The 142,372-nt window shown below is 50.5% G+C and overlaps 1 protein-coding gene across 7 annotated transcripts; it reads left to right on the top strand.

Moving 5' to 3' along the window:
- Positions 1-55,402: 55,402 nt before the first annotated feature.
- On the top strand, positions 55,403-141,868 carry IKZF1 (IKAROS family zinc finger 1). Of its 7 annotated transcripts, none has more exons than XM_032476289.1 (8): positions 55,403-55,696; positions 69,050-69,103; positions 76,500-76,619; positions 117,873-118,133; positions 123,792-123,959; positions 127,329-127,454; positions 131,820-131,954; positions 137,838-141,868. In XM_032476289.1, exons 2-8 carry the CDS (start codon positions 69,064-69,066, stop codon positions 138,554-138,556), a joined length of 1,569 nt encoding a protein of 522 aa, XP_032332180.1. In that variant the 5' UTR covers positions 55,403-55,696; positions 69,050-69,063; the 3' UTR covers positions 138,557-141,868. The 7 variants fall into 7 exon arrangements, with proteins under 7 accessions (XP_032332180.1, XP_032332179.1, XP_032332178.1 ...); XM_032476288.1 differs by having other exon boundaries at positions 55,403-55,786; positions 131,820-131,924; XM_032476287.1 differs by having other exon boundaries at positions 55,403-55,786.
- The last annotated feature ends 504 nt before the right edge of the window (positions 141,869-142,372 follow it).

Here is a 142,372-nt window from a genome sequence, read left to right as displayed (position 1 = left end):
CCATAAGAGAAATTATGTAACTCTATTTTCTTTACTCTAGAAAGTTGCCACTGGTTATAAACGTAGCACAGATTTAATCATATTTGCAAGCATTCAAGGTGGGCCAAAATTAGAGATCAATTTCCTGTCTGATGTAGAGTACCTTGTATGATTAAAACATACAGATTTATCACATATCGATCATGAAATGCATTCCAACACCAGGAACGTGAACATATGGGAAACACACATCTTAGTTTTGAGAAACTCAATGTTTGTTTTCACCGTTTCTTCACTTGCTTACTCAGAGTTGCCCCTTATCCCAGTCCAGCCTGTGTTACTGATTAAATTGAGAAATTATGTTCCTTCCTGTTGGTGAAAATTTCAAATGTAAATTAGATTTCTGAAATACAGACTAGGCGTCCCGAGAGTTGGTAAACGGGGAAAAGGCTGAGAATGAGTAAGGACGGTGAACAAGAGTAACCCACGTAAGGAGACGATTTGGGAAGAATGCCTTTTCCATCCATGGTGGACCATCACATGGTCCAGCGCGAGAGCAGTCAGCAGTACTTTTGTTTGTGCTTAAGAGTAAGACGTCATCTCTGGGGAAAACTTCAAAAGAGGATTAATAAAGTGACTTGGGAAAAAATCCAATTATCCTGGGATCACCTGCTTGCAAAGATAATGTGTACTGAAAACTGAGAGGTCATTACGTGGACCCCAGCAGTACAGGATCCAGGACAGAAGGAAACAAATGACCTTGCTTTGGAGGGATAAAGGAGGCAGCTAAAATAAAGGGTATTGGGTTCATTTGAGCAAGGCTCTATTCAATCAATTATCTGTGATTGTATAAATGATCCACTGGGACCAGGTGGTACTTGAGATTGCTGGCTGAAGCTACCCAGCAGTCTTTCTCACCTTAACCCCTGAGAATTTCCTCAACCTGCTTAATCAGACGCCGGAGCGTCACCACATCTCCATGGTCTCGCTGAGGTCCGTGTGCAGTCACTGAACCCGTTGACCTAGCCCCCCCCCCCCCCCCCCGTCTCATGAGGTCGTCTCTGTCTACCGTTCTCCTGGGGGCGGGGGGCTCTTAGCTCAGGCTCTGGTCATTTCTTGCCAGGATGGTTCTGATCATTTGTAATATGCTTCCTTGTCTCCAAACCCTATTAGGGGCACCTCATTGCAAGTGGAAGATTTTACAGGCCAAGCTGCTCATCAGTCCCCACCACAGAACCACTCCATGGAAGAAATGAGATGGCCATTAGAGGGACTCTTGTCCCTCACCATGAGAGGTCACAGAACAGAAACGTTCCGGAACCAAAGTTACCTTGAGGCGAGCCATCTGCGGCAAGAGCTAAGCCTGCAATTACAGCGACCCGCCACTAGCTGGCAGTAGTGCTGAGTCACCCCCCGGACGTGGTCCTCAAGCAGCAGCAACGCATCCCATCCATGGTGCCAGGCTCACGGCCACGGAGCACGCGAGTCAGTAATTCACGTCTCTTTATTTTAAAAACGTTCCTCAGGACATTTTTCCTGGCTCTTTACAAGCATTTGAAAAAAAAAATCTTAAAAATCACCTGCAAGATCACCTCCCAGAAACTGTCATTGCCTGCATTCCCTTTATACGTGTATTTTCATGCATTTGTATGATGTGCATGTATGTGTGCAGTCATACACGTCAGTGTATTTATACATACGTGTCTCCCTCTATATGCATGCACACATTTATATTACATTCTTCATTTTACCCCCATGCCTGGCATGGTCCTGGGCATGCAGTAGATTAACAAAAAATAGTTAATAATTGAATACCTCGGCAGGTTAAAAACACAGCAAAGAAGAAAAGAGAAAGAAAGAAAAGAAGAAAGGAAGGAAAGAAAGAAGGAAGGAAGGGAGGAAAGGAATGAAGGAAGGAGGAAAGGAAGAAGGAAAGAAGGAAAGGAAGGAGGGAAGGAAGGAAGAAAGGAAGGAAGGAAGGCAGGCAGAAAGGAAGGAAGGAAGGAAGGGAGAAAGAAAGAGACGGGAGGGAGGAAAAGAGAGAAAGAATCTGATCAAGGGTAAACATTATTACAGGGAAAGGCAAGGTCACGGCCCTCAGGTGATAGCAAGGTGAGGGAATGTGGCTGGAAGCCTGGGCCCTCATCTGGACTTCTCAGTCTCTCTTCCAATAACTCTGAGGATGAGAGGCTTGAGAAAGCCTCGCAGTGATCGGAGGTCAGCCTTGAGGTCAAACTTGCCAAAGTCCAGACTGAATTTCCCTGCGGACGAGGAGCTGCAGGGTCAAGGAGCAGACTGGAGACCTCTCCTTTGAGAATCACCGGACACTGGGGCAGACACACCGCACTGCTCCCTGGTCCCCTCCCTCCGCTCCCCGTGCACCGCCCTAATCGGGGTGTCCACTTACCCAATGCATTTCTCTCACGTCCAATGAGACACTTCTAGCATCTCCTCGTTTTGTCCTCATGCATTTTTTATAACATAGTTTATATTTTTGGCTGAAGTTGTCCCTGTCCATGGGAACTTCAACAAACATTTTTCCAGCTTTTATTGCTAGTAGTAAGGAAAGTCCTTTGCGTCTGCCCAACTTAGCAAACTCTCCCTGTTAACGTCTGCTGTCCATGCCTCCCACTCAGCAAACTCACTTCAGACTTTTCACTTTTGGTCGACTCTGTTAGCTGGAGAGCTTTGCAAACAGCTAACGGGCATGCATTTTAGACCAAGGGCATCCAATGACTCAAGTAGAAAAACATTCAAACTCAAATAATAACTCAGGCTTTCAACTCGTGTGTAGAGTCAAAGTAAAATTTTTGAAGTTCAATGTGTCAAACATAGAACTGTGACTACGGTGAAGTTTACTGTGGGTCTTGTTTAAATGCTTAGTATTGAAGATCATCCTAAGGGTTTCTGCAGCAATGTTTGAAAAGAATTCTAATGAATTAAATACTGACAAAGACAAAGTTCTATTGAAAGGATGAAGTTTAGGACGCAGAAGTGTTCTCGGAATTGGTTGTGCAGCATAAGTAGATAAAACCCTAAAAGTTTACTCTACCCAGTCAGAAGGGAAACTGATTGTCAAGACTTCTATTTGCATTTAAAATTGCAGTAAACTGCAAAGCTTCTGTGACAACATTGATTTGAATACAAACAAACAAACAAACAAACCTTGTGCACCACAATGCTTTTCTCTTTGCTGCTCACTATCATCCTGATTTTGGAAATAAGGTTTAAGAATGGCTGTCACTCAAAGTATGGGTCCAACGGTAGTGTCACCCAGCTTGCAAACAAGTACATTCAGGGGTCTCTTTTGCTCAAAATCAGATGGAGATCTGTAACCAGCGTATTCAAAAACCAAACATCTTTAGGGCTAAACGTCTTTAGCGTGTCTAGATCTTAACAAAAACTGATTGAAAATGAAACTGAAGCAACCTGAGAACGTATCCAGTCACTGTGTCCGGCTCCAAGCTGAAAGCAGACAAAGAGGTGGAGAAATTCAATGTTGAGAACGCAAGTGAAATACGTAGATTCCATGGTGAACGTCTGTAAATCGCATCGTGGGTTATCTACACGTGGAGACACAGTATTTCGATAGAGCTTTTGTTTTTGCATTTTGGATAAATTCCTATCCTGTATTGAGCAAATCTCAATTTGGCGTCTCAAAACATTCCAGAAAATCACCCAAAAAAGAGACAATTTATGTCATGAGCTTTCTCTTACAAATATTTGTCGAAGGAAAGGTCCTAATGGATAAAGGCAAAAAGATGGTGTCTGTGAAAGTATTTAAATACAAAGCAACGTATGTATTTAATAAGAGTTTAACAGAATATTCTCCATTTAGCAGAATTTAAACCATCAGATGTCTCAGCACCTGGGGAGGAATTTTTCTCAATTAAAAGTAATTTCGAAGGAGAAAAATCAATTTAAAATATATTAACCATAAAATGCATCTATGAGAAATATTTTATACAATTTTATTTTTAAAAAGCCAGTAAGGAAATATATATATTTTTTAAAGTCTTTTGCTGGAAAGACTTACCAGAGCCTGAGAGGCACGTTTTAGAATGTTCAGAAGCAAACTAAACAAGCACCAGCAGCCCTGACATTAGTGAAATGTTAAAGATGACTTTGTGGCCTACATCGTGTCTGACCATCATTTGATCTGGTTAGCTTACAAATTTGATTTGGGAGTCACATCTTCCAAACTGTGAAGAAGAAGTTGTTCCAGATTATTATTAAAAAAAAAAAGAAAAGATGACCCCATTCATTTTGTGAGGTTAGGGTATTCCTGGTTCTCAAACCGAATAAGGTCCATGCAAACAAGCAAAGAAAAATCTCAGTAACTTGGAGCAATCTTGGACAAGAAGACTCTGAGTGGTGGGAGCCACCAGCGTGCCCAGGGGCTTTCGTCCAACCTGAAGACAGAATGTTGCCTGTTGCCCAAGAGTCTACAGGAACTCACCACCCCTTTAAAACAAGAACGGCTACCAGCACATATAATGAAAAGAAACACAGTCATATGTCGTTTACAAGGGCCCTACCTACAACGTAAGGATGGCAAAAAGAAAAGAAGAGGAGGAGAGATGGAGGACTGGGTTTTTAAAATCCTAGCAGGATTCAAATCAGAGCAAAGCAAATTGCTCTAGCTGTGTTAATAATAGGCAAAAACAGAGATCAAGTTTATAAAAAGAATTAGCAAGAATAAAGACACTCAATTCACCTGGAAGATACAACAGCCAGGCTTACAGGCATCAAATCCCGGGAACGCGAACATCCAAAGTTGAACCTGATGGGACCCAAGGAGGAAGTGGCAAACCGATCATCACAGTAGTGGCATATTGCTTTTTTATTTTTATAATAGACTTTATTTTTTTAGAGCAGTTTCAGGTTCACAGCAGAATTGAGCAGAAAATACAGAATTTGCACTGTAGCCCCACCCACACATACATCCTCCCCGACCCTCAACATCCCTCGTCAGTGTGGCATCTTTGGTACCATCGATGAACCAACGTGGGCACATGATTATCAACCAAAGTCCACAGTTTACATGAGGGTTCACTCTTAATGTTGTACATTCTATGGGCTTTGACAAGTGCATGATGACAGGGAGCCATCACTATGGTGTCACACGGAGTAATTTCATTGCCCTAAAAATCCCCTGTGCTCCATCTATTCATCCTGTCCCTCCCTCCCTCTCCCCAGCCCCCTGGAAATAGTGGTATATTTCTAACACGACTTAATTATTGATAGCTCAGGGCAACGTATTTATAGAAATTTAGAAGATCTTGGTAACACAGATAACAGCCCAACCTAAGCAGGTGAAACACTGTGTCCAACAATTAGAGAATATGTATTCTCTCCGGCCACCCAGGAAAACGTTACAAAAAGTGCCCCAATACTAGTGGGATAAACCAAGCCCTAATAAATGCTGACATCAATGCAATTCATAACTAAATATAACTAAACTGTGTATGGCTTGTCACACTTCAATCACAATTCCAAGACATACTCCTCTGTTGAAGAATCAATGTTAGCATTATTAAAAATTTTAACTGAACACTATTAAAAAGGATATGTATTAGATGACTGGATAAAGAAGATGTGGTATATTTATACAGTGGAATACTACTCAGCCATAAAAATGAAGCAACATGGATGCTCCTGGAGAATGTCATTCTAAGTTAAGTTAGCCAGAAAGAGAAAGAAAAATACCATATGAGATTGCTCATATGTGGAATCTAAAAAAAAACAAAACATAAATACAAGACAGAAACAGACTCATAGACATAGAATCAAATTTGTGGTTGCCAAGGGGGCGAGGGGGTGGGAAGGGATAGACTGGGATTTCAAAATTGTAGAATAGATAAACAAGATTATACTGTGTAGCACAGGGAAATATATACAAGATCTTGCGGTAGCTCACAGAGAAAAAAATGTGACAACGAATATATGTATGTTTATGTACAACTGAAAAATTGTGCTCTACACTGGAATTTGACACAACATTGTAAAATGATTATAAATCAATAAAAAATATTTTTAAAAAATGATACGTATCAAAACACGTGAGCATCTCACACCCATGAGGATGGCGGCCATGAAAGCAAAATGAAACAAAACAGACAGAAAGTCACAAGTGTTGGCGAGGGTTGGAGAAGCAGGAACACTTGTGCGCTGTTGGTGGGAATGTAAAATGGTGCGGCCGCTGTGGAAAACAGTGCAGCAGTTCCTCAAAAAAAAAAAAAGAGGGGGAATAAAAAAAAAAAAAAGAATTGCCATATGACCTAGCAAATCTACTTCCATACTCAAAGAACTGAAACAGGATCTCAAGGAGATATTTATAAACCCACATTCATATTAGCACTATGCACAGTGGCTGAATGTGGCAGCATCCAAGTGTCCATCCGTGGATGAGTGGATAAGGAAAACGTGGTCGGGGCACACATGATGGGATCTTATTCAGCCTTAAAAAGGAGGACATTCTGGTACATGCTACGACATGGATAAACCTTGAGGATACGATGCCAAGGGAACGAGCCAGCGACAAAAACACAAATACAATATGATTCCACTCAGAGGCGGTATTTAGAGCAGCCAGACTCACAGAAGCAGAGAGCAGAGTGGTGGTTTCCAGGGACTGGGTCAGGGGAGGAGGCATGAAGAGTCATTGTGTAATGGAGACAGAGTTTCAGTTTTGCAAGATGCAGAGAGTTCTGGAGATGGACGGTGGCGACGGCGGCACAAGGTGTGTTTACTTAATGCCACTGAACCGTACCCTTAAAAGCAGTGAAGGTTGCAAATCTTAGGTCCTGTGCATTTGACCACAATAAAAGGAATGTCACGTAGTGTGCACCTAAAATGATTCGTAATAGGAAATTTATAGGCTTAAAAGCAAAAAAAAAAAAAAAAAAAAAAAAAAGAAGTGAATTCACCATCTTAGGGAAAAGGAAAGTAGAAATAATCCAAAGCAAGAAGACAGAAAAAAATGATAATAATAAAAAAAGAATTTGATGAAATAGAAACCAACATAGTAGATAAGAACTGTGAAACATTAGGTAGATTCTTTGAAGTCTTGTGAATTTAAGAAATCGTTAGAAAAATTTTCAGATTGGAAAGAGAGAATGCCCAGAAGCAGCTCTTGAGAAAGAAAAGGAATTCTGCTATACATGCTGCGAACATCAAAACCACGAGACTGCGAGGTGCAATTGGATTCCCATTTCACACGTAAGCCAAGATAGAGTGCACATGTTTCTAGACAAAATAATTTAACAAAATAACTCAAGAAGATCTAAAAAAATATATTTAAACGGGCCCACAATTCATTCGATGAATCGGTAGCTTAAAATATTTTTTTGAAAGAATGTACCATACTTGGTAACTGTGCCAGTGAATTCTAGCTGACATTGAAACAGCAAATAATGCTAATCTTCCACAAGCTCCTGTGGAGCAGAGAAAAAAGAATTCTGCCCCAGCTCAGTTAATAAAGCTAAATTTCCCCAAATACCAAAAGGAGACAGAAACAGAAAGGGAAAAGGAAAAATGCCACTCATCTGTACATGTTCCATAATTCTAAAAACAGTGAGTCATAGAAAGGGAGAGAACCAAATCTAATGGTATAAAATGATGTTATTGATAGCCGCATAGGATTTAATCCTAGAAATATATCTTTTGGCACAAAAAGGCTCCATGGTAGAAAAAAAGCCATTGGTAGATAATGTGAAAAGAAAAAAGAGAAATAAAATTTAACATTATGAAAATATTGTGTAGACTAGAAGGAAATTAAGAAAACAAACTGATAAGAGGTGGTATTTAAATGCCACCTTTTCATTTTGAAATTCGTTCGGTATCTAACATCCTCATGACCAAAATAAACCAACCAAGAACATCACAGAATCACTAAAAAGCACGAGCCCGCGGCTTTAGGGAGAGACACATATTTAGGAATCCTATAAAAGTTTTTTCCCTTCATCTAATTGCTAAAAAAAAAATTGATTACAGGAGTAGCCAGTACGTGTGAAACGCTTTATTGTGATCTGCACGTCGCAAACAAGTTTATAAAATGTTATTATGAGTGGTATGGAAACACAGACGTCAGGGGGTTTCCATGGCTTTGTTTTGCTTTATTTTGTTTTCTATCTTTTTTTTTTTTTTTTTTTTTTTTTTTTTACATTCTCTGTGCAGCAATGGGTTCATGAAGAGGAGAGAGAGGTCCATTAACAGAGGTAACCAAGACTTTGTCGTCCTGCTTGACAAACTTCGATGGACCCTTCTGAGCGCCGACATCCAATGGCCTCTTGGCCAGTTCGCCTTTGCTGCTGTGGCTTATAATTCCTCAACTGGTCAAAGAGGAAAAGTGGTAAATTGGCCCCTAAGCCCGGCCAGTCCCGGGATTCTAAAAGCCGAGGAGACGCCACGGCTGATTGGTAAGGTGACCTGTTTCCACGGTCACCTCCTGAACTTGACAGTCACAGAAGGCATCCGTCCCGCCCTTTGTCTTGAGCATCAGTCTACAAACACTCTTGCTCGGGAGCCAATCTGAGCCGAGGACCAGTGGGGCGGGTTCCCGGGCTCTGGGTTCAGACGGCGCAGTAGCAACGGTTTGTTCTCTGTCTATTGCCTGTAGAGTCGAGATAACATCATTCCTGTAGGCTTCGTGGCAGGGATCAAGCACACGATGTGGCTAGGACACCCAGGCAGCTCTTGGGACGGAGAAGCCCTCAGTGTGTTCCTGCCCAGCCCACCTCCACTGCTGCCCTGATGAGCACGGAACACAGGGGCGTCCGGAGAGTGGGTCGTGGAGTGTCCCCTCACCCCACCGCTGGCCGCTCTGCAATTGGTCCTCACCCCCTCCCCTCCCTTGTCCTCTGGGCCCTCCAGCTGGTTGAGCATCGTTGTCCAATCTCATCTCTGCTCCCCGGACTCGAGTGCACATCTCTGCCCTCGGGCACCGACCTCTGTGGAATGCCATCAGACACCTGTCACCCTGGCCCCTGCTGGCATGGTCCCAAGACCTGCCACAAACATCCCGGGCACAGCCAGACACCAAACATACCCTTTCCCCAGCTCTGCCCTTCACAATGCCCCGACCACCAGCTCTCTGCTTCACTTCTGCCTGCCTGCTGACAGCTTGCCTGAGGCAACACGACGGCCCTGCACATCTGTGCGACAGAACTTTGCCTCTCTGAGCGATTCGGGAATGAACATGGTTCAGGCTGATTAAAACATGAAAAATCCAAGATTTTTGTCATTGTATCCGATCGTTGAGGTTTCCACATCCTTCCCTGGCATGTGGTCCCCATTCCACCACAACTCAGCTTCCAGGTGACCATCCCCAGCTGCTCCTGCAGGATTCCACCTGCATCTTCCACAGAACACCTAGCCTGGAGCACGGCTCCCTGAGTTCCGACCTGGCAGCCTCTAACCTGCTTTATCGGTAGTTGCCTTGTAATGGGCAGAAGACCTAAATAGATGTTTCTCCAGTGAAGACATCCAGATGGCCAACAGGCACATGAAAAGATGCTCAACATCGCTGATTGTCAGACAAACGCAAATCAAAACCACAATGAGGTATCACCTCCCACAGCTCAGAATGTTCATCACTAAAAATTCTACCAATGATAAATGCTGGAGAGGGTGTGGAGGAAAGGGAACCCTCCTACACTGCTGGTGGGAATGTAAATTGGTGCAGCCACTGTGGGGAACAGTCTGGAGGTTCCTTAAAAAACTGATGATCCAGCAACCCCACTCCTGGGCATATATCTAGAGAAAACGTCAATTCAAAAAAGTCCATGCACCCCAATGTTCATGACAGCACTATTTACAACAGCCAAGACATGGAGACAACCATCAACAGATGACTGGATAAAGAAGATGTGGTGTATTTATACAGTGGAATGCTACTCAGCCATGAAAAAGAATGAAACAATGTCTTTTGCAGCAACGTGGATGGACCTGGAGGTCATCATAGTAAGTGAAGTCAGTCAGACAGAGAAAGACAAATATTATGTGATATCACTTATATGTGGAATCTAAAAAGAAATGATACAAATGAACTTATCTACAAAACAGAAACAGACTCACAGACACAGAAAACAAACTTTTGGTTACCGAAGGGGAGAGGGGATGGGGAGGGATAAACTAGGAGTTTGGGATTAACAGATACACACTACTATATATAAAATAAGCAAAAAAGACCTACGGTACGGCACAGGGAACTGTATTCAGTATCTTGTAACAACCTATCATGGAAAAGAATCTAAAAAATGATATATATAACATGTGTGCATGTATGTATGACTGAATCACTTTGTGTCCACCTGGAACTAACACAGCATTGTAAATTAACTAAACTTCAGCAGAAAATGTTATTTGCCTTGTTAATGTGTCTTGATTCTCCTCATTAAATCATCTGCTAAGCTGCAGGAAAAATGTTTCCTAAGATGCAACATAGACCATAGACACTTCTTTTCCTAAAATCCTAAAACATCAGAGAGACGGGTCATTTGGTCCTTTGTGATATTGGCTCTGGCGTCACTTCCCATTATTTCTTCAAATATATCTGACATTCCAAGCATATTGGCTTATATGTAATTTCCCAAACTGGCCATCGTCTTTTTTTTTTTTTTTAATATTGTTTTACTGGAAACAATCTGAGCGTCTCCCCTTCAGCATCATTTGATACTAGGTTACAGACGTGATGTTCAACCAACCTTCAAATATTTTAGACAAAAAAAGAAATTATCCTATAAATCTTCTGTGAGGCCATCGACATGGAAATTGGCATTCGATCCACAAACTCTATTCAGATTTTACCATCTGGCCCCCAGACACCCTTTATAAACAACAGATCAAGATTGGAATCGTGTGTCCGTTCTGGGTCTGATTTGCCTTTAGTCTTTTTCAACCTGGGAAAGTCACTCAGAGTCCCCTTCCCTTCCATTTTCTTCACGTGTTTGAACAGCACGGGCCTAATATTTTAGGAATTTCACCCAATATGTTTGCCAAGTGTCTCCTCAGTATTCACGTTCTGTGGACATTTTATCGTGTGGAACATGAATTTTATTTGCCCCATAAAAATGGTGACATTAACTTTGACTGTTTGATTAAGGTGGCATCTGCCTGTGTCTCCACTGCAAATTATTATTATTTTTTCCCTTTCAAATTAGCAAACACGTCACAGTACCCACTTTAAAGCTGTGTAAATCCGCCATGCCCCAACAAACTTGTAATTTGCTAATTTATCTATTATGTTCAATATAGACTCATAGTTTCCTACTTCATTCCATCTATGATCCATTACTTGTTTTTGATGCTCAAATTCTTCCAGATTTGGCCGAGGGGAGCCTCTTCGAGTCAGCTTCTGTTTCCTTTTGATACGTTCCCCTTCGCACTTGAACTTCTCCATCACTGCCTGACTCTGCAGAACTCTGCATGTCCTATTTTCTGTGCTACCCCCGCCCTGGAATCAACCATGACTTCCTGCAGCCCTGGCTCCGTGTTGCTGGCGGGGGAACTGGTGCTGGAAATCAGGAACCAGTCCTGGGGGTGCTCCCTGCTGTTAAACCGTTTGCAGTCCTTCCTGGCAGATCAAGCTCTAAACAAACATGGAAAATATATGCACATATCTACGCCTGTGTCCAAAAGCATGGATTCACACAGATAACTCCAATTTCACTCTGAAAGCTTAGTTTGAACGCACCCCCTCCACACACAGGTAACCCCTTCTCCAACAATAAGAACCTGAATGTTGTCATTTTTCTTTGCTCAATCTCCCTGGAAGTAACCCATTTCGCATCCTTGCTGCCCCCCTGCACTGAAGCCTCCTTAATCCCATTTGGGCTCAGACACCCCCTCGTTGGCTTCATGGCGCAAATCGGGGCCTCACTACAAACTAAAAAGCCAGAAAAAAAGCAAGCTCGCCCCGTATGGTTTTCATCTCCCAAGTCTCAGCTGCCCTTGGGGACCAGCTGCCTTCATCTCGCGTTTCGCCTGCAGTTTTCAGTCGGCCCCTGGGAGGTTTGAGTACAAACTTACTCAGCTGTGGGTTTTATTTGTCCTGTTTTGTTCCGTTTTGTATTTCTGGGTGCTCTTTATAAGATTTAAGAAAGCATCCTTTCTGGTCCCGGTTTCCTAAGATTTTTTATCGTGACCCAGTATTCAATTGCATCCCACGCTTTTCCTTCATTTGTGCAGGTAATTGTGTTTCTCCTTCAACTGCAAATGTGGGAAATCACCTCAGTTAACGTTCAAACGACGTTCAAATGTTAAACAAAATTGGGCTTCCCCAGGTAAAGCCAACTTAGTTGTGATGAATTGATTTTGACTACGTTGCTGGATTCCGTTAATATTTTGGTTAGGAGTTCTGCCATGGTCTCTGTTTCCTTGCATCTACGGTGTAAATCTCATGTCTTCTTTTTCAATCATTTTAAAATTCAGTCTGACCATCATAGCCTTTTCATTTGCAACATTTTCACTTTTCTTTTTTATAACTGCTTGTTTTTAACATTTTTTTATCAATAACATTTTATTGATTTATAATCATTTTACAATGTTGTGTCAAATTCCAGTGCAGAGCACAACTTTTCAGTTATTATAACTGCTTTTATATTTAGGTTTAAATCCAAAGTTTTACAATTTATGTTTTATGTGTTGCACCTGCTCTGAGCTTCCTTTTTCTCCTTTCATTCTTTATTTCGGCCGAATTAAACTGGTTTTTTTTTTTTTTTTTTTTTTTCAAAAATCTTTTCTTCCTCTATTCACTTGAGAGTTTTGCAGTGTTTTATTGTTCTTTCAACAGTTACTCGAGATATTACAACACGCTTCCCTGGCTTATTTACAAGTATCTTACCACTTCCTAAGTCCTTCCTGCCTCTTGGCATGTTGTTTTCATGTTGCAAGGGTGGGGGTGCAACTCAACTTCGTATTTGTAGATTAACAGGCAGGTGCAAGAAATAACACCGCGAGATCCTGCGTGCCCTGGCCCCCCGCTTCCCCCCAAAGGCAACAACTAGCAAAATCACAGTGCAACGTCACAACCACGGAATCAACACTGACCCAGTCCACGGGTCTTGTTCAGATGCCCTGTCTGACCTAGACTTTGTGTGTGGATGAGTCCCATCCAGTTGATCACCGCAAGCATCCTTCATGCTGTCCGTCCGAAGCACCCCCCGCCTCCTGGCACTGCTGCCCGCCCCAGCCCCGCTCCTAACCCCGGGACACCACTAACCTGCTCTCCATCTTCATAATTGTGTCATCCTGATCTACTTACACAGTTTCTGAGTGTATTTCTTTGCATGGCATTCTTGGTGGCTCTGGGTACACAACACACACACACGGGACTTACAGTCCACTGCGGTCCACTCACCGCCACCCTTTACCACGCTGAGTGAAGCGTGAAACCCCACTGGCACTTACAACCCTTTACCTTCCCCACTTTTCTCCCACTTTTTTTGGGGTATTGGGAGGTTAATTAGGTTTATGTATTAATTTTTTTAGTGGAGGTCCTGGGGAATTGAACCCAGGACCTTATGCATGTTAAGCACATGTTCCCTCATGCTCCAGAATTCTTTTCTCGTTTCCTTTCTGTTTGAGAAGTTTCCTTTAGCCTTTTTTATAAAGGTAGCTCTTTTTGTGACTAATTCTTTTAATTTTCTTCCACTGCAGAGTGTCTTTACTTTCCCTTCGTCCCTGAAAGACCATTTTCCTCGATATGAAATTCAGTTCTTTCAGCATTTGAGGAAGGGTCTGGATCCGACCTCTGGATGCTTTCAAGATTTCCGTTTTGTCCTTCGTTTTCCGAAGTTGAATTATGAAGTGACTCAGCATGCTTTTCTTTGAGTTGATCCTATTTTTTTTTAATTTATTTTATTTATCTTTACTTTTTGGAGTGGGGAGGAAATTAGGTTTATTTATTTACTTATTATTTGTATCATATTTTTTAGTGGCAGGATCAGAACTTGAACCCAGGGCCTCGCGCAGGCTGAATGCGTGATCTGCCCCTGAGCCACACCCTCGCCCCCTCAACATGAGTTCTTGAATCTGTAGATCTATGTCTTTCTTTAAACGTGGAAGTTTTCAGCTCCCGATTTCTCCAGATCCCAACTTTTCAGCCACGTTTCCTCACTTTTTCAGGCTTGCGGTCTCATTCCCTCCTCCAACTCGAATGATACGAACGATGAATCACCTGTTCTGTCCCGTCCCTCCAGCCCCTGCCGCTCTGTCCCTTTTTCAGTCTGTTTCCTGTGTGTTGCTCACTTTGTGTCGATCATACGGCTCTGTTCTCACGTTCCCTGATTCCGTTTCCTGTCTGCGCCGTTCTGTTCTTGAGCCCATTCAGTGATGGTTTTTCTTTTAATTTCTGTTATCGAGATGAGTTCTATCATGTTTATTTGGTTCTTCCTTACCGCTTTCATTTCTTTGCTGAGATTTTGTAATTTTTCTGTTTATTTCAAGAGGATTTGTAATTTGTTTGGTGATGCACTATAATGACGGCTGCTTTAAAGTCTTCGCCAGCGAGTTTCAACATCTGATTCATTCCGGTGTTGACATCAGCTCCTTGTCTTTTTTTTTTTTTTTTTTTTTTTTTAATTGAAGTACAGTCAGTTACAATGTGTCAGTTTCTGGTGCTCAGCATCACATTTCAGCCACACATGCACACACATATATTCCTTTTCATATTCTTTTCCATTATAGGTGACTGCAAGGTATTGAATATAGTTCCCTGTGCTCTACAGAAGAAATTTGTTTTTTGTTTATCTATTTAATATATAGCAGTTCATATTCGCAATTTTTGAGCCCCCAGTTTATCCCTTTCCACATCCTTTCTCCCCGGTAACCATAGATTTGTTTACTGTGTCTGTGAGTCTGCTTCTGTTTTGTAGATGAGTTCATCACTGTCTCCTTTTTTTAAAAAAGAAAAAAAGAAGATATTGTCTTTTCCTATTCAGGTTGTGAATTTCTTGATTCTTGGTATAATGGCTGATTTTCAGTCATATCCTGGACATTAGAGTTCTGATTGTTACTGACCTGGGTTCTTGGACTCCTTAATCAATAGAAACTTTAAGAGACCAGATGAGGAATGCAGGCCAGGCATCACTGGGGCTCGTGTCGCAGCACAAGGTGGAGGAAATAAGTCACAGGCTCCCTTGCTGTCTCCCTGAGGGGAGGGTGAGCTGGTTCCTTAAATGAAGCGAAGGTGGGGGCGAGTGCAGGGGTCAGGCTGGAAGGGTGGTTTCGGTGGGCTGCCCACCCCCTGGTGGTGCTGTGTGCAGTGATCATTCTCAGTGTTCTGGTTCTGTTCCCTACACCTCAGAAGTGGCTTTTTAGTCTTTTTGTATCTTGTTGTTCTTGACCGGTGCCAAATGCACCTGCACGTAATTATTTTTGGCCCCTTATAGTTTCTTTGTGTTCTGTTGCTCAAGGAGATGTTTGTCCAGATGCAAACTCTGCAGCCCAGGACCCCAGATCCCTGTCTCACTATGATAGGACACTGGGTCCTTTTAAAATTTTCTCTTTCTTCTTTCTGTTCTCTTTTCTTATGCCTTGATGACTAGAGAAGTTCCTTTCACATCTGTTGTAAAGCTGGTTTGGTGGCGCTGAAATCTTTTAGCTTTTGTTTATCCGTGACGCTTTTGATTTCTCCATCAGATCTGAATGAGAGCCTTGCTGTGGGTCCTCCTAAATTTTTCAAGGAGCAGGAAGTCGCCCTACTTAGCTGCTAAAGCACACAGGTCCTGGCATACTTTTGTGGACAACAGCTCCAATGACAGTAATTTTCAGAGCCTTTGCAGTATAATTTTCACCTCCTTGGTTTCTCTGGCTCTGCTGGGACTCCGTGTGACCCCTGCCAATTCTGTCAGAGGGCACAGAGGAGTTTCCTCCAGCCGGGCTACCAGCTGCCTCCATGCTGGGGGAGAGAATTCTCCAGTCCATGGATCCTCTTTAGTGCCGCCCCCTTCCATCACCTCCCACCCCCACCCCTACTCAGCTGCAAGTCACCTGTGATCTGGCCTGGAAGCTCCTTTCTTCCTGCCGATCTGAGGCTGCCTTCCCCCACCCAGAAATTTCAGGCAGCTTTGAAATAGGTTGTTCTGTTTCCCTCTTCCTGCTTGTAAGGCATTCTCTTAGTGTTTGGGTCTCAATAGCCTGGCTATGATGAGCTTAGATTTGATTTTCTTTGTGCTTATTCTGTTTTGGCTTCTCTCAGCTCCTTGAATCTGGGGACTGAGGATTTTTTAAAAATTTGAAAATGCCTGGCCATTAGTTCCTTAAATAATGTTTCACTCCACTTTTTCTCCTCTCCTGGAAATCCAATGACATTTATGTGTGACCTTTTCACCACGTCCCAAATGTCTTCTAGGCTCTTGTCTATAATTTCTACCCCATCTTCAAACGGAGTTTTAATCTGGCTGTTTTCTTCCAGCTCATTGTCACCTTTTCCTAGTTCCTATTAAATGCGTCTCAGTAGTTTCAATTATTATATTTTACATTTTACAATTTTCCCCCATTTCTTATTTCCTAGTTCAATTATTCTCCTGGTTAATTCCTTCAAGGTATTAACGACAGTTAAATTAAAATTAGTGTCTGATAATTCCTAGATTTCCTGTGAATTTGATTTCACTATGTGTTATTCCTATTGTTTTTGTTTGTTTGTTTGTTTGTCATTTGCTCTCAACTTCAGTGGCTGGATATTCCTGGTAATTTTATGTTCTCTGCTGGACATTGTGTATGGAAAACATCACAGGCAATTTGAGGCTCTGAATGCTTTTATGTTCCTCTAGATAGGATGTATTTTTGTCACTGGCAGGCATTTAATGTAGCAGTAAGTCAACTTAATTCCACCAAGGATTGAGTTGTTTCAATTTCTGTGATGGTGGGTTATCTATTTCTGGTCTTTCCCCTGAGAATTCCAGCTGAAAATCTGGGCTTATCAGGGTCCAACTCTTTTCATGGTTCCTGAGCTGTAATTTTGGTCCTTCTCCATCAAAAGACCAGAGGAAGCTCTCCTCCTGGTCTTAACATCTCAGCAGCCACAGACATTTTGAAGGGAAACAAGGCAACAAATATAGAGTTCACCTACCTGCAAGTCCCTTATTTTCAAGAATTTTGAAACCTTAAGTCTCTCCTGTCTTGATAGGTCTTGCCTTCAATTTTTTTTAATCTAACCCTTCTTGTTTTAATAGATGAAGATTCTCTATAATAAACCACTTGACCATTATTTGAAGAAATTTATCTCTTTACCATACATTTTAATACTTAATAATAATAATATTGCTTTGTACAATCTTTGCTCTTTTTGTTAAATTTTGGAGCCAGCTTTACCTATTAATGCATTATCTTTGGTATAATTATTTCAGTTTACTAGAATAACTTTACAGGGTTTGGTTTGGGGCTGAGATTTGTCAAGAACTGATATGTTTACTATTTTGAGTTTTTCCATTCAGAAGTATGGCCTAACTTATAATTAAATTTTTCTGTTATAACTCTCAATAAAGTTTCACTTATGTTCTGTATATTTTATTAGGATTATTAATAGATACTTTATTTATTTGTATTGTACTCTTATGAATAGAATTTCGTTATTAATTATTTTAACTAGTTATTGCTGGCAACCGAACCTATTTACCTGCTGTATATTTGGTAAGTTGGGTTAAGGATTATGGTTACTTCTTATGAATTGTTTTCAGTGTGGAATTTCTTAAAGGTGTGAACATTCTAATCTTAATCAACATCCATGATAATGATTTAATATGCACTTTTCCCAGGATTATTTGTTCTGGCAAACTTTTATTTTTAACATACTGTGAACACTATTCAGAAAATGTTTCAATGTACCTTTTCATAAAAATGATTTATGGTTCTGGTTTAAAGCATTGGCAAATGAAATCCCCACCTTGCAAATTTATGATATATTTGATGTGTGTGTGTGTGTGTGTGTGTCTGTGTGTGTATGTTTATTCCATGTTTATTCCATTATCTTTCATTTTAACTCTTCATAAACTTTTGGTATTAGTTTTAGTCAAGATTACGAATCATGTTGACTTTATTTCCAGGGTACGGAACCGTAAGGGCATCATCAATGTAGCACATAAGCCTTCATACCCCCTTGTGCACCCAAGGCAGACATCACAGACTGATCACAGAAAATACCTCTGATTAATCACAAAACTCTTTCCTTTAGAATCAAGATCTGGCTTCAGAATCTTTGACAATATGGTTTTCTAGGCAGCCATTCAAATAGGTCAGAACTGATGCACAAGATAAAAATTGTGCTGTCCCTGCAGTAATGTTTGCCACTGAGATGACATCTTAAATTTTATTTTATGATTCATAAATAACATTGACATTTGGGTTCAATCTTAAGCTAATTATATAATAATTAAATTTAATTTTCACCTCTAGTCCTTTGATATCTTTACTTTTTCCTTCCTGATTGATTACTTTTGATTTATTTTAGTTGGCTGAAACAAACTTTTCTGTTATTGTCTAAAGGTTTATAAAGGCTACATTCTCTTTGGCTATTTGGGTATGCCTTTTTATAGACTTCACAGCTTAATAAAAATTCAGAGGCATGTCACAGTCTTGAGTCATATCTTTGACACTAAAGACTTTGTAGACACTGCTTCTGTCTTTTTTCACATTATACTGTTACAGAAGAAAGCTATAAGATAAACATATTTATTAAACAATCGTGAGTACTCAATCTCTTCATTTTTTTCCTGGATACTTATAAGAATTTTTGTTGTAGTTGGAAAAACACTAAGAGATCCACACCTAGACACATCTTAGTCAAATTTTTTCAAAGACAAAGATGAAGAGAAAATCTTGAAAGCAACATGAGAAAAAGGGTTCGCTATGGGAAAGAGGGAAAAAATACAATTAATGCCGTCTTTTCATCAGAAATAAGGGAGGCCAGAAGGCAACAGAATGACATCCTGAGAATGTTAAAAGAAAAGCTTTCAACTAAGAATTATACATTCAGTAAAACTACCCTTCAAAAATGAAAGAGAAATAAAAATATTCCCAGCTTAAAAAAAAAAAAATCTAAGAAAATGTGTTGACAGCAGATCTGCCTTTCAAGAACTACTACAGCAGTCTTTCCAGCTGAAAGGAGGTAGCGCCAAGGTAACGCAAATCTACGGGATGATATATTGAGCCCTGGAAATAGTAGATATGTGGATAAATACAAAACATCGTGTATTTTTCTCATTACTTTTCTTAACTGCTTTAAAAGACATAAGATAGTGTAAGGCCCTAATTTGTAATGCTGCATTCTTACACTCATAACCTGTGTAGACATGAAAAGAACAGCTCAAAGGCGGGGCGAGGAAAATTGAGATGCATTGGAGCAAAGTTTTTATGTGAAGTAAATTGTGATAAGACGTATATGCTAATCTCCAGTATAACCATGGAGAAAATAAAAATTTTAAATATAGTAAAAATTAAAGAAATTAAAATGATGCCTTAAAAATAGCCATCTAACACAAAAGAAGGCAGTAAAGGAGAAACAGAGGAACAAAAGAAGACATGAGACAAGTAGAAAACAGATTTTAAAAACTGGTGCCCACATATCCATCCACATCAGTAATTACATTAAATGTAAATGAATCAAATATCCCAGTCAAAAGGTACAGACTAACAGACTGGGTGAAAAAGCAGACTCGGCTATGAGCTGTGTACAGAAAGTACCCTTTAGATTCAAAGACACAAATAGGCTGAAATCAAAAGGACGAGAAAAGATTTATAACCATAACCACAAGAAGCATGGAGCAGATATACTAACAGCAGCTAAAATAGACTGTAAGAAAAAAAACACAGTGTTAGAGACAAGGAGAGAGATTCCATAATGATAAAAAGGTTAATACATCAGGAAGATACAATAATTATACACATATACACACTTAGTAACAGAGCCCCAAAATACATGAAGCAAAAATGACAGACTTGAAAGGAGAAATTCATCCATCATAGCTGCAAATGTCAATAAACCCCTTCCAACAATTGCTAAGACAGAAAGTAGCACAGATAGAAGATTTGCACAACACTCTCCACCAACTCTACCTAACAGACATTCATGGGACATTCCACCCATGCGCTAAAAGTACGCATTCTTTTCAAGTACACACGAAATATTCTCCAGGGTAAACCATATCCTGGGCCACAAGACAATCTCAATAAAGTTAAAAGGTTGAAATTACACAAAATGTGTTACCTGAATACAACTGATTTAAGTAAGACATCCACAGTGGAAAGAAATCTAGGAAAAAGCCAAATATTTGGAACTTCAAGAACACACTTCCAAATCACAGGTGGGTTAAAGAAAAAATAATATATATATATATATATGGGAAATTTTTAAATATTCTAAATTGAATGAAAACAGACATCAAAATTTACGGATGCAGTTCAAACAGGGCTTACAGGGCAATTTACATCTTCAGCGTCTTTACGAGAAAAGAAGAATGTCTCAGAGCAGTACCCTCGGCTTCCAGCTTAAGAAACTAGAAAAAAAAAAAAAAGAGCAGTCGCTCACTGTCTAGGAGGGAATACGGGTCAGAGTTCAGGGCATTTCTTCTTCAAGGGGCCTGGGAGTAAATCGCTTAGGTTTTTTGAGCTTTAGCAACTCTGTAGCAACTGCTCAACTCTGCAGTAAAGCCACAGTTTGTAAATCCCTAAAGAGGTGATAGATGTAGTTGAAAGAATGAAAGAAGGAAGGAAAGAAAGGAAAGAAGGAAAGAAAAAGAAAGAAAGAAAGAAAGAAAGAAAGAAAGAAAGAAGAAAAGAAAGAAAGAAGAAAGAAAGAAAGAAAGAAAGAAAGAAGTAAAGATGAAGAAAGAAAGAAAGAAAGAAAGAAAGAAAGGGAAAGAAAGGAAGGAAGGGAAAGAAAGGAAGGAAGGGAAATAGAAGAAGGAAAGAAAGGAAGAGGAAAGAAAAGAAAGAAAAGAAATGAAGGAAGGAAGGAAGAAAAGAAAAAAAAGAAAAGAAAAAGAGAGAAAGAAAAAAGAAAACAAGAGAGAAAGAAAGAAAAAGGAAAGAAAGACTGTAAGCACTGAGCCCCACGGAGGAGGGGATTACATCTTCCCAGTTCTGAGTCCCCATCCGTGCAGACGTGAGCCCGCAGAGCCCAGGGGAACCTGCAGACAGTCTGGGATGAAAACAGGAGAGCCACCTGCATGATCAGTAGTGCCAGTTTCTAGAAAAGAGATTATTTACATGTGTTAGATTCTGCAGGGAAAGAACTAAAGATGCGATCTGAGCTAGGATGTGCCTCATTCCATCCCACAGGCACGGAAGCTGAGGTCCAGAGAAGTTGAGTTACCCGCCCAAGATTCCATAATTACAAAGAGGCCAAAACAGGGATGGAAGAGGTTCGTTGTTCCAAAGCTCAACTTTTTTTTTTTTTTTTTTTTTTTGATGGAAACAGCCTTCCTTGCCTCCAGGCCACGAGCTCAGACTCCGCCGTTCCCACCCCTGCCGCTGCTGGAACTTCTCCTTCACTGATACACAGAGAGATCGCCACCGCGTCTCAGAGAACCAGGAGCCTGGGTTCTAGCAACAGCCCTGGCTCACTTCCTGTAGGTCCTCTGAGCTGTCACGCCCGAGGCTCAGAGTTTCCCGGCGGCGTGCTGGCCACAACACGCCAGCCCATCTCAGGGAGATCAGGGAGGCGGCGTAAGCAAAGATGCTCTGAAAAGCGCAGAGCAGCGTGTGAATAGATGGTGCAACTTTGCATCATTTTTAATTGGCGTTGGCCATTATGATTATGTTTTTGTTTTATTCCAGGAGCAGGCTCAGCTTTGTGAATCAGCCATGGTGCTTTGCAAGGGCGTGCAAGCTCTTCCCATGTGGGATGCGTGCCTGGACCAGGCGCTCATCTCTGCGGAGGCCTCCGTGGGGGGGAGACCTGTTATCTGTGGGCGCTCGCGGATCTGTTCTGCTGATAAGTCAATCTTTTACGGATTGGATTTGAACTCTCCCCCCGCCCCCGTAGCTTCCTCTGATCAATATTTTCTCCTGGGAAACTGTGTATAAAAAGTCACTCCCCCTCCTCCTGAATCATAGCACCACAGGTTAAAAGCTCCATGAAAAGGATGTAATCGTGACTCCCTCTGGCTTGGAACCCAAGGGACCTCAGAATGCTTCGACTTTTAGTTTAGATAAGCATCTCGAGGTTGAACACTTATCTGGAAGCTTTGAACTTTCAATGCCTATTTGGGGAGAAATAGCGTGAGAGTAACTTTTTGTTGCCTCATTTCCAGAACCTCCTGGTTTTGAAGGGGCCAGAAATTCTTTGAAAAAAGGAAAGAGACAAGCCAGCGGTATCTTCTGGCGGGGAGGGACCCAGAGGGAAGTGCTCAGGGACCATCCTAACAAAGCTCCCTCCTAGCCTGGCCGGATTCTGAGCAAGAGGAGTGGGGTGACCTGGTTTTCTGGTTTTTATTGACCCTTGGTGGTTGGATCTTGCTGCGCAGAGAGGGTCGTGCAGGCGGGCAGCCCAGACCTCCCAGTCTTCGAGTCTCAAATGCATCCTCTGAAATGTAAGAACAGAGAAGATGTAATGATGGGGGTTATTAACAAAACCAGCACACAGTTCCTGGCACTGAAAATTCCCATCCTTTTCCCCTTTTCTACCACTGTCTCATGGGGGCACTTGTCCTGATGAGACAGCTGCCCCCAAATCAGGTTGGTTATGGAACCTGCCATGTGCACTGGTGGCCCCTGAACACCACGGGGTCCTGCTGGGAGCCTGCATCCCAGAATGGGGTGGGGGTTCGGGGCTGGATGTGCCGGAGAAGGGAGGGTACATCACACCTCGTCTCCCTGGAAATTTCCGAGATCTCTAGAGCCTCCTTGACCAACCTTGCTTTCCAGTCAAGTCATCCAACTTTTCCATCTGGATATTCCAGAATAGCTCTGGTTCTCCCCGCCTGCCGTGCAGTGATCCCAAAGCAGGGTCGGAGGAAGGGAGAAGAGGTTCCTTCCATGTTTCCTAGATGAGGTGAGGAGCCCAGGGGTCTCCTGTAATTGCTGCAGATCTGCCCAAAGTTAGACAAACAGGAAGTGACCCCGGGGCCAACTCAGATTGCTGCAGGAGAGGGCAGCCTGCTCTCAGCACAGACGGTGTATGTGAAACTGCAAAAAAAATCATGTAATTGCCAATTCAGAATATTTCAGAAAAAACACACCTGATTTTTTTTTCTTCAAACTGAAAAATTCAGTAGGCAACACCCTCTTTTTTTTTTTTTTTTTTTTTGGCAACACCTTCTTACCCCATCATTACACACCATCACCTTCACCCTCCTCGTGTCTCCTTGTTCTAAATGCCCATGAAATTAGAACTGATCTCCAGTTGGGGCAATTTCTCCCTTACAATCCGTGTGTAAGACATAACCCAGGGGTATTTTGGTCACCACGGCATCGTTAGTGTGGCACTATCGCAGCACCTGGGAGCCACAGAATAACTGCACAGTCCTGTTCCTACTGCGGATTGAAGCCCCGTGGATGTACGTGCCCCGAGAATAAATCACTCTCTCTCTGCTCATGCATCCAGCTCTGCGCATGGGGCTTAGCGTCCCGCCTTCCACATAGCAGGTGCTCAGGAAACAGTGAATGAGAGAAAGAACTCACAGAGACATTAAACCCTTACTGAGTACCTTCCGGAGAGGAGATAAATTTAAGACAGTTTCCCTGCCCTCCCTGCGGATACAATTTAGTCGAGAAGGGCTGATACAGGTACAGAGAGCTAGGTAATGGTCTCAGGCAAGTTACGACCCCATGTGAAGTGTGCTGATGGCACACACGGGAGAAAACCCACCGAAGCGTTGAGGCAGAGGGTGCGGGGTGTCTGGGCAGGGCTGTAGAAAATGCAGGACGTGGGGCGAGAACCAGCCTGTTGCCATGTTCCAGATGCCTGTTTTCTTATTTCACCTCGTTCGATAACTTGCTATTTATTGCAAAGAAAAAAAAATGAGGCAAGTAAGTAGTGAAGGCAGGATTTTAGTCCAAATCTGTCTGATGTCCCAAAGAATATGCCTTGCTCCCTGTGGGAATGCCTCCCTCTGGCAGAGAGGAAGAAGGAAGGGATATTTGTATCAAAAGCGAAGTTCTTATTAAACATCCCTGATGAAAAATTTGCCAAAAGGCAGTGACTCCAAGTGGCTGCTTCTTTCAAGAAACCTTGGCGGTGGGGGGGGGAGACCATATCACAAATCATCCCGCCAATTCGGAGGCTTTGTGGGGTCTTGGAGGGGCAGAGAAGGGGGCCCAGGAGTGTCCATTTGTGCACTTCTGGCTTCAGATTGGGATAAAGTTTGGATAACCTTGACGAAGCCACTTCTGGTCGCCCAGGCAAATGCTGCTTCCGAAGATGTGAGCCACACTCAGCTGCCCCGGGGGAAGAGGCACGTGCTGTTACCAGCTCTGCCTCGGGTGTGGGATTGGGGTGGGCGGACGGCACCCCCTTCCTTGGCTGCCGGCGCCTCCCTCTCCGGCAGACCCCTCCATCGCCTCTTACAACACCCGCCACGATCTGCACGTTGTGGACTTCGTGTCCTCTGCTCCTCCTGCAAGGCGCGAAGTTGCCCTCACCCCAAGAGCCCAGTCTTTGCGCAGGGAAGGCCATCAGGGTGGTCCTCCTGGACAAACGTGTAGGTCAGCCTGTCCTCTGCATGTCCCCAGCATGTCACTTCGGGCAGGTGCTTCTGGGTGGACGGACTGCACTTTTTATCTCGCCATCAGGAGTGTGTGCTCTGAGCCTGTGCTGCGGACCCAGAGCTGGAGAGGCCTCCCCTGCACCTGTCTGCCTCCTCCCTGCGGGGGCTTCGCGGGGGTGCCCCTCCCCAGACACTTCCAGCCATGCGCTTCCCTCTCCACGGCCGCCGCGTGTCCTGTCTAAATGCGTAATGAAAAAGAAAAAAAAAAAAAAAAAAAAACAACTCAGAAGCGGGCCATCACGAGCCTCCCCTGTATAAATACGCAACTTGTTCCTATTAACAGCAACCTGAAGCACGCCAGAGCCTTGACACGTACACTTCAGGATAGATTAGGGATCGCTGGCTGCATTTACATAACATTAAAATCCGCCGTCTCCACGCGCAAACTGAAACGCATCTCTCCGCGGTCCTCCCGCGGGGGCCTGCCTGAGACAGGCCTCTGCCTCGCCTTCACTTCGAGGGTCTGTTGATTTATTGAACCTGTCCACTGTCTGCTTTCCTGCTGAGGGATGGGAGCGGGGAGGGGTGGGCGCGGGGACCAGGCCCGCCTGTGCCAAGCCGCCCCAGGCGCAGGGGATGAGGTGGGGCCCGGACCTGGCGCATCTCCTGCCCGGCATGCCTTGCAGCTGCCGGAAGCCACCCACCCTATTTCAGAAACCACAGGCCCCTGCGGGTTCTGAGATCCCCCGTTTCATGTGCTCTTTGAAACCCTGCGCCACATGTGGTGCCTTGTGTGTGTCCTGTTTTCAGCTTTCTGAGCTGGGACTGGGAGACGGCACCCACCGCGCGCTCCGAGCCCGCGTGCTTGGGCCTCCAGCATCCCCTGTTCGCAAACGCGGGCCCCCGGGCTCGGGTACCAGCAGGCTGTCCCCCCTCCCTCCCTCCCTCTCTCCCCCGGCGGCGCCAGCACCCCGTCCCCTTCTCTCTGCAGAAAGGAGGGACCTGCTTCCTGTTGTGGAATCGCACCCTAACCACACAGGCAGGGCCGCTGCGCAAACGGGGATGTGTTTTTAGCTGCCACTTGTCGCTCTGGAAACAGGGATGTCTCTCTGGGGAACGTGGAGGGAGGGGGGTGTTCCGGGTCCGCGCCCCCGGCTGGGCGCTGCCTCTCGCCACCCCTGCGCCTTTGCCCAGGGCGCCCCTCTCCCCGCTTTCTCCTGCCCAGGGTTTCACCCAGGGGTGCACGGCCCTCCTCCCCCCATCCCCGGATCCGATGGGCCTCCCCTGCTCTGAAGACCCCACAGTTCAGGCCCCACGCCTGGGGTCTCGATTGTTAATCATTTTGCCTTGACTTTGGGTTTTGCATGTGAATCCACGGAGCAGCGGAGCGAGCCCAGGCTCACCGCAGGCCGCCCTCCCAGCTGCCTCCTACGCCCGCCGCCCGGGGCCCTCTGCCACCTGCCCCGCCGCCCCACCCAGCCGCCGCCGCTGCCGCCCTCCGCCCTGCGCGGGGACCTGAGCCTGGGCATGGGGGCCTGGGGACGTGGGGACCCAGGAAAGGTCAGGCACACAGTTGTGGGCGGGGCCCTGGGTGCTGCGAGGTCTGCAGATGCCCATGGGCATCCTTGAGCCCAGGCGAGGCGGCATTAAATAGCAAGTTTAAAAACATCCTGACCAGTTAGGAGAGAGACCATGAAAGAAGGGGGAAAAAATGTCTTTCCTCTTTCTTGGGCAAGGGCCCCTGTTTGCAGTTTCCTCTGGGCCGGCACAGCGCGCAGCCTGCCCTGCGGGACAGACGTGGGCCAGGGAGCCCGGTGACCCAGGGCCCGAGGCTGTGGATGGAGCCCTGACTCTGAGGGCTGCCCATGCGGGCTGGCATTCTGGGCGATGGCTCTCCTTCAGGAGGAGGGTGGGTTCGGAGCAGACAGTACCCCCCTGCCTCCTCCCTCTCTTGCAGCCTCTGATGTGCACAAGCCAAGGGCCTCGGTGGCTGGCAAGCTGGGGCCAGGCCACCTCCTACTCAAAGATGGAAAGGTGCTGCTGAGAATTTAAGAGCTGCGTTCTCAACTCATGTGGCTAAAATAAGGCTGCAGTTTTGCATCTGCAAGTATTTATGCCTGGAAATAAGGAAGTGAAATTCTCACCTACTGGAAAGACTGTTACGAGGGCCGCTCCATGAGGCCAGTGTGGCTTTGGGCTGTGCGAGCAGTGTGTCACACGTGCAGAGGCGGGGATTCAGGAGCCGCGACAGGCAGCTGCCAGAAGTGGTCCTATTCAGGGAGATAGGGCTGGAACTCCGTGTCTTCATCTGAGACACAGAGAGGGCTTCACAGGGGAGGAGACAAGGGATGGACTGTCAGCAGTGGCCCGTGCCCCCCAGCAGTCCTCACCACCTCTCACTTGCAACCCTCCCCATTCAGGACCTTCTCAAGCTGTCCTGGAGCTCCGATGGGGTCTAAGTCACGTTGGGTAACGCCTTCCTGTCCCACCGGCACGTGCTGCTTTCCTGCACTGGGCATGCCCCATGGACTGCTTCACTTTCCTGCAGCAGGCCACGTCCTCCAAGCTGGCGTGGGAGTGGCACCGATTCCACGGTCAGCTGGAGGGATGGGCCCTAGATGACTGACCTCAATGGCTCATCAGACGCCAGGGATGTTTCCTGGGGCCCTTGGAAAGAAGAACTCTGCCCTAGGCAAGAGCTTCAAGGGCAAACATTCTCCCTCCCTCTGCTTGGTGACACAGAGAACCCAAGGTCTGGATGTGAGGGTGGAGATTATCTGAGCAAAAGCCCCCTTGTGGAGTCCAAGGACATGGCCGACACTGTCAAAGACAGATCACGGAAAGGGAGAATCATTGATTTCCTTGCTCAGTGTATACATTTCCTATATTGTTTAGATAAGATACAGGGCTTTTTTTTTTTTTTAACTATTATTGACTTAATAGCTCTTAAACTGCATCTCAGTGTTGTTCAACTTACATTTTGGTTCAGTCATGAGGTTAACTATTAGCTTTATCTCTTCTTGACCCCGTGATGAAGGAGAGCACCTGGAAATCCTTACCTGGATAAGTCTGTGGACCACTGGATGGACCCACCCCCTCTGGGAAGAGAAGACCCTCTTGTGAGTGTGGGCGTTCACCTTGGGAAGTGTGAGCCTGGCACTTGCTTTGCATTTGTTTCCTGGAAAGACCATTAATCTAGACAGGGAGGCAGAGTGGGAGGCGGACAAGGTAGTAGGTAGAATTCTGAGATGACTTCCAAAGACCCGTTCCCTTGTATGTTTTCCTTCCCTTGTATGTGAGTGGAATCTGTGAGTTTAATGAGGCATCCACTCTCATAACTATATTATGTTATATGGAAAATGGGATTTTGCGGATGGCACGAAGATTAACTAATCAGTTGGCTTTGAGTTAATCGAGAGAAATCGTTTGGTGGGACGTGACGGCTTTCAGTCTGGCTTTAGAGGAAAGAGACAGGAAGTGAGAGACTCAAAGCATGAGGGAGCTTCTCCAAACAGCCTTGAAACTGGGGAGGACCAGGTGGCAAGGACCGTGGGCAGCTGATGGATATCCGATCACGGTCTCCCGCTGACAGACAGGGAGGAAACGGGGACCTCAGTCTTCCAAATGCAAACAGCGAAGCTGTCAATAACTTGAGTGAGCTGGGAAGCAAAGCCTTTCCGAGACAGAGCCCCAGCCGGGAGCTCAGTTCCTGGAACACCTCGATCTCAGCCTCAGTCTTGCAGGGACCAGGCTTCTGACCCAAAAAACTGTGTGCTAAAAAAAAAAAAAAAAAAAAAAAAAGGAATAGTTTTAAGATTCAGATTGTATGGCAATATGTTATAGAGCAATAGAAAATTAATGCTCATAGCCAGACCCAAAGACCCTCTTTCAAAGCTTCCACTGAGACAGCTACAAAAACTGTCGTACCCAGGACCTTACCTGGGAATATCCAGTCCTTTGCTTACTGAAGCTGGATTTTCATTACTGGTGACCAAAATCTCCTCTACAGCCCTTAAATTCTTTCATTTCTTATCTTATACCCTTCAAGGAACAGGACTCTCTGCCCAAGGCATCCTAACACCCTTAGGAAGCCTGGTGAGAATTTTTAATCGTTTTCTAGAAGAGCGTGTGAATCTATTCCATTGTCAAAAAGCCATAAATATGCCAACACCAGCATAATTTGTGTCATTATTGGTCCTTTGATTATATGATGCTCTACGGTGACAGCACGGTTTTCGTTTGTATCTCTGGGTTTTTTTTTTTTTTTTTCTCCCCAGCTTCCAGATTTTGGATCCATATAATCAACTTGTACGAATTGCCTGTTCATGAAGTTCACCCAACTTTCTATTGGAATCTTAATTTTCTCCACCAGTTTCTGTGAGAATCCATATTAAATCTCTGTCACATGTATTGAAAATGCTTTCCAGTCTGTTTTCCTTTTTAATTTTATTTTGATTGTGCAGTCGCTTGATGGAAATTTCCTATTTTTATGTTATATATCTGTTATTTGCTTTCTTCCATTGGCTCTCAAAATGTAGGAATGAAGAAAACTTTTTTATACATACGTTTACCTCTTTATTCCTTTCTGGGATTTTTTTTTTCTCCAGATCGTCTGTTTTTCGATTTATTTCTCCATTTGGCTTTTGTGTGTGTGTGTGTGTGTGTTTTATGGTATTTCTTTTTCCTTTTAGCATATTTCTGAGGAGCCTCCAGTCGCCAGTTACAGGAACCCAATTTGAATTGAACATGAATGAGCTGTCTTATGTAAAAGGTGCTTGATAACTAAACAAATAGATGCTAGAGTTGCCTGGAGGCGTGAAGGACAAACTGGACCACGGAGCCAGACGGATGATGGTGTGGACAAGGCTTGGCCAGGGGATGCTCTCTGCCACCCTCCCTCTCTCTTCTTCTCTGAGCTCCTAGGTCTTCTTCTTGGTGCATGGTTTGTCTGGTTGTCCCCCCAGCGGGGGACATTCCTCTGTGCTGACGACAGCACAGCTGGTCTGGCCAGACACCTGACAGCTCCCTCACCCCGGGTGCGTGAGGTCTCTGTGCTCCGGCAGCAGCCAGGAACGTCCAGGGACGGCCCAGCTGGCCCAGCGTGGGTCTCCTGCGGGCCCAACACACAGAATCAAATTACAGTTGGTGAGCATTCCCTCCGGAAGAAAAGTCTTGACTTTCAATACTGAGAAGAACTTTAAATTCACCGTTTTAAATCTGGGCCCTTTATGGGGGAGGTTCCATGGTAGAGCGCGTGCTTAGCATGCACAAGGTCCTGGGTTCAATCCCCAGTCCCTCCACTAAAATAAATAAACAAACAAATAAACCTAGTTACCGCTCCCCCCCAAAAAATAAATGAAAAATACAATAGTTGGATAAATCTGAGCCCTTCATGAATCAAAGCATTGTGGACATTTGAGCCCCAGGCTGACCTCAGAGCTGAAGACGGAGCTCTCATCTCTGAGCAGCGCTGGTGGGGGCAGGGCTTCATGACAACCCCTGCGCACATCCCATCTTCTCCCCGAAATGACCGTGGTCGCCTGCTGCAGGCGGAGAGCGGGGATTCCCTCGGGGAGGGCCTCCGGCTTCCTAACCAGCTTCCCCACCAGCCGGAAAGAGATCTGAGTCCTTAAATCTGGACTTCTTGGCCAATGGGCCAAGGTTCAGGCTTCATTTGGCCAAATCCAAAAATTCCGAGATCAAGCTTTTCTCTGTTCTCATTATTAGCAAAAGGAGGGAGACAGACCACGAAAACAGCCTTCCTTGTAGAACTTCGCCTGAATGTCACGTCTGCCTGTCCTGTTCACCACCCTAGTTCCCCAGGCTCCACCCTTCTCCAGCAGTTCGTCCCCGGCATCATGGGGTGCCACCCGGGAACACTTACGGGTGACCTTTAAGCCACATGTTTTTGGAGGAGCAACCCTTTCTCCACTTCGTGAATAATTCTGTCTTTCCAGCGCCTGTTGGTCAACTTTACCTGCATCGTCTGGGGCGTTGATCTCAGTCAGCACCATGAATAATTTACTCTTTGGCTTAATGGGGCTGCCGAGGGAATGAGGGAGATCTGGTTCAAATGGCGCGAGCGCCCTGGTATGGACAGCTCCGGGCACCTCGTGTGGGCTGCCAAGTGCGTTACGGGGTAATAAATGAGTAACGAGCCGGGAGGCCTGTGCGTGCACTGAAAACGAACTCTGAGTTAAGTCAGGGAGGCGCTTCCCTGGTGCTTCCTCTGCTCTCTGTGGTCCTTCACTCCGCTTCTCAGACGGAGCGTGGTGGGCACCTCCACCACCAGCCTGGGCGCCTGGAAACGCTGTTTCTGCATCCGTTATCCCCATCAGCAGAGGGCCTGAGCTGTGCAGGTGTAGCTGGGGGGGTGTGAGATGGTTAAATGGTGAAACCTCACAGGTTTAAATGCAGGAGCAGTGACCGTGCGTAAAACGGGAGTGTCAGTCACCTGCAGACGCACGGACGGAGAATCCTTTTCAGTTGGGGTAAAACACACTACGCCAGAAAGATCCCCTCAGGGGGAACAGGAGAGGGGCCGGAGCCGGGGCGCTCCAAGGGGCACCTGCAAATGATGGGGACCTGAGAATTCACAACACTGGCGAAAACCGGGACCCAAACTTCCCTTCCAGGGCTTCTCCAGCAGAGTGGGAGTGGAGGGAGACACTTTGCAACTTCCATAGTCTTTGATATAATTTTATCTATTTATTTAACTTTATTTATTTATAATTTTATATATTTTTATATAATCCGAAGAGCCTCCATTGTAATAACCTATAATATGGAGAAGAATCTGAAAAAGAACACAGATGTGTGGGTGCAACCTGCTGTACGCCTGAAACTAACACAAAGTTGGAAATTAACTGTATCTCAATTTTTAAAAAAAGTTAAAAACAAACAAAAAAAAACCCTTTTCAGGAGTTGTCATCTATAGCTTTCCAAATTGGGCAGGCCACACCTAGAATGCACTCCGCCTGGAAGGCCACGTTGCCATGTTTAGTGATAACTTTGCAGGCACAGAATAATAGCAAAAACTGTCATTGTACCAAACGTAGAGAAGGGGGACCAGGAACACGGCGTTCTCTGCAGAACTTTGCCTGAATGTCACTCTCTCTTTGTGCTGCTTCGTATATAGACATAGTCCAAGATTTCCAAATTGTTTAAAAAAAAAATAAGGTGAAGTATAGGAATGCAGGTTTTCTGCTATTTCGATAGACTTAACGCGTTTCGTTGTATTCGACGCAGCCCCTCTCCCTGAGGGAGGCACCAAAGGGGCCTGAGACCAGCTGTCTCCCTCCCAAGTGGCAAATCCCGTCCTTACAGCTGGGATGGGTCATTCTGCCCAGCTGGTGCCATGTGCTCAGTGGGAAGTGGGAGGGCAAGTTAACCCATCACTCTCTGGTCGTTGTCTCTGAAGCAAAGCACCAGATCTCCTGCAGCCACAAAGCCCGCTGGGCACTGAGGAAGAGCAGTCCTCGGGGGGCTGGACCCTCCTGCCCACACACCCACCACGGGGTCCTAGTGGCGGCCGCTCCAGCTTCCAGATGTGGAATTAGCTCCCATTGTGGAATAAGGACTCAACCTTTATGTATTTATCCAATAAACCTTCACTGAGCACCTGCATATCTGAGAAAGGGAAAATCTTCAGGACCCTGTCCTTGAAAACTCATAACATAGCATCAATCAAAACGGACTTGATTAAACCAAGGTGGGGGGGGCAGAGGGGTGCAGATCCAGGTCGCCCCGTCCTGGAAGGACCCGTGGGGTCACAAAGTGGGCTTTCTGAGACTTCCTCTTGCCGTCATGCAAAGTTTAAAGACTTGCCTCTGAAGACGGGGAAAACACAGGAACAGCTGTGCAGAGACGGGCACATTACGTTCTTACAGAATGACGTGTTTGGTTAAGTGCCCGCCATGTGCCAGGTTCCCTTCGAATCCCTTTTGTGCCTGTTTCAGCCTCACAGCCACTCTGACTTAGGCCAGAGTGTGTGCCAGGCGTGTTCTGAAGCGCTTCACAAACACAAATCCATTTAATCATCGAGGATGGAGAGGTGCCAGGATCATCCCCATCTCACAGATGAGGGAACTGAAACAGAGAGGCTAAGTCATTTGCCCAGGGACACACAGCAAGTAAGAGGAAGGGCCGGCATGGGAATTCAGGCGGCCTCACCGTGGACTCCACACTCATATCCACGGTGCCTTATCCCGGGTGGGGAGGCAGCAAGTGTCAGGCACCCGCAGGGGGAAGCAGAAGTGGGGGGACAGCCTGTCCCCGTTGCCAGATGTACAAACGAGGAGACAGCAGCAGCCGCTTCAGCTGGGCTGCGGGGATGAGGGGGAGCAACGGTGCAAAAAGGGAAGAATCAGCTCGTCCAAGATACGTGTGAGTTCAAGTCCTACCTTCACCCTGGCCGGCTGCTCTGAGCCTCAGTGTTACCCGCCTGCCTGCTAGAGGTTTTATGGGAATTCAGTGATGATAAAAGCTGTTCGCACGGTAGCCGATGAGCAGAAAATGCCAATTACTTCTAACCGGGGTCTCTCCTTCACGAATAAAGATTGACCGCAGGGCAGGACCAGGCAGTGCGCCCCCCACAGCGCTCCCAGGGTGCCTGCCGTTCCAGCCTGGTGCTGATCACGGCTTTTACTGAAGACACAAGCCTGCAGGCCACTTGGACCACCGTGATGTAGCTGGACCCCCGAGGTCCCTTTTGACTCCGTCCATGTTTCCAGAGTCGAGATTACCATAATCACAGTCACTGCCAACAAACTGATCGATGCCCGTGGAACGAAAACACATCGGCGTTGGGAAATTAAACAGAGTCCATCCTCGGGCAAACTTTCCTTGCCTGACATACAGGAAGCAACCATACTGCATGCAATAGATACATATTTAAATGCACGTACGAATTAATTATTCCTTAATTCGAATAGCTTCAGACATAGCACTTTTGGGGAAAAAAAAAGTTATTGTATGACCTTGGAAGGGAGGGCGAATCCTCTTTGGGGAACTGAAATTTCCACAAGAGATAAGCAGAAGGTTTGACACATTTTCAGACTGTCCAAATGGGATGTTTTTTCCTTTATCTTTCGTTCTTCTTTTTTTTTTTTTTTTAACTGAAGTTTAGTTGATTTACAATGTTAGTTTCTGGTGTACAGCATAGTGATTCAGTTTATATAGATATACATACATATATATATATATATATATATAGGGGTTTTTTAAAATTTATTTTTCTTTTTTAAACAGAAAATTAAAAAACAGCTACCCACACATTTCCAGTGCCCGGACAGTGACAAACAGCATCTCATGGTAGTACTGAACCTTAGCATTTAAAGAAACTGCTTTAGCAGCCAGTATAGGGGATTACGTACGTGGGATGTTTGGGAGACGGGAAAAATGAAAAAGAAGGGAAAGGTGAGGCAAAGGAGATACATTTTTCTAATCTGACCGTACGGTGGCTCAATTGCTCTCTTTTACACTTCATTTACTCTTTGCCTCTAAGTGTACACAGCTCACAAACCTGGCCCGGCATCCCCTGGAATATCGCCCATCAGGCTCCGAACCTCAAAACTAACACCCTAACCCTCTCTAAAGGCTGGGCTGATCAATCTCATTAATTGGCCAAAGTAATTTATTTCTCCTCTAATAAACGCTTCTTAATGCAATTAATCTCCTTCCCAGAGCATATGCTGAATTCGGAGATCGTGCTTTTAACTGCAGAGGCACCCATGACGCGGGAACGTGGCTATAAAGCAAATTCATTCTTTCCAGAACATTAGCCCGGAATTCTTAATCACCTCGCAGGAGCAATCCGGTTTGCACGGGAGGACAATGGCCAAGTCTCCGGCCCAATTTATTCTCTTACTCAGATACCCGCTGTAATTCGCAAGCTTGAAAGGTATCCGTTTTAAATTGGGAATTTAGAGGTCTTCTTGATGGAAAGCGGGGGACGTGGCAACGCTCTGATTCCAGGCATGTCTAATGGAAATCTTATTCCTCACGGTTATTTAATTGCTTGGATATTGTGTTCTTGGTTTCTGTAACCCATTAGCTACTGTAACATCTTTATTTAAATGGCATCTCAGACCATCTTTTCAACAACCTATTAAAAAATAACTGAGTTGTCTATAATAAAGGAACTCATTTATTAACAGTTCTAAATTGAATAAATTCCTCTTTCTCTTTTAGGTGGTCAACAAATTAAATAATCAACCAAGGTTCAGAAAGCATCGTAGAGGTGGCGGTGGGGTGGGGAGGGGATTGTACGCCTAGAATTGACCGGTCCTGGGCGTCCTTACAAAGATTGATGCAGAAGAACGTAGATCTCTTACGCCTTCTCCTGTTCATTTCTTTATAAATCCAATCCCCAGTTCCTGCAGTCATCCCCAATACTCGATTTAAAAATCTGACTCGTAGGCGTTATTAATACATTCTGAAAATGAGTCGTGTGTGATCTTTATGTATTCGGGAAACGACTGCGTGTATTTTTATGTATTTGTGAGAGAATTTGAAAATGCAACTCTAGCGGAGTTTCCAGGGGGTAAAGAAGGCATTCTAAATTTACAGAGAAGAGAACGTGGCGTCAGAGACACTTGCACGGGGGCAGCCGATGCCTTGAAGAACATTCAGCAAAACGAAGGGTCCAGCTCACCACTACGGAATAAAAGGCGGGCAGAACTTCTTTGGTGTCTTGATAATGGACCAGGATTGCAGATCCTCACGGTGAGGGTCACCGCCTTCCCCACCGCCCCTCTGCACTCTCTTCCTTCTTCTCCAATGCCCAAGGGTCAGATCTTCCCTGTGGAGGAGTTAGCCGGCATAGGTGTGTTTGTTTGGTTAAAAAAAAGACACTTCCTTTTCTGAAAAAAAAAATTTTAAATCCATTTTCAGATTTTGTTACATGAGAAGAGTCAAAACTTGGGAAACACAATCCTTAAAGTTACATCAGTTGGGAAATGAGTAAGTCAAAAATGATGTAATAATACTATAAACAGTTACATATTTTTTTTTTTTTACCAGAGTGAAGCAGAACTGAATGCTTGAAGCTGGAGAATTGTTCACGACATCCTCAATTGTTCTTTCTTTTTTTAAAATTTACTTTTTTTTTTTTAAATGGAGGTGCTGGGGATGGAACCCAGGACCTCATGCATGCTAAGCACGTGCTCCACCCCTGAGCTGCACCCTCTCCCTTCAATTTTTCTTAACTGTTGAGTAGATACAATGTTATAAATATACACAAAGAATAAGGAATACCCAACCAACAGCCATGAACTCACGTGGCACTTCAGGAAGAACAACTATCATCATGACTTTGAGGTCATCTTCTAATTTCATCTCCTTCTGTCCCTGCTCAGCGCAAATCGCAGTCTTGAAATCTGAGTTTATTTCCCTATGTTCCTTAGGAAATGACTCTCATTTCTCAACATCTATTAATAGTATATCTGCTTTTGGACTTCACAGGAATAAAAGTACCCCTGTGACAGTCTTTGTGACTTACTTTTTCCTCCCAAGAATCAGTTCATGACATTCATCCATTTCTTTTTTTATTATTATCAAAGTTCAGTCAGTTACAACGTGTCAATTCCATCCACACTGACCTGTAACGTATAGTTAGTTCATTTTCGCGCAGCGAAGTATCCCGTTGTAAGCATATGCCACAGTTTTTTAAAAAAATATTCACTTGCCAGTGGACCTTCTGGTTTCTTACAGCTTTGTTTTTTGTTTTTTGTTTTTTTTTCACAGAGAATTGTACTAGTCTCTATGCTCTGAATATTCTGCTTTTTCCAGTCTGGTGATATGACAGCATGGCTTTGATTTGCGGTGACCTAATTACTGGGGAGGCTGAGCACCTTTCCATGGGTTCATAGCCATTTACGTTCCCTTTGGCAGGTGCCTATTCAAGCCTTTTGTCATTTTTCTGTTGCTTCATGATCAACTTTGAAAACCTGATTTGTAGGAGTTACTAACACGTTCTGAAAATGAGTCGTGTGTGTTCTTTATGTATTCGGGAAATGACTATATGTATTTTTATGTATTTGTGAGAGAATTTGAATCTTGCCTTTTCACTCTCTTTATAGAAGCTTTTAAAAAAAATTTTTTTTTCCTTCTTAAAATGTGTCACAAAAATGTGCTGTTCATGTCAAAACTGTCCTTACCTTAAGATCAAGAAGAGAGTTTTCTGTATTTTCTTCTGAAACAAAAGTGTGATACTTCACAATCTGGTCTTTGCTGGTTTGATTTTATAGGAATGGATTGAGGAAAAGGTTAAATTTCATTTCTTTTCCTTATGTAGGTAACAGGTTATTCCCTCATTATGACTTCTTGAAAAATCTTCCCTTCTCTATTATTTGCAATTTTAGCTCCATTATAAATTTTTCCACTTATGCATAATTCTGTTTCTAGGTTCTATATTCTTTTCCATTGATCAATTCGACTATTTCTGTACTAGTAACAGACCATCTTAATCTCTACATTATTCATAATAATTCTTGTTATCTGACAACAAATATGGTCCCCTATTTTGTATTATTGTCTTGGCTACACTAAACTTTTGGATCCTTTCCACATAAACACTAGAAACATCCTTTCAAATTCTTTAAAAAGGCAGAGCTTTGATTGAATTCCTCAGTCAATCTGGAAAACTGACGTCTTTAAAATACTGAGTTATTCAGTCCATGGACATGGTACATCTCTCTGCTTAAATCTATGATGATAAGTTTATCTATTTTTCCTTCCAGGCCTGTGTGTGCATTTATGTTTCTATCTTATGAGGCTGTTTCTTACTTTACAAGTTTAGAATTGTTATATTTTCCTGACGATGATGCAGTAATTTTCTTTTTTTGTCCTAATTCCCTTTACCTTAGAGTCTCTTTTGTTTGATAGGAATATAGCTGCACTTTGTTTTGGTCTCTTTTTGGCTACTGTTATCTTTTCCCACGGTTTCCTTTTCAGTCCTTTGGAAATCTTCTGTCCTGTGTCCACTATAAAAAGCATACACCTTGGTTTATTTTTGAAGGCCACCCTCAAAACCTAGTTTAATCTCAATTAGAGAAGTTAGTCTATTGAAATTTATTTAAAGAAGCGTCATATTCTGATTTCATTCTATCATTTTGCATTTTCTGTGTTCTGCTTTTTTAAAAGTATTTTCTTGTTTCCTTTTAAATTCAGTGTTTTTTTTTTTTCTTTACTAATAGTTAGAAAGTTACATACCTTATTCCTATTTCTTTCATGGTCACCATAGAAGTTAAAATATGCACACTTAACACACGAAGTTAATAAATATTTTTACCTCGATTCAGAAACTGTTAGGACCTGAGAACACATCAGCTCCACCCTCTTCCTTCTGGTTTACATGCAGCTGAAGCCCCACAAAACCTGGGGCCAACACTCAGAACTCATCTGGGTGATACTTCTCCTGAAGCTGAAGTTCACTTCCAGTTTTTTCCCCAGTCCCACCACTGTTCTCCCGGGCTCTTCCATCACCAGCTTTGGATGGAGTCGGATTGCTCATCCACAGGCTTTTGTGAAACCAGAGAAAGTGGCAGGAGGAAGCCACTTCACTTGGATGAAAATGACCAAGGAATATTCTCCCTGAATCTCCCCTGCCCCTGGCTAAATCCAGTCCACCTGGGCTCGGCATGCAGCGATCAAGACCTGGGTCTACCAGCTTCTTCTCAGCTTGGGGGCTCCAACTAGCTGTAAGAATATTCTGAAGTCCTTTTCAGAGAGGGGAACTCTGAGGCTCTGAGAGGAAGTGACTGAGGTCACCCGGGAGTCAGTTGGCAGAACCAGAAATAGACATCAGGTCTCACTCAGTTCAGACAAGGCAGCATGCACTGCTTTGATGCTGTCGGAGACAGACGGAGAGAGACGTTCAGCAGGCACCATATTTGTGATACAGATGCAACACAACGATGTCCCTAAGAACGCGTCTCTTTCCTCCCGTCCCCTCAAGCCCATCTGAAAACCCTCTGCTAACTGGGTTTAGCATGAGGACCTTTCCATCTAGAAGGATCCCCGAGGGTGAGATGCACAGCTGCCCTTCCCACAGCGGCTACCCACAGCTTGTGATTTCCGCTGCGCTCGGGCTGCGCCCCTGGGCCGCTCCTTGCCCTGGGTGCTGAGTGTGGGAAAATTCTGCGTGGGAGACTTCTTTCTTGAGCGCTTGGGGACTGTGCCACCGCGGGCCGCTTCCTCCTGAGGATACCAGCCTGCATCTGCCTCTGTGTGAAGGACAGCCCTGATATGAGGTCAAGACGACTTTTGGACACCAGGAGGAGAAGGCACGCTTTTGACCTGCCTCTCCCCCAGCTCTGAAAGCCCTCAGTCAGGGCCTCAGAGATGACAGCAACTGTGGAACATTCGAGAAGAGGTTAGATCGAGAACCTCTGGAGGAGAGGCTGGGCTCTCCTTGGCTCTTTCCCCAGTGGAGCAGCCAGAGACCCTCCACGCTGTCCTCCTGAAGGGGACCAAAGCCCACGCAATGAGGTACAGTTTCGCCTTCAGATTGTCTCTCTTTCCCAGAAATAAGAGGTTACAGAGAAAACACGAATGGAATCTAAATCTGGTAAGATTTGCAGAACCTCAAGGTTTCGCTGGGTCAGGAACAGAGTAAAAATAGTCTCTCAGGATGAATCCCGGCCAGGGAAGGAGACCAGTGAAGGGCCAGAAAATGCACAGTAAAATTTCACTTTTTCCAACTTCCTACTTGGTTTCATGGTTTTTCTCTGACTCATTTGTTTCTCCCACCATCTTCATGGCATGACCGAGGAGCCAACTAGGACACCAGAATCCAAGGGACTGCAGAGCAGGGAGTTTTCAAAGATCTGCTCATCAAATCTGTGGTGAAGATGGATTCCGAAAGACGACCTTTCACCCACAGAGCCGGCCAGACCAATTCCTATAACGCGGGACCTCACCCCTCGACACCAAATACGGCCACGAAGCAAGCCCAGAGGGCAGACGCAAGAAACCAAGGGGAGGAATGACCCAGGGTCACTTAATTCCCCTGGACTCTTCCAAGTGTCCCAGACAGGCAAGTGGCTTTCTTATTTCTGGAAATCTCCAGGATGGAGACATCCCTTCTTCCCCGGACAGCCACTTCCTCTGTGTGTGGACACTTCTGTTCGTTTCCCTTGGGGTGATCCAGCCTGTTTTCACCCAGTTCCTCATTCTCTCCAGAAGCTTCTACTATATTCTGGGTCATAGACTCAAGCAGAGGGACTTGAAGATTCCATTTATCTGTCTTGATGGCCATAGTCATCTCTTTTGAAAGCACTGTCTGAAGGAAGCCAACTGCTTGAGGTCAGAAACAGGGACAGTAACTCACGCTCGGGAGAGATTCTCTCTTAGGACCGTAAGTCAAGTTCTCCAGGTTGCCAGGAACAGAGGCCCACTCGAGCTGCCTTACGTAAAACTTTTGCTTCCATTTTCTTTGCTTTCTTTGTTTCTTTCCTACGAAGGCAAGAAGGATGTCTTGCAGTTCCCCAAAGCAGAGAGGCACCCCACATTGAGCCCAGCCGGGAACCTTGGTTTCACCCTCATCCACTCATTATAGAATCATGCAGAGTGGTTTCCCGGCCCTAAAATCCTGTGTGTTTTACCTATTTATCTTTCTCTGCCCCCTCTAAACTTTGATAACTCCAAGGATTTTTTTTAATTTTCTCCATATTTTTGCCTTTTCCAGGATGTCATGTAGTTGGAAATATACAATATGCAGCCTCATCAGATCGGCTTCTTTCGCTTAATAATATACATTTAAGATTCCTCCAAGTCTTTCTGTGGCTCGATGGCTCATCTCTTTTTAGTGCTGAGTAACACCCATGGTCTGGATGGACCACAGTTCACGGGAACACTCGCCTCCTGGAGGGCATCTTGGTTCTTCCAAGTTTTGCCGAATCTGTATAAAGCTGCTGTACCTAAACACGTGCAGGTTGGTGTGGAGTGACGTTCTCAGCTCATTTGGGTGAACACCAAAGGGCACAATTGCTGGGTTACATGATGAGAGTGTGTTTCGTTTTGTAAGAAACTGTCGAGCCGGCTTCCAACGTGGCTGTACCGTTTTGCGATCCCGCCCGCCACGAAGGACATTCCTGTGGCTCCACCTCTTCACCAGCGCTTGGTGTTGTCAGTGCTCCAGATTTCGATCATTTAAATATGTATGTTGTTGTCTTGATTTGCAATTCCCTACCGACACATGACGTCGAATGTTTTTTCATATGTTTGTTTGCCATCTGTAGCCCTTCTTCGGTGACACGTCTGTACATCCATGCCTTTGGTTCGAATGAGGTTTCTGACAGCAGACTCGGTAAGGGTGTTCCTGCATGGAATTATTGCAGGCCTTCCTTGTTAGTTCATTTTTATTTTGGATCCGTTTTCTCCAAAACTAAAATTACGTCCCCATTTTACAAAACTAAAACCAAACTGAGCTCAAGGATTGGATTTGTCACTAGTCACAGAGCTTCTGAATTGACATTGTTTAAACTCATTATTATTTTTAGAGGCATTCTGAATCTCTTTTTAAATTTGGAGGCTATGTTTATATTTTTTTCCTCAAAGAATAAGTCACAGATCAATACGTGATGACTTCTAATTTCTTCAGTATTAGAGGATACAAGCCATTGGATCCAGTTGCACTGAATAAAATCATCTTTTACTTTCAAAAGTACTTTTTTAGAAGCTTCCTTTCCAGTTATAGCCTACATTTCATCTTTCTAACATAGAAAGTTTTAGCTTTCAGGTGACAGTTTTTTGTTTTTTTTTTAGGAAGCAAATAAGACCCATGAAAATTTCCCAACTTCTTAATTTTACACTAAAGTTTTATTTTTATCAACTGGATGAAAAGTTTGCTCTTTTCAAACACAATAACAAAAAATGGTAACAGACATTTTAATATAAAATTGTTTCAGGGAAAGAAAATACATTTAAGTAAATAATCATGGATTATAAAACACACCAGGGTTCCTCTTATGGATAAGTCTGAATATCTCGAAATGCAATGACAATGGCATTAAGATATGACACCAAAAGCGCAACCAATGAAAGAAAAAAACAGATAAGTTGAATTTAGTCAAAATTTTAAAATTTTGTGCATCAAGAAATCAAGATCACTATCCAGAGAGTGAAAAATGGGCCAAAATATTTGCAGATTGTGTATCGGATATGATTCTGGATACTAAAATATATAAAGTCTAGGACATGTGCAGAGTATCTAAAGTATTCAGAATTTATTTATAAAAAAAACACTTTTAACTCCACAACAAAAATACACACAACCCAATTTGAAAATGAATAAAGGACTTGAATAGACCTTTCTCCAAAGAAGATACACAGATGGCCACCAAACATATGAAAAGACGCTCCATGCCATTAGTCATCAGGGAAATGCAAACAAAAACCACAAGGAGGTATCACCTCACAACCACTAGGGTAGATACAATTCAAAAAATGGAAATGAGTGAGGGTCAGGGAGGGCGTGGAGAAATTGGAACATTTATACAAGACTGGTAGGAATTCAAAATGGTGTGGCTGCTATGGAAAAGGGTTTACCAGTTCCTCAGTTAGTTCCGCATTGATTTGCCATATAAGCCAGCCGTTCTGATGTGGGAGGGGTGGGGACAGAGCTCAACCACTGAAGGAAGGACACAGCCATTGGGGACAAGCTGGTTACAACCAAGATGGCGGGAGACTTGACTTCCAGTTGACCATGAGCCCCGTGGCGCAGCCACAGGCACCATGACAGTTTGTAGGCAGGCTGACCTTAAAAGGTCCAAGAGTGAGTGGGGGCCCGAGTCCTAGAATTCCCTGCCCCTTTCCCCAACATAGTTGGAATAACCTTCCTGCTCATTAGCAAATGAGATTAACACCAAATGGTCCATCACACACACAACAGATGAATAAACAAAATAGCCGTAGGCTGGGATGCTGTTCAGCTATAAAAAAAAGGAACGAACTGGGGGACACGCTACAACCCGGATGAACGTCATTCTCAACACCATGGCGCTAAGGGAAGGTAACCAGACACAAGAGGTTCACACACTGTATGGTTCCGTCCGTAGGAATTATCTGTAATAGACAAATCAGTGCAGAGAGAACGGAGATTCCCAGTTGCCAGGGGTTGGGGGAAGCAGCGAATAGAGCGACAGCTCAATGGATATGGGGCTTCCTTGGGTGATGAAAAGGTTCCAGAAATGTCTTATGGTGAAAAAGAATATGAAAACGAATATATGTGTGTCCATGTATGTCTGAAGCATCGTGCTGTGTGCCAGACATTGACACCACGTTGGAAACTGACTATACTCCAATAAAAATATATATTTTTTAAAAGTTCTAGAAATAGTGTGATGTTTGCACAACATGGTGAACGTACTTAATGCTCCTGGATTGCACACTTTAAATTGGTTACAATGTAAATTTTACGTTACTTGTATTTGACCACACACACGTGCACACACAAAAAGCCAAATGCTTCGAAAAGCATTATTTAAATGTTTCCTTAGTCAATTTTATTTCAGAAACTAGTAAAAATAGGGCTTTTCTGTGTCTTAAGCTTCTTGTCTACGGAAGTATGGAGTTGGAATGTTTCTGACCTTCATCTCATGTTCTAAAACAGTATTTTATTTATTATAGTGGTTTGAAAAGTATGTCTTTTTTTTTTTTTTAGTTAATTTGGCTTCCATAAGCATGTGTTAAGTCTCGGGGTGCAAAACGTGTCTTAGATTCATCATAAATTCTGTCGGAGATGTATTTATGAGTTCTTCTAAATTTTGCAGGTCAAGGCTTTATTCACCAGCGTGCAAGAAACTGTCTTTCAGTTTTCTGATACAGTTGCTAGTCATGCTATCAAAATGTGTGCCCCTAACTCTCTCGGACTCATGTATGTCTTAGACTCAAATTAATTTTCAAAGCAGCCTTTGCTTCCTATATATTTTTATTTTTCCTTAAGAATGAATCAATTATTATGACCGTTTCCCACATAACTTTGACTCAACCTACGTTCTTCTTGACGCTTTTTTTAATTCTAAGAAGCAAATCAAACGAGCTATCTCAGCTACAAGTTTTAAATGTACAGAGCTTTGTTGATAACATTAAGCATTACTAATGAGGAATAATGCAATGCAGTGGAAGAATACAGAAAATTATCAGGAAGAAACTATAAATTACTCGAGAACCTCCCACCCACAGGTGAGAGCCTTGTGGACGCACGTGTGGAATATCTGTGAACTGCTTACAACTGTGGCAATCTGAGCTTTCGCTCACCTGTGCATTGTGGATGGCTTTGCACCTCAGAAAAGCATTTACACCTACTTTTACGGCTCCAAAGTACTCATGTATGGGAACGTATCAAATTTAATCCCCTCTTGCAATGAGCATTGAGTTTGTTTTCAATTTCTGTTTCTAAAAAACCTCATTTTCCAAGGAACAGCATTACACACACACACACACATACACATTTCTTGAGCATGTGTTCCCTGAAGTTACAAAGTAAACGTACATATTTTACATCTGGATTCACATCATTTGAATGCCACCAAGGAGCCCCAGTTTCTCACCCCCTTAGCAACAGTCTTTGAGATGCGAGCAACAAAGAGCTGGATCCCACAATTTATTTTAATTTTCAGTTTTTAACCTCTGCTAAAGCTGAATCTTTTCCCTGCATTCAGTGGCCTTTTGAATTTCCTTGGTAAGTTGTATAATTAAGTTCCCTGCCCTTTGTTTACTGAGTTATTTCTTCTTCTTTTCTTATTAATTTGCAAGAGCTCTTTGTATATGAGCAGACGTAACCCTTCGTTCATTATTCATGGCAAATACTATCTCAAAATATCGCTTGTACTTAAATGGTGGTCCCCTTGGCTTCTTTTTCTTTCTTTCTTATGAAACAGTATCACAGAAATTTTCAAATAGATACAAAAATATAATGAACCCCCATAGAGCCATCACCCCTCCATTAACAATGATCAAAGATATTACCAACCTGGCTTCATCTCTCAACTGCTTTTTTTTTTTTTAATTTATGATTATTGTTGGTGTTGTTCTGCTGGAGTATTTGAAAGCACAGCTCATTTCATCCAACCACACATCAGTACACATCTCGAATTTACAAGAACATTTTGCCACGTAGCCACGTGCCGTTCGCCCTGCCTAACCGCCTTTCATTCTAAGAAAATTTCACTTACTACGTGAAACCCTCTTGAATGACACAGACCCATGTCAAAACACCATCCCCGGGTCAGTTCCCTGAGGCCATGCCTAATTTTTTTTCCTATCTAAGCAGAGACAATTTCCTCCATGCACTTTGCATCGCTTCTCACACACATTTCTAGCATCCTTATCAGATTCTCCTCTCCTACAAAGGATTCTTGCTTCACTCGGATGGTCCCTACACAGTCATCCCACTCTCTCTTCTGAGCATCAGAGGGCTGTAGACCTTTGAACCTAAAGGCAGGTGCAAGTCGCCTTTTTACTGCCCCCCTTCAGTTTCCGCTCAGCTTTGCCAATTCAAGCGATGGTGTGTGCTGAATTCTCAAGGTCTCCCTGCTACATTTTCCATGTTGTAGGCATTTGCAAAGGCATCTGGGGAAGTCATGGGTTTTCCCCAAAGCATTTGCTAGTCACCAGCTGCCTGTTCAGAATTTCCCCCAGATCGGTATCCTTACTAACTCATCTTCCTTAATTCTTCCTTTGCTTATGCAACAAGCAGCCTTTCCTAAGCCGGCTGGTCGTCCATTTCTGCCTTCTCTTACTAAGAAGGACTTTCCCAGGAAAATCCTGCTGCAGGCGAGAAACATAAAACTTCTCCGTGAGGGCACGGCCTGGACCAAAGGCAGGTGGCTCCTTAACTCCAGGGCACACCTGTTTTATGTCTGCTTCAGGTTAGAGCCCTTCACTTCCTCACTCCCACTCACGCTGTCCTGAAGTCAGACCATCCAGGGTCATTAACATGTTGGTAGGAGATGGAGGTCGTGGTCGTGTTTGCACCTGTTTAAGGGGTGTCCTGGGTTCTGAGTGCTTTTTGCAGAGTTAGCGCTCAATGCCTGGGGTCTTCTGGGATGGCCGGGCCCTGAAAGACACAGTAGGGTAGACCTAGAGATAACGGGCCAACAGCAAGGCTGTTCTCAGTTGCACGCAAGTCCGTGGAGACACACTGCCAAAGCCAAAGTCAGGCCATGGAGTGTCAGTTCGGCAAGATCACAGTGAGCCTCTCGCCAGCCACCCCAGTCTTAACGACGGAAGAAGACGAAGCTTCAGAAGGTCAACTGAATGACCGCCCAAGGTTGGAGAGGGAAGCGTGACCCAAACCAGGTCTCCTGGCTCTTCTGAGTGACGCTCTCCGTCCTCCAAACCCAACCTGATTTGAAGGTCCCTGGCTCATCACCTTCACCCTCCACCCGACCTCCACCGATGCTCGGAAGGCCGGCGATGCCCCTCTAAGGCACCTCATCCTGGGACAGAGCCTAACGTCACCTCGGGGGGCGGGGGGTTGACCGCCATTGTCAAACTGATTCCAAGGAGTTGCTCAGCCCTTACAATTCTGCAACCCCTCGTCTCGGCCATCAGGAAGATGGGATTAGGTACGGGCCTACGGGGTGAGCCGAAGTCTACGAACACAGAAGACGATGGCGTGCCTCTGCGAAAAGACACAAAGCGGACGTCACAGGAGACGAGGTTACCGTCCCCGGTGTCCTCAGGCGGGTCCAACCCAAAGCTCCGATTCCACCCTCCCCTCGACCTGCCTGAAGCTCTTTAAGCACTTGGTCCTTTGTCTGTGAAGAGACAACAGGGCTGGGTCTTTAAGAGCAGAAATAAACAGCAAGTGGGTTCCCCGGGTTTTCTGCAGCGGTGTCTCGCCTTTGACGGCCGCACACTCCGCGGCTTGACAGCCTGCTTCCCCTAATCCATATGCATATACGGCGTGCATTACCGCCGCGTCTACGAGACTCACTTAGCCCACGACATCTGTCTGTGAACTGTCACGAAACGCTGGAACGAGTCTTTCTTTTTCGGGGCGTCAATTCCTCCTTCTGTCATCGTTAACCTTGCTAAATGCCCTCTCCCCTCCCCTCGTGAAAGGCATGAACTGAGTGCTCAGTTTCAAACCTACCCCCTTAGCGCAGCCCGATGGGAGCGCTATCTGCTTCATCAAACATCTACTTTTGCTCCATCAGCGGGGAGGGGGCCCCTTTGTACGGTTAACAAATGCAAGCAATTTAGCAACTGGGTTAAAATCTTTGTGAAGTACTGCAACAGCATGGGACCTGAAGACACTGGTCCTCTGTCTCAGAACTGGTTAATGGAAGACGTGAAGTCTCAGAACGCGCACAACAGTGGCTTCTTACAGAGCCTCCTAATGCACTGCTGGGAAAACCTTGAGAAGTTTTCCATCACGGCAGGGAGGGGGGGCTGACAGTTTCCACCTTGCCTGTCAATTGCACTGTGGGAGGCTCCTAAATTTATTATATGCAGGAAATCATCCGACTGCAAACCTATCCTGGAGGAAGCAAAGAAGTCAGGCGTGCAGGCTTCTCTTCCAAACGCACCACCCATCGTCCCCGCAAGGCTATGGCGCCCGAGTCTTGGCGGCTCGGTGGGCAGTGGCCATGGGCACGTCTCCATCTAACTCCACCAAGGAGAGGCAGGGCGAGGATTAGGTCCCATTGGCTCTTCTGCCTCAATCAATTAAACATAAAAGACTCAGAGCACAAACTAGAACCATCACAAGGGCAGGAGTGGGTTCCACTCGGTGTGAGTGTCTCCGGAAAGCCCCACTTCTTCCAAGTGCTCAAAACGCTGCTCACCTCCCCTTGGAAGGTCAGGTGTCAAATGGTACTTGGGGACCATCCAGAAGGAGCCTTTTTGATTTTTTTTGGTTGTTGTTCTCCCCCCTCCTCCCCAGTCTCCTCACTTTGGGAGGCTCCTTCACTGCACTGTCCTCTTCCACAAAGTGAGAGTGGTGCTGTGGTCCAACTTCCCGGGGAGGAGACAGGTGAGAGCTTTTTGCTGGCGAGCCCAGAAGTCACGCAAATATAAATCACCGAGTCTTGCCCACGCGGCTGGGCTGGCATCCTCACCGAAGCCGACGGGAGGTCCGGGAACCGACGAGAAATCTGTGCTGGGAGAGACGGGTCCAGCGTGCCTTGGTGGTGAGCCCCGAAGCGCTGTTGCCGTGGAGAGGCGATTGCTAAGTGTATGACTATCGACCGCTGAACTTGGACTTGCTCTGGGAACTCTGCTCCGTCAGGCAGTCCGGGTCCAGGCATCAATCACTGGGGGGCAGCGTCCGTGTCTCGCAGGCTTAATGGCGTTGGAATCCACAGCGCCAAAAGCTGCCCTTGGACGCGAACACAGGGCCGCTCACAGGCTGCGGGAGCACGAGTGAGACGGCCCTGACTTTTGCATCACCAAGAATCTCATAACAAAGTAATTAAACCAACATGCAGTGTCTGTGGGTCTAGTGTTGATGGGACGATCCATAAATGTGCATCCACACTCTGCAGCTTTGCCAACAGAGCCAGACCCCTTGGATTTACACACAGGTCACTCAGTTGAGTTGTCCTCTTCCGATGTGTCCCCAGTGGTCATCAACTGTCCTACAAACATGCAAATCCTTCATCTCAACTGGTACCAAGGGATGGGCTCTCGAGTCTGCATATTCTTTCCAACAGGAGCCCCTTGCTGACAGCAAATCCACACCACATTATTCCGTCTCCCCAAATTCAGGCTCATCTGCTGCAACCAACTGCAAACACACTGCCTGGCGGAGAATGTTCATGAGGTCTAATCGGAGAAAATAAAGGGATATTATGAGAAGTCAACCCTCCAGCTTAATTGCAAGAGGCTGTTTAAGCTGAAGGAAATTGTGTATTTGAGCTCTGAAGTGGAAATAAAGTTGCCAGGGTCTGAGATGCATATCACAGAAAATGAGTTTCTTTTCTTCATTAGAGAAACATGGGCAAGTAACCAGAATATTATGAGGAAATCCCAAAAGGATGCACAGGCGTTGGACGGCGAGGAGCCACCAAAGACACTGTATCTTTAAGTAATTTCTAAATCGCCAACTTTGTAAATTAGTATCTGTGTTCTTATCCCGCAGGAGTTAAAAGGATTACAGTCCCGGACACCCAGGACAGGCTTAGAACCAGTTCATTATAAACCTCAAGGGTCGTGTTTTCAAATTATCCTGTGCCTCTCTTTTGGAAAACAGCTTGAAAATGAACAGAATGATGTGTGCTTAGGACGACGGCATGAACCAAATTGTCAGATTCTCTGTAGACCCAAGAAGTAAAGGAACGTGGAGCTCTCGGGGCTGAACTGGGAACTGGGGACGGTGACACCCCGCCATGTGTGTGCGTTTGGCGCTCCGGGCGGACGGAGGGGCAAAGAGAAACCGGCTCTTGCTGCGCTCGGGCCAGGAAAAAGCAGTCCCTAAAGACAAAACCGGTTTTCGTGAGTTGGAAAAGTCAAACCCTTCGAAAGCAGTTACCGAGAAATGGGAATTCACGTTCGGTGTTCTGGCCGCTGTTCCAGGCGCTGAGAAACAAAACTAGGGAATGCACCTCCGTCTTCCTAGAGGGGAGACAAAATAAATATTAATGGGGCAGCACATTGATGATAAACGGGGCTATGGGGAAAAAAAACATAAAGAAAGGAGCATAGGAGACGCTTGGATGGGACTCAGGGAGGGCCGTTGTACCTTACAGAGGGTGGTCGTGACAGTGTCTGAGCCAAGGTGACATCTGAGCAAAGATGTGAAGCCAGCAGGGGGCAGGTGGACAGGTGGACAGGTACCCAGGGAGCAGTAAACGTGCTGAGCCGGTCCTGACGCTCACGGAAGAGAAAAGCAGACAACAGGTGATGGTAGTTGGGACCAGTGTGGTTGCCATGGAGATGAGAGGACGTGGATTCTGGACACCTGTCGGAGGCAGAGCCAGAGGGAGGTCCTGGTGGATCGAACAGTCGGGCAAGGAGGCATAGACGGTGCCTTCCAGCTTTTTTGACCTCGGCGACTTCCAGCTGCTGTTGGATGAGGCAAAGAAGGCTGCAGTGGAGCAGGCTGGAGGGGAGAGATCAGGAATTCAGCTGGGGACACGGTAAACACGAGATGCTCATTGAACCTCCGGGTGAGATACGTGAATCGTGACTTCAGAGGGAGGTCTGAACTGCACAGGGCAGGAGAGACGTAACATTGAAACCTCCGTCCAGCATCTCAGGAACTGAGCAGGAGCAGGGAAGGCCCCGGCAAAGGGGGCCCCCTGAACACGGTGCTGCCACCGGTACCAACAGGTCCAAAGGAAACGTTTATGGACGTTTTTTGATAAACTTTACAGCCCTGGATAACTGCTGACTGGCTGGTCCTGGAACCAGCCAAGCTCTGTACTAACTGCTTTGAATGAATTCTTCCCAGCTCTGCTCAGATACAGAGACAATCTATTTGTAACTCGGTGAAGTTGCAACTTAGTTCCAAAGACCTTTCCGGCAGCCCGCTGACTTCCTCAGCTGCTTTCTGATGGATGTCACCTTCCAAGGATCTTCAAGGACCCCTCCAGTCAGGGGGAAGGAAGGAGAGGGAACGAACGCGGATAACCAGGCACCAGGACGGACGGTTTATACCCACCCTGTCACTCAAGCTTTAAGCCAACTCCACGAAGCAGGACTGAATTTCTCCGCTGCAGACGCAGATGGGACCGTGACGCTCAGAGAGGAGCAGTGACTTAACTGAGTTCCTACAGTGGCCCCATACGGGGCTGGGAGACACAGCAAGGCCTTCAGGTTTCCAACCCCCACTTCCTCTAAAGCCTGGATAGAAAAGATTCACGATCTATCCACACTGAAAAGAGGAAAGTTGCTCTCACAATGCACAGATAATCAGACTCAATTTCTCCGTGCTTTGCAGACTGCAAAGCCCACTGTCAAACCTCATCCTTCCTCGACACATTGATCTGATCCCTTGGCCAAGACTGGTGCTGCCAAGGCGGGCGATTTGGCCTTTAGGGGAGATTTTAAAAATTGAAAGGGAACTGGAGAGAAACGGTTTCCACCAAGGGGGGAAGGACGTCTCGAAGGTCATTAATGAGTCCTTGCGGGGAGCTCAGTCCTCTGCTGGGAAAATAGGGCGTGGGGCAGCGGGCTTGGCTGAACGGAGGGATCCAAGGTTTGCAGCCCAGACCAACCACTTAGAAACTGGATACTTCAAAAGAGTGAGCATCCATCCAAGGGCGCCTACCATGCCCCAACTCATTCAGACGGGGAACATTCCTGAGGGAAGCCTTAATAGCCCCATTCTACAGGTGAGGCAGTGGAGGCACGGAGATCTCAAACACAAACAGCCTGGCTCCAGTACCTGTCCCTTCGCCTCCAGCCCCAGGCAAGCCGCCGTCTCTGAACTTAGTGCCCTTGGAGGCACCGTGAGACGGGGATTGATGTCTGGAGATGTCCTCCACAGAGCTGGGCTCAACAGGGATGTGATTCGAATACGACCCTTCGTCTTTGGCCAATTCTGTCTTTGGCGAAAGCTCTTTTAAAGCTCCCGCAGGTAGAGAAGACAGTTTCCTTATGGCCTCTGCCTCCCTCCGCGTGTGCAGAAGGCTTTGTCCACTGAGTGGCGTCACCCTCTGTGCCTGAATTTACCACGTTTCTCATCACAGTGCATTTGTGGCCATGTCACTGGATTGAGAACGGGAGACCCTTAAGGGCTAAGGTCACATCTTATGCTTTCTGGGGACCGCCTGTCACTCAAATGCCACCTGCAGGGGCAGGCGCTCTGTCAACACCTGGTCACTGAATAATGAGAAAATGCACGCCACCAGGAGGTGTGACACCTCCAGAAATAGCGTTCCAGCCCCGTTCCTAAACCACGGTGCCAACTGGGGCATGACGCCCACCTCTCTGTTTTTCTCGATGTTTGCCTGTTCAGGTCAGACCAGCGTCTACTTTTCTTTCACTCACACAGAACATTTTCCAAACCGTTTCACCCAAAAGCTTTTCGGGTACCTCGATCTTCTTCAGATCACGCTATCTGATTCGGTTTTTCAATTTCTTCTAACCAAACGATACTGATTTAAAAAAAAAAAAAGGCCACTATTTTTGAGAATCTATGTGTATTCTTCTCACAAACACCGAAGGGAAGACAGTGAAAGTGTTACGATGAAGCGGGAGTGATTTGGTTGTCAACTGCATCACAAAACCTAGCACCAGAGCTGTGAGTGACCAGTGGCCCTGCTGGGTTTCTCCGGAACCTCCAGAGAGGACATGGCGCACCCTGAGGGGTCTCCTTCTGGGACCCCAGGCGTTTCCCGCCCAGGCACCACCAGCTGGACCCGCCCCCGTGTCCTGTCCCTTCTGTGCCCAGGAGCAGGTGGGAGCCAGTGGTTTGAGCCGAGCCCAAGGGGGGGAACTCCGAGAAAGAAGGTCGAGGCCCTCGCCCCAGGCTGGAAACCTGTGGGCTTGCAAAAGCAGAAGCAGCAGAAGCTGGAGATCGTGAAAACCAGGAAAAAGAAACTCAAGTGCCAGAGTCCTTCTCGTGGAAGTTGCATCCAGGCCCTCGGTCTTTCTTCTCAAGTCGACGGTCCTTTTCAGGCGAAACCACAAGCATTGCGTATCAAGTTCACACAGCAGGAAGGTGAATAGAATTTTGTTTATTACCCACAAAAACCCCCCACTTTTCCTGTTATTTAAATACACTTGCTCTTTCCCAATTGCTGGGGAAAAAAAAAAAAAGAGATGCTCATTGCTTTGCTGTTTAACATTTTATTAATTGAAGGAAAAATGTCATCGTGATAATAGCTTCCTGTGTACATTATCTCATTTAACTCCAGTGAATTCCAGCGACACCACTGGAAAATAGGTATGTTCTTTGTCGGTATACACATGACAAACTCAGAGAGGTCAAGTAAGCTGCCAAGACTCACACAGCTAGGAAGAAACAAAACTATTCACTGTATCTTTTCACCTCACTCGCCCTTTAACCCCATAAAACCCACACTCCTTTAAAACCCTTTGCCGAGGGGACGGTATAGCTCAGTGGTAGAGCGCGTGCTTAGCATGCACGACATCCTGGGTCCGATCCCTGGTACCTCCACATACAAAAAAAAAAAAAAAAAAGATTTTAAAATCCCCTGTCATCTCTGCCAGAACAGAAGTGCCAGGAGCTGCCTCCCTGATTATAACAGTAAGCTCTGAATAAATAGCCTTTGATTAATTTTATAGGCATTCTTTATTCTTCTGAAAAGATTACCTAGAAAAGAAAAAAAAAGTGGTAATGTAGCAGTCATTGGCTGAATAAACCAAGCTGTTATTAAACATTCTAACCTTCTGAAAACAGCTAGATACGTATATTGCCGAAGAAAGAAAACAACTTTAGAATTATAATTTTTAAAAGGAGCACCCGGTTTCAATTTCCACTGATACGTTTTCTCCTCCAGTGGGTTTTTATTGCTGTCTCGTTCCTTCTGTTCCACCTGTCTGGAAACTGATTTTTCTCTGTTTGCTCCCTGTCTTGATAAGACCCCCCGGTTAATAATTATATTTATAGACGGGGAGACAGAGGCTCAGAGAGGTTAAGGTCGTCGGTCAAGATCACACAGCCCAAACCATCTGGGCTCCTAGCCCCCTGCTCTTCTGTCTTAGGTAGATCTGCCTTGGCCAGAAGTCCACGTCTGAGTCCTTGACCCCCACTGCTGGGGACCACGGCACCTGTTTAGAGAGAAGCCTGGGGCGGGATGGGGGGGGTGGCTAAGGGAACTGCCCTCATCCAAGAACTGGAGGCGTGTGTCACAACCCCTCCACTGCACCATCAGCGTCCCTTCGGGCCTTGCACCTCATGTTTCTTGCCTAATTTAATCTTGGCAAGGACCCTTAAAGATGGAGTAGCATTGAATTCTTTTGCAGATAAAGAAGACGAGGGTCGGGGAGGTTCAGGAACTTGCCCAAGGCCACAGAGGTAAGGGAAGGTCTAGGAATTAAGTCAGAGAACCTTTTACTAGTCCCGCCTCCTCTGGCCGTAAGCAGGGAGTTAGCTGGCTGGGGCGCAACACAGCGGAATTTCAGGGACCAACTGAGGAATCCTATTGCTTAAGTGGTCCAGGGAGAATGTGACGCTGTTTGAAGCTCATGGAGGGGAGAAGAGCCTTCTCCTGGGGCCGGGACGGCAGGGGCTTGGAGGTCACCAGGGTGCCCGGCCCTGCCACCTGCAGCCTCTTCACACAGGCCACCGCCTTTGGCGGCGACACTCAGCTGCCGGGCCCTTGGCTAGTAGGCAGACCAGGGCACTTGGAAGTCCCGCACGCACTCCCCTTCAAGGCCCACGGCGCCCTGTGTCCCTCTTCCCGGGAACGACCCTGGGTGCAGGTGTGCTGCCCACAGCGATGCTCCGGGCACTTGTCTGTCCCTGCCAGATGCGCCCTGCAAGTCTTGCAGGGCAGGGGCCTCGACTCCCGCAGCCCAGTCCCTCCCCCAGAGCTCGCGAGGGCGCGGGGTGCATTTGCAGAATTCGTGGCTCTCCCCTCTTCTGCTCAGATTGAACACCCTTGCCTGACTCCTGCTCGGGTGGGGCCCGCCTAGTCAGAATGCTGGATTCCTCGCGGAGGGCGAAGAGGTGCGCCGTCAGAGCCGGCATTCCTGTTTGAACCGACACACGGCGCCGCTTCCACGCGGCTCCGGGGAGTGGGGAGGGGGAGGCCCGAGGTGCACCGAGCCCGCCGGGGACCGGGCTGCAGGTCTGCCCGCCGCACCAGCTGCCCCGCTGCCGCCCTTTCGCACTCGCGTGTGCACACAGGCCAAGATGGAAGGCGCGATCCTAACTTCTGCCTCGAGCAGGTGGGAGGGAAGACGCGAGAGGTATTCCATTGGTTGTCTGGGAAAATGAACTGCACCTTCCCCTGACTTGCCGAGGATCAACTTTGCCCACCCCCCTCGGGTGGGCACTCAGCGCCTGGGGTCGCAGCCGGAGCCTGGAAGCCAAGTGGCCCCGTGGCGAGGGAAGGGGGCCGGGTGGGCAGCGGGCGTCCCCAGACGTTGGGGAAAGTGCTGTTCGGGGTCCCGAGTCCCCCCCACCCGCCGGGGCGAGCAGGCGGGTGCCCAGAGGGATGGCCCGGGACGCGGGGCGGCGGGACCCCGGGAGCACGCCCGCCCCGCGCGCGTGGTCCGAGGGTTAAGCGCGGTTCCCGTGGCGCGGCGGCCGGCGTCGCCGCCGGGGGCCCCAGCCCGGGAGCGCCGGCCACCGCCGGCCACCGCGACGCGGCGCTGGCATGGGGAAGCGCGGTGGCGCGGGGCGGGGTGGGGGGAGCCGGGCGCGGGCGAGCGGGCGGCAGCGGGCGGAGGGCCAGCAGGTACGGCCCGCGCGCCCCGCCGCCCCGGGGGCCCCGCCGGGGCGGGGGTGCGTGCGACCCGGCCACGCGGTAAAGTTTGTGCGCGCGGCCCCGGAGTTGCGGGCGGGCCGGCGGCGCGCCCCGCTCCGTGCCCGGCTCCATGTGTCGCTCGGTGCCCCGCGCCCCCTCCGAGTCCCTCTCCGATCCACGCGCCCCGCGCCCCGCTCCGGGGGAGTCTCCCATCCCCGCGCCCCGCGCCCCGCGCCGAGGGCTCTCCCATCCCCGCTCCGGTGCAGCCCGGCCGGCGCGGCGGACGCACCCCGCAGGTGGGGAGCGCGGGCCGGCGGGGGCGCGGCGCGCAGGGGGCCCCGGAGCGCGGCCCGTGGGCGGCGCTGTGCGCGCGGGACGGGCGGCCGGCCGGGAGCGCGGGCGCCGGGTCGGAGCCGGCGGCGGGGAGGGGGGTGGGGTGGGAAGCGCGGCGGAGAAATGGGGAACCGTGCGAGTGAGCAACTTCAGGAAGTCATTGTGAAAGAAAGCCGGGAAGAGCTCGGCGGCCCGGCGAGCCGGGCGCCCTGACAAGTGCCCGCGCGGCCCGCGCCCGGGGCGGCGACTGCGGTGACGGTCCCTGGGGCCCCGCGGGGCGCAGCCGAGACCCGCGCGGGACCCTTGGCCGCGGCGGGGCAGCCGATCGGGCGCGCCCGCGGGGCGGAGGAGCCCGGCTCTGAGGACCCGCTGCGGACCCCCCCGAAGTGCGACGCCCGAGTCCACGTGAGTGCTTTGCGATGGAATTTCAGTAGGAAAACTTGGGGCAGCTGATGGACGGAGAAGGAGAGACAGAGGGAAAGAAAGGAGGCGCAGGTGGGTGCCGCCTGGGTTCGCCCTGGTCAGCTTCTCCTTTCCGGGGACGGGGAGAGCGGCGACCTTCGCCAAAACCTCGGCCACTTCGAGCTGCGTGAAGGTCCAGGCCGGCAGGGGGACACTTCTGAGCCGCCCCGCTGCCACCATGAGGAGGACCTTCTGGCTCCCAGCCGTATTTAAATTGATGCAGGCTTATGCAGTGAGATCGCGGAAGTCAGCCTTTACATAAAGTCATTCCGCTGGAGCTTTCTTGTCTTATTTTTGAGGCGAGGCATTTTTGCTCCGGCTGTAAAATAACTTGATCGAGTCTGAGCTCGCTTTTTGCAAAATAGGAATGATCCCGGTGTGGAAAAGTTGGTGGTACTTTTGCTGAGGGCCATGTCTGGCCCTCGCGGTTAGGAAACCCCTCGGTGAAAAGGCACCGGGTTCCTTGCGACTCTGAAATGTGTTTCTACAAATTTGTCAGGGATCCTGGCTGATTCCTAAGGAAGCTTCCTGAAGCTGTGATTGTATTTTTCCTTCTAACTTGGAGGCACCGAGTGTGGCACAGATGAGACGCAATGAGGGCGAAAGAGAAGGGTCACCATTCCCAGGGTCTGAGCAGACACCGCTTGCAAATGCAGTTTCCATTCTGTCTGGGCAGCAGCGGCCGTCGGAGTGCGTTTCCAGGCCGTGTGTGTGTGTGTGTGTGTGTGTGTGTGTGTGTGTGTGTGTGTGTGTGTGTCTCCCTCTCTCACACACTCACAGGCTCCCACCCTGCTCCCCGAGGAGCTTTGAGATGCCTCGGTTTAAACTTGGAGACACAAACCAGTATTGAAGGCATATCTCCTTACCAGTCAGATCAACTTCTGTTAAAAGTAAAAAAAAAAAAAAAAAATAGAAAATTATGGAAGTTGAAAATATTTATCACGCATAATATTTCAAGTTTGGTGGAAATTTAAAGGCTATTAAGGATTGGTTCACTTTGGTTATGGGTTGATCGGAATCCACAACCTGCAGGAAACACTCTGAGGCCCTTGAATATATTTCTTTGTTTGAAAATGTTTATTTGATCAGGTTGTTTGGATGGATTCACCTTTGATACGGGATTTTTAAAGTAACAGTTCTGGTGTTACTTACAGTGAATGTGCCAGAATCGTTTCAGGGACAAATCAGATTATTTGCTACGTGGCTAAAATTTAAACAGTCACAAATATCTGTGGCCAGGAGGAATATACTTGCCTGTACCTTAGGACATACAGAGAGAGTTATAAAATAATTTGTCCCCGTGGATATAAACGGTGGTGTCACATTTTAAAATCCTATGCAATTTGGGTTTGATATAATGTATCTGCTATCAGAACTTCCCATGGACATACACATTTATTCCTTTTTTAACGTGGGGGAAAAAAAGTGCTTCTCGGTCTCAAAGTCCACCAGAGCTGAAGACACAAACATATTACAGAGCTGAATGGTCAGGTTTTCTGCCCCTTCTGTTTCGTGGTGATAGTTGAAGGGAGGAGTTTGAGACGCCCCACCCGGCTTATGTCTTCACTTCATCCTTCTTTTAATTAAAGGGCTGCTTCTTGGAAAACTCTGCATCCTCTGGAATTCAGAAGCACTGTAGTAATAACAGCCCTTCATCAGGGTCTCGGGGGATGAGCCCTCAGGTCCGTAAATGAAAGTGTGTGTGTGTGTGTGTTACGTCTTTTGAGAAGTTTGCCCCGAGGAGAGAGTCTTGTAGCCATTTCTCTTGTAAAAAAAAATTAAGATCACAGCCAACTTCCTGGCCAGGAGGCCTGCCGCCTGCCGAGCTGGGGAGCTCTGTGTCTTCCTCACTCGCCTGGGGACTCAGAGTTTGCCGAGAGGTGCCCTTTGCTTTGGGGACCTCCCCCCTCCACCCCCCACCCCCCCACCGCGCCCTGGGACTTGGATGTGTGTGTCCCCGTTTGGTTGGCCTGATAGCGTATGGTCAGTGTGAGCGTCAAGCTCTTGAGGTCGGAGAGGACGCGAGGTTTATATACATTGTCTACTACGAGCCACGCTGCGAAAGCCACACCCCACACACACGCCGCTTATGTGCAGCCTGGTGCGTATTAATAGACACAGGAAATAAAGACATTATGCGAGCGTGTGCACAGCCGGCGTGGGAAGAGATGCGTGGGGGGGCCGGGTGCCACGGGCCTTCAGCATCAGACGCACCTGGCCTGAGTCATAAACCCCCCCCTTTTGGAATTTCTTTCTTTTCACCGTTTGCTAAGACAAGGCGGGTTTTCCGACTTGTGCAACGGTGAGCGTTGGTCCAAGGATGTTAGTCCTTTGAGGGGTGTCTGCCTCAGACGCTGGCAGTTAACCCCGAATGCGTCAAGTGTGGCCGCGCCGAGGGGCATTTTTGTTTTCTTTCCTCTCCCCTAATCTTTGTAATTATGAAGTCGTCTCGCTGTGAAATAAGTAATGGTTTCCTGGCCTTGCTGGAATGGGGAGTCAGGTGCTCCAGGCCCCAGGGAGCGAGAGAGCGAAGACCCTTTTGGGTGATTTCCTTGCTCTTTCTATACGAATTTTTGGGCGCTGTGACTCCTGCTTCTGGCCACGAGACGGTTAACGTCAGTCCCGGTCCCCGGTGGGGCCACTGGTGTGTGCAGGGCCCTCAGACGTGTGGACTGTCCTTCCATTACCGGGGAGCAATCAGCGATGCATCCTTTGAGGCTTACGAGGGGGGACCATTCCGTTTTCGCTCAAAACAGGCACCCGTCCAAGTGGGATCTGGACAAACACATTTCAAGTCCAGCCGAGGAGGGAGCGGGGAGTGGGGCCCCCCAGGGGCCGGATCCCAGGCCAGGGCAGCAGCTCGGACCGTGGTGTGGCCCAGACGCTGACGCTGGCTCCTTCGCGTAGACCTGGGTGACTGGCGTTCCTGGCCGTTGAATAAATGAGTCCCCTCCCCTGCCCCCGTTATCTTTCTGCCTCTCCGGCAATGTCTGTTCACGCCCTTCCACATTCAGGGTGTTTGTTTTACTAGCCTGTGTTTGCCAGGGTTTTGAAATGCTGGGTGCTGTTCTAAAGAACATGTTTGAGAGGCTCTGAGACGTTAAGAGGGGAAGGCTGCGGTCAGGGTCACAAGCAAAACAGCAAACCAAAGAGGCTTTGCAGAAGGATCCCAAGTGGAGACGTGGGCAGGGCCGGCCCTGCGCGGTGTGTGTCACTGCGGGTCTCTGCCGAGAAGGGTCTGGTGGGGGGGCCTGTTCAGTTGGGTTTTTTTTTTTTTCCTTCTCCAATGTTACTGCAGGGAACAGGTACACATCCTGTGTGCTTCCCATGGCCAAGCTAAACTTGGTGAGGACTCCAAGTCCCGGGCCTGGGGGCCACTGGTCATCCCTGCCCCAGGCCTGGTCCTGTTTCCCTCCTCCCGCTGGCCTGCGGGGGAGCTCACGCTGCCTGTTGAGTGAAAGCTCCCTCTCCCGCCCCCCGCGAGCCCATCGGAGCCGCCGACGTCCGCATCATCTCTGAACCCGATTTGGTCAGGACAGGAAACTCAAGCTCCCTTCCTGCCCATGTTTTCCTGAGAGAAAAACACTCTTCCCTCCTTTTTTGCATATTTGGCAAGTCGGTCCACCTTCCTCTCCGCCCCAGTGGAGTGCAGGCCAGGCGCTGGTGACGGAGGGTCCCTTCCAGGTGGCGGAGTCGAGGGGACTCTGGGCAGCCCGGGGTCCTCAGACCCCAGCCCTCAAAGGTAGGATTGGGTGGGAGAGGCAGCCCCCCCACCCTGGGGTCCCTGGGAGGCACAGGCTCCTCGGTGAGTGTCGCTGGTTTCTTTGCTGCCTCAGCCTGGACGGGCCACCTGCCGTCTTCCCGGCGGGTGGCGGCCTGGGTCCCAGCACCTGCCGGGCACCCCCACCCCGCGGGGCTGTCTGAGGGTGATGGAGAGCCCATCACGCGCCAGTTGCGCTCTCTCGGCTTTCGGGTGGTCCCACGCGCCACCTCCTGATGGCTGGTGGCCCAGGGCCACCGCGTAACGGATGGCTTCAAGCAGGCCCTCATTAGTGGTGAAGGGCCCGCTTCGTTTTCTCCCATTCAAGTGTGCAATGATTTATGTCTCTTCAGCAGCCGGCTCACTGCTGGAGGAAATCTGACTCCCCTTCCTGCCGGTGTTCGCGCCAAAAGCTGGCTGCCATGGATGGGCAGCCGGGAGCGAGCCTCCAGCGTGTGCTGCGTGGGGGACCCGAGGCTGTTCCTTTGGGGCCCCCCAGCCCTTCCGTCCTCTCTGCCCCTCCGCCTCTGACTCTCCTCCGCCTTCTTCCAAGTGTGGGGTTTGGGCTGAAACCACTAAGAACAGCTTACAGAATTTTTGAGGGACCCCATCCACGCTGACACGGACGTCTGTGTCCCCGTTTGGGAGGTCACAGACACTCCCAGGCGCTTTTCTGGCAGTCTGAAGCTGTCTGAAATCGAACAGCGTGGTTCGGATCCGAGTCCTTTCCTAAAGCCATGTGTTCCAGTACTGAATTTGGATTCCTGAGTTTCGGGCCCATTTTTGGGGTTACATCAGGTTTTCTGGGTGAACTTGGAGCAAATGGAACAGGCCATGAGATCCTTCCCCTCGACCTGATGGGGGAAAAAAAATGTTTCTCTTAGAATCTTGAGGAGGAATGAAAATGAGGGATTCATCTTTCATAAGCTGCCTTCTGAGGCATTCTGAAGTGTCCCCTGGGCTCTTAATGGAAATTGCAAAGTGCCAGTGACCGCCCCCCTCCGGCACGAGCCCACTTTTAGCCTGAAAAAGTGACCTTTTTCCCTCCTCCTTTTGTACTGAGTTTTGTGCAGGGCAGAAAATTAAAGTGTTGTTCGAACAGGTTCACGGTGACAGCGGATTGAGAAATTGTGTACCCTGCTTCGTTAAATTAAAATCCGACTGCTAATGACCTCAGCTTGTTAGAGATAAGGCCAGTAATTACCATTTAAAAATCATGTGATCCCACTGGCACCACCGAAGAAAAAAAAAGAAAAAAGAAAAAAACCATAAAAATAAAATTTAGAAAAATGGTTTGGAAATTCCTAGTGCATTTCTGTGTTTCCTCGCTTCTGCCTAGACTGATAGGTGTTAAACCTGCATTAAAAGACTTTTTTTCAGTTTAATTTGGTGCAGACAGGCTTTTGTAAAAGAAATCCAGTTTGCTGCAAAAAAAAAAATAAATTAATAAAATCACTGTAAGTCAAATATTGAAAAGAAAGAATTTAAACTTAAGGGCCGCAGAAGAATTCTGACTGCACTGTTTCAGATGTTTTCCCTGCATGTTGCTCCCGTGAATATTTCTGCCCGATTATAGAGACAGGCTGATTTTTGTAGCCCTGCGAATGAGGAAGTTGTAAGTTTCTGTGAGGTTCCACTGATGACACCCCCCCTCCCCCTGGGTTTGCATGAAGACGATGCAGACGAAAGGTTGTGGGTTACAGCCTAGGCCCCGAGCAGTCCTGGTTGGGCCTGCCACCCTCTGGGACATCATTTTCCTCATGGACCCTGTCACGTGTTCTGTGGTGCTGGGTTTGTCCTCAGGGCCGTGCGGGCTTTGGTGCTGAGCTCTGTCCATCACAGACAGAAATGGAAGTCTAGAGCGTGCTTTGCTGGGTTGCTGCACCAGAGAGCCAGCTCAGAATAGCAAATATTCCTGTGTGCATCGCCCGTCGCAATCACTGTGGCCAGATCGTGGGTGCCCTGAGCCTCCCCCGACACAAGTTTAACCTGACTTCAGCTGAAGCATGTGAAGCCGGGGTGAGCGAAGGAAATCCCCCACGTACTGAAGCTTCTGAGACACTGAGTGATGGTTAAGGAAACCTGCATTTTGAATTTACGTTCTGTAGGCAGTGAAGATCGTTTGGAAAAGCAAACACAGATGGGTTTTTTTTTTTCCTAAGCATTTTGAGAAAAAGTTACTTTATTTCAATTTGTTCTAGCCGATAGTATTGTGTGGGTGTTGTAAACAGAACTGAGGTCAGAATGCAAGTCCTTCCGGGAGAATTACCCATGGGCCCGAAAACCATGTGGCCTTAACCTGGGGAGGGTTACGGAGCCGTTCAGGTGTTGGTCCCCACCCCTCTCCGGAGCGCAGACAAAATCCCCCATATTACAGACTGGGCTGGAGCAGCTTTTATGTTTTGTTGAATAGGAGGTAGATGGAGATTTAAGCTTCAGTGAATCAGATGCTAGTCTAGAATACATTCTCTCTCTCTGTTTGCATCTAGGTTTGCAACTAAGTCACTCAAACAAACAAACAAACAAAAAACAAACGTGACAGCACCTAAGATGATGTCCTCAGTGGGAAAGTCAGCGACAGCTTTTCAATTACTGTTCATAAATAGATACGTATACATTGTAAGCAACCAGATTACCCTGGGAGGGTTAGCATAATTTTACTTCCTTGGGTCTAAAGAACATGTAGCTTTAAAAAGAAGTCTCGTGGCTTAGTGGAAACTTCGTCCTGCAAGTACGTTTTTCGCTTTGGAATGTCACGGATGTGCAACTGGGTTTTGCTGCCTTTAATGTAGAGTTTTTAACGCATCCAGAGAAAATGATACTGGTATGTTAGGACAACGTCCCTGCTGAGAAGTCGAGATGAGAACACTGTGTTCTTTACGACAGCGTCTTTGCCCTGCGAAGGGCAGAACCAAGTCAACGTTGCATTTATTTTTTTTTCAATGAAAAAAAATATCTTTGAACCTGATAGAAACACAAGTAATTCCAGGCTCCTGTGTCCCTTCTTGATAATGACGGGAGGTCAGCACTTTGGGGAGATGTTTGTGTAAATCTGTGTATTGGGGGCAGTTTCTGCATTTTTTTTCTTTTTTTAGGATGTAGGTCTCACTTTTGTTTTCCAGTTGCTGGCCATGCATAAAGTCTTCTAAAATCGGGAAGAGGCCGGAAAAAAATGATTCTAAACTTAGATGTTATTTTTTTTAATTTTTTTTTTTTTTTTTTACTGGAGTGATGAAGGGCCAAAGGCATTTCTATTTGAGGAAGCTACATAGGAAGTGGCCTGTGATGACAGCCATGATCAGGAAAAGTCCTACAAAAGTGTATGTAAATTGGGGGCACGTCTGCCTCCCTCAGGATTGCTGAAGACGCAGTGGTGGCTGTTAGCGGTTGGAGAGCCCGTGGTTCAGGGACGTGGAGCTCTCTGCAAGGTGCACGCACGAGGCGGGGGAAGGACACACAGCAGGGATGCTGCACCCGGGCCCCTCCTGGACCAACCTGACATCCACCCGTCCTGAGAGCGACCTGTAAACCCAGGAGACTGTCTCCAGCCCCCTTTTCAAATTTCTAATATCTCACATCTTTTTTTTTTTCTTCTTCTTTCTTTCTTTTTCCTACCTCACTTTGAGACAGGTGGCCCCATGATGGCTTTGAAAAACACTCTTGTGGTTCATTTTCCTCCTGTATTAAGCACCTTTTCATGCAGGATGTCTTCAGATGGCAGAGTTCTTAGCTCTGTTTTGGAAGGGCCTCCTCAGCTCCCCCCTGCCCCGTCCTCTTTTGCATATCAGTGCCTGCCCCTCGGTGGGGGGAAAAATGTGAGGACAGAATTGCACATCTGAGCTAATTTGCCCTCAGAGAGCTGGTTCACAGCAGAATCAACCGCCAGAGGAGGCGTTTTTTTTCTGCGGCTCAGTTAAATATGGGGGAGGGGGTGGGGGGAGGGTGAAATTCAAACTGAATTCCCCGCCATCCTGTTTAGATCTTGTTTGCATTGTTCTTGGGGCCAGCCAGCATGTCTGCGGCGGCGTAAAGGTGACAACTGTGTGGACTGGCAGCTCATTTGGGGAACCTGAAAAGAATCAGCGATGAAATAAGAGTGTTCAGAAGTTGTGAGGGTCTCCTGACCTGTTTTGTTCAGTTGTTAAGGAAAACCCATCCGGTCCCCGCCGCCCGAACCGGACACAAAGACCCCACACGTGCACCTGCTTTCTCCTGGAACGTTCTCTTTCTTAAGATACAGGGTGGTTCACGGTGATGCGATAGGTTTGCAAAAGAGAAAATCCACCGGTCTGAACATGAGAGGACACAGGCGTAGTGGGTTTTATTAAAGAGATCTGTGATGCAAGGCATGTTAAATAGATTATGGTCTTGGTCCCTGTTCCCCCTTCAAAATAAGCATCATCGGGTGAATGCGGAAATGACCCTGAACGTAACTCTGGGGCAACCTCACTCATCAGGGAGGGGACATAATTAATTAGTAGCCTACCTTTGACCGAATGGCCAGAATGTGACTGCATCGTGGAAGTTTTGTGATGGAGTCTGCCTGAACTGCAGTGTGTTGCAAAGCACATGCCTATTTTTCTATGAAGATGCAGGTAACGCATCCTTGTCCCTTTATTTGAGATTTGGGACCCGTTTCCTGGGGCTGTGAGGTTCCGGCGGGCAGGAATGGTACCGTCCAGTGGTCATGGGTTCAGATCTCAGCTCTGCTGTCTGTGTAGACGTGTGGCCTAGAGCAGGCTACTTCTTTCCTAACCTCAGTTTTCTCATCTGTAAAATGGAGATAAGAATAGAGATCATTGCATGAGAACAGTCCTGATGCAGTCTATTTGCATGGATTAAGGATGCACGCTTAGGAAAACAGGAGTTGAGTGTGAGATCTAATGTGGACACTGCCAGGCGCTGAGATAAAACAGCGGACAAGGTGGGTGATGGTCATGGTCTTGGAATCAGCAGGTAAATGCCAGGTGCACAGTAGTTGCTTCAGGAAAACTATTTAATACCACATCCTTCTGTTTACTGTGATTTTCTGGCATATATTAGGTGCTCAAGAGGTGTTCTGAAATATTACTGGACAGAAAATTGCCTACATGGTATCAGGGGAGGGGAAAGACGTTTGTTTAAAAAAAATGTAGTTCGTGCTGTTTACATCTCAGAGAAGGAACTTTTGAAAAGCCCATGGAAGGACTCTGTGCCCCCTGTGGCTCACGACAGCACGTCTGGCCTCCTAGCCACTTCATCCTCTCCTCGCCGTGAATTCGTGAATTGGAAAATCATCAGGTTGAGGTTCTCCACAAGCTTTCTGGCTTCATGGATCCAGGCTCAGGTCTGGGGGTAGGGAAAGGCCGCGGCGCTTCAGAGCATGTGCTTGGGGTGGGGAGAGGAGGCGTTCGTGGGAAAGAAACGAGGGGCGCGGCGGGAGGAGGCAGAGGAGGGTCTGAGCACCGCCCCCCGGTCTGTCCCGAGCTCTTCCTGGAGCTCCTGCTCACGGGCGGGGTGAAAAGGAGGACGGTCCTGGACACGTGCCCGGACTCCTCGCTCGGAAGCCTGCACTGCCCAGGGCTGTTGGATGCTTCTGGCCTGCAGATGGCCAGGTTCCAGGCCCCGTGGGGCGGGGGGAGGAGAGGCAGGCGAGGTCAGAGAGGGGGGCCTCTGAATGGTCTCGCTGTCCCCAGGGAAGCGCCAGGTCTCCTGGAGGACACCGGGGTCCTGCAGCTCTGCTCCATCTTGTCCTCGATCCTTACATCCCCTACTGTCCAAACTCAGCCAGGTGCCCGCTCCAGAGAGAGAGGCGGGGGGAGAGGGGGGGAGAGGGGCCGGACCTCAGCTCAGCGGCCCGTCCTCAGTGGGGGCCCAGGGACGCCAGGCTGCGCCCTCCTGGAGGGCCGGCCGTCCACCGCCTCCATCACGTGGCGCGCCCTTATCTCTCCATCCAGTTCCCCTTGCGCGAGGCTCAGAACGGCCCGCTCCGAGGAGACAATAAACGCATTCATGTCTGTAAGAAGTGCGCGGTGACAGTGAGGGACGGACTGGGCTGGGCTCCCTGCGCTCTGGATGCGGCGCTCTGGCCTCCGGCCGTCTGGGCCTCGCAGGTGGAGCAGAAAGTTGCAGTGAGCTTGTGAAGTGACCCGCCTCCCTTCCCAGGCCTCCTGGTCTGGGTTTGGGTGCCGGGGAAGGTTCCCAGAAACAAGTTATTAAGTGGCTTTGGGGATGAACCCCTCTTAACTGACTGCAAACTCTTTTACACTGAGATCCGATCAAGCCTGAATTCCGTTTTCCACTTGGCTCTGGGCCTTGCTTCCTTGTGGGGAAGAGAAATGCAGAGCTCGGGCTGGGGGAGCGGGGAGGGGAGTGGGTGTAGCTCAGGGGTAGAGCACATGCTTAGCATGCATGAGGTCCTGGGTCGATCCCCGGTCCCTCCATTAAAACAATAATAATAAACAAATCGAATTACCTCTCCCTGCAGGGGCAAAAAGAGAATTTGGCTTTAGGGGAGGGTGTGGCTCAGGGCTAGAGCACGTGCTTGGCACACAGGAAGTCCTGGGTCCCATCCCCAGCCCCTCCATCGGAAAGAAATGCAGACCTTGGCTTGCAAACGCATTAATGTTATGTCACGTCCCTCTTGAGAGCCTTCAGGGCTGCCCCTGGTCACTCGGTCTTGGAGGAAAAGGAATTTCCTTTCCCTCGGACAGGTTTCCACTGGTGCATTATTCCTCTGGTCTTTGTGCCAAAGCAGAGTCGCTTTGAGAAAAGAAAAAGTCAGTACCCTTTGGTCCCAAGAGATACAAAAATGTAGAGTTTGGGGAAGTTTGTGGGAGTTTGTCAGGCCACCCCTCCACCCCACAGTGTGATGTCAGAACAGACGGGCCAGGTGAGGGCAGGCCCGGGGGTGGGGGGGCTGGGAGAATGCAGAACGGGGGGACCCCGTAATAGGGTGCAGTGGCCCCGCTGTCAGATAGGGTGGGTAGAGGGTGTGCATGAAAATCGAAGCGAGGCTGATTACCCAACATAGCTGCGTGTGATGGGGGTGGGGGTGGGATGGGGGTGGGGCGGGGTTACGGACATTCAGTGGAAATGGACACAGGCCTGGGGCTCAGATCCAGCGTCCTCTGCTCGCCGTGGTCCGCCTCTCACACCCCCACTGTCCGGAGCACAGAGGGATGCGGGTTCCAGGAAGGCACCCTCGCCCCTGCTCCCTGGGGATGCGTGTGTGCGCACGCTCCCTGCACCCCGCCCCACGGTGCCTGGTCTGCACCCCGTCCACGGGCTCAGAGCATCAGTTTGCTGCTTTGGGATGTGTTCTCACGTCTCCCCGCGTGAACGGAAGGATGCATGGAGCAGGGCTCGGCGAGGGTGGATGGAGTCTGTCCTGCCAGCAAACCCAGAGGGTCCGTGACAAAGGTCTCTGGAAGGAGGGACACCTTCTCCCGCGGGGCTGAGATGGGGCGCCTTCAGCTCGTCTATAGAACACTTTTTTTTTTCCCTTTTCACTGGAAATTACTTGAATTACAAGAGGATACTGGTGAAGTCAGTCTCTGCCACAGAAAACTTGGATGTTAATGCATATTTGCAAAATAAAAAGATGCGTGTAACATGAAATGAAAAAATATCTTACACCAGTTTATTTGGAAAATGTCCAGTGCCCTGCTGTTCCTAAAAAAAAAAAAGTCTTGTGTGTTTATAAATAAATACACACAGAAAAAAAAATGTAGTTCTCTAAGTGGTGGAAATTTGGGGCATTTATTTGCCTTTATTAAAAAATAGAGTCGTGAAAAAATTCTATCACTTCCACAGCCAAAAAGCTCAAAGTCAACATAATAAAAAAGGCGGGTTAACGTAACAGTGGTTGCCGAAAGATCTGAGTTCTGCTCGAAGGCTCTCCAGTCATCATGAGGCTGTTTTAGAGCTGGTTTGTGATATTTGACCATAAAATATTGCATTTGTCTTCAGAAAACCGAATCTCATACTGCATGGCACGGGGAATACAATTTTCCTCATCTGAGTCTGTCTTATTTCTTTATAATCGTTCTGAGGGTTTCAGAAGAGTCACAGGTTTTTGCCTTTCTTGGTGTCCAAGGAGGTGGGACTTGGGCACACGGGGTTTTGGGGACACTGGTGTTGGTTTCATGTTTGCCTGGCTTTGGCTTGGGTGTGGACCCTCAGTCTTGGGGCTGAAACCCAGGCAGGCCCTGGAACCCTCTTCCCTTGTGGGGTCACGGCTGCCCCCCCGAGGCACACACTTGCCTTGGAAATTGGTGTCATGACTCAGGCTGGTGCAGGGACTTTCAGAAACACAGGGAAACCTTCTGCATCCGGGAATGCACACCTTCTTCATGACAAGGGCTGGTGTTGGTGAAACTGAGGTTGTGTGCCCATGTGCCCCGTGACAGCGGTCACACACACACACACACATGCACACACACACGTGGCCTCTGTCTGCTCAGAGCTTTCAACCAGGCTGGAGACGGGAGGGCCCCTGACCCCTCCATCGGTGTCCGGGCTGGAAAGCTCAGATCCACACGTCCGAGCCACCGAGACACACAGGTGGTCCCCCAGGAAAAAGTGACCCGATTCAGACCCAACAGACAGACTCGGTTTTGCTGGTTAGGGAAGGACCTCTCCCGAAGGCTGCCCAGCGGAGGAGAAGTGAGCAGGCTTTGCTCAGGTCACCTTCTGCTGGGCCACACATTTCTTATCCACGGAGCCACCAGCTGCCATGCATCGCGGGCACCTGCGTCCTGGGAGGCGCATGCGGCCACTGCTCCCTGGTGTTCGTGGGGGCTGGACCACAGCCTTGGGGACAGACCAGGGCATCCCCACCCAGGGCAGCTCCTCCGGGCTGGCTGTGTCCTTTTGCAGCCATCTGCCAGCAAAATAAACGGGACGGTCTGGGCGCCCTCCCGGCCGGGTCTGGCCACCGTCCCCCCGGCGTCCATCTGGGAGCTGGCGGAGTCGGAGGCGAGGGCCCTGAAAAAGGGGGACAAAGAGGGAAGCTGGCGCCTGGCCCATCTGCCAGGCCGGAGGTGTATGCATTATTGATGGAAGGAGCGCGGGAGCTGCTCAGATATGCAGCCCTGCCTGGGTAAATGAGACATTCTTCAACAAATTGCTTCGTTTTTTGATTGCTGATTGTACGCGTGTCACCAAGCTGACTCAAGGTTCATCGATGCATGCTCAGTAAATTAGAAAGAACATAACTGTGGATCAGCCAAGAGAATGAATTCTGTGCCTACAATGACCCAGGGCCATTTAATTTTCTGCTTAATTTTGTTGCAGTCAGTTTGCATTTTGGGTTATTATGCAGTTGGAAATTAACAATAAATAACAAATTTGGTCCTCCTGGGCCGGTAATGATATTTTTATAAATCTTTGTAATGCTGTTTTTAAAAGGATCAGGGTCTGCGCCCGTCTGATACTCCAGCGAGGGCTGGAGGAAGAAAGCTCATCATTGTCATGAAGTGGTCCAGGCTTCCTTGTCTCCCATCTTACGCATCGTTTGTTCTCCGCTAAAACCCTTCTTTTCTCTCTCTCTTCAGATAACCTGAGGACGATGGACGCGGATGAGGGTCAAGACATGTCCCAAGTTTCAGGTGAGACCTTGAGGGACCCCTCGCTCCACGGGGTCTCTGGACCTCAGGTGCTCGCTGCGTTCCGGGGCAGGAAGAGGGCTGATTGTGCAGAACGGAAGACCGAGATGGGATTGGGGTCAACGTTCAACGTCAGCTCTTAGACAGGATCCCAGTGTGGGAACCTGGGTGATGACATGAGGACTCCCGTTCAGTCTGAGCGCCACTGGGCAAGGTTCCAGTGAGGCTGGGTCCTCCTGGGGAGGGAAGATGACTCAGTGGTCGGCCCTAGACCCCCAAACACACGCCAGTGGAGGTGTCCGAAAAAGAGTGAGCGGTGGGAGGGAGGAGAAGGCAGCCTGAGACACGCATCTCTGTATGTTTACTTCGGGCCATGTTGGATGTAGCTCTTCCCATCATGGGAGACCCAGGACCGGGGGCGGCGGTCGTGGGGTGAGCCCCAGGCTGGCCCACAGACGGTCACATTCGGCGACGCCGAGGAGGATGGGCCACCAGCCAGTCCAGCCGGGCCTGCCCGGCCCCTGGATTCTCAAGTGTAGGGACCCCAGGGCTGTCAGCAGCCTCGGGGTTTCCAGCATCTCATATGTTAGGGCCTCGGGCTCATGGTCAGTCCCAGGTGGGCCTCTGGGCAAGAATGACCTGTGTTGTCCTCCGGGCGGGGCCAGCCCGTGCCCACGGGTCCCCAGGTTGCTCCTGAGGTCTGCCTCGCGGGCTGAGTCAGTCCTCACGATGGAGACCAGGGCCGCACGTGTGGCGGCTGCCCTGCCTGCCGGCTGCTGATGGGAGGTGTGCAGGAGAGCAGAGGCCAGTCCCCCCAACCTGGAGACCACAGCCGTCCTCCTCCTCCTCTGCCTCCTGGCCACCCACTCCCATCATTCCGGGCTTTGAAAAGACCAAGCAGAAGCCTGGCTGTTCACGGTGGCATCGAGGCGCTTGGTGGACAGTTGGCAACAGTGAAGACTGGTCCTCAGGTTTCGCATTATCTGTATCATCTCAAGTCGTGTTGGAGGAACTTGCTCGAGACACACCCTCCCCTCCCACCTGCCCAGGAGTGTTTCAACAGACGTTCCCGGCAGCGTTGGGACCGACACTGGAAAATGTCGGTACCTCCACGCCCTTGTCCATACATCTCTTAACAGGGAGGGCGGCGTGAATGTAGTTGTGTGGAAAGACACCCAAAATGTACGTGAGAGTGAAAAAAAAAACCAGGGTGTTTCAGGATGATGTGCAAAGTATGATCTCATTCTATCTTTTTTTCTTTTTTTAAGGACTAATTTTGATTTTTCGAGGGGGAGGTTTATTTATATATACATTTTTAAGTTTATTTTTTCAGTGGAGGTGCTGGGGATGGAACCCAGGACCTCGTGCATGCTAAGCACGTGCTGTACCGCTGAGCTCCACCCTCCCCCTCGTGTGATCCTATTTAAAATGGAAACGAATCGTGCACACACACAGAGCCGCTTTGCACACGCCTGCACATACATGTCAGAAACACGGGCTGCTAACAGTTGCTTAGGAAAATTCTGGGGTGCTATTTATTTAATCTGGACCTCCTCTCGGAAGACGGGATGGAAGGAAAGCATGGTTTACGGCAGGAGGGAGGGACACTGGCTTTTTGTCTTCTGCTTTTCAGCATGATTTGAATTTATTTCCCTTAAGCGCATCCTTTTTAGAAGTACAAGAACTTCAAACTGTCGAACACGAAAACAAAAACAAAAGATCTTTGGCTCTTTGAAGCCCCTCCTTTGGCTTGGCCGGGACCTTGTAGCCACTGGCAGGTGAAGTCTACACTGGGGGGAGACCTGGTCCTGCCCCGGGGAAGTGGGTTCCAACCCCCAGGATTGCAGACTACGGCGCACGGTGATTGGAGTGTCAGAAACACGGGGTGTGAACCATTGCAAAGGTGAAGAGAGACCCCATCATGGTTTCTGTTCTCCTGCGTGCACTTTGCTTCCTCCTGGGCAGCTTCTAAGCTGGCATCTTGCACGTTGCCCGTAAGAGGAGACCCTTAATCGGTTTGCGAAAAAAAAATAGATTTTTCTAGGTGGGACCCTATAAATTTTGCAGCCACCGCAGCTGAAGGATTTTTCCAGCGTCAGCAGTGTCGTGGCGGTCCACCTGCTCCATGTGAAATAGTCACTCGAGAAACAGAGAAATACTTTGTATCTGACTTTTTTATTCAATCTACCGGGTTCTGTCTTCCCTGGGGTTTGCCCTGCGTGTGGACTGAGCCCTCATCTTGCAGATAATAGACACTCGATAAACATTTACCGCTCTGTCCCCTCCAGTGTTGGGACAATGCTATGAAATAGGCTCGGAGGGGAGACGAGACACGCTTTCCTTTAGGGCACATCTTGTTCTTTCTTTTGGTAAGTTTTTCTTTCTTTCTCAGAACTTTATCCAAATAATTTATTCCACGAGTGCGTGATATTTTTGGCGGGGTTTCTCAGGGAAGAGCCGACCTGTGGGAAAATGGGATCTGAGATGTGAGTCAGTGCCCCATGCCTGCCTCTGCCTTGGACCCGAGAGCGTTTGCCTGGCCTCCTGGACCACGGTGGTGGCACCTGGAAAAGGAGGGGCTGGAGCCAGTTCATCTTAGAGGGTCCTCGGGCCCCCGTGGCCCTAAAGCTGGGACGTTTTCTGAATGGCAGTTTGCTGTGTTTGTTGGAAGCAGGAGACAAGAGATGCTGTGTGTAGCCCTGTGCCATCCAACAAGGGACGTGGTGGAGTGAGTCACGTTGACTGCAAGCGTCCTGTTGACCAAACGCTGCCCTCGGCATTTGACTCCTTCCGGCTTTTCAAGACCCCAGTGAAGGAGATGCTGGTCCCAGCTTCAGTTCGCAGGGCGCTGGGCCTCGGAGAGTTTCAGTAACTGAGCAGAAGCCCCCGGGGGCGGGGGCAGACAGGGTGCTCTGGGCAGGCTCCCCGCCTCTTCTCTGGAGCTGAGAGTCTATTTTCCAAACATTTTTATCCACCCCCCCAGGAATTGCGTTAACCTGGGTGATTGTAGACTAAAACCTCACACGCTAGGGACACAGGAGCGACAGGTGCGTTATAGTCTCCGTGAGAAATTAGCTGTTGGCTGTTGATGAGATAACTAGACAACTTTCTCCTCTGATTTCTCCAAAACACGTCTCATCGGTAAGGCTGTCTGTGACACGTGGGCAGCAGGGGAAGTAAATATAAACCGGCAAGAAGTTCCTTTCATTTTTCTAAGAAGTCAAAAGATACCGTGCTTCGTAAGTGAGTGGCTCTACCTGCTCGGCGCCTTGCCGTCTGCAGTTCTGTGCGTCTCGCGGCGGTGCACGTGTCCCTGAGGAAAATGTGTCTGATTTTGCAGGACGTTACAGTTTACAGAATCATCCCATGAGCTGCCTGGGTATATCAGCATTCACACATCATGGTTTTTTATTCACACAACCGCCCTGTGAGCGAGGAGCCAAAATCACGTTCTTCAGCCTTATTTTATTCTTGAGGACAGAGTCTTAAAGAGGCAAGTGATTCCATGTTCCCACCAGAGCCAGCTTGGAGCTATACCCCAGGTCAGCTAATTTCTAGTCACAGTGTTTATTTGTTTTTGTTTTTGTTTTAATAGACTTTTTTTTTTTTGCTGTTGGCTTCTTTTTTTTTTAATTTTTAAAATTTTTTTTTCTAGTCACACTGTTGGGTTTTTTAAATAGATTTTTTTTTTTTTTGCCACTTGGTTCTTTTTTAAACATTTTTTTCTAGTCACAGTGTTTTTTTTTTTTAATAGACTTTTTTCTTTTTTTTCTGCCATTGGCTTTTTTTTTTTTTTTTTTTTTGAGGAGGGGAGGTGATTAAGTTTTTTTAATTTATTTTTATTTTAATGGAGGGACTGGGGATTGAACCCAGGCCCTCGCGCATGCCAAGCCCACGCCCTGCCCCTGAGCTACGCCCTCCGCTCTAGTCACACTGTTTCACTATCTGGAATGGGTCAACTTGATTTAATAACTTGACTTTTTTTATCTTTTCTCATCTCCCTGTGGTTTTGCATTGTAAGCATTGCAAATTTGTTTAAAAGCAAGAAATACATCTGCTTCTCGTGAAGGTTTTGACTAAGTGGCCGACATTCACCGTGGAAATCTCTAGCCATTAAAGGGTCCCAGGGTCACTGGGTACAAAAGCCATTCGTGTCTCAGCAAACGATGCTCAGACTCTGGGGCTTTTAGGCAAATCAGAGGACCTGCTAGAAAGCATCACGGAGTGGCGGCGAGGTGGGTGCCAGCGGGGCACGTGGTGGGCACCTGGCTTTTTGTGACACGTGAGAAGCAGGAGAGGTAAATATAAACTGGGAAGAAGTTTCCTTCATTTTCCTAAGAGGTAAAAAGATACCGCACTTCCTAAATTAGTGGCTTTAACTGCCTTCTCCAGTTCTGACTTTCTGCTGGGTGCGCGGCACACCTGTGCCAAGACAGACAGTCCTGTTCCTCCTCGTCCCCGGGCGCTGCTCCCGCACAGGGAGCCCCGATCGATGAGCCCGACCTGGGGCCTCTTAGAATCATTGTCCCTTCTCCTACCCCATGGGCAGGAGAGCCCTGAGGTCCCACAGGAGCGGCTGGGCTGAGCTGGCACCTCGTTCCGCGCGGGAGCCCCTCCAGGCTGAAAAGCACGTCCAGCACCCTCGACACGCTGTCGCTGGTCTTGTTCGTAAACAGCGGGTCAGCTCAATTTGCAGGAAGGTTCTTGGGCTGGATTTGCACACGCACGGAGCCGAGAGACGGCACTCCCTGCCTGGATGAGTGCCGGTTCTCTCTGCTCAACCCTTGGCTCCTGCAGGCTTTCGTATCCGAGCTGACCCCAGAGTTCTCCAGAGTCATCACCCATCGAAAGACTGCGATAAAGAAACACAGTCACGCCACTGAGTGCCTGCACCTGTGGCTCCCACCCACCTGTAATAATGACACTGGTTCTTCGTAAAGGCACATGTGCACACCCCACACTCTGCACATTGAGTCGTCGGATCCGTTTGTTAGGCTGGCGTGGGTCTCCAAGGCCAGTGTTGGGGAGGGGTCTTCATGGAAGTGAGTGGCCTGGGTCTTGGCTGTTCCAGCCTCTCCAGCTTGAGATGCCCCCACCGTGCACAGAAAACTAGTTTCATATACTGAACTTTAGTGTGAGATTATTCCTATCCCGAAAAGAAAGAAGGAAAGAAGGAAGAAAAAGAAAGAAGGAAGGAAGGAAAAGAAGGAAGGAAGGAAGGAAAAGAAAGAAGGAAGGAAGGAAGGAAGAAAGAATGAAAAAAAAAGAAGGAAGGAAGGGAAGGAAGAGAGAAAGAAAAAAAAGTTTCATATATTGAACTTCTGTGTAAGATTATTCTTACCCAAGAAAAGCAAAAAGAAATCTTCAAAGTAGGAAAACCCTTCCTCTAGGAAATTATTGGAAAAAAAGAGTTGGCAGGTGGCTCACGTGCGTCCCTCATTCTCGTATTCAGAGCTCTCTCTTCCCCATTTTTGAAATGGGTGAAAAGTAAGGACAAGACTTCAGCCATTGCTACGTAAGAAAAAAAATTTCTTTTTATTGAGGTGTAGTTGATTTACAATGTTACGTTCAGGCGTCCAGCAAAGTGATCCCGTTAGACGCAGACACAAATGTGTATTTTCTTTCCAGAAAATTAGCTATTTCTGCTTTTAAAGTCGTCTGTTCAGGGCAATGATGGTATTATCATGCAGCGCGCATTTACGGGGCGTGAGCGTAACACGGGAACTTTCGATCAATTCCTCTCTGGCCTCTGGTTTTCCCTCGGAAGGAGCTCAGAGCCCGGCCCCGTCTTTAACAATTCATCTTGCATCGGCCATCCAAATGCGCCCAATGATGCTGTCCCTGAAAAGATGCCAGTTGAGGTAACGACCGTGGAGCTGGAATGTGCAAGTGTGACGTGCATTTGCTAGGCAACGCGATGCCATCCCGCAAAGCATCGCCTTGGTGCCTGGCGGGTCCTGTTTTAAATGATTCCCGGCAGGGGCGTCTCCTGGGCTGGGGACCCTCGCCTGGGTCCCGCCTGTCCTCTGATGGGCTGATCCTGGTCTCGCAGGCGGCTTAGTCAAACACACGGGAACGGCTCCCTCTGCCTCGCCGTGTCTGCTGGGCATCATTTGTGTGCCGTCCTGCAGGAACGGGTGTCCATGTGGAAAGCGCCTTTTGTGCGTGAAGCCACGTGGCCAGCCCAGCCATCAGACACGTGGTCCCCGCCTGTCACTTCGTACGGACCTTCCTCTGGAAACGTCATGTCAACCCGCCTTCCCCAGCGGCCCCAATGGGCTGTTTCGTACCCACCTGGGCTCCACTCCAGCTCCTCCCTTGCCCGTGGTTTATGTCTCCCAACTCGATTTTAGGTTCCATCTAGGTTAGAAGATGCCGGAGGCTCAGTTTCGAAGGAAGCAGGTTATTTTGTACCAAGTCTCCAGTTCCCGGGAGTGGGAGTGAGGTTCCCATTTGGGGAGCTTCTGCAGACACGTTTTCTAATTCAGGCATTTTGCATTTGGCAAAATCCTGCCGGCGAAGGATAAGCCACTTCCCTGTGGGTTCTGTTTTGTTTTCGTGTTTCGTGGACTTTCTGTGCAGGTGGAGGGGAGATCGTGTTCTGGGAGGCGTGGGGTTCCCTGGACTTGATCCTGTCCCCCCAAGTTCATGGAATTAGGCAGCTGGCAAAATGCTCCCCAGCTCTTGGGGGAAAAAAAGGGGTGTGGACCCAGAACGTGGAGCCCTGAGCAGGACGCCTGGAAAGCAAGCTAATGTGAGGATGTAGGGGCAGGTCTGCAGGAGGGGGAAAGTCGGCCAAACTTCCAAAGATGCTTTGCACCCAGGCGTAAACCTTCCAGGATTCACACGACGGTGATTACTCAGCCAGCAAAGGCCGGCTGAGGGGATGTCCACTGCAGTGCTATCTCCCCCCCCCCAAAAAAAGATGTAAAAACAATCGAAGGTCAAAAGCAGAGAAAAGATTTATATAAAGGATTCCACCGACATGGGCAATACAGTTGTGGTCACGGGCACAGGAGGGTGTTGATGAGAATGTCTGAAAAACAACATTCATTGTACGAATTCAATACATCCCTGAGCATCTTCGTTGATGTGGAATTACACGTGTGTGTGTGCACACGTACACACGCACCAGAATTGCAAGCGTGGTCATTGTGCCGGGGTCACAGCGGATTTAGCCGGTTTTCGCGTCTGTGTTCTCTTGTCTGGGGGCTCGGCAATGATACTGTTTTATGAAAAGGAGAATGGATGCTGATCCCCAGGGGGAGGCATTCACTCCATCCAGCAGTTCATGCCGTCCCCTCGAACCCGGGGTCTCCCTGCCGGTCCGTGCACAGTGACCACCACCCTCCGGGGTGACCGCTTCCCCCAGAACTCAAGCTCTTCCTTGTGTCCACAGGGAAGGAGAGCCCTGCTGTCAGTGACACTGCAGACGACGGTGAGGAACCCATGCCGGTCCCCGAGGACCTGTCCACCACGTCCGGAGGGCAGCATAACTCCAAGAGTGAGAGAGGCATGGGTAAGTGGCCCGTCCGCGTCCCCTGAGCTGCGGACCCTTTACATCCTCCCAGAGAGAGTGGTCAGGTGGCATGAGCCACCTGACCTGGCGCTTCCCCTCAAACCCCGAAATACAGATCAGCAGGACGGGAGACACGGCTCAGTGTGTCCCCGAGCAAAGAGACCGAGTCGGAGAGCCCCACCCCCCTCGCTGGGGTCGTCTGTCCCCTGTTCTCTGCAGGAAGACATGGGCGGTAGACTGTGGAAAGTGCACATTGCAAGTGTCCTGGCAAGAGAGCTTTCATTTTGGGAGCTTTGGTTTTAGAAGCAGCCAGATCTGGCCACCTGATGTTAACCTCTCTCAGCCTTGTTTCTTCAATGTCCAGTTGAACCAAAACCAGAAAATCTGATAAGCAGACATTTCTTAATGTGAAAAACAGGCCCAGATAATCTCGGCGAGCAGACACTTATGTCTCTTTTCTGTATTTGCCATCTCGCCCACTGCTCCCCGCCGTTAACTCACCTGTGCTCCGTGTTTAGAAATCTTAGAAGAAAACAGAGGCCCAGAGAGGTTGAGCGAATTCACCAAGGTCAAACAGCAGAGCCAGAATGAGACTCAGCTTCTGACTCAAAGACCAGTTTTCACTCCATTATACCGCATTCTCCTCAGCTCATGAGTCAACAGTTCCTTGAAATATCTGTTGTTGTTTTTTTTTTTTAAGAGAGAAAAAAAAAAACTGTCGGGGAGGGCGTAGCTCAGCGGTAGAGCGCGTGCTTAGCATGCACGAGGTCCTGGGTTCCATCCCCCGGCACTGCCTCCAAAAATAAATAAATAAACCTAATTCCTTCCCTCCAAAAAAATAAATAAATAAAATAGAGCAGGGGTCAGCAAGTGGTTAAAAAAAAAAAAAAAAGATTGAAAAAACTGCGATATTGGGAGCCATTTATTTGCAGAAAAGAGTGTCCTGAAGGGTTCACAGGTGGAACCGAGGCAGAACAGACCATGTGTGGATCGGCCGCGTGAGACCCACAGCCAAGCGGGGTGGCACATGGGACGTCCTCAGGGTTATGATCACCACCAGAGTGCTTTTCCGATGCGACAGGCTGATGCAATAACCAAGAAACAGATTTTGTAGGTTTTCATGTGTCTTAGAAACCACGTAGGTTTTATGCACAACGGTTCTTTTTTTTTTTTTTTTTTTTTTTTTGAAGTTAGCTCTACAATTAACTGTACAAACGGGCGAGGCTGATGGCTAAAGCCACTGGGTGTAGCTGAATTAAGTAAATAGGTGCCTTTGCAAATCGATTTTCCCTGTTCCAAGTGGCTGCTGCAGGTGGGAGGGTCGGTGGGAGAAAGAATTGGGAGGAGGGCGTGGCCTTCTGCTCTGTTCCGCGCACATCATTTCAGGGACACGGAAGGCCAAGTTTTGTTGTAACTGATGCACTTACTTCTAAGACTGTCTTCTGTCAATTCCGAGAGAGGCTGGTTTTTATGACGGCTGCAAAGTTTCCCGTCAAAACCCATTTACATAAACTCAAAAGTCAAATGTAAAGAGAGGGATGGTGGTGCGTGTTCGTGAAACATTTGCAAAGGCGGCCGGTGTTCAGTGCCTGAGACGACTGGTGAGGTGGGTCCCTCCCTGTGTCCCTGCACATCGGGCAGCAGACACGCACCCCTAACCCCGGACAGACAGAGGGGCCGGGGGACCAGAAGCCGGGAGAGATCGTGTGCACACGTAGCCACGAACCCTTTAAAGGAACCAAAGCCGAGGCGTCGGAGGCAGGGCTCCAGGGGTCATTAGGGAGAAACTGGGGTGCCCCACCCCAAAATCCCCGCAGGGCTTGGGCATCCTTTAGAGAACTGAAAGTCGGGCCGATTCCTGGAGAGTGAGCGGCGCGCGCTCGCTCACCATCCTTGCGATCACCCGCGGTGCATCGCCCCGTGCGGACTTCAGCTTGTGGGCGCTTTGCCCGGTAAGAGGCCGTCAGGCCCCTGGTGGGCGCTTCTGCGGGTCCCCAGGCCGCGCTCTCACGGTGACACTCCGGCCAGGTCCTTCCTAACGCGCACCCAGCGCCCGTGTGGCCGTGGGGCTGGGGCTGGCCTGTGATGGCCTGCGGTCCCTTTCCCAGTGCCCCCCACCCCGGCCCCGCGTGACCTGTCCCCACGCACGTCTCCGGTCAGCTCCAAGTTCATGCAGAAGGAACTTCAGGGTGGCAAAGCTCCAAACACTCGAGAAATCTCTTTTCTTGGCTTGTAAGGAGCGGTTGCCAGAGCCACGTGGACGGGCAGGGAAAGCCCTTTGACAGATTCAGGGTGGGGGGGGGCAGGTGCCAAAGGAGAGATGGACCACTGCCTGGAGACAGAAAGCACAGAAGCCCAGAGGACGCCCCGCAGCAGAGAGCGGAGGTGTTTGCGGGGACAAGCCAGTGAGGGAGGGCATTGCAGAGAACTGGCGTGTGAGAAACCATCCTTTGCAGGAAGTCAGCTAACTCCTGCACGTGGTGATGGGTTGGTTGTTAAGGTGATGCGTGAGCCGGAGCGCTGAACAAACTGATGCATGAGGCTCCAGGACGCAGTTTTTAGAGCTCGAGGGGTTAGTAGATTGAAGGAAAAGGAAGTGTGCTTGCAGCTGGGTTTCGTCAGCTCCACGGGGAGCAGGCAGAAGGCGAGAGGGGTGTCAGAGGACAGAGCACAGGAAGCAGAAACTCCTCCCTGCGGAGGAGCAAAGAGGAAGGACTGGGAAGGAGGCAGGGTGTGTGCAGGGGCGGGGAGGGCGGAGGGAAGATGGAGCTGACAGTCCCCTCCCACTGAGCCTCCCCCCGCCCTCATTTTAAACCAGCAGCGGGATCCAAACACATCTCACAGAGTGGCTTAAATGGAAAAAAAAATGCAAACCTGCTTTGCTGGAGATGGAATACCAGACAGCCAGGAAAAAGGACAACAAAGGGCAGAAAAAGATCTTTCAAAGATTTGTGAGCATCGTAGCCTCACAGGAGAGACGGGAAAGAGGGTGGGTGACCAGCAGCCCTAAGGAGAGGAATTCAGCTGCTAAGAAAATCTGAGCCACAGAAGAAGCAAACCGAAAACAGAGACAGGGAGCTAGACTAGGGTAAGACCAGGAGAGAGATGACGGGGCCGGCCGGCCCCAGACCCAGGTTCAGGTCACGGATGCCCACTATTCCAGGAGAAATTTCCACCGGAATGTCCCCGGAACGGCGAGAGGCCAAACGCTGGTAAAAGGTGGGGAAGCATTTGGTGACGGTAGAACGAGCAAAGAGATGTTTTTGAAAGGCGAGGAGCCCTCGTTATCCATTTTACACCAATCTAATCTTAACCAGGAGAACAGACCAGAGAGTCAGGAGCAAGATGTCAGGAAAACAGTGGGAATCAGCCCTTTAAGATTGTGGGGCGGGGGTGGGCGCGTCTTAGGGAGGGTGGGCCATTCCTAGAATGAGGAAGGTGATGGTTTTGCACCTCAAGGCTTCCCCCAGTGTTGAAGCAATTAAAGAAAAGATATGGGAGAAAAGAGGTGAGAGAAATAAGGCCAGGCCAAGGCCAAGGCTGCACCCTCGCAGGGCTCCAGTTTCTTCCAGTAAGAGAAGCAAGGATCTGAACTGCAGCATGAATACTTTGAGTTAGACACGGGGGAGAACTTCCCGGCAGGGAGGGCGTTAGTCATCGGGGCAGTCTGCTTCGTGAGACGATGGCTTGTTCCTCTGAAGTGGTCTCTTTAGGAATGAGAGAAATCTCACCTCTCTGAAGTGGTCGTGCGTGACTCTGGTGGCAGCTGGGGATGTCCGTGGTGGCCTCTCAAGGCAACCCCAGCTTTGCTCAGGCAGGCGTGCTCGAGGAGGGGAAAATGGGTTCAGATTTCTTCTGCCAGGCAGTGACCAGGGGCTCTTCAAATCATCTCGAGCACGAATCATGTCCGGGCTGGCGTCCGGTAGAGCAGATAAACGTTTTGAGCAAACAGTAAACCCTTAGTGATTTTCTTCCTCAGCCAATAGCCCTTATATTTCTTTCTTCTGCATTGCATACGTTTTTGCCCGTTACTGCCTTCATCTCCCTTTTTCTTGTTTTTACCTTTTTTTTATTTTAATTTTTTTAATGGAGGGACTGGGGATGGAACCCAGGACCTCGTGCATGCCAAGCACGCGCTCCACCCCTGAGCTGCACCCTCCCCTCTCCCTTTGCTTGTATGGGTTTCCGGGTCTTAAAATTGAGCAAGGCCCCCCACACCCCGGCTCCCCGGTGTCATCGGGGAGCACACAGACCTGCAGAGGAGGCTGTGGGCTGGCTGGTTCCAAACCCAAGTCAGGACGTGGATAATGTGGCAGCTCCCCCCTCCCCTAGGACTGTAGACAGCAGGCCGGGCTGGGGGGCTGGGTGGGCAGCAGCAGAGGAGCCAGGGAGAGGCCAGACGTGGAGAAGGGAGATGAGAGGCCAGAAAGCCGGATGGCCACCCTGAGAGAGAAGACGGGCAAGGTGCGGACTAGGGGTGGATTTAAAGGGAGGACCCGGGGGCGGAGGCTGTTTAGTGCCGTGGGTCTGAGTGGGAAAGATGGTTCACACCGGCACCGAGGGGGCAGCTGATTAGCAGGAGGCCAAAGACTGAGGCTGATCTGGGGTCGAACGAGGCTCCCCACGTGGCTTGGCTACACAGATGGATACTTGAGATGAGCTGGTGCAGAGGGACGCGTGAGGGTCGGCTTGAGTTTGAATGCAGGGGGTATATCGTCCATTTGTCCATGCCTGTCACCTTCTGGAGCGTCCTTGTGCCTCTGCTCACGGACGTGCCCTGTCCCAGAGTGGGGAGGGGACCCCCGTCGTTTCTCCGGGCTTTGCTGTGGGACCTGATTCTGCAGGTCGCATCCCCCAGCGTGGTGTCCAGGGCCCGGCTCCGCACTCCTGAGCATTCTTGAAGCTGAATTAGCACATCTCAGCTCCTTCCCTTCGAAGGGTGCCGTTCACCCTGGCAGACATGCTAAGAAAAAAAAAAAAAAGAAAGGAAAAAAATCTGGATTTTTCTAACTTCCCCCCACCGACCCCTAGAATTCAGGAAAATGATTAAATGTGTAAAAAAAAAAAATACATTTTCTCTTTTGGTCCATTCACTTGAAGTAAAAAAAAACCCTTCATTCGGTCATGACTTTGAGGACTGAAGTGTGGATTTTGCATTCTTATTGATTTACTTTTAACATTATTTTATTGAGTCATAGTCAGTTGGCAATGCTGTGCCAATTGCCAGCGCATTTTCAATCGGTGATTCTGGTGCCAGATTTCACTTGCCTCTTAAAGCTCCAGGCCGGATACGGAGACAGTTCCGAGGGCCGTAAGGCTCCTCCGCGGCCCGGGGAGCGGGGGACGCTGGAGAGGTTTTCACGATGGAAAACAGCGGGCTTTGGTCTCACGGGAGACGGGGCGGCTGGCTTTTGAGCACGGATGCTGGGCTGGCTTATCTCATCAGCAGTTAGAGGAAGCTGTCCTTATCTGTGCGGCGCATCTCCTCTGAACCGACAAACCCCGTGTGAGCTCGGGAGGAGCATTATCTTGCAACATCTGAGCGCTGGCTGCAGCTGAGTTAGACACGGGGGAGAGGGCGTCTCCCGGACCTTCATCCAGCGCTTGGGCATCCTGGCGCCCAGCGTTCCATTTCCCTTTGAGGGATCCCTGCAAGAGTGTCGCTTAGACACCGGTGCGCCTCCCTGTGTCAGTCCCTGGGTCCTCCTAGTTGAAGACTCCTGCGGTGGATTTGATGAGTAGGTCTGAAAACCTGCGTGCTGTTCATCCTGCGCTGCCCTCATCCCGGGACGTCACCACGGCAGGGCCAAACCAACACGATCCCCGTTGCAAACATCTGCCGTTGCTTAAAAAAAAAAAAAGAGATACAGAGTAGCTTTCTTGTTTCCCATTCGAAAGTAAATGTTACAGGTTTTTGCGACCCCTGTTTTGTAGGTTAGTGCAGAACGTTTGGAAAGCATCGTCTTTGCAGAACATGGTGACTTGTGGGTACACTCAAAATAAGTGACTGTGGGCTGGGTCAGGTGCCGTCCTGTCCTAGGATTCGGTGTAGACAGGTAGCACCGGGCAGCCAAGGCTTAGAAACATTCCTTGCAGAAAAATGAAACTGACGTGTGCGTGTGTGTGTGTGCGTGTGTGTGTAGTAGTTGACAAGGGATGGCAGTTGGTCCCTTACAGGGGTACCTCTGTGCCTGGGACCCAGCGGTGGGGACGGTCAGTCCCTGGTTCTGCTGTCCCCCGCCTCGCCGGCCCCGCCGGGCTCCTTCCCTGCTCGGTGACGGAGGCACCTTGTCCGTCACCTTGAAATAGGAAAAGCGCCAAGCGGGCGGGTCACGAGGTAGACGGTCGTTCACGGAGGCCTCCACGGAGGTGAGCGTCACCTCCAGCCGGCGACTGGCTCCCAGAGAGGCTGCAGCATTTGGAGAGATGGATGCCTGCCCGTAACACCTCCTGGCGGGTGACTTGTGGTGACCCCACAAAACGCCTACATTTCCTAAGAAAGCAAACACGGGCAGCAGCCACGGGCAGTGTGGCAAGGCCCCTGCAGGGTCTCAGCCGACATCAGGTGCTTCCCAGCGGCTGGAGGGACTGGGACACAGGGCAGGACCTGGCTGGAGGACCAGGAGGGGTGCGCAGGGCCGGGGGACCTACGCCCGGCTCTGTTCTGTCGTCCCAGGGCCAGCATGTCCCAGCCTGCCTGTACCTGGAGGGCAGGGACCACCCTGATGAAGGCCAGGCTGCTCTGAGCCCCGCTCCCCTCTCTCCCCGAGCTGAGTTCACTGTGCAGATACAGTTTGTGTCGGCTTAGCGTTTGGTCCACACTGTGGCTTCTCCGGCCCTTAAGAAACGAGGACATCCTACTGATTGGGCCCTTTGCTGTGCCTTGCGGCCCCGGGCAGGTGAAGCCTGGGGACAGATGTCCAGGCCGCTGTCCTGCACAGCAGGGCGGGAACGCACCTCCTTGCTCTCGGGGACTCAGAGGTTCCTCTGAAGCATGTGGACAGGAAAGGCTCAGACCTCGCTGGGCTGGGGAGTCGGGGGAGGATGGGGGAGGGTCGGGGGCCGGGGGACTTAGGGGGCTGAAGTTTGAGCCAGGGCGGAGGAGGTGAGTCACATTCTGACCTCAGGAAGCCAGAGGTGGGTGGGCGGAAGGGCAGGGGGGTGGGTGGAGGCTGCAGCCGGCCCTGGCGGGGCCCATAGGGGACCCCTCAAAATGTTTCCTCTGGGGAACAACCCTTCACACTTGCCGGCTGGAAAGATCGCGCTGGTGACCGCTGGCCAGGAGGCCGCGGCACAGAGGGCTCTCCCAGCAGTGGCCGTGGCGCGTGTCCACGCTGTCAGTGTGGGCGCGGGAGGGACACGGCTGAAACTACCCCGGTGGTGGCGGGGGCGGCCGCGATCGGCTTGAGCAGAACCAGAAATGTACAGGGGCTTGGGGTGACCTGGAAGTCGGGGGACGGTTTATAGCCAAGGAGCTGTCTGGAAGGCAGGATGTGCGTGCTGGGGGTGGGGAGCCCCTTCTATCTGTGCCAGGAGGTCAGCGGGAGGGACGGGCGCACCAGGGCCTTGGGGACGGTTGCATGTGATTGTCTGGAAGAAAAAGCAAGGAAGGAGGCAGAGGGGGAGTGGATTCCGGTGCAGTTTCTGGACAGAAATGCTGCGTGGAAGTCACGGGGACAGAGAGTTCAGGGAAGGCGAGAAGACAGGGTGGGTGGAGGGTGCTGGAAAAAGGTGCTGGCAGGAGATGGGTGGTGATGGATGTCCCAGATGCAGCCAGGTCTAAACGTAGGGGAGCCTAGCCTGGGGGGGGGGTGGAGCACAGATAGGCAGAAGGTGACCTTAGGGACGAGGACATGAAGGGACGAGAGGTGGGAGCAGGCTGAGGGGCGTGGCTGGGGCAGGGGGATGTTTTCGGGATGACCTGTGTGAGAGGGCACCATTGAAAGATGCTGGAGGTTCCAACAGGAGCAGGGGCTGGGGACCTCACCTTGTCCCAGCCTGGCCTGTGTCCCCAGCTGTCCCCCTGAGCCTCTCCCTCCTGCCTTCAGTCTCATTCCGGAGTCGCAGGGAGCAGGGGCCCCCCGACCCAAACTGGTGGGGCCCCCGTGTCCCTCCTGCCCAGCTGCGTGTCTGCCCAGGGTGGCCCTCGCAGAGACAGCGCCCCTCCGGGGTTTGCTCAGAGCGTCCCGGCCACCTGGGCAGCCCAGTGTCCGGAACTTAAACTGCATTTAAGGTCCCTCCAGGGGACGATTCCAGGCCCCTGTTTCTCAACGGGCCCAGTTGGTATCTGGGCAGAGGGACCTTCATTGGTTGAGACTGTCCCTCCCACTGGGGGGGGGGGGCTGTCACCACCCATGTCACCCCCCCACCCAGGTCATCCTGACGCCCTGAGGCCCCCACACACTTCCCAGCAGAGAACCCAAATTACAGCCCTCCCCTCCCCCCACCGAACCCAAACACCCCATCGTCACGTGGTTCCGCGTGTCCCCCGCACGGGAGCGTCACACTCTGTGGCTCACGGTCGAAGATTTTTTAATACAGTCAGTTGTATCCCAGAATCTGAAGAATGGATTTTTTTTTTTTTTTAAAGGGAATCACCTTTAAAAAAAAATGGGCCCAGGAAAAAAAATCAAAACACTTGCCGCCTGGCCTTCCCAGCCCGGCTCCAAGGGAGCATGTTAACTGCGAAAAGTTGCCCATTTTGACAAACAGAAACCAGAATCCAGAAACGTTAAACCTAGTTGTTGTACTGAGGCCAAGAAAGACGGATTCTGAGCTACGCGAGCCGAGAAGACACACGGTGTTTTCTGTCCTAGGTTTTTGGTCCCCATTTTATTTTCGGCTGTGTTCCATCTGTGTTGAAAGAATGTTGAGGTCTGTGTGTTAAACAGCCAACCGACATTTCGGTAACCTTCCTTCTACATGGGGTTTCAGAAAGAAATGGAAAAAAAAAAAAAAAAAAAAGAGAGAGAGAGAGAAAGATTCTACACTGTGGTTGCCAGTTGCCACCTGTCCTCCTGGCTGGTTAGAACATTTTCTGATTTGGGAAGTGTGACTATAACCCAGAAAAAAAAAAAAAAAAGAAAGAAAAGAAAAAGAAAAAAAAAAGCTTCCCCTCCTTTTATGCAAAAGCCAAGAGGTTTGAGCAGGCAGGGCTGAGCCCTAACCATCACCCTGTGAAGTTTCCACGGCCCTGGTTTGGTGCGATGAAAACACTGGGCCGGGGCTGCCGCGCCCCCAGGAAGCGACCTTCCTGGATTCACAGCCACCCCCCGGGTTGAGGAAGGTGGAGGCCGGGCCGCTGTTCCCGCCAGATACGCCCAGCACCCTGCACGGTCTTCGCAGGAACTGCGGTTACTGCAGATCTGCGCAAAATTGTGACCCCTTGGCCTGCTAGGGTTTGGGGGGCCGGGCGGCGGGGAGGCCGGAGCTCACAGGAAACTCAGGAGGGAGCGTGTCAGGCCCCTGAGCCGGAGCAGGGGGACGTGCCCACTGTTAGACAACCTGCCAGGCTCCCGTCCACCTCTCGGTAGCCTGGAACCCTCTGAGGGTGAAAGGCTTGACAGCACGGAATATGGGCAAATGCCATCAGTTAGGAATTTTATATTTTTTATTTTATTTTATTTTATTTTATTTTATTTATTTTATTTTATTTTATTTTGAGAGCTGGTTTATCTGCGTGTACAGTGGCTCAACGATGGTTTTCATGTCTCGACAGCTCCAAGGGGAAGCTGGCATTCCTTTGCGGGTGGCTGGGTGGGGGTGGGGGGGAGGGGGCAGGGGGAGAGACTGTCCAGCGAGAGTTGGTTCCAAGTGACTCTGGACCGACTAGACTGTCCGGATTCATAAGGAAGGCGCCGCCTTAAGGCACGTCACTTTTGTGGCTGGGGGAGTGTGACCAGGAAAGGCTCCTGTGTCTCATTCACGAGACGTGATGATTATTCCTATTGTGGTTCTTCGGGTTTGAAGAATTTTAAAGGCAAAGCAAGGCTGGTCTGCATTCCCTTAAGATGTTGCTAAATCACAATGATATTTTTTCCGGGAAAACCCTGGCCTCGCGCTGTCCTTTGAAACGTGGCCTTGAACTCAGTCTTCTCCAAAATATTTCTGTATCGAGATCCTTGGGTGAGACATGTGCGCGGATCTGGGGGGCGACCTCGTCCGTGTCCCTGAGTGTGCAGTGGTTTTGCCACGACACGTTTTCTGCAAAGACTCAGAGACACGTGAGGGGCTCACTTCCACTGAGGGACCCGCCTCAAAGCATCTGACCCTGACCTTGGGGCAGCTGGGTTCAGTGGAGAATCCAGTGCCCTGTTTCCAGGAGGGAGTCCAGCTAGCTGCAGGGACCTTCAGGCGCCCCGTCTAGGGTGTGGCCCCTCCAGGCCCCCAGAGAGTAATTTCCCTGCAGGGGATGTGGCCGCAGGCTGCTCATTTCCACGGAAACCACGCGGGACTGATTCCCGGAAAGCCTGGAACAGCCGGTGTCGGCGGGGGCGACGGACGGACGGCCCCCAGCCTGGGATCCCCACTGTGCCGAACAGCGCGTGGGGCCGAAGTGGCCTTTCTCATTTTCCAGGATGAAGGACTGTCACACTCGAGGTGGAGTCCCGCAGAAATGAGAAAGGGACTTTTACGAAGGCCCTGCAGGCCAGCGCTGTGATGGTCTGGGTTATGATTCTTGGAATCAGGCAGAAGTTGGCAGCTTTCGCAATTTCACTGCGCTCTCCAGTTAAACAGGGTAACCATACAAACGCGACCTCGCCGGTGGCCCCAGAGCGCTTTCCGATGGCTTCTGTCCCCTCTCATGGTAAATCAGGGCTGTTTACTATTACCCGGTGTGGCCCCACTTTAGTTAATCTGAGCATCATAGTCCAAGAAGTCTCGGGGACGCTTGTCATCAGCAGACGGTGCTGTGGTTTTAAGTGAAGTGGTTTTAATCCCAGAAGATAACCGGGTCGTTGGGCCGTTGTAAACCCTGCACTCACAATCGTACAGCAGTATTGTTATTACTAACGTGTGGGCTTTTGATGTTTCAGTGTAGCTGTAGGTGCGAAAAATTCTGTTCAGGGCCGTGTGTGCGTTCACTTGTCTGGTTTCCCCATTTCTACATCTATTTCTTGTTACGGATGGAGCACCTCCATTGAAAATAATAGTAACATGGGGAGGGTGGAGCCCGGTGGTGGAACAGGGGCTTGGCACGCACGGCGTCCCAGGTTCGATCCCCAGCACCTCCGTTTAAATAAATAAATATACTTAATTACTTCTCTCCCCACCAAAAAAACTGGAAAAAAAAAAAAGACAATAGAAAAATCTTCAAATACTTACATGCTGAGCAACACACCTGTTTAAGAAAAAAAGAAAGAAAAATGATACAGGGTGGAATTAATTTGTATATGTTTTATTTAACTCAGTATTCCCCAAATATGATCTATTTTTTAAAATATTTTTTATTATTTATAATCATTTTACAATGTTGTGTCAAACTCCAGTGTTCCCCAAATATGATTTAAACATGCACTCAATATAGACAATCGTTAATGAGTATTTTACACCCTTTTTTTTTTTTTGTACTGAGTCTTTGCAACTCAGTGTGTCTTTCGTGCTGACACACATCTCAGTTTGGAACGGCCGCGTTTCGAGTCCTCAGAGGCCACGCGTGTCTGGGGCACCCTGTTGGATGGGGTGGACCCGCGGTTGTGTAGACAAGTGTGCCATGATGTCCCAGACAAACTTTTCAGATGAATCCTTGCCGACACTTAGCCAGAAACTGGTTACTGGTCGGCTCCCTAACGTAGTTTTAAAATCGGCTTCGTCTTCAGAACACATTCTCAACGCACCCCAAACGGATGTGAAATTGGGCCTTCAAGTTCTGGCTTTGGCCATCTCTGATTTATGGAAAAATCTTGTTCCAGCCTGACTGTGTCCGTCGTTTGGATTTATTTGCTGTCGCTCTTTGAAACCAACCTCAGTTTTGTAGACACCTGATTGAGTACAAAGTCTCGAGAATAGAGCAAAATGTAACACCCGGGAAACAGAATCGTTTCCCGGGGCCTAGAAGCTGAATTGCGCCCAGAAACATGTTGTTTTTAGTTTTTGTTTTCATCCCTTCAGCTTATCCTGCTGCACCTGCCATGGCGGTTTAGGGGAGTGGGAGGTCCCTGTGAATTTTTTTGAAACCAGGCAATGGTTTTATGGACACAAAGCAGGTCCCACCAGAGGGGCACCGAGTGACCAGGTCTCCGAAAACGGGCACCCTCCCCTCTGCACCATCGTTTGCAGCAACTGTGGGGATTGCAGCTTCTCAATCACATCCCAAAATATGCTTCCGTGACCTGAGGAAGCCATGAAGCCGAGGTGGTAAAGCAGAGGCTTTTTTTCTCTTTTTCTTTTTCTTTTTGTTCATTTTAATGGGGGAGAGGGAAGTGGCCAGCCTCCTGCACCGCATCCTGAGAAACCCAGCCTGGTGTTCCGTCTCGGCACACGGGTCCTGATGCCCATGCATGGGCCCCCCCTCCCTGCACCCGACCGAGCTGAGCTGGGGGCCCAGGACCCCAGCCTTCCTGTGCAAGGCTGCCCTGTACCTGCTGACCGGGGGACAGCGTGCGCTCCTGTGGCCGCGGGCTTCCTGGGCGTGCCGCGGCCCACGGCCGCAGGCCAGGCGCTGGGCTCTGGTTGCGCCGCTCTCAGTGTCTTTGCATCTTTTTTTCCCCTCTCGTTTTCACCATCTTTCTTTCTTCTTTCATCTTTCCCTCTCTCTCTCCTTCACCCTCCCTCCCCTTTCTCCCTCCCTCCCCCTTTCCTTCCATTCCTGCCTGTATTTCTTCCCTCCTTTCTTTTAACATTGACTTTGGAAACAATTTCACCAAGATTCTCTTACTTGGGGCCAAGGACCGATGATGGAGACCTTTTAGCTCAGGAACAAACTAAAAAGGCTTCAAGGAAAGAGTGCTCGGGCGCCCTGGGGCACCGCACACCTGCGCGATGGGGACCCCAAAGTGGGAGTGTGGACGGCGGTGCAGGGAAGACGGCGCCGCCTGGGTCTCCAGGTCACTGCTCTGGCCTTTTGCTGCTTGTAAAGATGGGGGGGGTGTCCCCTGGTTGCTTGGCAACAAGAACTACCTGTCCGCACAAGACGGCTGTACCAGGGAGGCAACGTCGTGGTGACAGGGTGCACACCTGGCTCAGCTGAGTGTTGGTGGAGGGAGGCTGGGCGGCAGGCGAGGCTGGGCGGCAGGCGGGGCTGGGGGCCAGGACGGTGCCCCTCGGGCCCACGTGCCCGGAACGCGCCCTTGGGGGGATCCAGGCTTTCCCATCACCCACACTCACTTTGCAGTCCCCACCCCCCACCCCTGTCATGCCCCTCGGAGCCCCAAACACGGTACTTGAATATTTGAGGCAAGGCCTGTTTTTCCTTTTAGAAACAGTCCAGAGTCCGTTTGGACCCTCAGACCTTTGCACACGGTGTGGAATGAATCCGGGAAAGGCTATTGCTTTGTCCGAAAACGAGGTTTAATGGTAGAGTAGTAAGAATTGTTTTCTGGGTCGACGTCTCAGTTCACCCTAAAAAGCAACCTTGCGGATGATGGTGGGTCCAGCTCGCTGCAGGGTTTGGGGCAGCCGTGATGAGGGCAGGCGTCCCCGGCCTCCGCAGCCATCATCCGCAGATGCGCTGACCTTGTCCTCGAGCGCGTGCTGTGCGGGGTGGTGCTGGGAACGCCCCTTAACCCACTGGCTGGGTTGGAACGATGACCATCTTGCTTCCCCTGCTCCATCAGCGCTCCACGTGCAAAGGATGCCGCGGGGCCCGTGGGTGACTCCTCCATGTAACCCACACGAGGGCACCGGGCTCTCTGTGCCCGGACCTTGTGTGCAGCTGGACTGCTCGGCCCCTGCAGGCAGCTCCTCTGAGATGGGTTTCCCACCCTGGTACCACCATGGGGAAAAGCCAGAGCCCTGATGACCTCAGATCACACCAGATCCAGTGGATTATGAAAATCCTCTTTCTTGGGTCTGCTCGTGAGACTGGCTGGAGGGGTAGAAAATCGTCTCTGGGGAGAGCTGAGAGTTCAAAGTCAACCTTTTCGCCATCAAATAGCAGTAATTAACACACAGGGAAGGAAGCAGTGCTTACACAGTTGAGGGGGGAAATAAAATGCCACCTCGAAATGTAAATCGAATATACACGGGAAGGAAGAGGGAAACGAATGTTTCCAGTTGTGCTGTGGAATTACGCTTTGCTTTGCAGAGTCTGGCCTTCTCCCGGCCCTTAAGAGACAAATAATCTGGATTAAGAGCATCGTAGGGATCTCAGAGACCATTAGTGTGCCCTCTGGTGACGCACCATCTTATTCAAGTGTGTACAGGTGTAGATTCTGAATTCATTTTTCCCTCTTCAGTCTTGAACGTTGGAAAGGAATCGCAAAGTTAATTGGCACGTTAGTGAAAACGGTAGTAGCTTCAGAGCGCCACCCCTGAATCGGTTCCCAGCTTCCAGCCGCTGTCATGGGGAGTCAAATGCGTGAGAAGTGGGGTCCCCAAGGGGTGGGCCAGACGGCAGACACCTGCAGAGGACCTTGCACGCCGTCTGTGGCGGGTGTGCAGCCAAGGGACCGGCCCAGCTTCTGAGCAGGGTCAGCATTCCAGAGCACAGGGGAGCAAGCCGGGCGTGGGGACCAAGCCAGCTTTGGAGGGTCGGTTAATGAGGAAAATGCTTTGTAAGTATCCCCTTTGTCCCAGGCACCCCGCAAGACACAGGGGCGACCGAGAAAGGTCGGATTCAGGGGCTCCAAGGGTCTACCTGCTGGTGGGAGGGAGGAAGGGTGCAGCTGAGCGGAGAGGGGAAAAAGTAAAAAGGGCAAATACACAGATATACTGTGTTCTTGACCCTCAGGCAGTTCTGCCGGGTGTGGAGTCTGCTACGTAACCGTGAGCATGTTTGCCCAGTTGCACTGAAGTTCACGGCCCCTTTTATTAACTGCAGTAGGTCCGTTCCCCAGGTGAAAAGACGGATCTGTGTGCATGTGAATGAAACGAGGGAAATTTAGGGAAGGTTCTGATTTAGGGAGGACCCCTTCCTCCACCCCCCACACCCACAGAAGCAGCCATGCACACAGATTTTTTTTTTCATATAATTTTTAAGGTTTACTTTCCATTAAAACGTTGGCCATATTCCCCGTGGTGGGCAGTACATTTTTTTAAATTGAAGTGGAGTTGATTTACGATGTGGCGTTAGTCTCAGGTGCACAGCAGGGTGATTCCGTTATGCATTTATATATATATCGTTCTTTTTCAGACTTTTTTCCATGATACATTATCACAAGCCATTGCGTGTTGTTCCCTGTGCTGTAGTCGGTCCATGTTGTTTGCCTCTTTTATATGCAGTAGTTGTGCCTGTCGGTTTGATCCATGCTCTGTTGCACGGACGGATTCCCATTCTCACAAGCCCCCCAGACAGAAGCCCCCTGGGTGTCATGAGTGCGGCCTCCAGCATCCTCGCCAGACACCCCGTGAGACGGCCGGTGTGCGGTTTAGGGAGACGCTGGTTATTAGAAAGGCCTTGAACGGATCTGCTTGTGTCCGGAGCCGTCCCTGCAGCAAATGCAGCATCAGTAATTTCTCCGGAGCACGAGGGTCCTTCCAGCCACTGGGGACAGTGGAACTAGCCCCCCTTCTCCTGGCCCTTTCCTGGTTCCCTCGCGTGGGATGCAATAAACACGGGACCACGTCTGCTTTGCTTCCCCGTGTTCTCACACTCCCCTGGGCATCGCTCAGTGTGCCCGCGTCTCCCGGAACCCAGCCTGGAAGGACCTGGCTGGCCTTGGACGAGGAACCCTTTGTCCTGGTGTCTCCCTGCCAAGAGGGTGTGAGGGAAGGCGGCTTGCCGAAGCCAGGCATGTGATCCAGCAGGGCGCGCCGCTCTTGGTTTACAAGCACGTGGGCCTCAAACGCATCTTCTGTGCTTTTGAAAGTTCCTAGTCCAGCTCCGAAGGGCAGGGAGCCGCATGCAGATAGAACCTTCCAGGCTGAGACGCCGACTGCTCCTCGCGCAGAGTGTGCGTGCACGCAAGCTTCGTGCAGCCCAGACCCAGGTAGGCGGCCGACCTGGGCATCGTTCTCGCAGGGACAGCTCTGAAGACACCTGCGCCCCTCATCTTGCCTCTCTGCCTCTGGTGTTTGGATTCTCAGGTCCTGTTTGGTGCAGCGTCCGGGTCTTTTTGGAACGCACGTCTGTGCCCAACGCAGGCTTGGTTGCAAATGAGACCATGCCTCCTCTTTCCATGCTTGGCTCCACTGCACCTTGACGCAATGCCCGCTGAAAATGGAGCCTTTAAAAAAAATTCAGATGATTTTTTTGAAGATGAAATTAGCATACTTGGGCTGCCAAGGACGCCACTCTGTCCCATCCCTGGCCCTGCTGTCAGGACAGGCTCGTATAAAAGAAATCGGTCCATGGCGGTTTGTCAGCCAACCACGCCTGAGGTCAAAAAGCCTTACTTTTAAACCGTTGAAAACAGAGTTTTTGCAAGTTTCTTAAAAGGGGCAAAGCTCACACTGTGCATCGAAGCGAGCACAGAAAAATGCGCCCCTGGAGCACGCCTTCCGCCCGCCTCTATCCCCGGTAAAGATAGTCTTAAAAGCCACCGAGTCTGTCAGACCTTCAGTTGAGTTGAATTTTGACTTTTGTAAATGGAAATGCTGCCTTTGAGCAAATGGATCGATCAGCTCCTGCGATCCCGAATCTCCGCAGCTCAGATGAAATGCTTGGGGTCATTATCATGTCGTTTTGCGAATCATGTGCGCGCAGGAGATGCACCATCGCGACGGAAGGATTTCTTCGAAAGCTTAAGGGAAAGGGAGATAAGGTGGGAGGCGTGCTTTACGGCACCAGGTGTGTGGACGGTCCTGCTTGTGACGGTTCGTGCAGGCGTCACCGGTGGGACCACTGCCCGTTGCCACTTCCCGACGCTGTGGGTCAGGAAGGCTCACGTACGAAGACCCGCAGAGGAGCAGGGAGGGGAGGGACGGAGACATGTCTCCCTGCCACTGAAGAATGCGATTCATTTAGGAAGAACAGAGAAAATAAAGGCTAGAGACCAGCCTCCAGGATTTCGCTGTGAAATGCCAGCGGCGTTTGCAAGAGAATTCCCGTCTCAGAGGGACGTATCTGTCCATTTGCCCACCCACCTGGGCTGCCGCCCCCCAGACTGTTAAACAGGGAAAGAAATTCATTTGTTGAGTTTGTCAGAAAAAAAAATTAATAATAACTTATTTGACGTCTTCGAATGGCTGTTCGGGGTCCACGGAAGGGACTCAGGGGGGTCCTCACAGGACAAAGGAAACGAAGAGGAAGGAGTGGCTGAGCGCCCCGCACTTTGGCTAGGGGCAAAAATTCTTACCTTAAAAAAAGAAAAAAGAGAGTGGGACGTGTACATTAAGAAACAGGTACTCGGGGCACCTTCTTGGAGGTGAAACACCTCTGTAAGGTGTTGCTTGCCCGATCCCACAGCGCCACGGACAGGACAGTTGTGCGGTGGTTTTGAAGCCTTGCGCATCATTCACAGCGGCGGCGGGGGGGCTCTGCGCACGTGGCGGGGGGCCCGGCCACCGTCCGGATGCGGGCAGGAGCAGGCAAGGAAAACGAGAAAAGAAGAAAGCAGGGCTGGGGCTGGCCAGGGCACAGCAGCCTCAGAAGGGAGTCGCCACGTGCCGCGGTGACGGTACCCACCCGCGGGGAGAAATGCACCCGCGTTGCGCTCTGCGGATGCTGGCTTTGCTCCTGGATAACGTCCGGTCGGCTGGAGGGAGGCAGGGGGCACGGTGGTGGGGACAGGTGGGCGGGGGCATCTGCCTCTGCTTCCCTGGATGGCCGCGTTCCCAGCACGTGCGCGGACCCTAACCGCGCCTCGAGGGGGCGGGCAGTGCCCAGAGTCATCCCGCCTCCCCAGGCCCGGGGGACAGGGTTGCTTATACAGGTAACGAGGTTGAGTGACTGATTTCAGATCACACAGCTTCAACCTTTCAGTCTTTTGACTCTCGGTTTTACCGTTTCAGTTTAAGCCTGTGTGTTTGTGAGCTAGGCCACCAGGCGAAACTCAGGGTTACCAGCTGAGTGGCACCTTGGACAGCCCTGTCCTGCCGTCCAAGTGGGGCTCGGAGGCAGGGAGGAGACCACAACAGGCGAGGGGCGGAGTCAGCTTTGGTGGAAAGCGTGTAGGCTTTTTGGAAGATGTGACACATGGCTCTGTTCCCCCAAGAATGGGCAGACTTCCAAGAGGCTGATGGAGAGAGGACCGGGTCGGGGGACAGAACCGTGGGCCCGGAAGTGTCCCTGCGGCTCCAGGCTCTGCGTGGTCTGGCCTCAGACACAGCTTCCCGGAGACGTGTTCCTGAGACAGTCACAGCCGTGGGGGTGACGGCGAGTGGGCTGGGGTGGGGGTGTCCCTGGCTTTGCCTCCCCCACCAGTGACTGCCAGTTTAAGCCAGCGAATCTCTCGCCTTTCCTCAACACATCTTGTGGCCTGTGTCCCCTGGACTGGAACCCTATCCCATCGGGGGCGTTCATGCTTCTATTTTAAGTCATGTTGTGGGATCGTGTGCAGTAACTTTGGGGTGCATGGACCCTCCGGGCAAAGTTTGAGTCGAGACTTTGGAAACAAGGCGGCTTGTCTTGTTAATTTTGGAAATTCATCCAGAAAGAAGGTTTGGAAATACGAAATTTGGGGACAAGGCTCCACGTGAGAAGGAAACAGTCCCCAGGTCAAATTGAGGCATTGGGCAGAGCAGACACTGGGTAATGGATGCAAATGGCAGTGATGGGGGGACCCTGGGGGGGCTGAGTCCCTGGGGCAAGCACGTGGCTTTGAGGCCGCTGCCTCTTCCCCCCGAGCGTCCCGGGGGCGCCTTCCTGGGGTCCCAGCTGTCACGGCCACGCTCTGTTTCTCAGGAAGGCCGTGCAGACCTCCCCTTGTCACCGCTGTGGCCACCTCCGTTGGTTTTCACGGTGGAGATGCCCATGTGACTTTCAGGGTGCATCTGGGGACTCAGAGACGTGAGCAGGTGGCACTTCTGAGCCCCCAGGCCGGGGACCCTCCCCGCCGACCACCAGAGAGCACCTGCTTCCAGGTGACTCTGCAGCAGGAGAGAGACCCCGCCACGGGACTGGGGGGCTGGCAGCCGGGAGGGCAAGGGGGCTGCTGAGAGCCACCACACCCACCCACCCCCGACGCGGCCTTCCCATCACGCGCAGATGACTGCCTGCTTCTCGGCCGTTAGAAACGTGCCAGTGAAGTGCAAAAACACTTGTGCTGTTGGATTTCCCATCATTTTCTGTTCTTTCATTTCCTCTCGCTTTTGCATCATTTACTCATAAGTGGAGATCTTTGGGGCGATGGCACAACCGCCGTGTGTCAAGCTGGGAGAAGAAATCTTGGGGCCACTGGTGTCACATCGTCCCCAGGGCCCGGCAGGTCACAGCGGGCCTGGCCCGGACAGCGCGCTGGCCACCGGCAGCTGGAGAGCGGCAGGTCTGTGGTTGGCTCACTGGCTGTTAAGGACCTGCTTTTAAAAATACCAGCTGCCTTTCTAGCACGAGGGGCTGGTGCTCTCACACGACGGCTAGCTGATCCATTCAGGCTGTGCGTGCGTCTCCGAACAAAACCAGCCAATCGGAAACTTGCTGAGTTCTGATTTGAGAGGCTTAAAATTCCCAGCACATCACAGTTGTCCGTTAGCCACCTTCCCTTTTTTGTCTCTTAGTGGAAAAGACCCAAGCTTCTTTTTTTTTTTTTTTTTTTTTTTTTTTTTTTGTCTCTTAGTAGAAAAGCCTCAAGCCTTTAGCACCTTCTGGTTTGATGACGAGAAAGGGGTGAATTTAACCGCGTTAGGAGCTGCTACGGCTCATTTTTAGAAGTCACTTTATGGCCAGGAGGAGTCGTGTGTCTTCATAACCTTGATAAACTCAGTTTTGCATGGTTACACCTTCAGGTTGAAACACATTTCATTTCATCATTTCCCAGAAGGGGCACTGAATTCACCCATTTCCTGTTTTTAATCTCAGAATGTTCTGGGTTTCCTCCATGTCTGCTTTCCTGGCAGCAGGACCCTGGAGGTGAGCAACATCAACCCCTGTGGTGCTTCTGTAAGACCGTGCATGCTTTGCACGGAGCTGTAGTCGCGCCTGCGGGCTCTTTGCACAGGACTGGACGTGCGAGGAGAGCGGGCTGTCCCAGCCGCGTGTGAGACGGGGCAGCGAGCTGCTGCAGAAGTTTCTGGAACCCCTGTGATGGCTGGGCCTGATCCCACATCTGACACTCCTATTCGTGGTCCCGGGCCCCCTCGGCCAACATCCCCTTCCTCTAGAATTTTCGGGGAAGGAGCGTTCCTTTGTGACCAGATTTTTCAACTTACTCAAGCCCTCTGCATGAGAAATCTTTCTAGAAACTGCTGGACACCCTGTTATAAGAATATCTTGAAAATACTCTCACCTTTTCTTATTAATTCAAGCTTCCTTTCTTTTTTGCTAAGAATAATCTTTTTAAATTATTTTTGAAGTGCAGTCAGTTACCATGCATCCATTTCTGGTGTGTATAACCATGTCCCCGTCATGCACATACACACATACATTCCTTTTCATCTTCTTTTTCATTAAAGGTTATTGCAAGATATTGAACATAGTTCTCTGTGCTCTACAGAAGACTCCTTTTTTAAAAAAAATCTATTTATGTATTTAGTAGCTAACGTTTGCAAATCCCAAACTCCCAAGCTTACCCCTTCCCACCCCTTTTCCCTGGTAACCATCAAATTGTTTACTGTGTCTGTGAATCTGTTTCTGTTTCTGTTTCATAGGTGAGTCCATGAGTGTCCTCGTTCTTCTTTGCAGCCTTGGCTCTGATGTTGCAGAGCGACCACTGGCGTGCACACACTTTGCAAACTGTAACCCCGTGAGCCGGAGTGGGGGGGGTGGTTCTGTTACCAGTTACTCCTCCAGCAAACATTCCTCAGGCCTGCCTGCCTGCAGTGTCGTGGGTGATGGCTTCCAGGTTTCCGTAACGGTGCAGGTGGCAAATGTGTAGTCCTCTTGGGGCCAGAAAGTTCCCGATGCCCTGGTCTGACCAGGTCGGTCCCGAATGTCGCTTCAGAACCTGTCGTGTGCAAAGAGCTTATCGCTGGTCCCTACGTGACCCTGGCTTTGGATTCCCTTAACTGTTGGGTGACCATTTTTGGCTTCTTCCTCTACCTGCTAATTTGCAACTTCTAATCTGCTGGGCGTTAAGATAAGGAAGAACCATCTCCTCGTTGCCACAACCGTGCAGGAGGTGAGGGGACAGACGCCCCCGGGGACGGCGGAGGGACTCACCGAGGAGTAAACACATGCATTGGAGTTCAGAGGTTTTTTGTTTTTTTTTTTTGTATTACAGTCGGTTACAACGTTGCATTGATGTCTGCTGCACAGCATCGTGTTTCAGTCACACTCGCATGCACATATATGTTCCTTTTCACATTCTTTTCCATTACAGGTGACTGCAAGGCATTGCATACAGTTCCATGCGCTCTACAGAAGACACGTGTTGTGTCTCTGCTGTATGCGCAGTAGTGTGTGTCTGCGGGCCAGGGAGCGGGAGATGCTCGAGTTCCCACGGTTGCATTTTTGAGTTTTTCGCCCTCCTTGGTCTTCATTCAGACCCTTTCCATTTAAGTTTTCATCGTGCATCTGTCGCTTAGACCTGAAGCCCCCATGTCGAAATGAAAGGCTGGCGATCATTCTTTATCTGATGGGCAAATACGTCTTCTTATGACCTTATTAGAAAGTTCATTGTTCTTGGCCCTCAGCTTGACAGATCTTGGGTAAAACTTTCCGTGAATTTCACGCCGTGTCTGTTTTTCCTTCTTATCGACGTTTAGACTTGTGAATACCTGTGTTTCCTGAAAATAAAGTGTTGCCCCTCAGGCAGGCTGTGGCTTCCCCAATCCCTCTTCCCTGCGGAGAAGGTAGAATCTCGCTGTAAAAGGCCCCGGCTGGGGGAGCTGGGGGTGGGGAGTCCGCGGGAGTCGTGGGGTCACCGGACAGGCACGGGGCCGTCCTCTGCCGTCTTTGGAAGCTGCAGTCCCGCATTCCCAGGCGTCCAGGCCTCCTGAGAGAGGACCTCGACTCTCTTTCCCTCAGCTCCACCATCCCATGCCGTGCTAGCCTTCAGGCCCTCGGCCACCCCTGCCCCTCCGCAGGGCGGGCCTGGAGCTGGTCACCCACCCGCCTGCACACATCCGTCTGGCCTTGAACTCTGGCTGGGTTTCTGCGCCGTCTGCACTGCCCCTTGGTGGGGAGAAGAGAAGGAAGTCTGTCCAGCCGTCACGCGCGGCGCTCTCTGATGTCACCAAACGCAGCAACTGACATGGAAGCCGGTCCTCTAATGGGGACACCGAGGCCAAAGTGTGGGGGCCTCAGCCTGAGACGGGGTCTCTCTGGCCCCAGCGGCTCCGTGATGGGTCAATGAGTCTCCAAACCTGAACGTGTCAGCCCTCCTTTGTGTTTTTCTCCGTCTGTTACAAGGAGGGACAGCCGCTCCCGCCAGGGACCCAGCCTGACCCAGAGCCAGGATGCAGGGGGTCGCATTAAAAGTCTGAGTGACATGGAGGCAGGGCAGGAGGAATTCCTTCCGGGAGCATCTCCCGTGGACGGATGGCGCTGCCCCGTGTTTCTCTGAAACTCAGGCTTCAGAACACCAGGTCTGTCCTTCGTGCCTGCGAAGACCTCCTTCTCGGATGTCCCGGCCCCGGGAAGAGATCGGTGGTCCTCCCAGCCCGGTGCCCTCCAGAGCGGCTGGACGTGAGTGCTCTGAGCCGACAGCTCACTTCACTGAAGGGATGAGCCTGGGGAGGGTGCAAGGGGCTGGGCGGGAAGGAGGGAGGGAGGCAGTGCAGACCCCCGCTGTGGGCGGGCCCCCACGCCTGCAGGGCCCCTGGGCGCCAGGCTGAGCGCGGTGCCCCGCCCTGGCCGAGGGCTGCCCGGCGGAGGGCCAGCATCCCCGGTGTCCGAGATGTGGAACCAACTGACCAAAACCCAAGGGACCCTCTCGAGCACGCCTGCTCCTTGTCCTGGGACTGGAAAGGACGCTAAGAGGAAACAGTGCCCTGGGGAGAGACCGTTGTCCCAAGGGTGCGTGTGGCCGCCTCCACGGTGCAGAGAGATGTTGGATAAACTGAAGTGTGCCTGGGGTGGGAGACGCTGTGTCTTGGTTTTAGGTGGCGTGCTTGGGCCTGCCGTGTCCAAAGCGTCCTGGGGGGATGGGACCGGTGTGCGGTGCACAGTTCAGCCAGGAAGCCTGGAGGATGGGGTCCTGGGGTGTGGAGGGGGCCAGGCCAGGCCGGGCCTTGGGTGGGGATGGAGACAGGGGCCTCGCCCCTTCCAGAGCTCTCCTTCCCCCCCTCCAGGGAGAGACTCACGTGGGGACATGCAGCTGAGACGACTCTGGGCCATGGCAGCCGGGTGTTCAAGGCTGTCGGGGGTGGTCAGGGCACAACCGCCCGCCGGCTGGGAGGCCGGCCCGCAGGACAGAGGGTGATGCGCAGGACAGCCACCCCCAGGCCCGCATCGCAGCACCGGCCCCGTCAGCATCCCCAGCAGCCCGTCCAGGGTGCGGTCCAGCAGCCCCCAGGCTGAGGGGGTGCCCTGGGTCCCCTCGGGACCCTGTCCCTCTCGTGCTGGATGCACGGCAATGCAACGTGTTAACTTGCAGAGAGAACTCGAAAGGACCGGCCCTGGGAGGGGACCAGTCCGTGGAAAGTCTCGAGAGATAACCAGTGGGTTTCCACCAGAACAACAGTAGTTCATGGAGAATAAGGACGAGGGAACGCGGTGCGTTCGTTTTCGAACCCGCCCCGCCAGGGAGCTTTCCGTCTGAGCTCGGGGGGCAGGAGAGGCTGAGGGGCCCCGCCGGCCCGCACCCCCTCGCCACGTGGCCCCTGGAAATGCCAGATAAGGATTTTTGTCTGAGCAGCCTCCAAGCTACTCCGGCGGGAATGGCACGTTATCTCCAGGGACAGAAGATGCCGCAAACGGGTTCACTCGGTTTCTGGCCTGTTTCTCCCTAGATTTCAAGTTTTTCCCTCTTTGCCTGTTTTCGTTTTGAAAAGTCATCCTTGGAGGCCCAAGCAGGGTCCACCTGAGTACACCTACACTTTCTGAAGTTGCTTTGGCTCCCAGCTCCAGAATTAAATGTGTGGTCACGGGGCAGGGCCGTCCTGCCGTCTTGTCACGCTGCCTTCTGCACACGAGAGGAGGTGGCAGAGCGGCCTCTGAACTCGGAGGGGCTTCCGGGTCTAGGACCATGTAGGGCCGACACGCAGGTGACCTGGGACAGCGTCCCCAGCCGGCCGACTGAGAGCAGGCCTGTCACTGTCCGGCCGGGCCACCAGCCGGGAGATGGTGCTCGTGTGGGAGCTGGAGTGAGGGCTTCGCTGCAGGGGAGGGTGTGTGAGTGTGTGTCTGTGTGTATGCGTGTGTGCGTGTGTGTACGTAGGTGTGTATATGTGAGTGTGTGTGCCTGTGAGTGTGACTGCGTGTGTATGTATGTGTGAGTGTAAGGGTGAGTCTCTGTGTGTACGTGTGAGTGCACGTGTTTGTGTATATGTGTGTATGTCAGTGAGTGTGCATATGGTTTCTGTGTATATGTGAGTGTATATATGTGTGTATGTGTGTGAGTGTATATGTGCATGTGTATGTATATGTGTGTATGTGTGTACGTGCGGGTGTCCGTGTGTATGTGCAGGTGTGTATGTGTGTGTATGTATATGTGAGTGTGTGCATGTGTCCGTGTGTGTCCATGTGTATGAGCATGTCTCCGTGTGTGCATGTGTCTGTGCATGAATGTGTGTGTCTGTATGTACATGTATGTGTGTCTGTGCGTGTGTATGTGTGAGTGTGTCTGTGTGTGTGTGCCCGTGTATGTCCATGTGTATGAGCATGTCTCTGTGTGTGCATGTGTATATGTGTGCGCACATGTGTGCATGTGTCCGTGCATGAATGTGTGCGTGTGTATGTATGTACGTGTATGTGTGTCTGTGTGTGTGCATGTGCGTATGTCTGTGCGTCTGTGCATAGGTGTGTTTATGTGCATGTGCGTGTGTGCGTGTGTCCGTGCGTGTGCGTGCGTGTGAGTGTGCGCACGCACGCCCCGCGGAGCGCCAGCTGCAATTCCTGCCGGGCTGCGGCCGTCACTGCTCCGGCGCCTCGGCGTTTGGCGGGGCTGCCGCCGGCTTCCTCTTTCCCGCATCCCTGTATTTCGTTATTCGCCTGCTTCCCCTTCTGGGCTGTTACAGCGCAGCCAGGAGGATGTGGAAACGCAGTTACGCTATGACACAGGCCGCAGTGTCACAATCGGGCCGGCGGCCTGCATCCCGGAGGTTTCTGGATGAGGCGGGAGGAGGGAAGGGGGCAGAATGCAGAAGTGGCGCTCTGGAAACCCAGGTTCTGGCGAAAGCTGGAATGCTTTTCCCCTAAAGCCCAGAGTTTCCCATTAGCGGCCTCCCCAGGCGGCTGCGGAAAGCTGCAGGCGTGTGTTTCTGCTTCAGGACCTGGGGCCCCTCGGAGGGGGCTTCCCGAGCCAGAACCCACGACCCCCTGTCCCCCAGGCCGCCCCGCAGGCTCCCGGCTTCCTTCTGTCTGTCTGCGGGGCGTTGGCCTCGTCTGCATCCCCTCTGCCTGCCTCCCCTCCCACAGCGTCTCATCCTGACGCCTGCCCAGTGCCCACCACGAGGTGCCCTGAGCCTCGACGGCTCCCTGTGGCCTGGGGACCCCATCTCAGCTTCCAGAGACCTCCGGAGCCCGGGTCCCTCTCCCCCTCCACATCCTGAGCCCCTGGGAGGACCCCTGCACCCACACTCCTGCCCTGCGTGCCCACTGGGCCTCCTTCTTGCCTCTCGTGTTGAACGCTGTCCTGCTTGGGGTCCAGGCAGGGTCGCCCGTCCCTCCAGGCTCTCCCCACGCTGGACACGACCCTGCTCCCGAGGAGGGCCCTCTGGGGCTGGTTGGGGCCCTGCCCGCTCCCCCGGGCTCTGCGCCCACCCTGTGTGATGCTGGAACACAGGCCACCCGTCGAAGGCTGGGGGCCGTCACAGCTCACGGGCGGCAAAAGCCAGGTCAGCCCTCGAGGGACAGCAGAGGAAGGTGACCCGTTCGCTCCCTCTGGGACAGCCCTCTCATCTGCGCCCTCACGTCCAGTGGGTGCACGTGGTGCCCTGGACTGGCCCAGGCGAGCCGGGGGTCGCAGCCGTCCAGGAGGGAGGGGCGCACCTGCGAGCCTCACGATCGGGGTCCCCACTCTGCCCCGGTGCCAGCAGGCGGCCTGTGTGAGCCCCGTTTCTCCGTTTGCAAAGTGGGGTCCGGGTGTCCTCATGGGGCTGCTCCAGGGAGGGAAGAAGAGGGGGTCCGGATGGCACTGCTCGCAGTGACTGCGCCCGGTGACAGCTCACCGAGGGTGGGGGACAGCTGGGTGTGGGGGCCAGGTCGCCCTGCCCCGAGACGTGGCGCGCTTGGTGTGCCGCGGACTTGAAATGGGAAGAATGCATGACCTAAACCGGCCCTGCTCACGTGTTTCTCAGTAAACACAGTTGAATCATAAAGCTGGGTGGGCGGGGGCGGGCAGGCCAGGGAGAAGGGGGGGACCTTCCTTATTTCAAAGAAGTGTGGCCTGAGGGGAGGACCGGGCTTCTGGAGAGACCCTGATCCTAGGAAACAGCTGACACCTACCAGGAACAGCGTGACGCCTCAGGTTCTTCCCGAGAGGCGCGGGGTTTTGGCAAAGTCCCGGCCGCCGAGGGATGAGGGAGGCCTGTGACGCGTCCGTGGCCCGTGGCCGCCGGGCCCTCCTCGCCCCTCCGAGCGCACGGAGACCTGGGCCAACCTGTGTGCCGGGGCCATGTCCGAGGGGACCGGGCCTGTGGCCGGGTGACTGTCTGGGGTCGCAGAGCTTCCGGGAGGTGGAGGGAGGCGGGGCCAGGGGCGCCTTCTCCACGTCCATCTCATCGTGCTGGGGGTGGGTGGTCAGCGCCCTGCCCTGGACCGGCGCGCTGCAGGCGAACAGTGCTTGTTGGACGTGGCTCTGAAAGTCAGCCCATGATGAGAAGCGGGGAGGCAGGAGAGGAGAAAAGAAAGGGGCGAGCGCGAAAGACTTCCTTCGCGTAAGAGCAGAAAGTGCGAAGCGCTCGCCTCTGGCTCCCCAGGTTTGCAGCTGTTCCCACCGGATCCTGGAGAGCTTCACGCTGCCCCGTGCCTGGCTTTGTGTCTCCCCACTGTGTGCAGGATGCTCCCCGGTTTAGAAGCGGGGGGGAGCAGGGGCTTCACTGCCGGGCTGGGCTGGGGGCAGTGTGACCGGCGTGGGGAGGGGGAGGCCCGCCGGTGCTCAGACCCCGGCACTGCTGTCCTGTGAGGGTGCGAGTCCCCGTGAGAGCAGGATCGTTACGCTGGAGACTTGCACTGAGCTGCCTTGCTAGATCTGCACGACCTTTGCCATTGGCACGTGCACACACGTGCGTGGACGCATGCATGGGCGCGCACACGGGTGAGCCCTGGTGCACAGCCCGAGGCGCCCACCCCACCGCGCGCAGGCTGGGTCCTGGCCACTGTCCCGGCCTCCCCCAGGACCTCCTCCTCGTCTGCTGAGTCACCTTTTGCTTGGAATTCTGGCAGGGACCCCCTCCGAGCTTCTGGAAGGGAGGGCCAGCAGGGGACCCGCCCTCCGTGTGTCCTGAGGGAGATTACTTTATCTCTGTCCTCCCTGACGCAGGGCCCGGGCTCCTGGGATCTTGGGGCCTTGACAGCGTGCCAGCCGCGGGGACAGGAGGGCATGGCCAGGGGTGCTTGCGGGGCCCGGAGGGCAGCCTGGAGGAGGCGGCAGTGTGGGTTACCGCCGGCGGCCCTGCCCGGGCCCCTTCTACAGCCGAGGGCAGCCCACCCTGTGCCTCCTCCGTGTGTGAAAGGCTCACACGGCGACCGTGCAGGAGGCCGGGCGTGTTTGACAGCCAGAGCATCCCCTTTCGTCAGCAGGGCTTGATTTCAGCCTGAGCGCTCCAAGAGCCAGCACGGGAAAGCCACATCTGCCACGTGTGCACAGTCACGCTCACTGACGCGTGTGCCCGCAGGGCCCACGCACCCCGCAGACACCCAGACGGCCGTGCGCCACCCGTCCCCCATCCCTCTCTCCGTGTGGCCGGGGAACCCCAGCCCCACGGCCGTGGGGAGCACGCCTGGTCCCTCCTGTCCTCGACATTGAAAGGCGGTCCCCACTCTCCTCCGCCGGGCCCCCCACCCGGCCACACCGGCCACGCTCCTGCGTGCGGCCTCGGTTGGCTGGTAGAGGTTCCCTCCCTCGCTCTTCCGGCCTGTCTGATCCACTGTGTTTTCATTACTCCATCCCTAGAGCAAGATTTGGAACGGAAAAACAAAATAAAACTCGAATTTTCACCTGTCCCCAGGCCCTCATGGGGTCTCCACGTCCCCTGGTTCGTGGTAAGACCTTTGTGGCTTCTCATTACTTCTCCAGAACCTCGATGTCCAACAGCCCCTGTGTGTTGCCTGAAAATGTCCTTTTCTTCTCTCTTTTCAGAGCACTTGGTTTCCTTCCTCTGGTTTTTTAATTTTTTTTTCCATTTTCTCCTTTTTCTGGTTTTCTCTAAATTGTAGAAGCTGGGGGTCAGTTTTAGACCCTTCATCTCGGTGTTTCCGTAGACTGGCTCTCTTTGAATAGGTAAATACTGTTTTTACCCTCCCCTCCCCAAAAAAGAAATTTTTCTTCAAAAAATTAAAGGAAGAGGCAGGAAGAGTGTAAGATTCAGAACATATCCCTAAATCTGTTCTTTCACCTGCAGATGCTTCCCCCTGAGCAGTGGTGGGCTGTGTCTAAGCAGGTGGTGAAGGGAAGGTTCCTGAGGGTGTCCACGCCGTGACTTACGAGGCCGTCCCCTGAACAGAGCATCCTTAGCAAATCTGCCGTCTTCCTTTTCAGAAGGAGAGTCTTTGCTTGTCGGTGCCCCCCCTTCTAAGTTAGAGATTTATCATTCAGAGCTTGTCCATGTTCGCTGTGCACAATTAGAAGTGCGCTGATAAAACACAGACAGAACAGGACGGGTGCCCAGCTGGGCTGTATCGAGACGGAGGATGGAGGTTGGCTCATCCCCATTGTCTGCCCATCAGGGCCCCGTTCAGTCCCGTGTGTGTTGCCTGCTCTGGACCGCAGACCCGACAGCTGTAATTTGAAGTAAAGCGAAGTTGACCTGGGCCATTTTGTTCCGTTCCACTTGAAGCCACCCAGCTCGTCCCTCCTCCTGGCGGTCAGCCTGAGACCCCTGTGCGGGTGGGTGAAGGCCTTGAAAAGGTCCACTCGGCCCCTCTCCCCCGAGGGAGGTGAGGACCCACCAGGGTGTTTGGGGGTCGGAGGGGAGCCCTGCGTCTGAGGGCACGGCCGCCCCTCCCTCCCGGAAGCTGATGAGGGTCCAGGTTCAGAGACGGCTGGGATGCGGTGGGCCCCCGGCAGAGGCATCCAGGGGGGCGTGTCAGAGCACAAGCGCGTGCACACGCAGGCCACGTGTGCTGGGATGTGCACACCCGAGTGCCGGTGGCCGCTGGCCGCTGGCCGGAGCACTGGCGAGAGTGACTCCCTGTTACTGGCTTGACCGGGCGCCCTGGGAGCCGCACCCAGAGGAAATCAGATGCTTTCGGCCTCACCCCTTGCAAGCCCTGCTCTAATGCACGCGGATTTCTTAAAATGTTCCGGAACAGTGGCTGTCTTCCGAGGTCACAGTAAGGAGTTCGCCGATTCGATGACCCCGGGGTGAGCCCCGTCTCCTGTGCAGGAGCAGGGGAAGTGGGGAGAAAGGAGCCAGTGCCTGGAGCCTCTTCATCTGAGCCCAGAACTGGGCTGCAGACACAGCCGGTCCAGAACCGGGCACGACGCAGGGGAAGGAAGGACGCGGGGCGGGTTGGAGCCCAGCACATCCCCGCAGTCGGGGACAACGGTGCGACACTGCCTCCTTCCTCACGAGCACCCAGCGGTGCCCCGTGGTGCTGGGGCCGTGCAGGACCCCGGGCCGGCTCGGACGCCGGGGCCCCTGGAGTCTCAAGGAAGGGGCTGGCCGAGCGGGAATCGGGGTGTAACCGGTCCAGCTCAAGAGTCACGCCGCACCCCGGGGCTCCGTGTCTGGGGGTCAGGCTGCAGCTCCCTCTTCTGTGAGTCTGGAAGGACACCCGCTCCTGCTGCGAGCGGTCAGGAGGCGTTTGCGCTCTCCTTGGACAAAGCCCGGAGCTCCCCAGCGCAGAGGGTGCCTTAAGGACCAGTACCCGCCACCCCCCACCCCCAGCAAAGTCCAGGGGTCTGGACCTGGACCTCTCCTTTGCCGCCTTCTCACCTGGGGACCCTCTCGCTGGGGCCGTGATGGGGGAGGGCGCCAGTCCCTGCAGTGCTAGGCCTGCAGGCGTTCCAAGGGTCCCGGCGGTCGGAATTTCACAGCCTAACGGGAGGCTAGCGATCTGACCGTGACCGCTGGGCTCACCCGCCTTAACGAGTGCGTGCGGGAGTCAGAGCGCCTTCCTGCCTTCTCCCAAATTCACATCTGCGTGTGTTTTCCCCCCGATCGCCAGCGTCTTGAACGTGGGACAGACCTCCTCTCTCCCATTTTGAGAACAGCGAATGCTTCGGCACGAGATCCGGACTTGTAAGCCGGGCTGTGATGCGGGGCGCATCAGGCCCGCCCCGGCCAGGGCTCCCTGCCCCGCGTGAGCGAGCAGAGGGGCAGTGCGGCCGATTCGAGGGCTCAGCAGGCATGCGGGCGCCGCCCGGGCCAGGGCACTGGGGCCAGCGGCTCCGGGAGAGCGCGTGGCGGGTGACCTAGAGGTGGCCCCCTCGCAGGACCGTGGTGAGGGCTGCAGGGGGTTTAGGGAGAGTGCTCCCGGAGTCCCTGATACTTGCAAAACCCCAGGCCAGTGCCTGCCTCCCAGCAGGTGCCGGGCTGACAAGACAGAGTGACGCAGGATGGGGAGGGACGGGGCGGACAGGACAGGATGGGGTGGCTCGTCGCGTCCTTCTGCACTGCGTGGAGGGAGCACGAGCCAGAGGGACTGGCTCAGTTCGCCTTTCCCCGGGGGATGTGCCGCGACCTGATGGTTACAGCTGCGTCTTGTGTTTTTTATTTAAGCTCTTTGTAATTTTAACAGCATCAGCTCTTGAGGGCAACGACTTTCCATTTAATGCCAAGTCTCCCAAACCAAACAACTGATTCTCTTGGAAAAACAAAATAACAATTCGCATTCAGCGTCTAAGGATGTCCTGCAATGCTATTTATATTAAACAGCAGTGGGGGGAAGGGAAGGCGTTCCGACCGAATTCTGTGTGTTCAGGGCTGTGACTTGGCCCCCCAAGACCTCTGCCTTGAACGCTTTCGAGAAAGGCACCTTTTGTTTATTTTTTAAATGTATATTTTACTCATTCATTTTATTTTTAGGTGGGAGAGGTACTTAGGTTTTGGGTTTTTTTTTTTCACGGAGGGGCTGGGGATTGAACGCAGGGCCTCGTGCACGCTAAGCACACGCTCCACCCTCCCCCTAATGCAGCTTTGAGATGAACGGTGTTCACGTCTCGCCCCGTTGCTCCTTCACTCGTCCGACGGTGGGCCAGTGACCAGAACGCCTCCCTGCGTTGTTCCCCGTCACCAGCACGCGTGGCCCGTCGCTGAGGGGCTCCTTGGAAGTTGCCCGAGTCCCCCGTCAGGGATCTCGGTGGTGTCCCAGGGAAGTGGGGCTGTTCCGTCACCTAACTGGGGAATTTTATATTCTGCCGTGTGTTGTGATGGCCCTGATTTCGAAAGGTCAGTGCCTCCCTTTGCCTCCCCACCCTTGTCTGCGATGGCTTGGTGCCCCCATGACCCAGAGCGACCGAGATGCCAAAAGTTGATACAAAAGGCTGCAGCTCAGTGAGGACAGAAGTGCAAAGGTCGCTGTGAAGTCAGCACCACCTGGACCGCAGGTGCACCCAGGGGGGCCCCGGATGATGGCTCTGTGGACGGGACACAGGGTAGTGGCGGTGTCATTCTGATGATCTCAGAACAAGGCTTTGTTAGCAAATAATCGAGGTTCTTCAGGGAATAGCTTTGGAAGTGTAGCCCAGACTGTGCTTCTCCATTACCTTAATATTTTGATAAATTCTTCACGGTTAAAAAAAAAAAATGGTGGGGGAGGATCTTTGGCCAGAGAAGTTTGAAAAAGACTGGTTTTAAGCAAATCTGAGTAGGTCTGTGTCCTGCAGGAAACTCTTAATACAGTGGGTCATACAATGCGTTTAATTGAGCAGCTACTCTGTGCACGTAACTCAGTCGCTGGGGTGTCACTTCTGCAGGGAAGATGGCATGTGTGCACGCGTGCGCGTGCGTGTGTGCAGCTCTGTTAAGTCTCAGGACACAGGCACACACAGGAAAGCTCTGACCTATAAAACGGAGCAAAAACTTGGAGATCTGAGGTGATGATTGCATTTAAGAGGGCAGCTGATAAAGACGACCCGCGGAAATCGGTATTTCGTTTTGAGGGGGACGGAGACACTCATGGTTCCCCCACTCAATATGTGGCCTGAACGTTTTCTAAATTTCCTGCAAACACCTTCTAAGAAAAAGCTCCATGGGGAACCCCGGCTGTGCAGACAGCCCGTGACGGTTCACACAGCTTTTGGGAAGGCAGGTGCCTCCTGGGAGCAGCTCAGGTGTGATGCTGGGATCTGGGGCCCACCTGTCCCAGGTTGGCTGGCGGGTCTCCCAGTGTTCTAGAATGTTCCGGGTTGGCGGCCCCAAGACCCCCAGTGCACCAGAGGGGGCTCGCCATCTGCGTGATTTAATGCCGTGGGCACGGCCCTCCGGGAAGTCCAGCCCTGTTCCTGAGTAATAACACGTTCCTTTCAAATAATAATAATAATGCTTTCTTTTAAACTCTTGCTCTCCCTCTCGGACGCTGCTACAGCCCAGCTTTCTCTTTTCCTTCTTTATTGCAGCTGCCTATGCGGCTGACGGCTTTGGGGATTTTCGTGCAATAATTCCCAATTCTTTGTGTCGTAAGTATACACTTTGCTTCTGGAAAACGGTCACGTGTATTCATCTCATACTCGTTTCCATCCTGTAAATATTGTGAATGCATGCTTTTCCATCACCCTCCTTCATACTTGATAAAAAAAATGAGATAAATTAAATACTGACCATGCTATTCACTAAAATGTCTACTGTCAGGAGCATGACAACACAAGGAGGTACGTATGCAAAGTTCTAGACTATTAAAAGCAAAGTGAATTCTAGTCAGTATGTTGTAATAACCTTTAATGAAAAAGAATATATAAACGAATATATGTGTGTATGTGCATGACGTGGACATGACACTGTGCACCAGAAGTTACATAACTGTGCACCAAAAGTTGACACATTGTAACTGATGATCCTTCAATTAAAAAAAAAAATGATGGTTGTAGAAAGCATGCCTTTTGTGGCGGCAGGGTGGTCATAGTGAGGGCAGAAGTAACAATAGTATTAACAGAATTATTGCTCTGCAAATGCTGTTAAACCATCTTGTTATTAATGTTCTGATTCTCTGCTTTTTTGTGGATGGAGTGCGGTGGTGAGGGCCGGACTTCCTGACACCCTTAAGCAACACAACATGCTTTCAAGATGCGTTTTACATGCTTGTAGGACGGGAGGCAGAGACACACCCTCCCTCTGTGGCTCTTCAGTGCTCATTTCAGAAGTGAGAAGGGACACGTCGCGGGGCTTCGAGGCCGTTAGCCCGTGGTCCCCGCCTCCTGAGCAGTGGCCGGTGGGACCTTCCTGATCTGAGCTGTCGGACCAAAAGCAGATGTTGCTTTCATTTTTCCTTTTTAGGTTTGAGAGAGGGCGATAAACACATTTGGGCAACATCCCTAAAGGAGTATTTGAAGGAGTGAGGAGTGCTTTCTCTAAAAGGTGCAGGGAGCCGGATGCTTAAAGCAATGCAAGCGGGTTGCCCCCTTTAGGACTGCAGACTCTGCATCAGGGAATTTTGCATTATTATAAGGCAGCGTGAGAAGGCACATGGTGCTTGGTATACCGTTCACAGTACACACTGTCCTAAAAGATGTCAGTAACAGTTAAGACAGGTCTGTGACATCCTGGTGATCAGAAACTCTTTGGTACCTACAAGGTTTTGCACTGTCAGCCTGAGCCGTCTCCTTTTCTCATAACCTCGATTGGCTGCTTTTCCAGTCTGTAAAAGTTGCAGAAATCTTTCTCTTACTCATGTCTCCGTGAGTTCGCTTAAAAACAACAGCTTGATGTTTACTGTGAGACGTACGCGTAAGTCTGTATAAGTGTGCGTGTGTCTGCGTATACGTGCGTGTGTGCTTATACGGTGACATGAAACACCACGCTACCAGGGCGGGGAGGGTGCCACTCACGGGCAGAGCGCGTGCTTAGCACGCACGCGGTCCTGGGTTCCATCCCCAGCCCCCCCACTGAAAAAACCGAGCAAAAAATTGATTTAAAAAAATACATAAAGAAGCCTAATTACCTCCCCGCTGCAAACATCATCATCATAATAATAAAAGAGCAAGGCGATAGCTTCTAAGACGCGTTTGCAGTAAGTCTGAGGAAGGCTCGGGCATCTGGTACCGTCGAAGCCGACCCTCTGGTGAAGACCTCAGACCCCACTCACGGTGTGGACAGAGATACAGGGTTTGGAGGCGTTCCAGGTGACCATGTTATGATTCACTGCCTGTCTCTATATTACACAGTTGGGTTCACAGGCTATAAGCACCCCTTTGTCTCCTTCTTCTCCATCCCCTCCCGGGTACCCTAATTGTAACCCTCCCCCTCCGCACTCCCCACCCCCACCCCCACCCCACCTCCCGCCCCCAAACAGCAACCCAGCTGTTCTGGGGCCAACATCACCACCTAGAGGTCACGGTGGAGAATTACCCTCCTCACCCCTCGTCTCTTTTTTCTTATTTCTTGAAAATTAAAAACACAAACTGGCCACCTCTTTTCGCTCCCCCCTGATTTCATTCCACTTAAAAGCCTAAAACATCAAAGAAGGGTGAACATCTTTTTTTTCAGCAGCCAAACGTATCTTTTATTTTATTTTTATTGAAGTATCATCAGTTGGCTGTGCTGTGTCAGTTTCTGGTGCCCAGCGTCATGTCCCCGTCATACCTGCACATACATATATTTTTATATTCTTTTTCATTACAGGTTACTACAGGGTGTTGACTAGAGTTCCCTGTGCTTTGCAGGAGGACCTGGTTGATCTGTTTTATACATAGCAGTTAGTGTCTGCAAGCTGTAAATTCCCAATTTATCCCTTCCCAAGCTAGCAGTTCTCCAATGAATAGGAAAAAAATATTTTTAAAAGATGGAGAAGGTATTTGCAAAAGAAGAAACTGACAAGGGTGGGATTTCCAGAATATATAAACAGCTCATATGGCTTAATAAGAAAAAAAAAAAAAAACAAAAACCCAGTCCAAAAATGGGCAGAAGACCTAAACAAGCAATTCTCCAATGAAGACATACAAATGGGCAACAGGCACATGAAAAAATGCTCAGTATCGTGAATTGTCAGAGAAATGCAGATCAAAACTGCAGCAAGGTGCCACCTCCCACCGGTCGGAGCGGCCATCCTTCAAAAGGATAAACGTACTTCTAATCATGCATCTTTGCAAGGAGAAAGGACCCTACATTTCATTAGTTAGAATAATGGTTTTATTAGCCTTAAAAATGCTTAAAAGTCTTCCTAAATCCGTTAGAGGCAGCATAGAAACATGTCTTCATCTGAAAGTTTCATTCTGTTACCCTCATTCAGGCTACACCTTAAATATTGTTATTGCCTTCGATTTGTTGCTAGGTGCTCGCCGGTGGCAGGAATATTTCTGTTTCTTGTTCTGCTGTTGAAAATACTGAGCAGTTCAGGTTCACGTGGCCTCAACTCGTACTGTAGTGTACCCGTTGGGGAATGTCTTTTCAATGGCAAAATGCAGTCTGAGTTCCAAATATTTACCTGAGCAATTACGTCTAAAGGTCCACTCTAAAAGGAAAAAGAGAATGAAGTGGAGACACCATCCATTTGTAAGGCGGGGGCTGCCCTTTGCATTAAAACGTTTTAATCGTTCATGAGTGCATGCGATGCTTGGTGGTAAATCTGGGCCTCTGGCCCCACTGACCCAGAATCACCCAGATTCTGCAGAATCTTCAGTGCCAAACTTGCCTATGTGCTGAGGTTCTGGGGCCGGGGGCGGGGAGGGTGCCCTTAAGACCGTCCTGTTACTAACACCATCGCTGTGAACGCGGCCTCTGAAACATACGCCAGCGGGACTTTAATTTTTCCTAATTCTGAATTGCTTCTGTGAAGGAACGTGGCTTTGGCTCAGGGTTTGAAGACATCCAGTCTTCGCGTGATTAAATAGTGACACGGGGCCCTGTCCATCAGCTCTCGGGAGTCAGAGGGAGAGCTGCCGGGTTAGATGCGAGCCAGAGGTCTCCGAAACGTGTTCTGTGTTTAATCGGTTCGATTCAGCATCTTACCGAGTCGGACATTTTTCTAAGCGGTGGGGGATGAAGTTATAAAAGATTTAAAAGTATGACCCTTCTATTCATGGAGAGTGTAACATTTCACAGATGCTAAGCAGCTTGGGGTCCAAGGAGATGGGGCGGAGGGAGGGGTCTGGGAATTCGGAGGAGGCTGACATCAGCCCTGGCCACTTCCCATGGGGACAGCCGCCGTGGGGTGGACCCAAGTTGGAGGGGACTGACTCGTTCCTGAAACTGACACCTCCTCCCCAAGGCGGGTCTGAAGGGAGAAGACTGAAGGCCTGGTCACGTGGCCTTCTCAAGCGACGGGAGTCAGAAGCCAGCCTGTCCCTTTGGCTGGGCCCCAGGGCGTCTGCTTATGACAGTGCAGGGGACGGGCAGCTTAAGTAAGTGCCCCGCGTCGCCTCGGGCATCCGTCCCCTCTCCCCCTTCCCTGGTCCGGGCAGCCGCTGGTGCCTGACTTCTGCAGCTTGTGTGCCTCAAAATCATGGGTCCCCCCGGCACCCAGAGCCACACAAGTCACACGCAGGGACAGGGACCAGCCCTCTGCACACGAGCGCCAGTCCCTTCTGCGGCTCCTTGAGTGACAAGCTGCCCGCAGGGGGAGCCTGCCAGCCAGGCTTGCGCAAAGCCACTGCCCTGCGGAGGCCACCCCTCCTTCACCCCACCTCCTCCCTCCCTCCTGGAGCCTGTTTGCTCGAGATGCTCGGGGTCTCACCGCTCTTAGCGCGAGGCGTGTTTCTCCGAGCCCCGCACATCCCGTCCCCTCGACGTCCCTGGGGACCGGCTTCTGTGCCCCTCTGACGTCCTTCCTTCCCGCTGACCCGCCCGGGCCGTGCTCGCCCGTCTTGAAGGAGGCGTCCTGCCTGGCCAGTGCAGGGGACCCGGTTGTCCACTAACCCAGGCCCCCAGATGGCATCTTCCACCCTCTTTTCTCGGACCACACCTCTGCCCTAGCTCTCCGTCCCCTAAAACCCTCAAAGCCATTTTCACGCGGACATAAGTGAAGCCAAGAGACCCCTGTCCCGAGCTCGCGTGTCCAGCGCGTGCACTGTAACGCAGGTGGACCTGGCTCGTGTGTCTGTGAAGTTCACCTTTCGAGGCCTGGACTGTGTCTGCCTCGTGTTAGGGTAGTTTTACGCCCGGATGTCTGTCAGCTCCAAAATAATAAGCCCGTGGCCCGTTTGCTCCTGCTCGTTGGATGAGAGACCCCATTTTTGCGGACACCCTCCCCGATGGGCAGAATCAGGGCCCGGTTTGCGTTTGTCCACAAAGACGGACACATCTCTCCCCACATGGAGGGAAAACTCGCACGTGCTTGAAGCGGAAATGCCCGCAGCCACGTGCTCCTCACCTGTAACCCCCGCAGGCGCCCTGTCCCCTCTCTCACCGGCCACAGAGCTGCCCCATCGTGCCCTGGCGTGGCGTCTCTCGTAAGGAGCCCTCGGGCCAGCCCCGTGATCTGGGGGTCCACGCTGTGGGGGTCGGTTGGCACGCTTCATCTCAGAAACCCAGAACATCACAGCATCCTCAACTTTATTCTTCGAACCTGCAATTTACAACCTGTTCCTGCAATTTACAACCAGCTCCCCCCACGCCTTTCCATCTCCTAGCTTCTTTTTGGTTCTATTAATACAGTTTTCTCGGAGAAGACGTCGCCTGGCGTGGTTAACGGCAAAGACCCGCCTTCAAGAACCACTGGTCAAATGAGTGACGGGTGTCAAGCCTTCTGGCTGGAGGGCCCCTGGGATATTTAAGGCCACTTCTGTCCTGCCCTTGGCCGTCTCTGTCCTCGTCCCCTTCCCTCCTGACACCCGTGCCCTCCTCTGCCAGCGTGGGAGATGTCAGAACTCAAAGCCCCCTGCTGCATCCCTGCTCCCTTCTGCTCCCCCAGAAGGCGCCACGCCGTCCCCAACGGCACAGGCCACAGGGCGCCCTGTCTGTCTGAATAAGGCAGGGCCAGCGGGGGTCTCTGGCAGGTGAGCCTGTGCAGATGTGCGTTTTGGGGAAAGCAGGGGCCGGCTCTGTGCGGAGCCGAGCGGAGGACCATCCCGAGGGAGCTGTCCGGGCTCTCGTCCACCTGCCTGGGCCCCGTCCCCCAGCTGCAGCCCCGCGTCTCGGCTCCGGTAACTCGCTCCACTGGGCTCTGCGAAGCCCCCATCTCATCTTTAAAAGCCAGCCGACGGACTGATTAAACGTACTCCTGGGCTAAGGGGTGCAGAGGTCTTTTAGGTGTAGAATTAGCCTCCACCTGAAACGCTAACCAGCACGTGGCGGAGAACGCGAGTCCGAAGAGCTCAGAGCTCAGACCGAGGCCGGGAGCATCCTTGGCTGCCTGGTCTCCCGTCCCCGCCGTGTCTGCAGGACTCGGTCCCTTGTCTCTGGAGGCCGGGGGAGCCCAGCAGTGGCCGCTGAGAAGCAGGCCGCTCCTGGGAATCTTGGACGTCTCAGGACAGTCTGACGGGATGCAGGGATCGCATGGAAACAGGTGGCCCTTCAGTTCTGGAATCTTCTTGTCCACAGTGAGGGCTGTGGTCCAGCTCATTGGTTCCACTCACGTATTTGTCGACAAGTCTTCTCTCCAGAGAGCTCAGGGGGAATCCTGGGTGGGAGAGCAGATGGGAATGCGGGCGCGGGAGCCGTTCCCAGCTCCGCCGCTTGCCAGCTGTGTGACCCCAGGCAAGTTGCTCGACGTCTCTGTGCTGGAGCTCCTCCAGCTGTGAAATGCGGTAACAGTGCCTCGCTTATAGGGCTGTTGTTAAATATTACAGGGTTCAATATTACAGTGCGGTGGCCATTCCTGGGGTGAGGCAGACGCCCCTTCTGTGGAAACGTGGCGTCACGTGCCGTGCCGGTCAGTGTCCTAAGCTCACTCGGCATCTCTTCACCCACTATGTCCTCTCAGTGCTCCCACTGGACCAGGGCTGACAGTTCCCCCATTGTTTTTACAGATGAGGAAACCGAGGTATAGAGAAGATGCGAGGCTTACCCAAGATCCCAGAGCTTATGAAGAGTGGAGCTGGGAGGAGGGTGTAGCTCAGGGGCAGAGCCCGTGCCTTGCGTACATGAGGTCCTGGGTTCCATTCCCAGCACTGCCCTTAAGATAAATTAAAATATAAGCCTAATTACCCATCCTCTACACCCTCTGCCAAAAAAAAAAAAAATAGAGAGGAGCTGAGATTCCAAGCCAGAAACTGTGGCTTCAGAGTCTGGGCTCTGGACCTCCCCAGCATGAGGCATGTGTTGACTGAAATGAACCTGGGGGGGTTACTAGCACAGGTTCCCTCCCATCTGAGTGTCCGTTGGAATCCTCTGGGGGGTTCGTGGCAACGCCAGGGCGGGGCCCACCCCTGGGGTTTCTGGTTCAGTGGGTCTGGGGTGGACCCAAGAGTCTTCCCCCCTTGGCAGGTTCTCAGGAGATGCTGGTGGTGGTGCCCGGGGACCACGCTCGGAGAACCCCATGATTCACAACGTTGGGCAAAGGTTTTGTCGCCGTGGTTCCTGTCGGTCTCTTTGGTTACTTTACTTGGCAGAGTTTACTTACTTCCTCTTACTAATCTTACTAACTCTGATGGAAATGACGGCTTTCAGCGTGACTGCAGGTTATCCCAACCAACATTGGATTCAGCTATGCATCAGCGTTTCAGAAGAATGCAAATCAAATGTCTTGTTTCCTTTACCAAGAAAAATACGTGAATGATGTCAGTCATGACCCTGATTGTGACGCTGGGGAAACAGAGCAGGGTGGACGGTGGTTACTATACTCGGTAGCAGGAACCCTTCACCCCACACGTGCACAAGGCTTTCTTGTTGAAAAGCTAGCCGAGACCTCTTAACGTTCACAAACCATCCCCGTCAACCCTTCAGGAGCTGGAAGAAAACCTAAGAAATCATGGATCTGCTTTAGGACACATGGCTTATTATCATTATGTGGTGAAAGGGATGGAGAATGATGGTGCACCCAAAAAACAAACACACGGAAGTCTTTCAGGAATCCACTGTCAGAAATCTGAGTATGCGTTTACTGGGTTGTGTCCCTACGTTTATCAACCCATGAAACAAACAAAAAAGGTAGCAGCGGAAAGTGAGGTTTTTTCCAGGCTTGATAAGCACTTTCTAGGGATTTTTGCCAAACAAGGTCACACACAACTCAGGGACGCTGTCACCCCATATGGGCCACGCGGCTCACCCTTAAGAAAACAGAACCAAACGGAACGGGAAGAGACTGATACGCTGAAATCTACTCCTCAGACCTTTCCACTGAGAAGTCATGAGTCACGTGATCAGTCCTCACCTGTTGATGGGAGGGGTGCTTTTGGCTCACAGAACTTGGCCTCAGGTCACTCCGGAGGTGCTACAAGGTTGTCCCTGTGCACCCGGTGACCTTAATGTGTTCAGAGGCCCCCCAACTTGAAAGCGAGAATTGATAAAAAGGCTTTTTGTGCATTTGCACACCCTGCCATTCAGCCCTTTGGAAAGGACAGGCGAGTGGTCCCGAACCCATGACATCTCCCGGTGGGTCGATACGCCCGGAGCTCGGGGCCACGGTCGCACGGTTGCACGGTCACCGCTGCTGTACGTTTAGAAGCCTTCTGCTTCCACTGGGTCGTTCCTTTCGCTGTTGTGCTGTTTTGCCTTGTTCCTGCGATGACACTGAGCGGCACCCTGTGTTGTCTCTTTCAGCCAGTAATGTTAAAGTAGAGACTCAGAGTGATGAAGAGAATGGGCGTGCCTGTGAAATGAATGGTGAAGAGTGTGCAGAGGACTTACGAATGCTTGATGCCTCGGGAGAGAAAATGAATGGCTCCCACAGTGCCCAAGGCCACAAAGCTTTGTCAGGAGCCGGAGGCATTCGACTTCCGAACGGCAAACTAAAGTGTGATGTCTGTGGGATAATTTGCATCGGCCCCAATGTTCTCATGGTCCACAAGAGAAGCCACACGGGTAAGGCCTGGCGTAGACCCTCCGTTGGCGACCTGGAGAGGTCCGTGGGGTGTAGCAGAGGAAATGCCCTTTTGAGCAAAGTGTTCTGATCCTGTTGCCAACTGACTGGCAGCGTGGCAGTGGCTCCCAGTCAAAGCGAGGCGTAGCTTTCTTATCCTGCATGAGCAATCCGAACCTGAAATCCACCCTCCCTGGAACCATACCCAAAAAGAGACCTGGGTTGTTGATTTCTTGGGTTTTTTTCTTTTTTCTTTTTTTTTTTTTTTTTTTTGTTTCTGTTTTCCATTATTTTAATATGATCTCCATCCCATAAAATTATACTGCGAACTGGATGGTGGTCGAGTTTTTTAAATTTGATGAGGCTTTCTGGCAGCCAGTTCTGTTTAATGTTTCACTCCTGGCTCTGTTCGGGGAGCTGGGAGTCACCAATCTGGCAGGCCAGGGAGGCGGCCTGGGGGCAAGACTGGCTACTTCAGCCCACTTTTTCCTTTTGTGTTCACATGCTGCTTTGAGGTGACAAAAAAAAAATACTGACTTCAATTTGATCAGAACAAAAAAAAAATCTTCAATTCGATCCTATAAAGTTAAAGCCATAAAACAGAACAGAAAAGGTAACAGCCTCACACGAGTTCTGTCGAGGGCCGTGAGGTTAAACCCGCTGGACAGGGACAAGGACGCTGTCACCCCACATGTGCCAAATGGCTCACCCTTAAGAAAACAAAACCAGATGAAACGGGAGGAGACTGACACGCTGAAATCTACTCCTCAGACTTCTCCACTGAGGAGTCATGAGTCATTTTGGGGAGGGGTGCAAACGAACAGGGCTTGAGTTTTAGAAGCACGAGTTGAATGAAGGAATAGCTGCAAAATTCAGTCTTTCAGGAAGTGCTCAGTTTCTCCGATGGCTTATCCTGCAGCGGGTGAGACTTCCAACGAGATTGCTTGCTTGCCATCGCTTTTCACCTCAGATTGGTAAAGAACTTAACAGCCAACCCCCCCATCTAGTAGATGATGTGATGGAGGGTTTGGACTTAACAGAGAATACAGTATTCTGTGTCCAGAAATGAAGGAGGGAGAGAGCCTCGTGTCTGATGGCTGCGCCCAGGCTCCTGAGAGGTTCTCACATTGGGGGCTGGAGAACCAGGGTCTTGGTTCTGTCCCCTCCTCGTCCCCAGTGTGCAGTCCTGGTGGCTGGCCTGTCACATTCTTTTCCACCGGGACTGTCAGGTCATCCCTGATGGCACCGGAAAGTCTTCAAAATACAGTATCAACAGGTCACCTTCTCACCTCTTACCTTTAACTGCCTGCACGAGGTGTCTTTTGAGTCAAACAGAAACGTTGCCCTTCTGCCCTAAATCTTTTAAAGGGGGCAAAACACAATCAATTCGCCAAGTCCAGTGGTCATGAAAGCTGGAACATAAAACATGCCCTGATACATTGCTGCCTACGGGGTGGCATCGCAGGTCAGCACAAAGCCGGTGTCTACCACTGTTCTCCACAAGAGAAGGCCAAAAAAAAAAAAAAAACAGATTAAAAAGCAGACTTTAGAGGCAAAACAAACTTTATAAGTTGTCCCAGGGACGTGACGAGGAAGACTTGAAAATCACAGCTTCATGCAAGTCTTATGTGGGGATAGACAGGTTTCTGATTATCAAGAAATGAAGCAGAAATTCAGAAAATCCATTGAGCCCAAATACCAATTTGTCCAGAAATGCAGATCATTTTTTAATTTGAATCAGGAGGTTCCCTCAGATGACGGCCTTCTGGCTGTCGTGCAGCTGGAAAACCTGTAAAATACATTTATTTTCAATAAACATTCATTTTCAATAAAAATTTAAGTTCTACAGCTAAGCAAGCCCGACTTTCCCTAATGTGCCCCTTAACCCTCCAATTACCCAGTGAAGTAGCCCCGTCATGTCCGGCCCCACGTGACGCTCCCACGAGCGTGGTCAGGCTCCCCCCACCCACCCTGCTTTGTAATGAGGCGGAAATTAGGGTGAAGGTGGGTTTCCCGGTGATGGACACTTAACAGAATACACCGGGAGCCACGCTAATACACTCCTGATGGAGGAATAGCCTTCACAAATGAATTACTTTCCTGCTAATTCATGTAAAGCCTGGCTGTACAGCGAAAATTCTCTTAAATAAATATTTGATAAATGAATGAAATCCTGGCGTACGAAATGGCCAGAATATAATGACTGCCTGCCCGGATTAAAAAAAAGAAGAAGAAGAATTGCATTTAATGAATTAACCTGCCAAGTACGGATATGCAGAGAAGCATCAGCTGCTTGCTGCCGTCTCCTCCCCAGGTGGCAGCTAAGTGGCAAGGACAGGCCGACACATGGAGTCCTTCCTTTACGGGACCAGTAAATCCCAGAAACAGGGACATAGACAACAGTTTTATGGTTCTTGCCTTGATTTCTGGGTTAAAAAAAAAAAACACTGAAACAGAGAACCTCTAAATTGTCTTCCCAGTGTTTTTCCCCCTCACGTAATTACAGAGTCAAAGTGTAGAGATAACTTGGCCAAACTTGGTTTGAATAAACAGACGTGCTAGAAAGCTTTCCGTTTTCCTGGCACCTGCGTGGAAGACACGAGAGAAGCACATGCTTTGCTCATCAGCGACTCCGCCCTGGCCCCTCTAAGCCTAAAAGCACCCCCAGAGCAGCGCTTCTCAAAGCTTCAAGTCCACAGAAGCCCCCCGGGGGCTCTGTGGAAACGCAGACTCTGATGCAACCCCAGAGGATGCCAGGGTGCACAGGCTCGGAGCACCCGTGGGCGGCGGGGCACGCACTTGGGTAACGGACCATGCACAGCGTGACTTCAGGGGGCTCTTCGTCTGGGAGCTTAGGGGCCACCTTACTTCCCCCCCCCCGAAGCCGGGACCTGCACCTGCCGGTCCCCAGGTGTCCTTCCCGGATGCCGGGGCGGTGTCCCATGTCGCCAGCTCCGTGAGGGTCCGCTGGTGCCACCATTTCACTTCCCCAGGCTGGCGGCTCAGTTTTAATTTTTTTGAAACCCAAGCATAATCGTAACTCCTGCCCCCCAGCCTCTTGGGGTTAGTGGGAGAACCAGAGGCCAGAGAGGTAGGAAGCAGCTTGCAGGGCAGGGGAAACCCTGCCAGGCGGAGATGCAAACTTAATTTCCTAAATGACTTGAGTTTTAATAATAAACGCCAAGGAAAGTGTCCGAATTATGGTTAGTCTGGGCTGCCCGGAGCCCCCTCGGTCCCCATCTATAAGGCGACAGGGCGCAGTCACCATGATTTATAAACACAGCATTGGACTGGGATGCTGCTCCGAGGTGTGGCTGCAGTTAGACCCAAGCGAATTCTTGCAGTTCCGTGTACTTTGTTCAATTCACCTTCTTCTCATACACACCCAGAAATCCCACGATGACTGTATTTTTTGACCCCGTGAAGTTATTTGCAGGACCTGAACCATCCTTACAGAGAGTCCCCGCCACTTGGCAGCTCTGTGTAGGGTCCCTGGGGTGAAAAACTGAATTTTGAATTCATGCTATGGAAGTCCTCATCCCATGTAAATAAAACGGAATACAGCCTTGGAGAAACTGGATGTAACTTGGCTGCCATGAGCAAGCTGGCCACTTGCAGAGGGAGGCGGCTGGCCAACGAGAGCAGGAAAAACGGGGCTGCGTTCTGCCCTCGGGCTCCAGGGCCCGGCTCCCTTTTCCTGCTTGCACCTGCAAAGGGAAACCCCCTCGGGAGTTTGTCATTTCGGGGAAGGCTCCCTTCAGGAGTCCCCGAGCCTCATGTAGGGATTCAGGCCAGCACAGGCAATCAGAAACAGATTTCCAGGAAAGCTTGCCAGGCAAGGCACCAGTTACAGACTGACTCAAATCAGAAGACAGATTTCACTCTCGAAGAGACGGTCCCCTCTGTCTTTCCTTCCCGCCCTGTTCTGCAGAAGGGGCACCCGGCTGTCACGCCCTGTCCTTCCTGTCCCCGCTGACTCTCTGTCTTGCACTGACCCCGGCTGCACTGCAGGGTGTCCCTCCAGCCATTAAGCCAGGCGCCTAGCACGGAGGGAGCCCTCGACGGTGCGTGCGGGTCACGCCACGCCACGCTGGCCACCAGGAGTGTCCCCCATCCTTAGCATCAGCATTTTCGTGGCATGGGGTCTCCTAACGCCCCAGCCCCCCCCCCAGAGTGAGTGGTTGGAGGATCCATCAATTTTCCCGTGACTCAGCTCCCCAGCTCGCTTGAAAAGTAAAAATGAGGCTAAACATGAAATTCAGGCACCAAAACAGACTGTTAAATTTAACCTGGCACCTGTCTTAATAGTACCAGTATCCCTCTGCTTAAATTGCTTTGGATGGGTTCTGTCTTGTTCCCCAAAAGCATATACGTTAATTGGGAAAATGGCTAAATACACATTTTAACACATTCTTCCCCCCCCCCTCGAAGGAGAAACTGTCCTAGGGAAATGCCTTTTCATGGATTCTCAACACCAGATAGTGTGGTCCTGCAGACAGCTCTTCTTCTAAAAAGGAAAAAAAAAATACATTTGGTTTTGAAAGAGCTTTGGTGTTGACTGACTGAGGACCAGCGTGCCTCTGTCTTCAGTGAGAGTTAACAGAAACACTCACCGATTCAGATTCCAAGAGCTGACTCCTTTGCAGCATCCTTTCCTGTTTGCAGACACACGTTTACCACTTTGTTACCGTGCAGGGTTTGGGGACCCGAGATTCCAGTGGGTTGTGTCTTTTTGCTTTTGGGGGGGTTTTGTATTTTTTTATTTTATTTTTTATTTTTTTTGGTCCCCACTCCAGTGGTGTCACCCCTGCGAGGACTCTGAACCAGTAAATCACATCTCTTAGAAATGCATTCTGAAAATGCAACTGTCCTCAGTGGCTATAGGTGGACCCATGAGACCTTAAAGGTTTGGGAGACCCCAGAATGAAGCAAAAAGCCAGGCATGTCCATGCAGCTGGGGTTTAAACGCACCTTCGTGGGGAGACGAGGGACATTTCTTTGGACGATGCAGAGCCTCCCGGCTCCTCAGCTTCTCGTTTCATTCGCTCTCTCTCCCTCTCTGTCTCTTTCCTGTTCGCCCGCGTAGGGACAGACAGGTAATGGAGGAGAAATTGAAAGGGAAAAAACAGGGAAAATGTAAATGAATTGAAGTTATTATAACTGCTATAATGAAGTGGCTTTCATTTAAATATAAGAATGTAACGCTGAAATGAACTTCTGATCCTGAAATGCATTTTTAATGAGTTCCCTTTTTATTTCGATGCTTCAGTGGCATATTTTAAAGACCCTTTGAAAAAAGCCGCATTAAAAAAAAACCCACCAAATGCCACAACACGCAGAATTGGATATTGGTTTATTCCAAAACTGCTGATCAGGAAGAGTGCCTCTTCATCACAAAACGTAGCAGTCACTTTATTTAAATGAGTTTGAATTTGCATTGTGATGTGCTATTCTGATTTAGGGGGGGAAAAAATTAGATTTTCAGATCAAATTGACCCAACCAGTGAAGCGTTAAGGAGCTGCTGGCAGGTTGAGTCTGAAAGCCGCGTGTCCCATCAAACCCGCGGCTGGTGGAAGTCACCGGGCCCGTGGGAAGCAGCGTCCTCGCCGCGCCGAGCTCTGTCCTCACCGGCTGTCCCTCCCGTCCCCCCCCTCCCCAGGAGAGCGGCCTTTCCAGTGCAACCAGTGCGGGGCCTCCTTCACCCAGAAAGGCAACCTTCTCCGGCACATCAAACTCCACTCGGGGGAGAAGCCCTTCAAGTGCCACCTGTGCAACTACGCGTGTCGCCGGCGGGACGCCCTCACCGGCCACCTGAGGACGCACTCCGGTAGGTCCTCGGGGCCCGGCGGCCACCCAGCATCTCCCAGCCTGGTCCAGGACGCAGCCCCCCACAGCACAGCACTGGCTGCCCGTCCCCGGTCCCCCGACCTCCCGGGGAACCAGAGGAAACAGGTGGGGGGGGGGAGCTCACACTCACACACACGTGCACGTGCACACGCATGAGTCTTACCTCAGAGAAGAGGCCTCGTCCTTCTCAGGTGAGTGGATTTCCCTTGCAAAGGCTTTTTTCCCGGCTCCGCTTTTGTGGCCCAGGCCCCCAGAGTTCCCAAACACAGCCCTGGACGTCCAGCATCAAGCCACCATCAGTGCTTTTCACACGGAGTCATCACCAGGGTCATTTTCGCCGCAGAGGTGACGGAGACGAGGGCTGGGGGCCGCCTGGTACCTGAGGGCCCGCCCCACCTGGGCCCGAGTCTCATTGTCACACCGGAGGCCGGCGGGGACTTCAGCAGGAGAGGCCAGTTGGGGGGGGCTGTTACCAGATTTTAGGAAACGCATCTGGAAAAATCAGAGCCTCAGCGAGGTCACAGGAAGGCCCCACAATTTTCAAAGCACCCCAGCCTGTGAGCACAAAGCCACCGCTGAGCAGATGCGATCATGTCACCCCCCCGACACACACACACACACACACACACACACACACTCCGGGGATATTTGACATCACCGCCTTCGGGCAGCCCTGGGAGCAGGGGGTGGCGGGTCCTTGGGGAAGGTTTGTCCCCCAAACATGATGAGAGTCACAGTGCCGGGTTTGGGGGCCCCTCCCCGGGCTCCACTTCCTTGTCACCTTGACGGAGCTTCCCACGGAGCTTTCGGGCACCACGATGCGCACACGTGTCAGAGAGGACAGCGGGAGCACGGGGAGGGGACAGCCGGTCTTGGGCGGGAGGCATCCGGGGAGACGTCCGCTAGAAAGAGGGGCCTGAGTCCATGCCCACAGGTGAGTTTCTAAAGCTGGCCTTCGGGAAAGTTCCAGACGGACGTGGGATTCTGTGAGTGAGCCTGGAGGTGACGGTGCTCATCAGTGCTAGACAGTGGGTGGCGGGCACTTAACGGGCATCATGGAAAAGAGATCTTCCTCCCATGAGTGGTGCCTGCAGGGGGTCATCAGGGGCTTTGCTGCCCCCCCCAAAGGGGGACAATTTGCAAATGCTCACGTGTGGGCAGGGAGGAGCGTGCCTGCTGTCCTGCCGGAGGTGAGGGGGTGCAGAGAGCTAAGTAACAGACAGGCCCAGAGAGGCCACAGATGTGACAGTCACGTGGTCTGTGTGTGGAGCCTAGCGGGCGATTCTGGGACTAGAATGTCACACGGACCACTCACACGGAGTCACGTCGACACCCTCGCAGGGGACGGTAACTCCACACTGGAGGTGGCAGGAAGCACGCACCCCCGCCACCTTTGGGAGAAAACCCGATGGCATCTGGGTTACCCCGCTTTGCAACAGGAATCTCTCCTGCGTATCAGTCCTGCCCCCTTAACGCAATGCCTCCCCCTTCCCTGTCCTGCTGTGACGCTGGAAAGTGTTGTGGGCCATCCTGGCTCCCTCACGTCGTCCGGGCAGGCCGGCCTCGCACCCCGGGTGTGGCCAGTTTCTGGAGCTGTCACACGAAGCAGCGGTCGGCCTCGGACCGTTTACTTCTATCATGCATCCACGGATGAGATGATAACTGTGGAGCCAGGGCTGCTGGCAAGCCTGCCGTCTGAGTGGACCACTGGCACACTACACGATGCTTCCTCTAGAACGAAGTGGGGACTCCAGCCTTTGTCTGCAGAGCCAGACGGGGTCGTTTTCTGTTCCGTTCTGCACTGGCCGCACCCCCGTTCCGCTACAAACCGCGACCAGCCGGGCCGCTTTTCCCCCAGCGACCGGTGGTGGCCTGAGATCCCCACGCCCGTAACAAGAGGGGCCTGGGTGGCCTGGAAGGGTGGAGTTGCAAGCTTAGCTAAAGACTTTCTTTCCTGCAGAAGAGTGGATATACTTTGGTTACTGCAGTTCAGTTGCTTCCAGTGAACGTCTTATGTTCCAGAGTTGAAATCAATCATATAATCAGGAAAAAAAAAAAATGTGCCTTTAGACACCAGGCCATGTGTACAGGAGTTTGCTAAAGTTACAGCCTTTCTAGGAAAGGACGTTGAGTGGGTTAGTTAACAGTCAGTTAGTGTCCAAAGGCCGCGCTCAAAAAATTGTACAATTTTAGGCAACATTGTTTATTTCAACGTTGTTTCTCTGACGTTTGGGATGAAGTGCTTTCTCCAGATAAAGAAGAATCCGTTTTTCCTTCTCTTAAATGTTCCAGATTTTGGGTTTTGTCTCAGTCGGCTTAAACCAGAGCTTCTGTCCACCTAAGGAAGCAATTTAACGAAACAAGCTTTGGTTAATCCATTTTACCAAACGTTCCCCATTTAGGGGGCATTGATTTTTCATAACGCTCTCAAACATGTGACATCTAACAATAGGAGAAGGAAGTAAAAGATGCTGGTTTCGGATGGAAATGTGTGTCTTATAAGTAACGGAAGGTGCTTTAAAACCCTGTCCTGGCACTGCTCAGTACCGTGGCCGCTACCAGATGTGGTGTTTAAATTTACATTTTAATCAATTAAAATGAACGAGAATGTAAACTTCAGTTCTCAGGGACACCAGCCATCCTTGGAACGCACGGCAGCCACGGCTGGCTGGCGGCCACATCTTGGCGTCTTGGATGGTGCAGGGAGAGGACACGGCCATCCACAGAGTACATCCTGTTGCACAGCACTGATCCAGAAGCCACACCATCCTGAAGTTCTTTGGGGAGCAAAAAAAAAAAAAAAAACAGAGTGTTTCCAAGATAGGAAAAGAAAAATACATTTGGAAGCCAAATGCTCATGTCATTAAGGCGTGTTTGTCCACCGAGGGTTTCTTGGAGAGAGACCTGAACGCCTCGGAGTTGAAGTCACCTTGGGTGCGTTAGATCCGGCACCAGTGTCACGCCAGACCTGGCCCAGGACGGGAGTCCGACTCTGGGGGACACCCGTGCATCCGGCCGAGGCGGGGGGCGGTCCTGGCGTCTCTGCCCTGTTGCCCAGCACCCCGGGGCCAACCCCGCGTTTGCTTCCCCCACGTACAGAGTGACCGGGTCGGACAGTGGGCAAGGATCATGGCAGTGCTTGGTACAATCGGGGGCCCCCTGGGTACTGACATTTTTAAATTCAGTAATTCTGACCGAGTCCTTCATGCTTTGAGCAATCAAGAGCAGAGTTAGTTCTGTTTTGCTGTATTTTGCGGACTTTTTAGTGGTCACTGCATGGCGTGCCTTGCCCGTGACCCATGACGCCGACCCTTAACGGGACTCCTAAACGCACTTGTGTCTCCCGCAGTCGGCAAGCCCCACAAGTGTGGATACTGTGGCCGAAGCTACAAGCAGCGGAGCTCTTTGGAGGAGCACAAGGAGCGTTGCCACAACTACCTGCAGAGCATGGGCCTCCCGGGCACGCTGTACCCAGGTAAGCGGGCGGCGGGGACGGGGACGGCCCCCCGCACGCAGCCGGGGGCAGGGCGCGTGGCCCAAAAACCCCGCCCTCTGGAAATCTGCGGAAGCCTCTTGGAAGTTTGGGAATTTTTTTTTCTGATTTTCTTTAATGTTATTTATTTCTTTTTGGTGGGGGGGAGGTAATCAGGTTTATTCATTTATTTATTTTAATGGGATGCTGGGGGATGGAGCCAAGGACCTCGTGCACGCGAGGCATGCGCTCTACCACTGAGCTAGACCCTCCCTCCTCGGTTTTTATATTTTTTTAAACCTGGAGTAGAAATTGCTTCTTTGTGCTTTGTCCTCAAAATAAGGTCTGAAGTCTTGTTTTGAAGACTGTTTTTCTTATGAGGTGGATCGCATGAGAGCTTTCGGGCTGTCTTTTCACGCGTCGGTACGGAACGTGGGGTGCACGTGTTGGGGGACCCTGAGCATCTGCAGGGTTGTGGCTGTCGCAGGGGGCAGGTTGCCTTGTCCCCCTGGGCACGAATGCTTCTGTGTGTTGCATCACCAGATGACACTCGGCTCTCATCTTAGACGATGGAAACTGAAAGATGTCGAGGGAGAGAGCTGACGGAGGCTGGATTTACTCAGAAGGGTGGCAGATGTCCTCAAAGACACCTTCCTAACTTCCTAAGATGTAAGAATCTTCTGAGCAGGTCAGGGGAAGCTAACCTCTTTCAAGTCACGATTCATTTAGCCCGACTCCTGGAAAAGCCATCCTTGGACCGAGGGGTGGACGTTCAGTCAACAGCGGAGAATTTATCTCGTCTTATTCCAACATTCCGACTTGAAAAAGAAAAAAAAAAAATGACTCAGAAAGGAAAATCCACCAGGCAGCTCTTGGAGGATTCTTTTTAAATTTCAAATTTTATTTCATTTTGTTCTTCAGTAAAATACACATAACATAAACTTACTATCCTCACCGTTTTTAAAGTCTCCTTCAATGCTCTGAAGTACATTCAGGGACGCTCAGATTACCAACAGCAGACAGGAGTGGACGGAAAGAATGGTCAGAATCAGAATGAGTTGTAAAAATCGAAGTCCTGGCCTCTCGAGGGGACTGTGATCCTGGCGCTGTCCCCCCCTGCTGATCTGCCAGAGACCTGGGGCTAACAGGTTTCTCTGGGCCTTGATCTTCTTACCTGTAAAATGGGCAGGTTCCATTACGTTACCATTTAGCTTCCTTCAGAGTCTCAGGTCTATTTCTGGAATGAAAAGCTGCTGAGGGTTTAGCTGAAGAGGAAACGCTAGACATTAAAATCATCAGCATCCCTGGAATAATGTGTGGCCAGATCGTAGGGCTGGAGGCTGAGGGATGAGGGACTAATTACGTTCCTTTCAAATAAAATGTGAACAGTCAGATATTGTCTTTGTAAAAAATAAGTTAATGGGTCTTGCGAGTAAATGTTTAAATAAGCCATTTACGTACTCAACAGAAATTCACTGAGGACTTATTACCGAAAATACCAAGTCCTAGTGAATACAATAATCTGAATTTCCCCCTAAAACTGTACACGTGGACTTGAGGAGAGAAAGTGACCCCGAGGCCCAGAGGGGGTTGGCGTTCTCCATCGTTCTCGTTACCCAGGTGACAAGCCGTGACCTCACAGCAGGTTGGAGAGGTTCCCCCAGAGGAGAAGCAGAGTCGGCTTCACCGAGACCCAGATTCGAGGTCCGCCTTGGAATCTGCTTCTGATCACCCTGACCCGGGGCTCATCCCTTAGGAGGATGACAGTTCCCGCCTGGGCCAGCCCCATGGAAAGGCTGTGAGAGGGGTGTGGGGGCAGAGGCTTGTACCATGCACCTGTCTGAGTGTTCACGCTGAGGCTGCCGGATGGACCCTGAAACTGGGTTCTCCCCCTTGAGCTGCCCTGTCAGGAATATACGCATTAGATGTCACCCTCCCGCTGGGATCCATTGAACCCTAAAACATGAAGCTGTTCCCTCTTGCTGATCCGACGATTGGAATTCACACAATGGCGTTGCATCCTAGACTCAGGACACGCACAGGCTCCCCGTGCGCAGTTACTGCTGGGTGAGACTCTCTCCGGCAAGCACTTTGGTACAAGTCCTACCCGACCACCGGGAACTCGGGGCCCCAGTGGGTGGGGTCTTGTGGGGCTGGGGCGGGTTGACTCCTGCCCTCTGTGTGTTTCCCATCCCCCGGCCTCCCCATGACCCCCAAGACCGGCCCCTGTGAACGCACAGGTGGACGCTCCCAAGGGCTCTTCCCTCTCCAGTCCCCCTTCGGTTGAGGCCACTCTTTCGGATTAAGTACAAACAGGGAGGAAAAGTGTCATTTTTCTGAATATAATTTTTTGTAAAAGGCTCTGGGTGATCTGTTAGCATTTCCTAATGTTTTTACAGAAAATATAAGCTTCCTTTGAGCCTAAGGCGCCCAGCTTGTGTTGCCAGCCCTTAGAGGGAAATTCATCAGAGGCTGGGGCAGCAATGGTCGGTGAGCTTTGGGCTCACTGTCCCTCACTGTGGTGGCTCTGAGGGTCTCAGCTCTCAGCAGGGCCTGTGCCCTGGCAGACAGGAAACCCAGCTGGAGGGGCTGCGGGCTCCCTGGGCAGGCCACTGTGCCCCACTTTGCAGAGAAGGTAGACACATTAGAAGGCATATTAACGTAAGTTTGTTTTCTATGCCTGTGAGTCTGTTTCCGTTTTGTAAATAAGCTCATGTGTATCATTCTTTCAGATTCCACATATAAATGATCTCATATGAAATTTGTCCTTCTCTGTCTGACTTGGTATGACCATCTCCAGGTCCATCCATTTCTGCAAATGGCATTATTCTTTTTCATGGCTGCATAGTATTCCATCGTATATACATACATACCACAACTTCTTTATCCAGTCATCTGGTTACCAAAGGGGAAAGGGGTGGGGGGAGGGATAAATTGGGAGTTTGGGATTAGCAGATACACATTATTATATATAAAATAAATAAACAACAAGGTCCTACTGTATAGCACAGAGGACTATATTTAATACCTTGTAATAACTTATAATGAAAAGGAATATATGTATAACTGAATCACTATGCTGTACGCCAGAAACTAACACAACACTATAAATCAACTACAGTTCAATTTAAAAAAAAAAGAGAGAGAATGTATTAATTTGATAGGTCAAAAACACAACCAGTGGAACTGAATTCTATAGATTTAATACATACCCCTCCTGTAAATCAGGGTGTGGGATTTTGTGTTTGCCCACATAATAGGAAACACACACTCCCAAAGCTGAGAAGTTGCATATACCAGCAGTAATAACCAATTTGAAATATATTTTTAGGCAACATTCAGAATGAAGCAATGAAGACACAAAAATTTTTAGCAACGATCTTAGCGGGTAGCGTGCAGGGCATGGTGAGAAGTCCAGCAAAGCATCCTGAGGCGAGACTGAGCACAGGGGAGCCTGCAGACACGGCATATGCATCCTCTGGAATCTGGGCCGGGTTTAACATGAAATCGATTTGTCCATCTTAGTGGAATATTGGCAAGTGTATCTGGAAAAATAAATGAGGGAAGTGGCATTTTTTTTTAAACAAGAAGGATGTCTGATGCTATATGAAAATGTAGCTGTGTCACAGACGTCTTTGAAGAACAGACAGACAATCAACGCTTGAGATGGGTAAACCCTCCAACGACCCCGGGGTGAGTCAGCATGTCCCGTCTGAGCCAGGAGGAAGCACACGGCAATGCGGTCCAAGTGGACCCTTCAGAACCGGTGTTGGAAGAACTGACTGGCCATTGGGAAGATAATATCAGTTTCCATTTCTCGCTTCTTACACGTGAGGATCCGTTGCAGGGAGATGACAGAGTTATCTTTCCAGAGATCCAATCAGGAAAGCTGGGATGCAGCTGGACTGTGCGGGATTCAAAGCTGTGTCCACAGTTCTGGAAAGAAAGGGAGGATTCAGAAAAGTAAGGCTGGGCTGGAAACACTCCCTGAACCAACGCCCGCCTCCCCAGTTTCGGGATTTCCTGCCGGGCGGCGTTCCTCAGTCTTCGGTTGGCTGCGTGTTCAGGGTCCCGGAGCTCTGGGCCTTCTCCCCGCGTTGCCGGGAGTCGGTGAAGCATCTTGGTGGCCACGTGCCTTCTGCATCTCAGTTTGCGGTGCTGGTCGTTAGAATGGGGCCCTTAGGTCACGTCCAGCTCTGAAAGTCCTTTGATTCTCAAGATTGCTGCTGTCCGGATGGACTGAGTCAGTGCACTGGAGGGAGGATGTGAGAAGTTGAGGGCTGATCAGACCGGTGTCAGATTGAACGCTGGGCAAGACCGAATCCTTTGTGCTTCTAAACCGGCCTCTCTAACTGTCTCTGTCTTTAGTCATTAAAGAAGAAACCAACCACAGTGAGATGGCAGAAGACCTGTGCAAGATCGGACCAGAGCGCTCCCTAGTGCTGGACAGGCTAGCAAGTAACGTCGCCAAACGTAAGAGTTCTATGCCTCAGAAATTTGTTGGTAAGAGTTAAACGTTTGCTGTCTCTTAAAACCACCACCACGCGGGTGCTTTTAGCCTCAGGCGGTAATGAGTGGAGGGTAGAAGAGAGGAAAAAAGTAGCTCCTTTTTTACAAAAGCAAAAATTTGGTAAGCTTACCATTTTGGAGTTTATTTTTTTCCAATAGGCTTCTTAAAAATAACAAACCTCCCTCCCAAGCATTTTTTTAGACGTGGGTTTGCAGCGCCCGGGGAAGTCACCTGTGGGTGCTCGGTGTCCACCTGGGGGAGCCCGGGGCGGTGCGCACAGGGCTCGGACCCCCCCCCCCACGACCTGAGCAACCTCTCTGAGCATCAGGCGCCCATTTTTCACAAGAAGCTCATGATATCCCCACATGGGCGACTTTGGAGGTTTAAAGGGCAGAACGTCACAGCGGCTGGCCCAGGAGGTGCCCAGTAAAGAGGAGACATGGCCTCGGTGGCTGTTCTTGCCGCCGCATCTCTCCCGGTGCCCGGTGCCGTCAGGGTGGGGCAGCCCTTGCCTCCAGGGGCTTGTGTCCGCTGTGGGTGACAGACACACACACCCATCGCCCTCATGCAGGCCAGACACTGGAGCGCAGGCAGCGGGACACCTGGGCAGTGGAGGGGAGGCGCCTGAGGGTGTCAGTGCACGGCCACCTGTCTGCACTACCACCGTGGCCAAGTTACTCAGCCTCTCCGAGCCTCGGCCCCCTCTTTACGTATCTTACAGGGTTTTGTGCACATAGATGAACAGCAAGGCTGTGACAGCATTTAGAAACCCTCAGTGTGATGATAATACCATGAAGATAATGTGGAAAGTGGACCATGGGGGAGGGTCATGTCCAGGGGAGAGGACCGTGGAGGGAGGGTCATGTCCAGGGAAGAGGACCGTGGGGGGAGGGTCATGCCATTGGGGGAGGGTCATGCCCAGGGGAGATGACCGTGGGGGAGGGTCATGCCATTGGGGGAGGGTCATGTCCAGGGGAGATGACCGTGGGGGGAGGGTCATGCCATTGGGGGAGGGTCATGCCCAGGGGAGATGACCGTGGGGGAGGGTCATGCCATTGGGGGAGGGTCATGTCCAGGGGAGAGGATTAGGACTCTGTTGGAGAACACTTTCGCGAACCACCCACCGGCCAGATAGACAGCGCGGGGAGATGCCCACATGGATGGGAGCCCATGCGCCATGAGCACGAGGCGGACGGTCCATTTCCCCAGCAGGGCAGGAGGGAGGTGACCCGAGGAGGTGGGGTCTCAGGTGGCTGGGTGGCGGTGAGAAGGCAGTGGTCCCCGGCTCCTCCCCGATGTCCGCTTGGTGATGGTGGTGGGGAACCTGTAAGGCAGTATGATTTTTGCATTGAGCATCGCTCAGAAGGGCGTACATTTTTGCTTCATTGACACACGACCTCTGAATAGAGTGTTTGAACTTGGGCATGAGTGTAGGTAAGCTCCCTCGCCATTGTGTCGTCAAAGAGCTGATGCTCTGAGATACGCAGACACAGGTGCATGTGACTGACAACGCCCATCAGGAAAGGGACAGCCGTGCTCAGCATTGCTAACTGCCGTCTTGAGTCCACGTGGTAAGGGTGGGAAGACGCTTTTAACTACAGAGAGGAACCAAAAGAGGACTGTGACCGTGGTCGGCTTCCTGCCACCCATCATAACCTCCTTGGTATAGTTTCTTCTTCTTCAAGTTAAAAAAACTGTTTTATTATTACAATGACGCATGGTGAATGTCAAGAATTTTAATGCAAAGATGTTTGAAAATCACCACAAAATCCATCATCCAGAAACACCCAACATTAAGAGTAGCTGAGCCTCACGGAAATTATCTTTCTTGCTTATAATTGTGAGTGGATGCAACGCAGAGGTGGATCGATAAACATGAAGTTAAGACTTCCGTAAGGACGCTGGCATATGACAAATGCTGGTTCAGATGAAAGTGTCACATTTAGACGTGTCTTAAATTTCAGAGGCGGATTTGTTATTTCGATTTGAATTTGAGTTTGCTAAGCACCAAACAAAATTGGACGGCTGGCTTGTCATCAAATAGATTTTTCCTCCCAGAAAGACATTCTTTTGTAAAGGATTTCTCTACGATTAAAAAGTTGTGCTGTGAAAAACGCGAAGATCTTCAAATCATTTTTAAATCTATTTGATTCTGGGAGGCAGAGCATATAGCTCAGTGGTGGAGTCCTGGGTTTCATTAAAAATAAATCAGTAAATAAACCTAATCCCTTCCCCACCAACATAAATAAATAAAGATAAATTTTTTTAAAAAATAAATCTGTTTGCTTCCACTTAGACAATGTCAGCTGAGTCTCTGCTCTGAAAATCAAGAATGTTACTCTGCCTCCCAGTGTTCGGTTGTATTATGATTTTTACATTTTCCAGCTGCCTACTATTCACATTTTAGTCTGAATTAATTCTCCAAGTAGTTTAGCTGTTTGTTATTCATTTTATAAGTAAAGTCAAGGCTCAGATGTAGCCCTTGCCCTACTATTTCCATTTATTTTGAGTAATCCCTTAATTCACTGGACTTTTCAAAAAGCTTCTATAAATGTTCTGATTCCTCAACTGTTCTGCGTTTGAGGCTGCCTGCTTCTGCCTTTCTGCTTGAAGAACTTCTTGGCGAGTATATGATGCTGGTCACTCTTTTTTCCCTCCCCTGAGAATTTTTTAGATTTTGCCCTGAGGACAGAAGGCAAGACTTCCATGTTCTCTCTGCACGCCTGAAGAATTTAAACACCCTAACTCGGACATGTCTTGGTGTTTCTGGATTCTGAATTAAACAAAAAAAAATTTCCTGACATTTTAATCTGGAGATTCCCCCCTTTTTTTTTTTTACTCTTCTATTTCGTGGAAAGTCTTTTTTTTTTTATTTATTTATTTATAAACATATCTTTTGTTCCATCTGTTGTAAAGGATACCAGTTGTCCTTGTGTTGGAGTTTGTCTTCCATATCTGTTAGCATTTCTCTAAGTTTATTTTTTTTCTTTCTCACATTGATTTCCTGTATTACCTTACGTTTTTTTCTCCACATCAGTCATTCCATTTTTGGTACTTTATGTTCTATGTCTTGCTGTTTCTAATCCACGTATGTATAACACTATAATAATACTGTCTGGACTTCATTTATCTCCTGAGATCCAAAATCACCATTTTCGTCTTACTCTGTTGCTTTAGCATGCTGTGTTTCAGTATTTTTTTTTTAAATTGAATCTATGTCACAAAGCCATTATGAGGCATTTCTTCTCCTCCTTGAACTAAGCTTCTTTCCTAGGCTGGCCTCATTGGTCTGTGTTTCACTTCTTTATTCCCTTGGATGAATAGGAAATACTTTCATGGTGAGCCTGACTTTTCCCATTTCATCCATTAGTCTATTTGGGCTGATGCAACTTGATTGGCATGTCAGCGTTCTTCCCACTGTATCTGAGATTTTTTTTTTTAACCCCTTATGAGAGCTTTTGACTTTTCTAAATCCTGAAAGGATGCCAAGGATGGAACTGGGGGAAGTTCAGGGGAGGCGAAGGGCAGTCTTTGATAAAAGACTTTCTCTCTGTCCCTGGTTGAGGAGTGTGGTTTCCAGCCCTGCAGGGGGTTACTCTGGACACTGGGCTGTTTCCTCTCCGCATGTAGCATCGAGGGCCTAACTCCTGTCTCCTGTCTGGAGACCAGCCTCACCGCTCACTTGTCCAGGGTCACCTGGTTCCCATCAGCAGAAGTGTCAGCTGCTTTTTTGATCAGAAGTGGAAAAAGACACCTATCTGAATTGATTCTCTACAGATATGAGGATTTTAGGGAAATTGCTGGGCATTCTGTTGGTTCATAGTTAAGATTTTTGTAAGTGTGATCAGCAGGGAAGCTTTGCTAGACATGTTGTGTTAGAATTTTCTTCTTTTTCTTTCTTTTTTTTTTTTTTGGTCTTTGATTTTTTTTATGAGTATGTATTTCATTGGAATATGTACCTTTCTTTAGCTTCTTGCCAAAGTGAATTTTGTGGGCTTTTTCTCCCCTTGTAGCATATTAAGGAAGATAGATTCTGTGGGAGGTTTCAATATGCCAATATGCCACATTAATCTGAAATACACGTTGTTTTTTCCCTACCTCCGTTTCTTGCTGATTCCCGGTTTCAAAAGCAAACAATTCCAGGGGTTCCTTGGGAAACCACAGAACCATGACTTTGAGAGACACAGGGTGGTTAAGTGGAAAAGTGTCATTTTGGGCGGGGCTGTAAGCACTTTTGTACTGATTAAAATTGTCCGCAAAGCGCACTCCCCTCCTCTCCCTGCCGGGGTTTGGGGGAAGGATGGACTGAGATCCCGCTGGGGTGAATGTAAGAAGACGCTTAAATCCTCAGCACAAAAACAGGAGATGATGACACGGTTTCTCTGATGCTATTCTGTAACTTCTAACCTTCAGTGGAGAGAAACACCACGTCTCTGTCCCCTGCCACCCAACTTGCAGAGAGAGTCCATTCCATTCAGTTTCTGCAAGGGCGTGGCTGGCCACTGGCAAGTCTCTTTGTGTCATCCAGGGTCTCATGGCACTGCTGTCAGGCTGTGCATCCCTCTGGACCACCAGGAGAGTCGACTGAAAGGCAGCCAGGCCATTGTGCGATAAACATCCACCCCAAAGCAAGAAATTAGACCAAAGGTACCTTATAGTGCGATGGGGCAGACTCTTGATGATTATCAATGGTCACTGATAATAATAATAATTTAAGTCAGTGAACTATAGAGCAGTTTACCCTTCTGTTGCTAAGAACCAGCCGCAGATCTTAATGTCTGATCTTAATGTTAACATCTTAAAGGTGTCGGTGTGGGGAGTTCTGGCAGAAGCGAGCTTGCCTCCTGCTATGAACCATGATATTAGTATGTGTCTTGAGGCAGAACTTGCTGGTGGGCCCTCGACGGTCGTTCTTGAGGCATCATTCAGGCTCGGTCTTTTTTTTTTTTTTTTTTTTTTTTTTGCAAGAACAAGTACATGTCACCCCTCTGCCTGTAGCATCCTCGGTCTGCTCCCAGCTTTCCGCCACCTGTCTGCGCAGCCCGGGGTCCACGGCTGCTAATGACTGGAAGAAGAGGGTGGGGTGTGAAGCGAGGGAGGATGTGGGAACTGTGTGTGATCCTTTCTCCTCCCGCCACAAGGCCGAGCCCGCCTTGTGTTACGGGCAAGGCTGACACCATTTCCCTCTACCGTTTCCCTGTTCCCTGCAAGGAGTATACAGTTACTGTATTTTTATTAAGCTCTCTGCCAGGGTGTTACAGTTATGAATTTAATAAATCTGTCATGCCGTAGCCCTTGAAATAAGTCCATCCCTCATGAATGATCCTATAATTAAGTATTTTAATTAAATGAATTGGTGCTACACGGACCAGTTACGGCAAATTACTTAGAACATGGTATTGAAAATATATACAACTACAATACATTTGCTCATCTAAATAGTCACCTTAAATTAAATTTAAAAACCGGTTTAACTGTAATATGTGGAGTCAAAGACGTGAGTATGGGTTCAGTCCGTTTGAGTATGTGCGGGTTTTTATAAGGAGGTCTGGGGATGGAGCCCAGGACCCGTGCATGCTAAGCACGCGCTCCCCCGAGTAAGCGCTGCTTAAATGACGCTCGGAGTGTGGTCCACCCCCTCGGGCATCGCCCTGTCCGGCCTGGCTGGTTGAAGTGCCGACCCCGGTGCCAGGGGCCCTCGGGGCAGGGCTGTGCCGGCCTCGCCGGGCCTGGGGGGCGCTGGCCCTGCGGGGTTGGGGGCGGCGGCGGCGGGGGGGGGGGGGGAGGGGGGAAGGGGGGCGCGCCGGCCGGTGTGGACTTCGGCCCCGGCCGCCGCGCCTGCCGAGCTCGCCTGACCGTCCCGCGTCTCCCCGCAGGGGACAAGTGCCTGTCGGAGCTGCCGTACGACGGCGGCGCCGGCTTCGAGAAGGAGAGCGAGGCGATGCAGACGCACGTGATGGACCAGGCCATCAACAACGCCATCAGCTACCTGGGCGCCGAGTCGCTGCGGCCGCTCGTGCAGACGCCGCCGGGCGCGGGCGCCGAGGCCGTGGCGGCGCTCGGGCCGCTGTTCCCGCTGCACAAGCCGCTGGCCGAGGGCGGCCCCGCGCGCGCCGGCCCCGCGGCGCCGGACAGCGCGGCCGAGCACCTGCTGCTGCTCTCCAAGGCCAAGGCCGCGTCGTCGTCCGAGCGCGAGGCGTCGCCCAGCCACAGCTGCCCAGACTCGACGGACACCGAGAGCAACGCGGAGGAGCAGCGCGGCGGCCTCATCTACCTGACCAACCACATCGGCGCGCACGCGCGCAACGGCCTGTCCGTCAAGGAGGAGCAGGCGGCCTTCGAGGCCCTGCGCGCCGCGTCCGACGGCGCGCACGACGCGCTCCGCGTGCTGGGCACGGCCGGCGAGCCGCTCAAGGTGTACCGCTGCGAGCCGTGCCGCGTGCTCTTCCTGGACCACGTCATGTACACCATCCACATGGGCTGCCACGGCTTCCGGGACCCCTTTGAGTGCAACATGTGCGGCCACCACAGCCAGGACAGGTACGAGTTCTCGTCGCACATCACCCGCGGCGAGCACCGCTTCCACATGAGCTAAAGCATCACCCGCCGGCCCGCGCCCGCCGCTGCGTGGACCGCGGCGGCCCCGCCGGGGGGCGCCCGGGGCCCCGCCAGCATCCCCGCCCCCCCCCCCTCCACCACCCGGCTGCTGCCGGCTCCGGACCACACCGTTCTGCTTTGACTCCTCTCTGCGCCCCTTTCCTTCGTTCTCTTGCTTTGGGAGACGCGGAGGTTTTCGTGCTGGATGCTGGGTTACACTCGGACCCCACCCCCACCCCCACCCCACTCCTCGCCAAACTGACCTCTTCCTGGATGTGTCTGGACACTGCTGGCTGGCATCCCCTCCCCTGTGGCGCCCTGGATCCCTGCCCTCCAAACCACTTGTCATTTCCGGAGAGAATTCTCTAAAAGCCGGCCAGAGCCTGGGGAGGAATGAACCGGTTCCCGGCCTCCGCAGGGGGATTCACACACCAGGTGTGGTTTCCAGGGTCCCAGCATCTGAGCGTCGTAGCCCCTCAGGTGTGGCCGTGACGGTGGATCGGCCCGGGAGGCACCCCACACAGCAGAGCCTGGAAACGTGTGCGCGCGCTCATGTGTGTGTGTGTAGCTGGGGCCAAAGGCCACAGTTTCTAAACGCAGGTGTTATTCTAAGTCCAGTTCTGCACAGGAAAATTCGCTGTTGGGGAAAAGTGGCTACTGGGGCCAAGGGAGGCTGCGATTGAGAGCCTTTCAGACTCATTCGCAGTTTCCAAAGTCCTGAGCTGTCACCCTGTCCCCGTGGTCAAGCAGAGTGAACTCAGTCTTCCTGTGGGCCCATCCGGACACCACTGTGGTCTGTTTGAACATCGTCAGACCTTCGATGGCCCCAAGCGCTGTCACTGCATTTCTGCCACCAGCCCTGAAATTTGGCCCTGAATTCCTTCTGAAACTCTCAAATGATGGGATTCCTCAGAAACCAACCTTTAGTCTAAATTCCACACTCATTTCCTTGGTTATCCATTCCTTCCCAGAACAGGATCTACCTGTGACCTCTCTCCCCCGCCGAAGGCCCCTTCCAGACCTCATTTCATGTCTGGCTTCCAGCCGTGGGCCTGGATCTCTTCCCATCAGTGGATTTCTCTCTCTGGCCACTGTGAATAATCTTCTCACATTAAAACCCAGAGAAGAGTGATTCAGGGTGACTATTCATTTTCAGGTCAAGGAAAGTCCAGCAGACGTCACTGACATATAGCAGCTCCCTGTTTGAACCTAAACTTTCAAACAGTCCAAAATTCTCTGCAGTAAGGATGTAAGCTCTGAAATCGTTCTTGCTGGGGGATTGGAGTGTTCAGGACACTCTCGTGACCAGCCCTTGAGATATGACAGGACAGAGGCAGGTGAGGACCCTAATTGCTCTCTGAAACCCCACAAAGGTGTCTGTGGTTCGGATCGCCACCAGGAAGGTAATAGAATTGGATGATTCTGTCATTAAGTACATTGAGTACATTCCTCTCTGGCTCGTAGGCAGGAAAATTGTCCAATTTCTGATGTTTACAGTATTCGTTTGCAACCAGAAATGTCCCCTGGGGGCCAAAAGCTTTCCCCTGGAGAGAACCGCTGGTCTAGACAAGTTCTTTGGAAACATACCTGCTCGGGTGCATTTGAGTTTTGTTGAAGGGACGGCTTCCCCGGAGATGACCCATCCTTGAGTCTTGGGTCCCCTTGCTTCCAGAACGCTATGGCAATTTTGAAACTGGAAAGAGACAACATTGTGATAACTGAGGCACTGACGCACGAATGTCCTGGGTAAAGGAGCAGGTTGAGAGCTGACCTGCTGACTGTTACAGTCAGAGGAACAGGTTCAAGGTGAGAGACTTCGTAGGTTCCCATTCGCTGGCCAGTACCGCCTGCCCTGGTGTTTCCCGTCCATCAGTTCATTGAAAGGAGGTGTTTTTCCCCCCCGTGGCTTCAGACAAAAGCTTAACGCACAGTTGTAAATAGTGGCCACAGCAATTCTCTTCTCCAGTGCTTCCCCCTTCCTCCCTCTGCTTTTTATAGCCAAGATGACCATTTATTTACCCATCTTTTGTTGTGGTTTTACACCGTAACGCCATTTCTCTTTGAAAGTATTGTATTTAAAAGTAAGGTTGCATATCATGTCGACAAAGAATTAAATTATGTTTGCGAGCTGACCAGATTCTGTACCGAAAGCTTGGCAAGGATTGCTTCTAGCTGGTAAAAAGTAGGATTTTGCATGACCTGACACCCTTTTGTTCTGTGGTTTGTTCTGCTGTTTGACAGTGAGAGTGTGTGTCGAGGGGACCGCTGGGTGCCGAAGCGCGCCCAGGCTTCGTGCACTCTCGTGGGGTTTAAAATGAGCATCCGCAGAAAGAGGGGCGCTGGTGGCGCACGGATCCGTGGATCACAAGAAGAAATCCCTGTTTGCCGTTCCCGCCCCTCCCCGGTCTCCCAGCGTCCATCCGTGCAGAGCTCCCTACCCAGGTCCTTCTGCGTCCCGTGCCTGAGAGCGAGGGCTTGTCTTAGTCGAAGACTCACTGAAAAAAATTGCGTGATCATTGCTTTGTCACCAAAGGGCATCGCTTCGGGTACCAGCATGTGACACTTCCAATTTAGCATCAACCATGGAATGAGATCTCAGAGCCTCGTGGAGAAACACCTTTAAGGAGATGGGAAGACGGGAGTTCTTTTGTGTCTTTTGTCTTCTATCTTTGTGCTTTTTTCCTTGTTTTCCTTTGATTACCTTGTGACTCTCACAGCGTCATCTTCTTGCCGAAACAAAAGCGAGACGGCGTGGACTTGTGTAGATGAGACATGAAGGAACATGAAGGAACTTCTTGAGTTCCAGCAGAAATGGAAGGTCAGCTCTATGCCAAACCCAGACATCTCTCCTTCAGTTCAAGTGTGTGTGTGTGTGTGTGTGTGTGTGTGTGTTTAACTTTGAAATGAACCAAGATTAGACTTATTTAAGATACACAGACATCAGAGGGAAAAAAAAAAAAAAGCACAATGCTGTTGGTACGTAACATTCACTGTGAACACGTGTAACCAGATTTCAATATGCAATAACGCGGCCAGCTCTTTCTAATACACTTTTTTACGAAGTTGTGTGTGGTGATTGTTAAGGTCGGCTTTGTTTGTATCCAGAGCAGCTTTCAGTGTTCAGCTGGCAAATTCATGTACAGGACTGTAAATGAAAAAAACTGCCTCTATGATCATGTTAAATTATTTCTGTTTAGCTGTGAACGACGGCTGTGCGCCCCACCCACTCTGGAGGAATAGAGTAGAGTTTTGTACACATTTTGAAATGCTTCTTCTGTAGTGATAGAGCGAATAAAGACAACGAATACTCTGTCTGGCCCATCCCGTGAAGCCCACGCTAGCCTCAGAGCGGCGACGTCCCGGTCAGGGGGCTGGGGGTCCTCGGGGATGCTCTGCACACAGCGGCGTCAGCTCGTTTGGCAGACTGACCACCTGCTGTCCAAGCTGTGCCGGGCCTGGGGCCCTCAGTCTCCGTCTCTGATCTCTGGGTGTGGATCCGAGGCTGGGTGGAGGTGGTAGGTGCCGGCTGCGCAGAGCACCCTGCGTAACGCCCTGGTGGCGCTTTGCTCGCAGAGCTGCACACTTGGGGAGGGCCGGGGGAGGGGGTTCAGTGCCGCAGACTCCCCAGCTCTGCCCCAGGTCCTCCAGCCCGTCTGGAGAAGCAGCCAGACGCCACGTGACATCAGAGCTAGCGAATAAGGGGCGGTTGTCAAGTTCACACGGCACAACATTTGCTCCAAATGAGGGAAACTTGAATGAAATGAACAGAGTGTAGTGTTTCACGTCGGGTCCAGAGGGGACTTTGAAGGGTGCC

The sequence above is a fragment of the Camelus ferus genome, unplaced genomic scaffold (genome assembly GCF_009834535.1).
Source record: "Camelus ferus isolate YT-003-E unplaced genomic scaffold, BCGSAC_Cfer_1.0 contig313, whole genome shotgun sequence".
Taxonomy (NCBI): Eukaryota; Metazoa; Chordata; class Mammalia; order Artiodactyla; family Camelidae; genus Camelus; species Camelus ferus.
The sequence above is the reverse complement of the archived record's forward strand: the minus strand, read 5'-3'. Positions and strand labels throughout refer to the sequence as shown.

Coding starts and splice junctions, on each gene's coding strand:
- IKZF1 (XM_032476287.1), top strand. CDS start 55,744: ATGGACGGAGAAGGAGAGACAGAGGGAAAGAAAGGAGGCGCAG. Junction 69,104..76,499: donor AGACATGTCCCAAGTTTCAG/GTGAGACCTTGA, acceptor TTGTGTCCACAG/GGAAGGAGAGCCCTGCTGTC. Junction 123,960..127,328: donor CCACCTGAGGACGCACTCCG/GTAGGTCCTCGG, acceptor TGTCTCCCGCAG/TCGGCAAGCCCCACAAGTGT.